The sequence below is a fragment of the Panthera tigris genome, chromosome C1, assembly GCF_018350195.1.
Source record: "Panthera tigris isolate Pti1 chromosome C1, P.tigris_Pti1_mat1.1, whole genome shotgun sequence".
Taxonomy (NCBI): Eukaryota; Metazoa; Chordata; class Mammalia; order Carnivora; family Felidae; genus Panthera; species Panthera tigris.
The window spans coordinates 190,906,654-191,050,832 of record NC_056667.1 but is presented as its reverse complement, the minus strand read 5'-3'; the positions used below and the strand labels follow the sequence as shown (position 1 = coordinate 191,050,832).

General features: G+C 42.6%; 1 protein-coding gene and 1 long non-coding RNA gene across 2 annotated transcripts; one reads left to right on the top strand and one right to left on the bottom strand.

Moving 5' to 3' along the window:
* The first annotated feature begins 47,056 nt into the window (after positions 1–47,056).
* Positions 47,057–133,913, top strand: KLF7 (Kruppel like factor 7). Its single transcript, XM_007089945.3, has 4 exons — positions 47,057–47,620; positions 90,293–90,923; positions 124,446–124,569; positions 131,696–133,913. Exons 1-4 carry the CDS (start codon positions 47,519–47,521, stop codon positions 131,745–131,747), a joined length of 909 nt encoding a protein of 302 aa, XP_007090007.1. The 5' UTR covers positions 47,057–47,518; the 3' UTR covers positions 131,748–133,913.
* On the bottom strand, positions 73,174–83,151 carry LOC122241007. The gene is made up of 3 exons (XR_006220900.1): positions 81,721–83,151; positions 80,813–80,864; positions 73,174–74,958 (listed from the first exon to the last, which is right to left on the bottom strand). It is a non-coding gene; the product is annotated as an uncharacterized LOC122241007 (long non-coding RNA).
* Positions 133,914–144,179: the final 10,266 nt, after the last annotated feature.

Sequence of the window (144,179 nt, the reverse complement as noted above, 5' to 3'; positions counted from 1 at the left end):
TAGAGATTGCTATCACAGAATTAATGAAATAAATAATGAAACATTTCCAGTGTTTCTGGCTGGCGCTCAGAGCAGAGTAGATCTCTGCCTTTGTTGCAATTTATGGCTGTCTCTTTGATCAACTCCTGGGGAGTTCAAGGAACGATTTTCCTGCTTCCAACACCCGCCTTCGGCTTTTAGGCTTGCCTTTTTTTTTTTTTTTTTTTAAACTTGACTTTTCATATCATTTTGTACTTCAAACACAAAGGTTCCCCAGGATAATTTCAGATAAAGAAACCCAACAGGGTGAATAATCTGCAGTGAAGAAAATCTGAATCATACTTGAAGAAACAATCCATTTGACACTGGGTTAGGAAAGGGGTAGGGGAGGGATTTTGCTTACAAATGAACACAAAAAAGTTCACAATTTTATTTGAATGTCTCCATTTTGCACAGCCTAAAGCCAAGAGCATTTCCTGATCCAGAAGCAAACTAAGATGCCACCCAGTGTGGGTAACCCAGCAGGCAGACAAAGCATATGTTCAGGACATTAGCAATGCAGGGGTAGCTCACATTTCTTTTGTTGAAAAAGGGAAAAAAAACAAAACAGATTTTTCATATCTCAGAAAAAGTCTCAAAATAGTCGTGGAGAAAGCAGATCCTTATTGGGTTTCTTATACTTGTTTTCTGACTTAGTGTTATTTTGATGTGAATTCCTATTCAAGATTGGGGGGGGGGGGTGGAGCCCCAACATCTATTCACTGTACGGAAACTTTAAAGGGCTTCCTGGGATGGGATTTCATCCTTGACCCATACTGGTCATAAGGTGATACAGCCATTATCTCTACCCCTGACACTTTGGGTAATCTTTTAGAGATTGATACGGTATTATACTAGTATCGATAATATACATGGATTTTCAGTTCTCTCCCTCTGCAAACACATCGATGGGCACACAGACTCACTGTCTCTTGGAAATCACAGTGAGTCCAAAGGTTGGGGTTCTGATGGATTATCTGCTCCTGGGCTTATCTTCCTGAGAGCTGCCGTTGTGCTCCTTATTAGGTTTTGCCATTGGGCAAGTTACAATGAAATGAAGTTCAGATCCACCCAATTTTTTTTTTTAATTTTTTTTTTTTAACGTTTATTTATTTTTGAGACAGAGAGAGACAGAGCGTGAACAGGGGAGGGGCAGAGAGAGAGGGAGACAGAGAATCCGAAACAGGCTCCAGGCTCTGAGCTGTCAGCACAGAGCCCGACGCGGGGCTCGAACTCACAGACCGCGAGATCATGACCTGAGCCGAAGTCGGACGCCTAACCGACCAAGCCACCCAGGCGCCCCAAGTTGAAAGTGTTTTAACATCAGCTTGTTCTGACCCTTTCGCGCCTGGCTAAGATCACTGGCTTCCAGCGACTCCTCTCATTACAAATTCTGACCTGTTCTCATCCAACCCTCACTATCTTCTGCCCCAACCCACCTTATGACTACTGCAGACTTCCCTGAGCCCCACAAGTACCCTCCCCTGACTCCTCTTTTGAAAACACTGCTAAGACGCTATCAAGCTGGTGCGTTCTCTTGCTCAGCAAGTTTAATAAACCCAGTTTTGTGTGATCAGCAGTGTTCCACGGTGGTCTTGGTACAGAGCTCTGATAATTCAAAAAGGGATTCAGTAGAATCAGGCCCTAATGCTGAGAAGTTTGAGGAATACATTCAAGTATTTCTTTAACTTACATTTCCCTTTTGACATATGTGCAAGAATGATCTACGATAAAATATGTATCTAATAAGTTTAGAAGAACTTTTGACACAGTATAAAATGAAGGACTGCAAGAAAGTATTGTGTTACCTACTTGTGTATTGACATCAATGTTCCTTTCTTAGTGGCACATGAAATAATGGTTTATTTGTACACGGGATGGCATTTTGCATTTGATAAAATACGGTAATAATAGCTAGCTAACTTTTACTGGACATTTCTCATGAGCCAAGCACCGTGCTAAGTGCTTTACCTGCACTCATTTAATTCTTACAGCATTGCTAAGAGGTAGGTCACATGATTACCCGCATTTTCTTGATATATAAACTGAGGTGCGGAGCTGGTCCGTGGCTGCCTTGAAATACATGGCTAATATCTGGGGGAGGAGTTAGGGCTCAGATCCAGGCAATGTGTCTCTGCTGGGCTAGGATAGGGGGGAGAAATGGGGCATGCAGCACTATTTTCTCGAAAGTGGCAGAAAGCATTAATTAGAATGATAGTACTTGCACACGGCATATACTAAATTTTGGGATTTGGGCTTTTAAGGGTAATACATTAGCCAGTTCTTTGGTGCTTCTGGAAGTAAAATTGTTTCCCTTGGGTATTTAAGAAAAGGTGCATTCAGAACCTAAAATATTTGCCAGTTTATTTCTCCTAGAAAAGAGACTTCCGTGGTGTTCAAAGCCATATATCAGGGTTAAAAAACAAGCAACCAAATAAAAACAAACCCAGCACTGGGGTCATCCATTTAAGTCACTGCTTGACAGCTGTTCTGGGAATGGCTGTTGCCACGGGTTACTACGGAGCACTCAGCATTTCAGCCTTACCCATCACTTCCAGGCTGTGCTCCTGTCTCTCCGGAGAGACGACCCTTCCCTCCTTTCCCCACCCCACCCCCACCTTGGCGGCTCATATTAAAGATTGTTTTTTTCCTTTGAACGAGAAATGAAATAATAATATGCTGAAAATTCCCTAGCTGTTGCCTAGGGTATTCTCTGTCTTTGATGCTTTTGTTGCCCCGTTTTTCCTTGTAGATCACAGCATCAGCACCGCTTTTTCTAGAAACCTCAAAACAGGGTTCCAACCTGCTGCCTTCTGCGGGTGGAGCCACAATCAGGCATTGTCCATCAGTGAATGTACCAACCTAGATGTCACTCAATTAATAAGTTCTTAATTGGATTCTTCAGATAGTTGGCCATGGCAGTGTATTTTCAGGACTTTTGTTGTCTTTGTTCTTCTTCTCCTTTTTTTTTCCTCTTTTAAACATTCTCCTCTTATCCTGTCAGCGCATTCACATATCCTTTTGACCAAGAGATTTGACCAAGATGCACCGATTTTCCTTCTGCCACCTCGTTCCCATTCTTTTCACACGGAAGGGTTCAGAAATCCATTAAAATGCCGGTTCATCCCTACTTTTTTCTGTTTTACGAAAGGGGGCGGGGGCGCTTAGGGCAGCACATCTTACTTAGATAGTGCCATTTATTGGAAGCATGCACGCAAAATACCAACCTTACATATAATCTACTAGGCTCATTGTATTCAACGTTCATGGTCACTAACGTCTTCAAAATTGTGAAACTGTATGTGTCCCCTATTACACTTACAAAAAAGGTAATTTGTGGAAAGTGCTTTGAGATTCTTATAAGAAATTTAGGATATTAACATTCCCTTGTTTCGGGTATTGGATAATGTTTAAGAACCGTAGCTTCCACCAATGCTTTGAGTCAAACCAAGGCTCATTAAATATGCGGTTGGCTTCTCTGACATTGTACAAAAAGGAATTTGCTACCCATTACATTTTTTTCCTTGCCTTTTCTTCCTATCACCTGCTCCCCCACCATTACTTTCTAGTCAACACATGCCCCTTTTCTATGGTTTGCTTATAGATTATTAAGAAAAAAGATGTAAACTCACAGGGAGGATTAAGGTAGACACAGCTGGTGTCAACGAAAACAGAGAGAAATGAAAGAGTGTTGAGCCCGTCTGAATGGACAGCCCATGGGGCTTTCTCGTGACTCATCCTTGACCTTTACCCTCCCAAATCGCGCCTGAGGCAAGTAAACAGCTTTTCAAAGCAGACTACCTTCTGGGACACTTCGTACATTTTCATTTTAATCTCGTTGCAAAGTGGTCAAAAATAAATGTCCCCATGAAGAGAAGTACAACTGACAAAAGTTGAATTTAAAATGACATGGAATCACTCTGTTACCTATCACACAGAGGGTCCTAAACTGCTTCGCGGTTTATTCCAAATGAAAAGGAAAGGAAACCGTCTTCAATGGGTGTTTTAAACATCTCTGTACGATTCAAAATGGTTACATGGGCCTTTGAAAATATTGCCTGGAGGCATTATGGGTGATTTAAGTTTTTCTTTGTATTTTGCAGATTATCTATCTATAACGAGCAGGCATTACTTCTGTACTCCACAAAAAGCCTTTCAACAGAAATGGAATTACAGTACAGATTTTTAAAATATGAAAATGCCACCCAATGAGTTATTTTTATAAATGACTGGAATAAAGAAAACTATTTAATAATGTAGACAAAGTGTCATATGCCTAAGAAATCTTTGTCTGATATAAAAGGTGAGTTAAAGATGGACTGAAATGTTTCTTAGTAACCAGGTGAATATTATACCCAAAATTAAACAACTACTCTCCCTTTGTATATCACTCAGCCCAAAGACAAAAGAGGAAATGTTTCCAGCACAATGGTCATTAGATACACTTAGCTGTGTGAAAAGAAACATAAGACCCCACATCATTTAACTTGTAAAATCTCAGTCAATACTTGATAACAAATGGGGTTTCTGGAACAGGGCACACCAGAGTGATGTGTGGATAGAGGTCTGCAATCATCACCCCCACCCCACCCCACCCCCGCCATCTCATTTCCAGTGATTTTTTTCCCACTTTATGTAATGTCCTAATGTGTTAAATATTGAAAATGTGGGTAAGGTAGTTTAATTAGTCCTCAGTGTCAATACAGAGAGATTAAGAAAACAGTCCTGTTTTCATGTTGTAGGAAAATGACTTCTAACAATCACCGTATCCAGTGAAGGGAAAACATACCCAAACAAAACAATAAAAGTTAACTTCAGGTAAAGCCAACTGTTGAGAAATCGAATAGAGAAATGTGTTCCACGTGCTCGTTACACTAAATCCTAAACATCCAGCTTTTTACAGACTCGCAAATCAAATTGCTTTACGGTTAGGGGAGCATTTAATACAGTGTGACCAGTTTAAAGTTAACATTTTGTATTCAGGATGATTAATGACACCATATTGTATTTCAATTACTACAAGATACTTCTCTGTAATAAACGATGGCAATAATATTCACATTAAGTCAATAAAAAGCATCTTCAAAGTGTGATGTATAAGTGCCATTATTATAGTATAAGTTGATCACATCATACAATGAATTATCAACAGTGTAACAGGAAATCTCTATACCAGAGCATATATTTCCATCTCAGTGCACAGGGAGTTTGGTGGAGAACCCTCATTAGGATTAATAGTAGTCAAATGAAAGCATTCACACACACTAGCAAGGGGACTATTCCTTCTTCCCCCAGCCTTCCTATACTCCATTCTCTGCCAACTGCATTTTTGCGGGTTCAAGGATGAGAAACCAACTTCTCAGAGCATTCAAGGCCAAAGGGAAATAGATGCAGCAAATGACTTAATGATTTATGTGGTAGAAAACCAATAGTTGGGGAAAACAAGTCCCAAACAGTAGGTGTTTCTTTTCCTAAAGGATCTGTCCACTTTAGGGAGAAATTTGCACATGCGCCGGGAAACTTGGAGAAGCCTCTGAATGACAAATCCCCTCAGGGGTCACGTCTTTTTAAATTGCTCTGACTAGTGCCTGGTTGTAGAAGTGAGGTCATAGATGAGATGGCCCAGGAAGCTCAGGAAAGCAGGCTTAGGGGAGAGGGTAGGGTAAATGGATATTTTCTGCCCCCTCTGTCTGCCCTCCTGTCCTTCCCCACATGGTTTCAGCTGAGTTGGTCATTCTGGGGAGAGGCATCATTAGGATAGTATAGGGAGGGGGCCAAGGCCATTGATCTGACTCCACAGCACTTCTAATTTGGAGCGGCACCCTGTCTTGAGGGACGGTTGCAGGAGGAAGTGAGAATCAGAGGAGGGAACAAGGCACAAACGTGTGGGGATAGTGATACTTGTCGGTAAAGCTGTCTCCTGCGTGCTTGGATAGACATGTAATTGTCTGGTTGCACTTCCATAATTGTTATGCACGAATATGATCTGCATACTAAAGAGAGGACAGCGTGATCTCCTTGTCTTCTTGGACCATTAAAAAAAATTAGTTTTTTAAACAAAATTCTCTCTTGCAGGCCTCATGGTACCATAAGTCCAGGTAATTGCTGGTGATACTGCAGAGTCAAATGAGTTTTTAAATAACTTTAGATATAATCCCTAAAATTAGTCATTAGAAAAAAAATGGAGTAACTGGCATGAATGATAAGTATCAGAGTAAGAGGACCTGTTTACTCAACTATAACCCAAAGTCGTGGAGGAAGAATTCTAAGATAGAGACCTTTCAGAGCAGTGGGCAAGGCCCATAAAGCAGCGATATGAGATGAACACAGACTCCAGAGTATAGTTAAATTAGATCAACATCAGATGAAAATTTTCTTGGGAAACCTGGATTCACTGCATACAAATGGCTTTGCCATGTGACTCCCTTTATAGTCAGAAAAAGGAGGATTCCTGTATATGTCCAAATCCTGTACCTACCTATAGCTGTGGTTTGCAAGCTGTAAGCAGGTTACAAGATTACTATGAGAACATTGTTAACTTCTGGGGGCCTCAGTTTCCTCTTTTTGCAGTAGAGTTGACGCTCATCGTCCAAGACCCAATCTTCCGGGTATGTGAAGGTCCTCACCTACTCCGTAACTTCACATTCCCTAAGTGCTCTTTTTGTCCACTGTGTCGTTTGTCATTCTGAAAACCCCGAAATTTGAAAAAAGCAAAAAAACAAAACAAACAAAAAAAAAAACACCCACGACAAAACAAAACACAAAAGTTGTTTTGTTTGTGTATAAATTGGTGTCAAGATCCATATGGTGGCAAAGCCAGACCCTGGACTGACATGAGGTTATTTACTGGCTCCATTGAATCCCGTTTACTGTGTTTTGCTGCAGAAATAGTAATGCATTATAATTAATTTAATTGACATATCTAAAACCAAAAATTCTGAATTCCAGGACGCGTCTAGGGCTCAGGGGTTCAGACGGGACTGTAGGTTTGTAGAATGATGGTGAAGATGATAGTCCCAACACTTTTGCTTCTTATTAGCTAGCTTCTTTGTCCTGGTTATGATAACTGGTTCTTGGTTTTTGGCATCTTTATCTCCCAAAGACCCCCCTGGATTGTTCCTTTGCTGTCACGGTGACACAGTTTCTGGGAATAACCTACCACCGCTTTCTCTTGGTTCCTGGTACGGCTCTGTACATCCCTGGTTTTGATTTGGCTCCCCCTCTGGTGCTCTGGCCAACTGTCAGTGGCTTTTGGGAATGAGAAATTTGGCTTTATACTTGTCAAATGGATCAGGACAAAGATTTTGTTGTTCAGTTTGGCTGGAAAAAAACAGATGGCTTGCTTAATAAGGATGGAAGAAAGACATGGGTGAGGACAATTCATCGCCTTATAAAATAGAATCCATTCACACACGGGTACTTTATTTCTTTTTTTTTTTTAATTTTTTTTTTAACGTTTATTTATTTTTGAGATAGACAGAGACAGAGCATGAACGGGGGAGGGTCAGAGAGAGGGAGACACAGAATCTGAAACAGGTTCCAGGCTCTGAGCTATCAGCACAGAGCCCGACGCGGGGCTCGAACTCACAGACCGCGAGGTCATGACCTGAGCCGAAGTCGGCCACTTAACCGACTGAGCCACCCAGGCGCCCCGGTACTTTATCTCTTATTCGTTATGATTCATTGTATACAAAAAAGGCTCCATTCAAACAACATGCTTTGTGGTATGAGTTCTATTATCAAAAACAAGAGTATTACGGGAGGCCCATGGATGTTGTCTAGGATGGGGTTCCCTCCTTCTGCTCCCTCAACATGTGAGGTGGGTTATGGCTCCTTGGTCTCTGCTTCATGAGATGAAGACATCTATCCATTGACACATGGCCATAACCCAGGGAACATTTTCCCTGTCTCCAGGGACCTGCCTCAGACACCTGGGGGGAAGAACCCTCCTCTGCCTTGAAGAAGGGCCTCTTCCTGAAATATTCACTGCTGGCTTCACCTCAGCTGCTACCAAGCAAGCATTGAGGATTCTGAAATCTTCTCAGTCCTTTCTGGGTCCAAGCTTAAATGTTTAAAGTCATTTTCTTCCAAACGTCATCACCCTAAGGTGCCATGCAAGATGTAGATATTTTGAATTGCGTCCCAAAGAAATTAGTTACTAAAGAATCAAAAGGCTTTCTTCTTTGGCATTTGGCAGTTCTTTGACCACCCGTAAGGTGTTCCCTTAGCTTGGAACCGAAAGACATTCTCTTTTAATTACACAAATAGGACATAAATACACAAAAGAAGGACGTCAAGCTTGACAATATGTATTTTACAACATAAATGACATAGGAAATAGGTGTCATCTACAGGGTTTGGTGGAGAAAGGAGACTCATTTGGGTTAAGTATCAAGAAGACATTTATGAAGGATGCTGGGGTTAAACTAGACCTTAACATTTGTGTACATTTGAATGATGGGATGGAGATGAAGGGGAAATGAATGATAAGACCCATAAACAGTAATGAAATGGGGCTGAATGGGAAAGTAACTTCGGTTCTGGTGGTAAAAGCCCTTGAATGAGAGACCAAGGTGTTTGGTATTTGTCTTATATGCCGGGGATCTAGCTTCGGTTTTGGAAGAGAAGATGTCATTTTTGCTGCTTTATATTAGAAAGAGAAACTTGAAATAGGTGTATAGAGTGAAATAAAGGGGGAAGACATTGGTTATGCAAAACAGTTAAAAAGTAACATAAGCATTTTGCACACAGTATCTTGATTTTTATAACAACCCTACAGGTAGTTACTTATTGTTATCTCTACTTTTCAGATGAGGCTTGGAAATGTTAAGTAACTGGTCCAAGGGCACACAGCTAGCAAGAAGCTGGTCCAGAATTTGCATTTGGATTTGTTGGTCTTCAGAGTTGAATTCTTATCTACTCTCCGATAAACCAATGAGTACGATAATTCAGCTGTGAAGTTATGATGACCTCTATTGAAGTGATAGCAGTGGGGATGGAAATGAAGGTTGGGGGGGTGAGAGATAATGTAAAGGAAGCATTCACAGACCTAGAGCCTGCATGTGAGGGGCAAAGTGGGGAAAGGCAGAGATTTGGTTTCATTGCTTTAAGCCTGGATGTTTAGGAGAATTATGGTAATACTGGTTGAGAAAGGAAGTTGGGAGGAAGCCTTGGCTGGGAGAGACAGATTATGAATTATTAACAAAGCTACATTCAACACTGGCCTCCAGTTCTTTCTTTTTCTATCTTCCTCCTCTATCTTATCCCCCCGATCTCTCCTCTTTAATACGAGCATCTACGGAAGACAGTAGGGGGCTCGTTTTAGTCTTACGCTGAGTCCTAGAAGATAAGGCTTATATAATGTGTGAGAGGGTGGGGTGGGGGCAGGGGGAGAAAGGGGAAATTAGTATTTAATGAGGATCCTCCATAGAACTTATTCTCCATCCTCAGGATTTATTGTAAGTAGATTTCACTGTAAAAATACTATTATACTTACTTTGCACTATTCTCTCAGTAATGGCACTGGGCCCACAGTGCAGTTATAGGACCAAATCACAGTAGGCATTTAAAATTCATGATCTTGCTGCTGCACGGCAGAACAATATAAATTGAAAGGCACAGCCTGGATACCATCTTGTGGTCTTTATAAGGGGAAAATTAGTGGCACTTTGATTCACGAAAGGCTTATGACAGGCCTGGGCCTGTGGTGGCACTAATATAGCCATCACTGGAATGCCAAGAGGTGGCCTGCTGTGTTAACAGCTGTCATTTTGTGCCAAACTCACATAACTAAAAGGTTATGGGCCAATAAAAAATAAAAAAAAAAAGAAAAAAGATGCTGCTCTTCTCCTTTGGTTATGAGATGCGAGAGCAAGCACTTTGGAAAGCAAGCTACCTTGTTTCGTGTTAAAATATGCCTGTCAAAGTGGCTGGTTTCTATGCTGAAAGACATTTTGTAAACAAGTCCATGTCGGCATTTCTTTGTCTAGTTGGCGAGTCTCGCTGAAGTATGGTCCTTAGAGCTGAATCCCGGGCTCTGGGGGAAACTGACTTAGGATGGGGTTACTTGAACATTTCAGTCAGGATGGTGGCTTGTATGGGGACCAAGGTGACTCTGAGAGGCAGAACGGCACCAGTGCAAAACGCCTGAGCTCTGTGGTCGGAAAGCCCTGGCTTTGCCACTTGGCAGCTATTTAATTTCATGCAAGTCACACGGCTGGTCTGGACCTGTGTTGCCATATATGTATGATGGAGTGACCGTCTATTTGGAAGCGTTGTTTTAAAAGATCAGAAATAATGTATACGAGGTGCTTTAAAACAGTAACAAACCTGAGTTCTTACTATCTGCCAGGCTCCGTGCTAGGCAGTTTAATATGCATTATATCATTTGATTCTCATTATTGCCCATAGAGGTAAATGGTATTTTTATTTCCCATTTGACAGGTAAGGAAACTGAGTCTTAGAGAAATAATTTGCTGAAGCAATTTCCCCGGCTAGTAAGTGGGAAAATGAGGATATAAACCCCAATCTGTTGGCTCTAGATTCTGTTTTACTAAAGACTAAGTTATAAGGGTTAGTCAAATGGCGGTCATGGTTGTGATTTAGAGTCTGCCTTGCACTGTATAATTCTACCACAAGGAATTAGGGATGAGTATATCTCATCTATTGCCTGTTTCCGTGTAGGTTTAATTGAATTCTTGTCATACTCTGAAATTGCAGCTCCATGAGCCTGAGTATTTATTTATTTATATAGTCATAGTTATTGGGAAGAGAAAAGCAGTTTAGCATTTAGAGAAGTGGGACCAGGTACTGTGATTCCTCTTTCTTTTCGCTTTTCACTGACACAAACTTATTGTGTGCCTTATCTCAACCGTTAGAAGTTCTACATTGGGATTAGCCATCAGGAAAATGCAAATAATGGCCTCACCTAGGAAATGTTTCAAGGAATCAATTAAAGTGCAAAATAGTCCTGCTAATCTCCCTTTTGGGGCTATACTGGTGCCAACACAATGATCCTCAGGTGTTGAAGATCATTTTACAACCAACGCTACACAAAACAACAAGGCATCTTTAATATTCAACATGCCTTCATCAGAGAGGAAACCTAACCTCCCTTCTGTTCCAGGATGTTTTTACGCTTTTTCCACCCTTGTTCCTAGTGATTACAGTGTTTATAGAATGCATGGGAAATCTCTAAGAATTTACTCTTCTGTGAAAATGCACTTCAGTGTTTTAATGCCTAAAGTTCGGAATTAGCACATCTTAGGCTCTAGGGGCTTCTTCGAAGTAGGTGATCAGATGGCTGAGGTAAGGATGGGGTTCTGTATCTATAAATACTTTCCAACATCCAGGGTGCCTGGGTGGCTTAGCCTGTTAAATGTCCGCTTCAGCTTCTCTGTCTCTTTCTGACCCTCCCTCACTCACGCACACACGTTCTCTCTCTTTCTCTCTCTCTCTCAAAAATATATAAACATTAAAAAAAAAATACTTTCCAACATCCAAAGCGCTAGTGTATTTTCTTAAAGAATGTGGGTACTTATTCTGACTCCCACCGTAGCACTCACTTTTGTCCTTTGCCTTAGGACAGCCCTGTGGGGAAGACACTATATTTCCCAGTGTTATAAATGAGAAAACTGAGTTGCAGAGAAATTGAGATCACTGATTTGACAGGCGTGTGTCAAAACTGGACTTCAGATATAGCCTTGGGATTCTAAAGAATCCTGTAGCCTCTCTTGAAGGTTTTCATTTCAGCCTTGACCAAGTAATGGCGCTACTCACAGTGAGATACTTTCTGGGGAAGAGATTGTGATGATTATTGAGCAAAGTACTGAGGTTGAGAAGGGGCTCTGGAACCCAGCTGCTTTGACTTAAGACCTGATTTTGCTATATAGCTAACGTTACTTTACTTTCATTGTGCCTCATTCTTATGAAGAAATACTTCACAAGCTTGGTGTAAAGACTAAATAAGTTAATACTTAAATCATATATAAGAACAAAAGACACACTCTTTAAAAGTTAGCTATCGTTATTCTACCAAGAGGTAAGATCAATGTTTTGTTCCTTGCTATAATTACAACATCTAGAGAAGCTTCTGGCATGTAGTAGATACTCCAGATCTTTTAATCGTTATAAATGATTAAATTAATGAATGCATAAGGCAATTATAAGGGATTATATGCAGTCCTGACAGCGAAGTAAGATTTAGATTTTGTCAGCTCAGTCCTCTAGTCAACATCATTTGGCAACAAAAATACAAAGAATAAGAGCAACATGGAATTTAGGAGCTAGGAGGGACCAATTACGTCATCTACTCTACCTTGTTGTGAATGAGGAGACTGAAGTTCCAAGATGTTAGGCGACATTGCATGAGGCAATTCAGTGAATGGACAAAGCTGGTGTTACAATCTGGGTTGTTTTGTTTTGTTTTTTTTAACTTCTCAAGGATTTCATGAGCCTGCTGGAACTATATCAGAGGTGTTTTGAACTTAGTTTTTTTAAAAAAAACCTTTTTTTTTAAAACCACCTTTTCACAGTTTTCCATGGAAGGAGGGAAACACAGTGGAAGAAGAAGAACCATCTTCTTTTTAAAGCTATAAGTTAATATGGAAGGGAATCTCCATAATGTTTGTGGTGTAAACCTGAATTTTAGTGCCGGTTCCTAGCTTTGGATTTGGACATGGGTTGGGATCCCGACTCCGTGATTTGTAATCTCTGTGACCTCAAGCAAGTCACTCAACCCGTATGAGCCTGAGCATGTCTCATCTGTGAGGTTAATTATTATACAGACTCAAAAAGTCGTCATGAGGAGGATTAAAGGAAATATTGTGACTAGAGCACTTTGTACAGTCCTGGCACAGAGAAAGTTCTGATTAAGTGATAGCCATTATTGTGGATCGGGTTGATTTTTTTCTATGGAAGTTCTCACTTAACTATTTCTTGTGGGGTTCCCATCCTAGTATAGTTCCTGGATCTACTACTGGTGTAATACCTCATTTCCCCCCTCTTTATGCCCTACGACATATGGCTCCTAGCTTTGTTAAGTACTCTCCCAAACTGTCCATTGGTCCTGATGTTTCATCTCTACATAAAATCTAGACCTTCTGACTTGTTTCTTACTTTTATTTTCAAAATCTTTTAATTTAATTTTTTTTTAATTTAAATTCAAATTATTTAACATATAGTATACTACTGGTTTCAGGAGTAGAATTTAGTGATCACTTACATATAATACCCAGTGCTCATCCTAACAAGTGTCCTCCTTAATAACCATTTAGCGCCTCCCCCCCCACCCACCTCCCCTACAGCAACCCTTAGTTTATTCTCTGTATTTAAGAGTCTCTTATGGTTTGCCTCCCTCTCTGTTTTTATCTTATTTTTTCCTTCCCTTTCCCTATGTTCATCTGTTTTCATTCTCAAATTCCACATAGGAGTGAAATCATATAAAATTTGTCTTTCTCTGACTGACTTATTCCACTTAGCATAATACATTCTAGTTCCATCGATGCTGTTACAATTGACAAGATTTAATTCTTTTTGTTGGCTGAGTAATATTCCATTGTGTGTGTATGTCTGTGTGTGTGTGTGTGTACCACATCTTCTTTATATGTTCGTCAGTCGATGGGCATTTGGGCTCTTTCCATACTTTGGCTACTGTCGATAGTGCTGCTATAAACATTGGGGTGCATGTGTCCCTTCAAAACAGCACACCTGTATCCTTTGGATAAATATCTAGTAGTCCAATTGCTGTGTCACAGGGTAGTTCCATTTTTAATTTTTTGAGGAATCTCCATACTGTTTTCCAGAGTGGCTGCACAAGTTTACATTTCCACCAACAGTACAAAAGTGTTCCCCTTGCTCCACACCCTTGCCAACACCTGTTGCTGTTGCCTGAGTTAATCTTAGCCAATCTGACTGGTGTGAGGTGGTATCTCATTATGGTTTTGATTTGTATTTCCCTGATGATGAGTAATGTTGAGCACATTTTCATGTGTCTATTAACCATCTGTATGTCTTCTTTGGAAAAGTGTCTATTCATGTCTTTTGCCCATTTCTTCACTGGATTATTTGTTGTTTGCATGTTGAGTTTGATAAGTTCTTTACCTGATATGTCATTTACAAATATCTTCTCCCATTCCATTGGTTGCATTTTAGTTTTGTTGATTGTTTCCTTCACTGTGAAGAAGCTTCTTATCTTGATGAGGTCCCAATAGTTCATTTTTGCTTTTGTTTCCCTTGCCTCTGGAGACATGTCTAGTAAGAAGCTGCTGCTGATTTATTTTTTAAAATCCTCGTCGTAAAGCCTCTCTTTGCCTCTCTTACCTCTTCTTGCTACTCCTTTCCAAGTGTATTTTTCCATTGGCCCATCTCTGCTCTGTCCGTGGTCCTGACTTCTCAGGTTCACATTCTTGGCTTCTCCCCTCTTTTAGGCTATCCAAATCCTGTTTATGTTTCAAGAAACAGCTGCAGTGCCAGCTCCTGCAAGAAACCTTCTCTGATTATTCCAGTCTTCATTGTATTGCTATTTTGAGTCCTGACAGTGCTTCTGAAACCTGTTAGGATAGTGCCTGATTTTCCCTGCAATGGGTGATCATCAACTGTGACTGAAGGTAAATTACTGTAAAGTTTTAAGTGCAATGTTGTATTTGGCAGTTGTATCTGATCAAGAGCTACAACAAATATATTATTTTAATACCAATCTATCATATTGACATAATAATATGTCAGTAAATTATACAGAGTAATAGTATATATAGGCATGAATTTCTGTAAAATATGTAAAGATGAATGCCTGACATTAATTTGCTGAAAGGAATTTGTAAATATTTAAATAAAGGTATTCAAGAAAGTACATTTTTTTCTTATTAAAATATTCATGTCAGTGGGAAAATGTACAGAGATTTTTTTGGTAGCATTGTTTAAGATGTCAAAACATTGAAAACACTCTATATGTCAATAAGGCTTGAAGTTATGATATATCTATACACAATGCTACGCACTTATTGAAAAGAACAAAATAGATCTCTATATATTGATAAGGAATGATATCTTTGGCACAGTATGTACAAACAGCAAGCTGTAGACTAGTCCATATGACTAAATTTTTGTAATACAAACATATTTCATATATATTTTATCTTTATGGGTAGGAAAAAAATCTAGGTACACGATAAACTGTTAAAAGTGCTTATCTGTGAGAAGTTAGATATTGGAAATTGATTGGGGAAGCTGGAAGAATAGTTACTATGTTTTTTAAGTATCTATACAACAAATAAAAAATCTAAGGTCTCTATGTCCTAAGTTTAGACCAAAGCACAAGCCAATTATAATAGGTTCCAAAATTTTTATACAGGGGCAAATGGATGGCTCAGTTGGTTAAGCGTCTGAATCTTGATTTTGGCTTAGGTCATGATCTCACGGTTTGTGGGTTCGAGCCCCATGTTGGGCTCTGTACTGGCAGTGTGGGCCTGCTTGGGATTCCCTCTCCCTCTCTCTCTGCCCCTCCCCTCATTCATGTGCACATGCATGCTTTCTCTCTCTCTCTCTCTCAAAATAAATAAACTTTTTAATATAAATAAATTTTTTATTAAATAAAATTTTTATATAAACCTTAAAATAAATGAAGTATATAAAGTATTTAACTAAAAGAATTAGTTTTTCCTTGGTATAAATTTTCTCCTAGCAGAGAGTGTTATTCATATTGCCTTCCTTTAACCTTAGAGCTGCTTTCAGATTTGACATTATTCTTCTGAAAAAACAATATTCGGCATCCACAAATTTCAGGGACCCAGTAAGTAGTTAAGGGAGATGATATTTTAAAATATGTCACATCCTCAATGACTTTTGAACTGACCAGTTAGGACAGATGCAGACTGGTATGCTGGACTGGGGTATCCTGACAGAAGACAAGCCCTGGCCAGAGCTTTGAGCAGTGGTAGAAGGTAGTCCCTTGAATATGTTTTTCACCTTTGTCTTCTTGTGTTGATCTCTCCTTTTTCCCACCCACCCAGAATCAGGGGCCATTTTGAAGAAGACTATTCACAGGTAAGGTGGAAGTGACAATGGGTATAGGCATGATTTGGTCAAGATGATAGAAGATATGATGGGGGCAGTGACAACTGGAAGGAGTGTGAGCTTTGGAGCAGACAGATCTGGGTTTGAGTCCTGGCTCATTTTCTGGTTGTGTGGCCTGGGGCAAGGCAAGCAATCTCTCTGAGCTGCTACTTCTTTATGTGTAAAATGATGATGTTGATCTCTATAGAGCCCATGTTAAGGGAAAATGTGGCCACCTGTGAAGTGGCTGGGGATATACTTGGAATTTATAAATGTTAGTAACTCCTTATCTCTTCTCTTCTCCCCAGTCCTCCTTCTCATATGCCCTTAATTTACTCTAAGCATGTAAGGTCAGGTTTTTTCGGCATCTGCTGATAAATCCACTCTTTGTCCTGCTATGTACTACCTATCTGAGTTATTGCTCAGTGTCAGGTGTAACGCTGAGTGAGGTACAGGTGTTTATCAGGCAGCTTTGAATGTATGATTATCAAACAGTCCAGAGCAACAACCTACCAATTTAGCCATAAATACACATGGGTTCACATGGGTCAGTTTCACCTCTTCTAACTCAATCAGAAGCTCCTTGAAGGCAGAAGCCAACTATTATCCTACATCTACAAAAATGCCTTGCACAATTATGAGCACATTTACCAATTATTTGTTGGCTGACTGACTGGTCCAGGGGTAGCTGAGTCTCTTTAGGTGTGGACAAAGCAGCTTCCAAACTGGTTAACTGGGCTTGATAAGAAATAAAGCCCAAATCTGACTGTTGGAGCTTAATTACACTTTGTAAGCAAACACATCTACACCTGCATCATTGCAAATTGGAGAAAATCTTCCATCTGTAGCTATTTTTCATTTTCTCATTGGCTTTGTAGCAGCTCATTAGTGTAATGGAGATGCCTTAAGGCAAGCTTCGATAGCCTTAGAACACAAGCAGACATCCCTGAGCTCAGGAAAGTACCTGGACAGGCCCTGAAAGCATGAGGGAAAGCTTTGGAAAAGGCAATTGAGAAACCTCCCGGCGAGACATTGTCTGCAGATCACTGGCCCGATATCACATAAAGGCCCCATCTGAGCCATTACAGCCTATTGTGTCAATGTGTTTTCTGGGAGGCTGTCATCCATAGATCACAGTCGGCAGTGAAGGTAATGCCTCCACGGGAACTGTTACTATTTCCCATCGGTGAATTCTATTAGAGGTCCGTGGGTTACTGCCACTGGAGTTCATATTAACTCGGTCAAAGGGATGGTGATTGATTCTGTGGAATTTTGTGAATACACACAAAATACATTTCATACTGTCATCTGGGTTTTGTATTGCACTTCCATGATCCTTGCTACATGGTAAATCCAATATCATCTACTCCAATTGCCACAGAGAAAAAAACAAATTTCCCATGCCATTTTAAAGCTGAAATACCTGCCCATTTCTTTTCTTCTGCAGTCAGAAAAGATTTAGACCTGACTATAAACCACTGACTTCTCTTCTGACTTAACTACTTGATCTGATGGGAAGGGCATTTATAGAATGCCCACTGTGTACCAAGAAATAGCAGTGGTTACTACAGGATGATATCAGAAAATTGATACACTAGGTTTGGGTCCCCAGGGAATTTACAATATAGTTAGACAGAAGGCACTCATAAAATGATTAAAGAATATAATTATGAAACAAATAATAGGAAGTACCAGATTAATACATATTGTATCACAAACATAGGGCAATAGCCATATTCTTGAAAAGATAAATTGTTACTGAATCTTGTGAAGCGCTGAAACAAAAAATAGCTATTTATAGGGGTCCTTTGTGGTAAACTGTAATTATTTTACAGCCTAATTTATTGATATTAAAATTTCTAAAGTTTGTGAAACTCCCTGTTCTTTGAAGTAGGTTATGTACTTTCGACTCCTGGGCTAGGAAAAACACCAAGTTTAGGAGTAACCTGAGAAAGTTTCTTAGATAAAGTGAATTTCAGTTGAGATGCTGAAAGTGAAGGACATGAACTGGTAGTGATTTGAGAGAGGATCCACCTTCTCATATGCTCAAAGCAGAAAAAAGCACATGAGGTCTCCCTTTCCTTCCTGAATGGATGCTGCTCAACATAGGAAAAGCTAGTGCTGAAATGCTCATGCTATGTGCAGTGGAGTTTTGTAACTGATGTATGAGTCCTTTTACAAGCCTTTCTGAACTGCATTCTGACATTTTCTATGTTCAGTGCCTTGACCACCTGAGACCTTATGTGTACCTTATGGATAGATAATTGGTGGTCCATTGACCCCATATCTGGACTCCTAAAGGAGAGGCAGTTACTCTCAGGGCATCCTGTGTTATTGTGGTCAGTGGCACACTGAATGGAAGGGCCCAAGGATCTCATTCATTACAGAAATTCTTTTGTTTGCATGATCCCTCTCTCTGAAGGTCTTCAAAAACAGCCGTACTGGTGGGAGCTTCATTAGATTGAGGTCTCCATTTGGAAAATGGAATGATGATCTGGGTGGATAAAGTTCCTTTTAATTCCTTCATAACAATTCCTACAATATCCCTTGAGTTTGTAGCTCCTGTTTAATTTTCAAACTCTTTGTTGTTTGGGCTTTCTTTGCCAGATAGATAGATAGCTGATAGCTGATAGATAGCTGATAGGTAGGTAAGTAGGTGATAAGAGAAAGGTAGGTGAATAGATAGGTATATAGATAGATAGCAACAGCTCTTAGATTATTCTAACATTCATCTCTCCTTTGTCCAACCCATTCTAAAGTCAGCTGGAATGCAACTGTCCTCAAGTTCAGAAACCACCGTGTTACTCCACTGACCAAGAATTTCCTATTGCTTATATTGATGGGTCCAAGTTCTTCACTCAAACACCAAGGTCTCTCACAAACTCCCTCTCAGTGCAACTAAACCCCTCTCTCTATCCCTCTCTTTAATCACCAGCATCTTTCCTTCCTTTGTACTCTCTGCTGTCTCCAAGTAAAGTTGGTTCCTTCCTCTTCTGTTGTTTTCTGGGAGGTATCCCATGGCTCAAAAGCCCCATTCACTTCTCCCTTCCAAACCACATCCTTTGAAGCACAGGTTTGTTTTGTTTTGTTTTATTTTGTTCTGTTTTGTTTTTTAATAAATTTAAAGAACTGCTTGGCAGGTAGACACCTTATTTCCATGACACAATGGTTGTGCAGCCTGAAGAGACAGGATCATGGAGGACTGAGGAATGCTTCTGCAGCAGTCTCAGACTTGGGGAGCATGGGATCCAATCTCCAAACACCCGCTTTGAAGGGAGCCCGCATTGGCCAAATGCAGACATTAGTTCTGCAGAGCTAAGAAAGAATAGGGGATAGCTGCCTCAGGCAAGACCAAAAGCTGAAAGCAACGGACAGGGGAATGATTTAAGCTTGCAAATTACAGGAAAGCTGGGGTTCAAGCCCCAAACAAAATCCCAACAACCAGTTCTGCGGTCAGAGGGCAAGGTTCACACAGCTGAGAGTTCAGAGGCAAGAGGAAGTCAGCCACAGAGTCTGCAGGAGCTTATGGCATCTTTCAGTGGTAGTGGTGGAGCCAGGAGAACGAGGTGTTGGCAGGCGTGTGGTATGGGAGAACTCAACTTCTGTCTCCCAAGGGCAGTGGAAGCAAGGAACAGAGTAGTGGGAGGTTCCTTCTCTCTTGGCCTATGGGGATTGGAGTGCTCCCCTGACATAGACAACATTTGTTCGGGGCACGTAAGCATTCATCATAGGCATTATTACATCTACCTGCATATATCTAAGGGAGCTTAGCTCTATGAGAGTAAGGGCAGATCTGTTTTGTTCGCTATGTCTACATAGGCTAGCGGGCTGCCTGGAACCATTTCGAGGTAGGATATAGCTGCTGAATGGGTAAGTTTGTTGAGGAAATTAAATGAAGTAATATGTAGAAAGTGGCTGAGTGTTTGTATTCCCTCAAAATTCAGACACTGAAGCCCTAACCCCCAATGTGATGGTGTTTGGAGATGGGGCCTATGGGAGGTAATTGGTTTGGATGACATCATGGGACCAGAGCTCTCACAAGAGGATTAGTGCCCTTATAAAGGGAAGAAGAGACTAGATCTCCCCTCCCCCCCATCTCTCTGTCGCTCGCTCTTTCTCTCCCTCTCTCTCCCCTTCTCTTCCTCTGCCCTGTAAGGATACAGTAAGAAGGCAGCTGTCTATAAACCAGGAAGCAGTTTCTCACCAGATACCAGATCTGCTATTATTGTTATAGCAATGTGAATTGACTAAATCCAAAGGGCTTAGCCAAAAATGAATCATATATTGCAAGGCTGATTTAATTATACTAATTAATTGGTAAAAAGATCTAACTTGAAATCCTGCATCCATATCATAATAAGGGGTAAAACACTTTTGCTGTAATACGATATGCATATGCCTGAAAAAACAACAAAAAAGCTTGTGTTCTGCAAAAGCCCACACTGAAAACAGCAGCACATTTGGTAAAAATAATATTGAGGTAGACCAACTAACACTGAGACAACATTGTAAACAGAGTACCAAAGAAACAACAATTTCAATGAAATCCTCATATTTTTAGGGGCTCCTGGGGGGCTCAGTTGGTTGAGTATCTGACTTTGGCTCAGGTCATGATCTCACAGTGCATGAGTTCAAGCCCTGCGTCAGGCTCTGTGTTGAGAGCTCGGGGCCTGGAGCCTGCTTCGGATTCTGTGTCTCCTCTCTCTCTGTCCTTCCCCCATTTGCGCGTGTGCGCGCTCTCTCTCTCAAAAATAAATTAACATTAAAAAATGTTTTTAAAATTCTCATACTTTAAAAAATCAAATCACGTCAATTTCTTAATAAATACATACTATGGTATTATATGTAAGACTTTAAAAATAAGGTGGCTTGATAAAAAGGATATTAAAGGAAACATTGAGTCTGCAGATGATGGAGACAAGGCCAAGCAAGATACAAAAAGATTGGGGGAAACTGTGTAAATGATCACTTCTAAGACAGAGCGGGGTGAACAGAACAATGCTGTATTCCTCTGTGATTTGCTGCACTGAGCTAGGCTGGTGTGCTTTGTATCCAACTGCCATTGCTTTATGACACAAAGCATTCATGCACTGGCAGAAAACTCTGTGTGAACCAACGTATCGTTTATGTTAACACAGTTCTTTTATTTTCCAATCATAGATTAGGTCTGTTACATTCTGGAAGCATGTTTAGAAGTAAAACAGACAAGGTTTCACATTCTGAATAAAGATGATCTAGAGAATTATTCCTTTTGAATATCCCGAGTTCCTCCATTGAAGAAGGTTCATGACGATTATAGAAGTCTTCCGTGTGGCTTATGCAGTATGTTTAAGAATTTTGAATTCGTGTGTTCAAATTCAAATATTCAGAGGTTTTTTTTTTTTTAATAAAAATGTGGTTTTATGCTTCTTATTCCCACATGGCAATAATTTGGTGGCCTGGCTAGTGGCTTTCTCCATTTAGAGACTGGTTGTATTCATTTATGTTACCTGCATGTTCCTATAGGTATTGGGGTTAGCAAGACTGGTTATACTTTTCCTTTGCCGGGGCTCTGCTCTTATGTATGTGTATTCATAAGTTGGATATTTGTAATTTAGGGAATGCCTGCATTTTATTTATATCCACAGTCCTTTTGTGGACTTCTCATTACCCTAAAATGCATACTCTTCAATTTAAAAGTGACCTAGATCCATACTAAACAGGTCACAGGTAAGAGAGATAAATGAATCCCAGAAATAGAATAAGAAATAATGAGTTTTATGGGCAAATCAAACATTACCCTCCTAATTATCACAGTTAGCTGCTTAAGGAAGATCTGTTGATCACCTTTGAATAGTGAGTATTTTAGTACCTTCTTCTAAATTTAATTTGATTTGATTGCTGTGGTTCTTCTGGAAAGACAAGTATATATAATGTCAATGTAATTTTATTAGCTACCTCCCACATAATTGCTTTAAAATAAGATAATTTTTCATTGCTACACCTTGAGGTTCTATTATTATCATTATAAACATAAACAGAACATAAAGCCTTTCATTTTTGTGTGACAACTCTCTATTAGTTTTACTATTGATCTTGTTATTGAGGTGAAATCAATACACATTTACATATCAGGTCTTTGTTTTTTCAAAGAAGATGATGAATATTTCTTTATATTGATCTAGAAAGTATGACTGGTACCAGGCTACTCCTCAATGTAATTTTTATGTTTAGAATGTTTTGCTTTGGAATTTGGCATTTCTTCACATCTGAGTCCCATGGTATATAATCACTCCCCCACATACACTCTAATGAAGTGAATAATTAAGAGCTTTGTTCCTGTGTTTGACCATGGAAGGGTTTGTGTTATGCATAAGCTTTATTTAAAACAGTTCATATTCCTTGACTTGGCATTTAATGGATGTGTGCTCACTGCCTCAAATTCACCCTGTCCTGTTCCAACAATGATTGACAGCCTTGATTTAAGACCAGTGAGTTAAAGGCAGATTGTTCAAAGGACGGCTACCATTCCCTATCAGGATGTGAATGGTCTGCAGACAATACACAGTCCACAAACTTAGAGCTTTTCAAACAAAGAGCGGGAAATAGAAATGTATGAAACTATTAACGTAATAGGTTCTCTTCTCCTTATGATTTTACTTGGTTAAAAGATTATTGACAGTAGGGGCACCTGGGTGGCTCGGTGGGTTAAGCGTCTGACTTCAGCTCAGGTCATGATCTCAAAGGTTTGTGATTTCGAGCCAGGCATCAGGCTCTGTGCTAACAGCTCAGAGCCTGGAGACTGCTTTGGATTCTGTGTCTCCCTGTCTCTCTGCCCCTCCCTTACTCTTGCTCTGTCTCTCTGTTTCTCTCTCTCTCTCTCTCTCTCTCTCAAAAAAAAAAAAAAAAAAGATGATTTACACCAATCATGAGCAGTCATCTAGCATGAGATAATTAAGTGAACTATAACTGAATTGTTAGAAGTCATCGTTAATTTCACATCCTACCAGACCTGGAAGCTCAACTTACTGCTCCTTTTGGTGTTATTGCTGATTAATTATGTTTTCACGGTCATAAATATTCAGTGTATTTTTTCCTGTCCTTCTACCACTCAAGTGTTACATAGATAAATATTTTTATGGGGTTTAGTTGTTCATTCTCTAGTCAGTCAAAGACCCTGTGATGTTCTACCTCCCTGTCTTTCTGATAGAGTGGTGTATTTTCATGGAAAGTTATAGAAGATCAAGAAATAGAAGGCTCTTTTCACGTCCCAGGAAATGATCTCGCTTACCTCCTCTGCCTCACCTACTGTATCTACTGCTGTTGTTGTCTCAGACAATCTTTACGAATGTTTATTTTTTATTATTTTTTATTAAAATTTTTTTTCAATGTTTATTTATTTTTGACAGAGAGAGAGACAGAGCATGAGCGGGGGAGGGGCAGAGAGAGAAGGTGACACACAATATGAAGCAGGCTCCAGGCTCTGAACTGTCAGCACAGAGCCCAACGCGGGGCTTGAACCTGTAGACGGCAAGATCATGACCTGAGCCAAAGTCAGACGCTTAACCAACCGAGCCACCCAGGCGCCCCCAAATGTTTCGTTTTTAGCTTTTATCTCTGAGTTCCTAAGTCAACACAAAACTACTTCACACAAATCCCCCTGCCCCCAAATAGGTGCTTATTTTTCATTCTCCAAAGCTTCAAATTGTCATGGTACCTAACAAGGATTTCTACTCTCACCTTTGGTAATTTTTATTCATGATTATTAAATAAGTTACTGAATAGACACATGAATTGCCTCGGTTTTTACCTGCAAAAACATTTTAAAAATTCATTTTCAAGGAGTTTCCAGTTAGGAAGGAAGGCTGTAAGCGTGCACAGCATGCTGCCCCACTACTGCCAGTGTTCGTGGCCCTGGAGACCCGGCAGATGTTGTCAATGACCGTGAAGGAACAGTGAGCCTCAGGCTTCCCACACGCTACCTTCTTTGGAAGGAGCACTTGGATTGGGGGTTCGGAGAGCCGTCCCGACCTTTACAATATAAATATTTAGCCCCCCACCTCTTACTACAAATGGTTTAAGACTACTTATAACAATATCGCAAGATTAGTGAAGCCATGAATGGAAGTAATAAGGCAGGATAAACGCGAAGAGAACCAGAAACATGCCAAGCCTACAGTCACGAGGGTTGCTGTTGAGCTTGCAGCCAGGGCAAGGTTACAGTCCAGGGTCTCTCTCTAACATCCTGGTGACCTTGAGCAAGATGCTGCATCTCTCTGGAAAGTACAGGGATTACATTATAGGATGATTTCTGAAATATCCTCCATCTTTAAAATTCCAGATTTCTACAGTTTGGGGCTTTCACGAATCAGTCATCTGAATATAAAGAAAAAATGGTTTTAGGGCTGATGGAGTGTCTAGTAAGTCTAGCTAGTTATCTTGGAGATGGGGTTTCTCTTGCTTATGTGTAGACAGTGCAAGAAAATGCAGAAAACAACAGCCTATCTCCACTGAGGGGTTGGAGGGTGAGCCTCAAAGCTGACCATGTTTTTATTTTCATAGGGATAGCCTATGCAGTTAACCCCCAAAGTACAGTATCTTCTACTGTCCTCTTCTCGGCAAAGTGTCCTTTCAGCTTTAGACACAACCAATTTTTCAAATTTATTCATTCATTCACTTATATATGAATCTGACTTATTTCTTTTAAAGGAAAATTACCTTATAGTTTTTATACAAGATATCTTTTTACAGCACAAAGATATTTTAAACAATCAGGAGAGTAAAAGCAGAAGGCTGAAACAGAACCAAACAGCAAAGAAAAACCAGACTAAATCCTACAACCCAGAAATCATCATCACTGATTGTTCAAATGAAGCTACTTTGAGAGAATAGGTAAATAGAAATGTTTTTATAAAACTGGATAATATTACACTTACTGTTTAAACCCCTTGAATTGATTTTAGGGGCACCTGGGTAGCTCAGTCGGTTAAGTGTCTGACTCTTGATTTCAGCTCAGGTCATGATCTCATGGTCGTGAGATCGAGTCCCACATCGGCTCTGCACTGGGCGTGAACCCTGCTTAACATTCTCCCTCTCCCTCTGCCCCTCCTCTGCTTGAGCATGTGTGCTCTCTCTCAAAAGAAAGTTGATTTTAATTTAATTTCAAATGTAATATAAATAAGTGTAAACTGAAGTGAAACTAAAGGAATTACCTAGTTTAAAATAAACGCTTGCTCCCCATCTGTTGTGGCAAGATGACTTTTACCGCATACATTTATCCCACACATTTATGTTCACTTACAAGGGGGTACAGAGACCAAAACATTTAATGCCAAGCTCATTCTCATAACTTTATCATTTTCTTCTACTGTGATAGTTAAGTGCAACATATGTCTCTACCTTAGAGTGTAATTCCAGCTAAACTTGAGTATTTGGACCAATGGTTCCATGGGGATAGGTACTGCTTAGCCAAAAGAAAAGAAAAAAGTCCACATGTTTGTGTTTAATGGCTAATCCGCAGGGAGTTTCTAGAGAGATGATGCTGTGGCCCTGAGTATAAGCAGTGCATGGCATGAGCTCCTTTGCACCCTCAGAAGTGCGTACTTTTTAAAACTGGAGAGAGGCAGGATGACCATATAGATGTGTGGAAGGCAGCCCAAGGATCTGGCCCCCACTCCCACACCGCCATCAATCATCCAGTGGTTTCCAAAGCAGAGAGAACACAGCCTAATCCATGAGAAGAGAACAAATTTTAAACTCGTCCTTTCCAAATGTCTATTTTTGGTGTATGCTTTACAATGTACCTCATGCATTGCTGCAGTAGTACAAGTATATCACTTACAAAGAAATGAATACAAAGGTATACTTTGAGGGCACGTGCTTAAAATTTGCTTAGCGATAGGAGTGCCCAGTCACGACTGCATTAAATGGAAGTCTCCATTCGTAGGTTGCAGTTCCTCTCCCCTCTGTGCCTGCCACCTCCTTTTCAGAGAAGTTGGGAGGTCCAGAGAGAACTCTGTTGCCCTAAAGAGCAAAAATGCCATAAACATTCTGCATGAACTGGGGTAATTTAATTCAGATTAAAAAAATTGTTTTATAGGACTTATTTTAGATCGTATGTTAATGGTTTTCACTTCCTATGTTTAATTCATGCTTGTGGGCATTCTCCCAAACATATATTCTGAATTAAATTAAGAAGCCAAAAAAAGAAAAATGTCTGGAAGAAGCTTTTGACTATACCTGACAGATTCAAACTGAATCCCTGTGCCTTAATATACAACTGAGGGGTATAACGTAAGCGGACTCGGAATTTCTCCCATGTAGCTCATTTACGAGAGTACCTCGGCTGCTGAGAATCTGCCTCTTGTTGGCCATCAGAACACTTACTGGAATATTTATTAGTTATTAACACGGAAAGTGTGTTTGCATGTGTGTGTGCACATGCTGAAAGAAATGTCGCTCTCCAGCTGCTTATTGTTCGGGCTAGTTTAGATTATAATATGTTATATGTGGGGGGGGGGGAACAACAACTAGATCCAAGAATGAATGGAGCTGAGACTCAGGAGGAGAGGGTGATGGGCTGATGGGGGCAAAAGCAGAGAGACCCTCTCTGTATTTCTGGGATTCAGAGGCTCAGTCCCCTGTAAATCTAGCTGCAGAGCTCTTTCTGCCTAACACTGTGGCTGTACCAGTCTGCTTGGGCTACTTTGCAAAGCACCACGGGCTGGGTGGCTTCCATGTCAGAAATTTATTTTCTCACAGTTCTCTGGAGGCTGGAAGGCTGAGACCAAGCTGTCAATAGGGTTGTTTTCTTCTGAAGCCTCTCTCCTAAACTTGTAGACAGCTACCTTCCTCCTATGTCTGTACATAGTCTTTACTCTGTGTGTACCTGTGTCCTAATCCCCTCTTCTTACGAGGGCATATATAAGGACATACCAGACATATGGAAGTAAGGTCCACCCTAGCGGTCTCATTTTATCTCTCCTTTCACCTGTTTAAAAGCCTCATCTCCAAATACAGTCATTATGAGATACTCAGAGTGAAGACTTCAACATACGAACTTCAGGGGCCACAATTCAACCCACAAATAGTGACATTCCCCAAGGTGATGGCCGGACAGGTGATGGCCGGCATCCTAAACATGCCAGGTAAGTTACAGCTAAATGCACACTGGACAGTAGCTTTCTCTGGCTTGGACTATCTTTACTTACTATTGTGAAATGTTTTATTGTGTAGCTGTTAAATAAAGTTTGTTGCTTTCCATGCCAGAAGTGGCTATATTCCAGATATGAATGAAATGTTTCCTGTGCTTTTTCTGTAATGAGAGATGGTGAGAAGAGAAAATTGGGGACATTAGTACTGTCAATTATTTTCATAAGTGTTCAGGAGTGCATGTTTTAATCTTATTTGTAGGTTTCATCTTCATGGAAAGAATTTGATTTATAAATCAACATAAATTTGGTTTATTTTCCTCCTGATTCAATTCCGCTTGAAGAGACCTGAACTTGAATTCTTCAGAAGAGAGAAGAGGGTCAAAATGCAATTGGTTTGCTAAGCTGCCACACAAGATTCTCTTGTTAACATTTGCAGTATTTTCCTTGGCTGACCAAGCACTTTTCTCCCTGGAAAGTAAACAGCAAACAGCTATTTATGAAACAGGTCAGAGCAAATATATTTGGTCAGGTGCAGGATAAATAGATCATAGATTGACTAAAATAGTCCTAAACAAAACAGAACAAAACAAATCTCTAACCCACACAGATCCAACCTGAAGGCTTTCAAAGTTAAAATAGGCAAACAAAACATCTAATATATTCATGATCAGTTCATATTTCTATTAAAGGTATGTTTCCTAAAGCTTTATTCTGATAACTATAGATGACCAGAGTACCAATGAACCAACCAAAAACCATGAGCTTAACAGAATTTTTAGTCTATGGTATCTCATGATGTGGTAGACCAGAGAGGTGGTCTAAAGATTCTGGAACTTTCAAAATCATAGAGAATGGAATGATTGCTGCCTCAAAAGATAGGAGAATATAAGAAGTTATAATGAAGTCGTATATTCCGAATAATGATGAGTATTCTTTTAATGCCCAGGAGAGACTATGAGGAGCTATATGGACAGAATTTATAGGGAAATAAAATACTCAACTTGTAAAGCAAAATAAACAAAATCTATCACCTCCACCAAAAATAATTCAGACAATGAGACATTTAACTAATCTGTGAGATATTGACTTTCAAAGACTTTTGGATTTTTCCTGTTCTATGTCAAATACATCAGTCCCTTAGCAAAACCCAGTATCATTACAACTGTCAATGGGGATCATAGAATTCTAGATTTCAGTGGGAAATTAGAGATATTCCTTCCTTAAAACTCCCTTGGTTTTGACAATATGGCTCTAACTTGGCTTTTCTTCCACATTTCTAGTTGATTTTTCTTAGTCTTCTGTGCAACCTCTTCATGCTCTGTCCATCCTCAGGTTTTGGTGGTTTAGTCTTTTGTGTTTTTCTCACTCCATCTGGGTGATCTTAATCACTCCCGTGTTTTCAGCTGCCATCTTTGTGCTGATGACCACAGGGCACATCTCTCTTCTGAATCACAGTTCACCAATCTAGCTCTCTGCTGTGCATCTCCACCCACCTTGACACTACATAAGTACTTTATGTTCAAACCTGAACACCCCAGATTGAAACCTTCACTGTCCCCAGTTGAGATAGCCAGCTGACAGAATGACCTCCCTATGATCCCTGCCTCTTGGTTTTTATGCCTTGTTGTATCCCTTCTCACATTAGATAGGGCTGACCTGTGTAACCAAGAGAAAATTGTGGAAATGATGAAGTGTGGATTTCAAGGCTTAGTCATAAAACTGTGGCTTCTTTATTGCTCTCTCTTGGATTGTATGCTCAAGGGAAAGCCTGCTGCTATGTCATGAGGACACCGAACAACCCTATGAAGAAGACCATGTGGCATGAAAGATGCCTCCTACCAACGACCAGCACTAACTTGTTAGGCCTCTGAGTGAGCCAAACTAGGTGCAAATCTCCAGCCCCAGTCAAGCCTTCAGATGACTGCAGCCCCACCCAACATTTTAGACAGACACTTCTTGAGAGACCCTGAAGCAGAACCATCTAGCTAAGTTACTCTCGAACACTGAATCATAGAAATGGTGTGAAAAAAATAAATGTTTACTGTCATTTTGGACCACTAAGTTTGGCGGTCATGCAGCAAATATATAACCAATATTCCTACCAAACCTAAAACTCCTCCCGTGTTTCCCTCTCCAGACATGTACGCCAGCGTATAATTTCAACACATCATGCAAGGAATAATGAGGACCTAGTTTAATGTAGTGATAATGGATATGGCAAGAAGTGAATGGACTATGTAGACATAAAGGAAGCATCGGTAACAGGAGGTGGGGGGTAAGAGAGTGATAGGCATTTATTCACTTGGTTTTATGTTTTGCTGAATTCAGTTCCAAAGGAATGAAAGAAAAATTAAGCCAAATAACCTTTAATGAGTTAGGTCTTCTTTCATAAATCAGTTTGCCCAATTTCTTCACAGGAATCAGATTTTAAATATCATGACTGAAAAGAGAAAATGGCAAGAGGAAGGTACCTTTATGGTCAGCCAACAATGATCTTCTAGGGGCACCTGGGTGGCTCAGTTGGTTAAGCATGTGACCTCGGCTCAGGTCATGATCTCACGGTCTGTGAGTTTGAGCCCCGTGTCAGGCTCTGTGTTGACAGCTCAGAGCCTGGAGCCTGCCTCGGATTCTGTGTCTCCCTCTCTCTCTCTGCCCCTTTCCTACTCACGCTCTGTCTCTCTCTCTCTCAAAAGTAAATAAACATTAAACAATGATCTTTTATGCTTTCATATTTCTGTTTATACTCTTGAAATTTCCTTTATATGCATTAGCTCATTTGCTGTTTACAACAATATTATGTATTAGCTCACTCAGTGTTTATGCAAATAGAAGCAGTGAGAAAAAATGAGATAATGTGCCAGTTAGTGCATTTTTTATTGAAATTATGGCACAAGACTCAACTCAAACTGGCTTAAGCTAAAAAGAGAGTTTATTACTAAATTTGTAGGAATAGATACAGCTTCAGATCAGTGTGAGTCATTCCTCAATGAGGCCACCAGCATCCGTTTCTTGGCTCTGCTTTATTTCTTCCTCTGGGATTGCTCCTTCTTAGGCTCTGTGTGGTGTGGCTCAGTGACATAGGCTCCCAACAGTCAGACGGATAGAGCTAGAACAAGTCTCTTCAGGTCACTTCTGGTAAAGTCCCAAGATTCACTTTGATTGGCTGTTTACCTCTGAATCATCCACATAATCCAAGGAAATATGAAATGCTGACGGGGCAGGCTTAACGCACATGCTTCACTCCTAGACCTGAGAAGGGATTTACTCCATCCTGAAGCTCAGAGGAAAACCAGAGTGGGGTTAGCAAAGCAAGCGACTCAGGATGCTGGAACAGAAACCAGTAACTGCCCAATAGTAATATTACATGGAAAAGCCGGGAACATGTACCCAATGCATAGTCATTATCAAGAAAAAAAGTTGTTAGGTCTAAATGTGGAAATTGAAGCGAAGGATGCACCTAAGTAAAACTAGAAACTGGAGAACCTGAGTGTTAGATTGATTTGAGCTACTCGTACCCGGCCACTGCTGAGATGAGTGTTAGCTGTCGCCCAGGTTGTACATAGTGGATGGTTGCTCTCGTAATGCCAGCACCCCGCCTCCCACCTTCTCATTTCTTAGCTGGGCTGAGTTATCCTGTATTCTTAATGCTGACAGTGGAGGTCACGGCCATGCCCATATATTGTCTGGGCCTCCTGTGACTGCAAAGATCCCTGAGACTCGCAGAACAGAACCAAAGCTGGGGCGGGGGGGGGGGGGGGGGAGAGGGTGGGGGGTGGCACCAATGAATCAAGCAGCAAACTGCAGAGAAGGGACACCTCTACCCAAAGCAGGAAATCGGGCCAGATAGCAGAGCAATAGACATATTGTGCATCCTTCATTGGTGTGGAGACCACTTCCGACTTGGAGTCTTGTGGGAGGGAAACTTTCCCTCTAGCCCCACAGCGGGGATGCCATGTCAAGTGGGGACACTGCAGCAGAGTTGCAGCAAAACCTCTCAAGTTCTGTGGGCAAGTATGTTTCCAAGGAGGGGCCAAAGTGAGTCTTCATAAAGTGCTGAGAAAATGTGAGTAAGAGGCAGATGAAGCAGTCAAGGCATGATCACTTAGTCATGGCATCATAAGAATTCTACTCAAGAGTCCTTAAAAGGTTGTCCACTAAATTCCCTGACTCAGGTAGGTCAGCTTTGAAATCATCCAAATAACCGATCTTCTGTGTTATGTTTAAAGGCATTTGGAAAGGAAGATCCCTAGTTTGGAAACGTGTTCTTACACTGAAGCACTGTCTCAACCAAAAATTCCTCCTTACATATTACTATATTCCATTTCTGGTCTCTAAAGAAAGCTAAATAATTCGAATCTGGGAAGTGAGTTGAAGGACCAATTTTTCACGACTATTTGACCTCACATTTTGTCCTCTTGCTTTCCAGTGCCGTCATTTTTATGTCTACAAATCAGAAATGATAAATAACCTCCTTTGTAGGAACATAATGAAGATGAAAAGATACAATATTAAAAGTATATTGAGCCAGAAATACAAAAAGCTCTATTTAAACAAGTGTATTATTCTAACCTGAATTACTACTAACAATGATAGTTGTAGTAATATGCCTCTGTGCAGAAAAAAGAGAATTGAGTAATTTCTAGTTTGGTAAACACATGCCCTTGAATTAAGAAAAGAGGAGCAGTAATATTTAACTATCACTTGATTTTCCATTTGTTGTAAGAAAACAATTGAGAATTTCTCTGAGAGAGAGAGAGAGAGAGAGAGAGAGAACCATACAAAGAATAAGCAATATTTTGCATTGGAGGCCGAAATGGGAAATCAGTATGGCTTCAAGTTTTGTTCATTAATTTTCATACCTTTCTACAATAGCCCCCAGATACGTTAAGACCAACCTTTTCCTTTCTAATCTGGGGGAATTTTCGGGTGCAGATGGTCATAAATCTCAAAAGGAGTCCTGCTCACTTCTTGTAAGAATTACTGGCGATTTCTAGGTGGGAGCACACAGTCATGTATCATGCCCATGAGCATTAAGATTTTCCCAGCAGAGATGCTCAGTAGAAGTCTGGCAGCTTTCGTAGCTGCCAGCAATTTCACGGTTACTGTCCGAAGCAGAAAGGGCACATCATCAAATTCTTCCTTCTAATGCAATCTTGTCTTCCTGGAATTTGTAATATTTTTCTAATATGAATAGGGAATATTTTTTTGAGAGTGCACAGTCATGTTAAAGTAAATACCCCGGAGAAATACTTTCAATTAAAATTCAGAAGGTTTAAAAATCCAGGCTAGAAAGGATTTCCCTGACCTACAAAACCTAATAAGATTTTTCCTTTCCATTTTCTCCCGCCCCGTCCCCTCTAAGTGTGTGGAGCCGTCCTGCTTTTTTACCTGGTGGCCCCATTTAGCTCTGCCCTCTAGACATTTAAGTCAGAATATGGCTTGAAAGAATGTTTTGAGAAAACTTGACATACTGATCTACTCTCAAACTCAATGAATTTTTTTTTTAAGCTGGAAAAGAGAAAGAAACCACAAAAGCAAAGCAACAATAATATCTTTTAGTTAAGTAAGAAAAATCTGACCAGGAGACGAAGAGGTAGAATTTGTGGTGATTGAGGGAATTAAAGTAAGAGAAACAGAGAGGGGAGATTTTTAGGCCTGAAGGGAGGGCAGGATGCAGGCAGTGAACGTAGGAGTGGAACAAGGTGGGGGGCCAGGCGTCAGTCATTTCATCTGTCCTGGTCTCAGCTACAAAGTGTCTGCGGTCTCATCCACAGACCCGGATGGTGCCTGCATTGCAGAATTTCTTAGTATTACAGATAGTACAAGCACAATACGTATACAGTTTGAGTACATAGGTACTTGCTTGTTTGAGGTATCACTGTAAGAAATGAAATGCCTGGCTATGAGGGGGAGAAAATCTCGTTTTCTGTGAATGTGTTCTTATTAGGAGTATAGCTATTCAACTGAAAGTAATAACAGATCATAGTGTCGATTGAAGATCATTCTTAGCCAAAGGTAGGGTGAACACAGGAGAAATGCCCAGGGTGAAACTTACGAGGTGCTGGCCCTGCACTGCACGCACAGAGAGTGACCACCTCCTTCAGTTTCACTCCCGAGGAGACTCTCCTGCTTTCCCCGAGTCCCCGTCCTGTTCAGAGGACAGCCTGCCTGGTTCATCGGCAACTGCCTTACTTTCCTCCCCGGCACTTTCCTTCCTACTTACAATATCTGGAGTCACAATAGCCACTTGTTGTCAGACTCCTTTGGCTCCCCAAAGAGCCCCAAAGAGATCATTACAAGGCACAGCACGTGAAAGGGAACCTAAGTGCATTTAAGACTATAAATTTTAACAGCAGAGAGGATCCCACGTTCAGTCGTCAAAGTACATGGAGGGACTTACTAAAATTTCCACTGTTGAGGGCAACAAGTCATGACCTCATTCTCTCACGCCAGGACCTTGCTATAAATGCTAGGAATAGCAAGCAGGATCTTTTTTATTGGCTTGTGCAGAACAGCATTGGAGGGTGGGAGACCCCAGTCTCCTTCGAGAACTAGAGACAGAGGGGAGCTTGAAGGCCGTTGGTGGACAGCCTCCAACACACATATTCTTCTTAGACGTTGTTTGCAAAATGTCTAAAAAGGCACGATAACTTCCGTTATTCAATTCCTTCAACCTCCTTCTCCATCTAAATCATTTATAAGCATAGCCTGTAATAATTAGCTCTTTTACTCTGGCTTATTGTATAATTTGATAAAATCATGTAACGCCAGTTATTGGAGAGTGGTAAAGTATATTAAGAACATGTTTGGCTATAAGCCAGGGAAAGCCCCACTACAAGGACTTTTAGCAAAGGGGTTAATTTTCCTCCTGTAACAGATATGAAGAGTCATGCACCTCCTAATGTCGGTTCAACTCCTTAGTTCTCTTGGTCTTTCTCTCCTAATCCCAATAAGGCAGAGCAGCTCCAGCTATGGGGGCAGAATATAAAGCAGAAAGGACAGTGGAAGGAGAGCACCCGTGGCTGTCCCCTTTTGTGAGAGAAGCCAAAGCACCCCAAGAACACCATACTCCTCCCGTGTGCTGGGGTTGAATTGTGTTTTTCCTCCCAACCCCCCAAGAATATGTTGGAATATTAACCCCCCAGTACCTCAGAGTGTGATCTTATTTGGAGATAGGGGCTTTACAGAGGTAGTCAAGTGCAAATGGGGTCACTGGTGTGGGCCCTAGTCCAATATGACCGGTGTCTTTATAAGAAGGTGAAATTTGGATACAGAAACGTGCACACAGGGGGAATGCCATGTGAACGGGGCACAGCCATCGACAAGTCAAGGAGAGATGCGGGGAACAGACCTTTCCTTCCGGGAAAGGAACTGACCTTGCATCCACCTTGATCTCAGACTTCAGCCACCAGAGCTGTGAGACAATACGTTTCTGTTGTTTACAAGCTATCGCTTGTGGCACTTTGTTCCCACAGCCCCAGCAAGCTCATACCGCCCACACACTTCCATTTACACCTCACTGACCAGAATTGCCCTGGGCCACCCCTAGCTACAAGGAGCAAGTATGTATATAGCTGAACATATTCTAACGGAAACATTAGGTTTCTGGTAGCAAATTTAAAAAGGAGTTGGCTGGGCAACTAAGAGCATTTTCCACAGAGGAGCAAGTGTTTGCGCTTGGTAAACGGTGCTAGGATGGGTCGCTCTCCCTCCAGCACGGCTCAGAAATTTGGAGCAATACATTGCAGATATAGTTGTGCGGTGGAAAGAAAGCAAAGGGTCTGGATGCTACCACGGATATTGCCACTAGTTAATATATGATTTCACCAAAGTTGCTTTAAGCTGTAAGCCTCAGCTTTCTCACCCGACAAATGGGAATAATAAGCTATGCTCTGATAGGAATATAAATTTATATAAATATAAGTGTAGGAAGCCATTTATAACAAGTTCAGAAACAGAGAGGTCATGAGCCCTTGGCCTATGACAATGCTTCTCAAGCTTTGTATGCACATAGATCCCATGGGCATTTTGTTAAAATGCATATTGGAGTTTGGTAGGTCTGGGGTGTGGTTCGCCAATGTGCAATTCTAACAAGCTTCAGCTATATCAAGATAGCTGGTCCAAGGAGCACACTTTTAATAGCAAGGTCTGTATCACTGAAAGAGAAACTGAACCCAAGAGTAGGAACCTTTCAGAACTGAAACTCTCACAATGCATTGATGAATGACTCTACTGAGGAAAATATGTAAAGTACCTAAAGACTCTGCCCTGTTTGGGGGATATCTTCAATAAACTTAGCTTCTAGAAGAATGTATAAAAGTTGGAAGCAGAGACATAAGACCAGGGGCAATTACAAACAGTGTAGACTTGGCTAGAAGGTATTAGAACAGAGTAAGCTATGTTATCTATAAATTACTTAAATTTATAAAGCAATGGGAGGGATACCCAGGAGGTGGGCCTGTGGCTAAGAATCCTATTTTTCTTATAGTAACATCTTGTTATTCTTATAACAATCTATTTGGGGGCCCACCAAAATCCCCTCCTGGGTCAGGTTGTATTTTGATTCTTGACATCATTTCTTAGTCAAATCCCAGAATTAATTATTAAACTGATGACTTCCACGGTCCCCAAAAGGGAAGCCAGCATCCCCAGGATCCAGCATCCACGCCACAAGATGGAGTCAGGCCAAGCCAGACCAAACAATATCCCTGTTTGGGGGATGACCTGGCCGGAGGCAAAGGGCTTGTGGACATGGTTCATCTAAGCAAAGCAGCCAGCGAGAACTTTCATGGTATCCTCGTGGACAAGCTGACAAGATATAGAATGTGTAGAATGTGCGACAAGTAGTCCATTGACTTCATGGTCCCCTCCCGCCAATAAAGACTCAACTTGGAAGGTAGTCTTTAGAAGGGTTCGGCATTTTAGTCTCATCTATATAAATTGCCCTTAGAAATCTGAAAGGACAAAGCATGAAAGTTAAGCTGAAAGTTAAGCATGCAGGCTTTGTATTTGATTACTTGGCCTGTCACCTAGAAGCTGTGTAGCCCACAGCTTCACCTCTCTATGCCTCAGTTTTTAAGTATGTATAATGGGTATATGATTAGTCCCTCACTCAGAGGGTGGTCGTGAGTATGAAATAATGCATGCAGACACTCAGAATGGGGCCTGGTATATAGGAAGGTTTACACACATAAGCGGTTATTATTAGGCCTATCCAATTTGTAGGTGACATGTAATTGAGAGGGAAGGAAGCGTGTTACACGGCAAAATCAAGAGCCTAAAAAGATTTTTGACACAAAGGAAATCTGAGCTGAAAGTAACAAAATTTTCCAGTGAATAACCGTATACTCACTGTCTGTATTCTACCATTAGCATTTTACTATGCTTGCTTACATATCTGTCTACATCCCATCTTTAAGTAGTTCAAAATATATTCAATTTTTTCCTGTGATATTCTCTTTAACTTACAGGCTATGTAGTAGTATATTTCTTCATTTCTGAATGCATGGGAACTTTACACTTATCTTTTTGTTACTGATTTCTGGCTTAATTCCCACTATAGTGAAATCATCTATTTTGTCTAGTTTTCACTCTTTAGAATTTGCTGAGACTTGCATGTGGCACAATATATGATCCGTTTGGATCAATTTTCTGCATGAAGTTGAAAATACGTTTTCTATGAGCATTGTGTCAGGTTCTATATATGATAATTAGGTAGACATCTTTGTGCTCAAATCTTTTATATCATTACTGATTTTTGTCTGTTTGTTCTGTCAGTTACCAAAAAAAAAAAAAAAGTTAAACTCTATCAGTATGATGGTAGATTTTTCTACTTCTCTCCTACTTCTTCCAGCTTACTTTACCATTTTGAGTCTATATCAATAGATCTAGAAGTGCTGTATCTTTTCGTGTACTCTATTGTATTATAAAATACCTCACTATCTGTACTGCGTTTACTAACCCAAATCTCATTTGTTGAGCATTCTTAGAGCTAAGCCAACTTTGTTTTAGTTATATTTGCATAATTTGTCTTTTTTCTTCCTTTCATTCTCTCTATGTTTAATAAGTATCTTTTCTAAATAGCATTCATTTCTGATAAAAGTACTTCAAGCTGCCAATATTAGACCATTTCCAATCTATAAAAATGGGAATTTCATTATACTTGAGTTTTGTTTTTTATTTAATTGTGCACTGTTTTTTAATTGGATATTTTAGTCTGTTTGCAAAACTGAAATAACTGAAAATTTTGGGTTTAAATATGCCATCTTACTATTTATTCTCTATTTTTACATCTTATTTCTTTTGCTATCCTTTCCTAGATTAACTTTATTTCTCCCCTTTTACTAGCTTGTTATTTAAGATTTTTAAATTATTTTCTTTAGGTTGCCTTAGAAATGAAAACATTTTTCTGATTTGTTAAAGCCTAATACATATCACTACTTTTCCATGTCTTGGGACAATGCAAGGGTATTAGACTATTTTAACTCTATTTCCCTATTTTTGTGTTATTTTATATTTCACATCATTTAAAACCTCTTAGATCTTCTTATTATTGTTTTATACAATCAAGATTTATATTCCTTTCTCCCACCCATCACCATACCTTCTTCTGGTACCATTATCTTTCTGGTGAACATCTGTGCTTAGTATTACTTTAGAGTAGATCTGCCCCCAGCAATTTTTGGAGGATATTTTCACTGGGTATAGAAATCTAAATCGGCACTTATTTTCTTATGGCACTTTGAATATGTCATTCCATTGTCTTTTGCTTCCAATGTTTCTGATAAGAATGAAGCATTATGTCTTATCCAGGCTTGGTGAGTTTTTGTTGCATTGCTACTTCTCTAATACCTTCATCATGTAATTTTAATATTTTTTCTAGTTTGCCTAGTTGTTCTGGGGATGGGGGCACTCATCCAATACAGCTAGTCTACACTTGCTGGAAGCGATATCACTCGATGGTATTTTTTAAACTCTTTCTAATATACAGCCAGTGCTTGGAATATTGAGTTTAAGAGTGCTCTGTGCCAGAAGTGATGTTGAATCTCACTGTCACTTAGATTTTAGCCCAATGATTCCTTATTATCTTGTCCGCTCATCAGTGCTTAGGTCCCAGAATTTTGGCCATTTTTTACAAGGAGGAAGTATGTCTCAATAATCTAGTATGCCATATTACCCATATTATTTTTTATTTGTATCTCTCCTCATTTAACATATCAGATGTAGAAGCGTAAGAATCATCTCATTATCCTTATAGTCCCAGCCCCCAGCCTCCTGTTTGACAGAATAGGTGCTCAATAAATGTTAAGTAAACGAAATTATGTGGCTTTAAATAAGACTACCTGGGCATCTTAGTGGAGCCACCAGAACTGAAAAATATGAAGCTCAGTGTTGCCAGTTCATAAACCAAATAACTTGTGCTCTAGGAGTATTGGTTCACATGAGGCAAGTTTACAAGGAAATAATATCTAAGTAACAACATAGCTGGATCAGTGTTGACTAGGAGACACAGCTGGAATGATAATGGATCCTTATTACATTTCTTCTTCCCTCACCCTTGAGCACTTGACTTCTGTCTTTTAGTTAATGCTAATAGTTTTCTGTATTGTCATTCTCATATTTTATTGTCTTTATTCATACTTCCTCTCTGAACCTAGATGAAATAATAAAGGATGCAAATAAATAAAAAGAGACGCTACATGTTTACAAAAGGCAATATAAGTAAGTCCACTCAGAAGACCAAATTACAGGTGAGAAAGTTACTATGGTAAAGGTAAGACAGAAAGAGGAAATTCAAGGTTACTGAATACTTACTTTCAGGTTGCTAACATAGATCTCTATTCTAAGTGATCTTTAAAGCCCTTTTAACATCAGGACATCCTTTCGTCCAGGTCGGTGTGAAAGAAACTTAAATTTAACAAATTCTTGTTCTCCAGCTTTCCTTTTGCTAAAGTTGTTACTAGTTCCCAGAAAAGTCTGTTATTACACCACTCTGTGAAATATTACAATATTCAGGATTACAGTCTCTCTTACAATGTAACAAATGTAACAGCCTCTGTTTCCTGATAGACTGGGAAGTACCTTATTTTAAAATATTTTTATGATTTCCAAATCAGTCTGGGAAGTGGGTTCCTTGACAACGCATCTCATGTACTTTATGTAGATGTTGGTAATTTTAATTACAGACATTTTTGCTAAGTGCCTTAGATCTTCATTTTCTTTTAACCACATTTGACATCATTTGAGGTAATGCCATTTCCTCCTATTTAGGCCAGTCTCACAGAAACCTGCACAAATAATACAGTGTCCAAACAGTACTGGAGAATACTATTTTTAAATTTTACTAAAAATATTTTGTCTGATCTCTCTTAATTTGGGTTTAAAAAACTTTATGTATACTATAACAGATCTTGGATTCTCTATAGGGTGATCAGACAAACGTTCCCCAGAAATTTATCATCTCAAAAGGGCAACGATGCACAGTGAACACGTGGAAAGGACGAAAATACTCGGGATCGGTTTAACATCGACATCCCTCGAAACTCAAGGATCGATATTGCAGAAAAGCAAAGGGTAGATTAATGTGGGAGGCAAAGAGAACTGGGTTAGAACTTCACGTTTGGACATGTCGGGGGGAGGGAGTGAGCCCCTTTCATTCCGCCCCCTTTTGGCCTTCGTCAGTGGCATTTCCCTACCTTCCCAAATAATGACCAGCACTGAAGCAAAACAGAAGAGTGTGTTGTATGTGGGACCCAGTTTGGGAGAGGCCCAAATGAAATGGCTCTCTGTAAAGCCTGACCACATTGGCATAGAATGGTCTACGAGCATTGCAAAACAGTGGGGAGAGTGGAGAGAGGGTTGTGAGTCTGTGGTGGACCCTGAGGCATCCTCCCCGCATACCCATTTAGAAGGCATAAATGGAAGGCTAGGGCACTGCCTTGCTTACTCCGGAGGACAGCAGTAACCAAGATTCGAAACTGACTCAGCTGACTCTTCTAACCATGCAAACGAGCATGCTTCCGGTAAAGAGAATTCAGTGAAATTCAAATGAGCAACCAGTCAGCAAAAAACTGCTGCTGACATTATTAATCTTCCAAACTACCCAGATCTATCATACACAGAAAAACTCATCATTGGGCACTTGTGGAATAGGTATCCCTCACTTAAAGGAATGGTCACTGTCAGCAAAGTTTGCAGCACAGAGACTTTCTATCAAATCAATCTGTTCTCCCATTGATTTCCATTACAAAATCTGAGATGCATTCTGCTGTTAAATCCCATGAAGCATGTACCAAACGCCTTGCAAATGGCATGTTTAAAAGAAAAATGATAATATTCGCATAAAACATTGACAGTGATGTTTAATATATGAATGGCAATGCTGGGCTACATTCAACATGTCACTGCACACAAATACTCAGGATGAAACATAACACAATTTTCCAAACTGTGCCTCACAGGCTGTAAGGGGTAATAATCCCTAAAACATTAGCAACTTGATTTCACACAGGCTTCAAACTGTCTTGGCATTTCTATCATTACATAGCCAAAGGAATTCTTTTATTATTTAAAAATCTTTCCTCATTTTCTGCTGGCCTCTTTCCCAAAATCTTTGTCCAGAACCCCCAGAATAGCTTCTGATGCTATTCTTAGGTGGGGAAGGGAAAATGAGCCTGCTAGGTTCCATCACCGTGGTTTATCCCACTGCCTGCTGGGGTTTCCCCATCACTGAAGCAACTGGGCCTCTCCTGGAAGGAATGTTGCAGAAGGAAGCAGTGGGTCTGTGAAGGTTGGACCAGACACTTCAATGCCTTTTCAAACTTCTAAGATATAATACTACCAACATTGGTAATGTGTCTGCTTGCATTTCTATTTTCAACATATGCACTCTGCTTAATATATGTTAAATGACCAAACGCTTTGCCTACTGTACGACAAATGACTAAATGTTTTGCATCATATTTTTTTTAAATTTTTAATGTTTATTTATTTTTGAGAGAGAGAGAGAGACAGACAGAGCGTGAGTAGGGGAGGCGCAGAGAGGGAAACACAATCTGAAACAGGCTCCAGGCTCTGAGCTGTCAGCACAGAGCCCAACGCGGAGCTTGAACTCACACACTGTGAGATCATGACCTGAGCCGAAGTCGGTCGCTTGACCCACTGAGCCACTCAGGTGCCACGCATCATATTTGTTGAATAATTAATTGAATTTATGTGATGGTTTTGTTCTTCATTAGAGGATACTGATGCTTGTAAGTGCTGGTAGCTTAAGCTGGAAAAGTGACTACAAGGGTGCCTGGGTGGCTCAGTCAGTTAAGCATTTGACTTTGGCTCGGGTCATGATCTCGCGGTCCGTGAGTTCGAGCCCCGCGGCAGGCTCTGTGCTGACAGCTCAGAGCCTGGAGCCTGCTTCAGATTCTGTGTCTCTGGCTCCCTCTGCCCCTCCCCCACTTGCACTCTGTCTCTCTGTCTCTCTCAAAAATAAACATTAAAAAAAAGTGACTGCAGATATTAATCACCACAGGAATAATGCACTACAGGTCATAATAACATTAAATGTTCAATTCTAAGGTCTGGGTAGGACATTCCTGACAGTAAACTTTTAAAGAAATTTTTGAATGCCTTACCTTTATCACTCCGGTAGGTCAATTTTTGTTAAGCAAAAGACTACTTGAGTCAGAGCAACATGCCCATCACCAGCAATGCACCTTTATCCTGTTTGTATGACCTAATACAATGAAGAATTCAACATTCAGGGTTGGCTTTAACATTTCATGAAAAAAAAAAAACATTTTGTTTTTTATTAAACTATAACATACCCGAAGAATTCTGACAAGCGATAGCAATATTGGCATGTTTTCTGGAGATCAGCAAACTATCTGCCAAGAGTTTTTGGTTAATTCATTAAGACCAAGATTTCTTTCCTTCCTTCCTCCCTCTGTCCTTTCCCTCCCTCCCTCCCTCCCTCCCTCCCTCCCTTCCTTCCTTTCTTCCTTCCTTCCTTCCTTCCTTCCTTCCTTTTTTTAGCTCATCGTGTCCAGAAACCTCAACATGTCAGAGTGTCAAAACTGAACACATCCAGGGAGCCAGGCCCATGCTAACTATACTCCCAGAAAACACAATTATAACTAAAATGTCTTCGTATTGACAAAACAACCAAAACTGTCACGATGAGCACCGGGCTCCTGTGGTTGTAGCCAGTACATTCTTTCCCTGCAGGCAGAACAAGGGGGAAACCAAATTATGAGCAGATAGCAAGTACAGAATGAAAACAGAAGGTGATGTCTATCGGTGAGGAGTATTTTTTCCAGGACATGAGAGCCTGATTAAGGTGCCATTTTTTTTCAAGGATGAAACAACTCTTTGGTTATATGTATATACATATGTCATTCGCTCTATGACACATACGGACTAATACTTTTTCTTCCAGGTTCGAACCGTGTCTCTCAGTCTTGTTTACTAACCTCCACCTCCTCTGACATGCTTATTTTCTGTGATATCATCAAAACATGCTCCCTAAGTTCACACGTTCTTTCATTGTAGTGAGACTGTGAAGGGAAGGGAAGGGAAGCAAAAATCCTAGGTATGTGGAAATATTTATTAATGACATGGCCACCTATAAATGAGTTCCCCATTCAAACATCTTTTGAACACAAGGCTCCCCTCCTCTACTCCCCATGGTGGTAAACATTTGTAATCCAATGCAAATAAATTTAGTTCTATTGCGAAGTGAAATTGCAAATCTTGCGAAAGGTATAAGGTTTCGTGATGTCAATGAAAGTGAAATTGGTAGAGCAAGTGGCAAGTGAGGGTCTGCAAAGTTAAACAGACAACTGAAGGTAAAATCAACAGGGATGATGACTATGTTGATGCTTTAAAAGAAGAGAAGACGATACTTCGAATATCACAAAATTAATTGAGATCCTGGGGAAAACTGATGAATACCTCGAACATTTTAATAAAATGACCCTCCTTTTGATTATGGCATAAAAGTCAAAAATGAACTAAAGCATGTTTGTAAGGTTCTTCACATTTGGCCAAAAAAAATTAAGCCAACAGTAATCTTGATTTATTGTTTATTCATCCTAAAATTAGCATAGTGGTACTTACAACATAAATTTTGTTCAATAAAAGATAGAGTAAACATATTCTAATAACGTCGACTTTTATTTTCAGGTGAAGTCTACTTTTCACCAACTGCTCTGAGATTTGGCCCCTGCTTTAAGTAGATTTATTTTTAGGAGGCTTTACCAGTGCTAATCACACAAGGCTAATAAGGACTTCCTATACTAACGAACGAGACTTTTCTAGTAGAAACAGTCTGATGTCTTGGTTGCGTCTATTTACATATCAAATTTTTACTATGTTGTTCATAAAACGTCCTCAATTCTTAGTTTTGTGGGGCGGGGGAGGCAAACATTATTTACTCTTAGGTGTTTCCTACGGGATAACTTCCAAAGGGTGATATTATTGAAAGTAGTATCAGTGTCTCCTAAGGCAACGTGTGTAGAGGTCACAGACTCTGGAGTCATCTTGGAATCAGACCTATATTTGAATCGGCTTGTACCACCTAACAGACATATGGTAATGGGCAAATTACGTACCCTCTCTGAACTTGCATACCTTCATCTGTGAAAATGGAGCAGGGACAGCTCCCTCACAAGATCGTGGTGAAGATCGGATGAGAACATGTCTAAAATGCCTGATACAGAGAGGGCATTCAATATATGGTGCTTAGAGTGGTGATGTTTATTTTTGGTTTGTTTGACCGCCAAAGTTCCCTTGTGAACTTAATTTGTTGATTATTCTGTACATTCAGATTCTTTGTATGCGTTTTGCGATGTGAAACTAGGGTCTCTAGGCTATAAAAAGTAGCTTTTTGAAATGTGACTTTAGGAGTGCCTTGTGGCATAAATCTCTTAGAATGAATTCTAAAATATTCCATAAAGCTTTGAAGAAAGTCATAATGAGGTCTTTCAGATTGACACTGTGAGATTTTGGTTGAGTTCTGTAAGTTGGACGGTTGATATTTACGAGGAGAAAAACCTCAAAGGAAGCCCCCCTTCTCCACACCGAAGCATTTTTGTAAACAAATCTTGACTTAAAACAAGAAACTTAAGTCTTTCACCGCACACAGACCCCCAGGCAAAGCAAAGTCTTGAAAGTCAGATGCTCCTGGATTTGAACCTCTGCTCAGTTCCTTCTCAGTTGTGTGACCTTGACCAACTATTTCTAAGCCTGTGTATTTTCATCTATAAAGTTGGAGATACAAAAATACTTCCGTCAGGTTGTTGTGAGGATGAAATGAAGAATTGCATATAAAAATCGTTTGTGTGCCTGTACAGCCTGGCATACTGAAAGTGTTTAACTAGTTAACTATTATCTGTATAATCTTTGAACTCACAGGTTAACAAGAATGTCATATTTTGTTCAAAAATGGCAAGAGGGTAATGCACAAAACAGAAATGAAGTTCACTTGAGTTCAGACATCAAATTACATGCTTTGGCCTTGCCTTGCCTTTTGCTTCTTGAGTTTCCCTGTGTCTAAGTTCTTTTCCTTCCCCTATTTACTGGAGAACTTGTTTTCTGCCTCAGGGCTTTTCAATGGTCTCCTCCCCATCCCCCCACACAATAGGAACATTACATTCGTAATACTTATTACAAATTGGCAAGGGGCTTATACCGCTCCTCTTAGTCTCTAAGACTTTGGTATGTCCCTTCCCACCACCCCTCCATGGGTCTCATTAGTTCAGATATCTTATTTGGTCTACTTAGCCAAAGCCAGGAGATAGTGATGGTTAACATTTAGCATCTACCTAATGGCACCAGATACTATGCTAGGTGAGTTGCAAACCTTACTTTGATTCTTCACAACAACCAGGCGAGGCAGATACCATTATTTCTATTTCTGAGATGGGTAATCAGAGGGTCTGAGCTAGGAAGCTCAGTCACAGGGCCAAGTAAGCAGCAGCACCAGTGACCGTAAGGATCAAGTTAACGCACTAACTGGGATGTGATGGCTCTAAGTGGTTTTCTACTTCTGGGAAAGGCCCATCTGGCCTTTCAAAGAGAGGCCTTCATGAGAAGTATGCCCTGTGCTAACACATATGTGTGCTATCATGATATCATCTTATTCATGTAGCCGTTTAACCTTTCTGTACCATCATTCCCCTAGCACTACTAATGTGTATATGCCTAATACTAAATGCACTAAGATCCTTGCACGACTTATATACACTCCAGGAGCTCTGCCAATTATTCTCCTACAACGGATGCTGTAGGTCTAACCAACAGAACTCCAGACATCACAAAGCAAATAAATTAGACTTTCCTCAAGCCCAGTAATTTGTTTAATTTCCCCTGGCAAGAACTAAATTTCAAATTATGCTCGTTCTATAAAGCAGAATCTAACAAATATTATGATATGGAGTCCCACAGAGTCAGAAGGAGAGAAGGGCGATCAAGGTGGATGGGTTTCTTTTCTTAGGAGTAAAATTAAGTTTCTCATCTGAAGAAGTACCGAATTCTGCAGTCGTTCCAAAGGTGTAGGCTTGGCTCATGGTACGTTTTAGGGAAACGTGAATCACACTGACCACGGAAGGTCAAGCAAACAACTGGTCGACCCTAGAAACGTGCGTGTGCAGGGTCTGCATCTAAGAGAGGAGTATCTCTGGATATTTCTACGTGCCAATTCCAGAGCCGGATCCGGTTCCGACTCTTCACCACCGCAGCTCGCTAGACACCTCTCTCCCTAAGCCACATGGGGAGACACAGAAGCTGCCTGCGCCCCGCGTCGGTCCGGGCGCCTTCCATTCGGACTCCCACTCCCGCGAAATGTCCCCTTTCGATCAACGCTAACTGGGCGTCTGCCTCCCGACGCGGACCCCGCGTGGGGTCCCAGCGAGGGGGAGGACGGCTGGCGGCGCGCACTGGGGCGGGGACTGCGTGCGGGGGGCGGGCGCCGGTCGTTGTCTCCGCGCCGCTCCCCTTTGTTCGGTTCCATTGTGTGCCACTTCCTCCTCGGGCGCTTCTTCCTGCGCCCTGGCAGCCTGTGGGCAATTTGTGAAAGGGCTTTGGGGGCCTTTTTCTTTCTTTCTCGGTTTATTTTTTAGTGAGCCCCCCCTCCCCCCCTTTGCACGCCTCTCCCTCGCGGCTCTCCGCCCCCGGGTCCCGGAGCCAGGCGGAGTGGGAAGTGTCACTGCCTCCTCCCCCACCCCCCGACGGCAGCTCCGCCGGGCTCCCGCCCCGCTCCTCCTCCAGGAGGCATCCTAACCCCGCATTCTGGACTTTCACCTCCTGACCGGCCGCGTCACCGCCAGGAAGGCGACACGCGACCCCGCCCCTCCGAGGGGCGCAGGCTCCCGGCGCCCGGGGCTCCGCCAGGCACCGAAGCGAAGGTCGGAGGCCGGCGCGCGGCCCAAGCCCGGCCGCCTCGGCGTCCCGGGAGCCGGCGCGAGTGTCACCGCGGCCCTCCCCGTCCCTCGCGCTCGCGCTCCCCGGCCGCCGCGCGGCCGCCTCAGCCCCCTTATATAGCCCTCTAAAAATAGCTCGCCTCGCACCGCCTTGTAAGGCAGCAGGGAGATCCGCAGCCCGCCAATCCGCGCTCGCCGCCAGAGCCAAGCCCCGCCCCGGACCCCGCTCCGCGCTCCCCATTGGTCCTCAGTGACTTCATGAGCCCCCTGTTTACCTTACATGGTCACACGCGGCCTAATGGACGCCCTCCTCCGAGATCCCACGGCTGCGCGGAGAGCCAGGCGGAGGGGGGGAGTTTGGGGAGGGGGAAGAGCAGGAGGAGGAGAAAAGGAGGGGGGAGAGACTACAAACTAGCAAGGATGGGGTGGGGGGTGGGGAGGGAAGGGACGGGGGGGAGAGAAGCGATCGCGAGAAAAAAAAAATGCAACCTCCCAAAATAAAGAGCAAAGATTGCATTAGGAGCGAACAGCGCTGCAGAAATAGATGGCAGCTTCGTGTCAGTGAGTTTGCATCCCCCTTCCTGATCCACGAGCTGGAGTGATTAGAGCCCTGGAAGGGAATTGTTACTCCCGTGGAGAAGTCCCCTTTTCCTGGCAGCGGTCTGCACTTGTACACGCTGGATGCCTCTCTCCATCCACCCCACTCACTCTCTCCTCTCTCACCTCCTCTCTTCCTCTCTCCTGCATTGATTTTTTTTTCCTTTTTAGTTGACTGAAACAAAACAAAACAAAAGGGCCACTGGATGTCTGCCTTCTTGGGGGGTGAGCCAGACAGACTGACAAACAAACAGACCCAACTGTGTTCGGGGGAGGGTTTCTCCTCCCGTTTTGCCCGGCAGCAGCAGCATGGACGTGTTGGCTAGTTATAGTATATTCCAGGAGCTACAACTTGTCCACGACACCGGCTACTTCTCAGCTTTGCCATCCCTGGAGGAGACCTGGCAGCAGGTGAATGATTTAAATTACTTGTGTAAATCGTGTGGTGGCGGCGGAGGCGCAGGGGCTGCGTTGGTGTGGGCTCGGGGTTGAATTTTTTGTTTGTTTGTTTTATTCCCCCCACCCTTTTTTGGCTGTTTGTTGGTTAAAATGTTTTCGGAAACAGTCATCTGCGCTTACCTCTCCACCCACCCTCTAACCCTTTAGCGTGCTGAGCTGAGCAGCCGGTCTGAGCTGCCTGCGTTTCAGTCACCAACACACATCCTTGCGCACACGTTGTCGGGCTCACTGTCCCCAGCACAGACCTGCGTAACTTCTGGGGTTCGGAGGAACCGGGTGGAAAGGTGGTTTGGGGCTCGATGAGCCATTAATGCCAGGATACCGCGTCCCTACATGCTCGAGCTCTACCTGCTTGGTACCTTAAATCGGGTTCAGTTCTTTCAACTGGTGCTGACGACCGTCAGATGGGGGTCAGGAGGTAGGAGCATAGCGGAGTGTTTTCCCAGTAATTAGCCAGTGTCAAGACAAGAGAGAAACTTGATTTTGAGATTGAGGAGGTGGGCAGAGGGCAGAGGAGCCCAGTGACAAAAGCTATTCCAGGATATCTAGGAGGAGCACGGGAAGATGTATCTACCTAACGCTGACCATGCATTGTAGGTTTCCCCAGTGCGATGCCTCTGTATGTGTCCCTGTTTCTCTTTTTTGTTTGGGGTCCCTCCCTAGTTAGACAGCACAACCTCTGACAAAGGGTGGTATGTGCTTCCGTGCCTCTGACTTTGTCTTAGAGGACTAGTTAAGAAACTCCTATGATGCTGAAGGGCACCGATGCCAAGTTGGCTAGGCGTCCCACTGAGGGCAAAGTGGGTCTGGTGACAAGTTCACCGGGCTTTGTGAAGTGGAATAAAGAAAGTGCTGGTCAGTGGAAAGTGCTAGATCTGCTGCGGAAACAGTGGTTTTCTCAGCATGGATTAGGAGCTGCTGAAGGGACACTCTGCAGGAAAGATGGTGGGTGGGGGGTGGGGGGTTGGGGTATCCTTTAAAAATACTACACTGTGCCCCATGGAACGTCCAAGAACACAGGCTGGGTTTGCACATCGGAAGTGTGAACTCGCACAGTGCGTCCTGGAGAAACCAGCCTGCCCTTGGGGAAGACCGAGAGAGGCTCGGTGTGTGGCTGCTCATGTAACTTTGCTCCATGACAGCAGCTTGTTAAGGCTAATGAACGGCTGAATTTCTCCTGCCAGGATCCAAAGCGGGATTTGCCAGCTCGAGGCTGGGAAGTAACAGTTGCCGCTTTCGCGGGTGAGGTTTGGCTTTTGGTGTAGGGTGAAGAGGGGCAAAGCCGATCCTCTGACTGTACCTTTGTTACTAGTTACTGTTCTCCCCTGGTTAGAGGCTGTGAGTTTTCCTCCAGGTACCGGCCCCTGTGTCCACATGTATGTTGCTGCCCAGGGATGCTGGCAGATACACTCGACTTTGTCTCTCAGTGCGCACATAGTTCATACGTTTTTAGCGCAAGGCATTTCTTCAGTGCATCCTTCCTCCACCCCCGCCCCCATCCTTAATGAGACTGTCTCATGAAGGGTCTCGCTAGATCTTTTCCTCCTTTTATTTCACATGCTAATTAAGCCAAAATGTGGCCAGAATTTCATTTTCCGAAATAGCCTCCATTTCACATTGTCAGCCCACTGGTGTCAAACCGGTTGCGTATTAACGACTGTCTAGACAGGTTAGGGTAGGGAATCTGTTGATTTAGTCAGCCTGCCCAAGGCAGCCCTTGTTTGTGACTAACTGTTAAGCAGTGTTGGAGGGAAGAAAGTTGGCTTTATTTGTTACAGCGTTCCCTCCTGATGAATCACACAACTTTGTTTTGGTTCAAGTTTTCACAGTAGTAAAGCCTGCTTCGGGGGAAGGCCGCTCCAGAGGAAACCTGCTTTTCTAGATCTGGTTTAGAGCGTCCAGGAGAAAGTCTGGATATGTAAAGAAGCATCACTGGTTTGATAATTCGGGAAGTGTTAGATCTATTGTTTCCTCAGAAGCCTTCTCTGCTTTTCCTTCCCCCTCCTCTCTCTACCCATCTCCACTCACCTCCTTCAAGGAACCTCTAGTTTAGTTTCTACCGCAGGCCAAGGAATATCACCCCCCCCCCCACCACCACACACACACCTCCCTCCTTACTTCTTGCCTTAACCCTCTCCAACTGGCAGCTACTCTTACCTTAAGACCCATTGCCAAGCTGTTTGAGAAGCATGCTCATAGTCTATGCCGAAACATAAGTTGTGGGGAAGCACTACTAAATAAGATATCACTCCAAGGACCTTTCTGCCCTGCTCTCTATAGTCACAACTGCTCTCTTTAAAGGTGACTATGACTCTAAGTTCATGCTGATGACAAAACCTCCAACCTCCATCTCTTCCTTCCTCCCTCTCCTTGGCCCTCCCCTCCCCCACCCTTTGCTGCTTCTGTGTGTAAGGAGAGGGGGATGGTTACATGCAACTGCTGGGGCCAAATCAACCATCAGATGGTGAAATTTTGAGACTCCTTTGCTCAAAATGGCTTAAGAAGGTTGTTGCAAAGAACCCCAGGCAGGAGGAAGTTTCCTGATGCTCTGGGGTAATCAGATTTTAGAGGTCAAATGGGGAGCAATTATTAGATGTTCTCTGCAAGTGAACAGTGTACCTGGGCTTGAGATGAACGAAATACAGAGATTCTAATAATCTGATTTGGTTTGTAGAGAAAGAGTGGCTTGGATGATAAACCCAAGAACATCTGTGCCTTTGAAAATTAAAGATGGACTATTTGGGGATGTTATTTTAAACTGGGGTCTGGGATCATCGTCCTGCTTAACCGTCAGTGAGCTTGGGATGGTCCTGCTGTCACAGGGGTCGTCATTTTGACATTGGGCTTTCAGGCAGTGATGTCTATAGCAACATACAGCTCCAACTCTGAACATCATTGCCGGTGTAATTTTAAAATCCAGATGGACATCCTACATTAACAGCTCTCCATTCCCCGGCTCTGACTGCATACTTAAGCACTTGGCCCAAGTAACATCATCTCTGCCTGTCATATAACTGTAAATTACACTGTGCTTCTGTGGTCTATTATTTTATGGAATTCAGCTGACGCACAACTCTTAAGGCTACTAGCCTTAAGTTCTTTGGAAACTTGCAGGAAATTTTCCAAGAGCTGTCTGAGCAAAAGCAGGAAAAAGTCAAAGGTAGGACAGAAGCTGGAGTAGCGTATAGGGTACCACTTGCTGATGGATAAAGGGAAACACATTCATGAGTTTTGTTGCCAATAGAAATCATGATTTTTCTGGACCCGCTGTTGCCTTGGAAAATAAAAAGGATTTGATATGATACACTTGGTTATTTTTCTCCGAGAAGCTACAAAGACTTTGAGAATCTGGATATATTTTCCATACCTCGCCTGCTCTTTCAGGAGTGCAGGTCAAGTAATGAAGTTCTAAGTTGTTATCTGCACTTAGCTTTGCTTCATGTCATTGAGGAGCGTGGTATGTTTGCTTGAAAACTCTTATGGAATTATGCTTGTCATTAATGCTGATTCATAATTGGCAGATGGGGTCAGTTTCAGGCCTCCTTTTTGCTCAGAGAAAATTTTCCACTGCTACTGGAAACAAATAAATAAATCATAGAACATTCCTCCCTCCTCCCCCCATTCCCCCATTGTTTTAAACTAATGGCACTTTAGTAAGAACCAAAGTGTCCCCATAACACTGCAGTTTCATCTTGGTTTCAGGCACCCTGTAACGCTTGTTACAAGGGCTTTTGATACGAGGCATCTCTAGGGGACAACCTACAAAAATGGTTGCCTTCCAAGAACAGCCTCATGATACCAGGGATGGGATTTGTTCTCTGAGCTACATTGCTGCTTCCTCTTTTTGGTGCTCTGGCCTGTGCACTGCCTTCTACAGGCCTGAGCGGCCAGGTGCTGTCTCAGCCGGAAAGACAAAGCAAACTGTAGGGTCCCTGCATCTGTAGGTTTGCCTCTGTCCCCAATTTGCAGAAAACCTTGTCATGAATTAGAATTTCTTGGCAACAGCACCACCCAGGGAAATTTGTAGACACAAAGGAGCCTAGCTAACCACACTGAAAGGATAAACTAGCTGGCTTTTTTGCCTTTTTGTATGTTATGTGGGTGCTCTTTAGTTACCATCAATCTATTTTTTTTTTTTAATTTGAAATAATGACTTGGGAGATGAAAAAAAAAAAAAAAAGGAAAAGAAAACTGTCCTGTAATTCAGATTTTCTTCATAAGGATGCAGTCACTAAGTAAATGTAGCTTTACAAATGAAAGCACATGTGTATGCAATCAATCACACACTTAGCCTTTCTTTAATAGATTCTTTCCATGTTCTTTTTAATGGAGACATCTTTGTGTCGATTTAGGGGTCACGAACGCGATCATTCCATCTACCTGTTTGTAGTTTAGTATGTTAAAGTGAGTGGATGCTACACGGCAGATATTCCTATTACCTCTGTCTTCCGTGGGGGGATAAAGGAAGTGGTGACTTCTTTGTTCTCCATGCAACTCCCACCACCTCCCCCCCCTACCCTGAGGAGAATGTGATGTTGGGGTCCAATCCATTTAAAGGGCAGAGCAGAAGATGCACTGTGACAGCCTCACCCTGAAATGATTTATGTGTGGGTATGTCAGAGACCTTCAGTGTTCAGATGTGGGTTCTTCCTCTCTTCCAGCCCATTTTAAATATAAATGCCAGTGGGGGCTCTTTGCCTCTCCACTTAAATGGGACTAGTTTAGAGAGGGTCCTAATGGGGCTTTTAGTAGCCACTCTTATAAATCTTCAGATTCTTCTCCCTTCAGAGAATTCCTGTATTTTAACTTTTTGAGTCCAAGAAGGCATTGCAGTCTTCTTTAATCACTCTGTGCCCGTTGGGCAAAGGAAAATACAGTTTACTCTGGCCAGCCCCAACTGGCTCGTGTTGATCGAATGGCTGACGCCCCCTATCTCTGCAGTTTGTAGTAGTGGGCAAGGAGTTCTTTATCTCCTATGCTGGACCCTGTGACTGGTGAACGCAGACTACTCTGTGATTCTGTTCACTCAGTACGTCAGTTAGCATGTATGTTGGAATTAGGATTTGCTGAAAGTTTAGGACAGCTCCCCGATTTAACCTGAGTGGTGCCAGGAGAGTGAGGGGTGGAGATTTGGTCTCTGCAAAGAAATCCCTTTGTTTTCCTGAATCATCTGAATGCTTCCTTAGCATAAACAAGTAGAAACATTTTAACCCAAACTGCTGAATCTTAACAAGTACAGAGATTAGGAAGCTCTACAACTACTAATGGCTTAAAATCCGTGGAACGATTTGCAGTACCTAATCATGAGCATTTCATGTAACGTGGGCAACTTAAGAAACACCCCTCTACCCTGTTACATCGTGTGCTCGCCCTAGAGCATCCACCTGAGAAACTGTCCTTTCCCAATTTAGTGTAAGAGTTCCCCAAATAAATGAAGCATTGCCTTTACCAGGATATGCTTTCACTTAAACACGGTCATGATCGTGTTCCTTCCCCTTCCTTGCCTTTATCTGTTGCTGCTCATTTGGAGGGTTATTTCTACCATCTTGACTCCTTTTTGTTTTCCTCCCTTGGTATTTTGGCGTGCCGGAGAACTTGCTAAGCGTCCTGCTAAGGGTGTTGTGTCCATTTCTCCCTGCAATAGAGCAGCTTCTAGCTGTCCTCGCCACCACATGCGTCGTAACGTTGGTATCACAGCCAAGAGCCCGCAGCAGTCTTGGTTAGGGGTCCAGTATCAGCCTGCTTGAGGTGTGGGTGACTTCTGATTTCATGGCGATACCGTTCCTTATTGAGCTGGTGAATGCAGTCGGTCACACCTTGTGAGATTCTCTTTGTTTATTTATATTAAAATATGGAAAATATATCACAGTAAAGACTTAGTCCCTTCTTAATGCTGGTTAGGTGCAAAGAGACTCTTGGGGTGATGCAGAGTTGACTTGGATATAAGCTTGTGAGTGAAGGTTACACTGCAGGTACTTTTTACTACATATCTGCCCTCTAAGCTGGACTCCCAGTAGGGGAAAGTCAACATGTTCAAAATTCAGTAGTACAGAATCAGAACATAACTGCCAGAAAAAGAAATTGTAAGTCTTGTGAGTTTTTGAGTACTGCCCTATGCCTATCTGTGTTTCCCCACTTTGCTACAACCTTGTTCATAAAGTGTGCCTTAGATTTACTACTTCCTGTTGCTTTTTTAGCTAATGGCCTGTCGGGGCTGGTGGCCCTTGTAGGGCAGATGAGTATACAGTGTGAATACACATGTCCATAATGGCCAGGAAACAGCATCCATGTCTGTGTCATTCGGAAATGATTAGAGGTAATTAAAATAATTAATGTAGAGCCACATGCGGTATCTATTTCTGAATTTGGGTTTATTGACATTCCCTGAGGGTCCATATTGAAAGTCAGGCCCCAGGCCTCGTACCAAACCTAGGAACATAGAATCTTGGAATTTCAAATCCTGAAAAGGGTCTTGGGTTCTTCAGTTCAAAGACTGTAGTGTTGGACCAAGTGGTTGTTAAAGCAGATGAGGCATTGAACCCTCCAAGGTCATACACCTGTGGTTAACAGTGCTGGTGGTTCCAGGGCTCAGGACCCTTTTGGATGCCCACATCAGTTTGCTTGCTTTTTGTTACACTGTCTGAATATAATTTGAGTCACTTCTCATTTTTTCTTCCTCTCTCTTTTCCTCTCTCCCCTTTAAGGGAACAAGAAAATGCCCTTTTTACTTAGAACAGTACTAGTACATGGAATTTTGGAATTATCTGGGGCCTAAACCAAGCTCTTGGTTTTCTTGGCTAAGGCTTATGTGTATGATTTAATCCCTTTTCCACTTTTAATAATGTGTGCTAACCTGGAAAATGTACACTGTCCTGAAGAAAACGAACAAAAGCCCCCAATTATATGTGTAGGTTTGTTTACAAAAGGACTGTCACTTAAATGATAACACGTAGAGTGGGAGTAAGGAGGGTGTAGGATGTAGGCAGTAGGGGGGTTGGATGGACCATAGAACTGGGGTTTTATGTCAAAAGCATCGAATGTTCAATGGCTTTGTTGCTGACACCAGGCCAACAAAGGGACTGAACAAAACTGCAACAGCAATCATGTGCCAATTCAGGAAAAAAAAATTTGAAGTGTTTCTAAGTTTCTAGAGCAGGTTGGATGGGCAGTGAGGTTGTAATGTTCTACAGATTTAAACAACAACAACAGCAAAATACTCCATATTGGGATAAGCAGTTGGGAAGAAAGTCAACTTCTGTAACCTTTCAGAATGTCCTCTTGGGGCTGGTGGATGAAGCAGGCTTGCTTCCACATGGCCATCCTGAGCAAAGGAAATGAAGGGTGCTCTTTGCCCCTGTGCCTGATGATTTTTTCCCTTCTCAACCCAATCTTGGGATACTCTCTGTGGGAACGCATCTCACTGATGTTAGAAGTCACAGTTTCCTCTCTAAAGGGGACTTCTTTATTTCCTCAAAGCTGTGACCTCCATCTCCAACTCCAGATATGTTCTTGAATTTCAGTCCCCACTTTTGGATTGAAAACATGGGACTGACAATAAATCCCTTAGGGGTTGTCCCAGGATCATCCCAGTTGAATGTGTTCCAAAGCTTGAACTCAGCAACTTCTTTTCCCCTCTTCCTGGCTGCCCAGTTTCTTTTTTGAGATGACCTTCTTTTTTGTGGTCTAGGTTTGAAAGCTCTAGTCATCTTTGGCTCCTCTCTTCCCTCGAATCCAATCAGGTGGAAAATCCCACTGATTTGGCCCCTGACATACTACACCGTGCTCTTCAACTTCCTGCTCCCTCTGCCATTGCCCCAGAGCAGCCCCTTGCATTTCCCCTGGACTGACTTTCTACCTCGATCACCATGATTTCAAGCTGTCGATGGCTCTTTCTCTCTTGCACATATGATGAGGCCAAACTTCAAGGACTTAGGATATTCTAAGATGTTCCAGTTCCCGGCCTGGGTAATAGTCACATTTCCCCCTCTTGAGTGCAGTAAATGCCATCCAAACTGGATGACTGTGCCTTTCCTGCTTCTGTCTTTATTTCTGTCATTTCCTTTAGCCTTTTCCTTCTTCCTCCCTCTTCCCTTCTGATTCTGTTTGTCCAAATTCTACCCATCCTTTAAGTTTCAGATGGCTGCCACATCTTCCAGGACACTCCTTTCCCTTCCCTTGGCTGATAGTAATTGCTACTATTTGTACGCTCTTGTGTAGAGCTTTTTAATTTTTCATGATGCTTTTTAGTTTTGTCTTATAGTACAATTTTCCTTTCTTTTTCTTTTCTTTTTTCCCGCTGACTTAGTTTTCCAGTGAGGTGGTATATTTTAGAGCAGAGTTGATGCCTTGGTTATAATTTTGATAGTAAACTTTTTTTTAAGGTTTATTTATGTATTTTGAGAGAGAGAGAGAGAGAGAGAGGGAGAGAGAGAGAGAGAGAGAGAGAGAGAGAGAGAGAGAATCCCAAGCAGGCTCCCCACTGTCAGGGCAGAGCCCAATGCGGAGCTCGAACTCATGAAAAAGGAGATCATGACCTGTGCCAAAACCAAAAGTCAGATGCTTAACTGACTGAGTCACCCAGGTGCACTGCTAATAAACTTTTAATATGTAACCCTTCAGGTTCATAGAGAGCTTTGCACACAGTAGGCATTCAATACATAGGTAGTGATTATGATATGACAGGAGTTAACATTTGACTATGTCTGCAGCAAATAGTTCTCAATCATGGGTACACCCCAGACGAATTAAGTCAGTATCCCTTTGAGCGGAAGCCAGGCATCGTTGTTTTTGTTATTGTTGTTGCTGGTTTTTAAGCTTCCAGGTGATTCCAATAAGTAGCCAAGGCTTTGAGCCATTAAGCTTCAGAGAGTTAATATCCGGTGTATTAGAGTCGTCGGTGCCTGCTGCTTACATGGAAATACCTGATTTCTTGTGTAACTTGGAGTCCAAGTGTAACAGAGGTATAGAATAAAGCAGGACAGTGCCGGTGGATGCACTTCATCCAGCTCACTGGTTAATAGCGACTGCCCAAGCGTTGTTTCATCCTTCTTGTTTTGCTTTCCCTCACCTTAAAGTGTCAAGTGTGGTCCCATTTGGCTCACATTCCTGTGACCCTCTACAGGTTTACTTAACCTGGTCAAACTCCATTTCTGGTACCTTTGTGGTGTTGGGCGTTCAACTGCCACCATGCCGTGCTTCAAATAATTCATTCTCGGCAGGCCCTTGACCATGATTTTCCACTTACCTCAGCCTGCTCTGTGGTTTCACAGGGATGGATGCATGCATGAACATCTGTTGGATGATGCCAGATAGACGTTAGGAAGCAGCTCCCCATATTTCTTACTGACCTCACTGTTTGGAAGTAGATTCTGTTTATAAAGGATTTCAAAGGGCCCATGTCTCTAGTAAGAGGAGCAAAAATAAACTGTGGAAAAATTGCCACGGAGGACATCCAGGCAAGGAGGCTGCCTCCTTGTCCGTGGAAGGCTTAGCTCTTGTGGTAATGACCGTGGCATGTGGTGATCTTCACAAAGAAGCCTTAGAAGTGCCTCCATTTCACACTGTGATGTTTGCAAAAATGTATGTACTGTAGCTACATCCTTTTATCTATAAACTGCCTTTGATGGGGGTACGGGTTGGGGAGAAAGAACATCATGAGAGGAGCTCAGAGCTTAGGGTTGAAGGATGCCTTTTGGAAAGCTCAACCCAGCTGTGAAAACGGCAATTAGCTGTGGAGCAGTTGCTGTGCAAGGGAGTGCCTGCCTGTTCCTGACCCCGCTCTATGGGCTCATCTTCCGGAGCTCGGGTAGCAGGAATGCAACGGAGTGCTCACGGTGCTGGCTCTTATTTTTGGAGAGGCGGCACATTTGTCAGCGCGCAAAGGAGTGGAAATAGATTGCCCCTGTCCCATACCTTTTGAGCTTTTGATGTTTGTTCATATGGCCACCATAGATCCCAATAACAGAGCACAGTCCCTGCGTATGGTGATAGAAGATGTCTTCTGGGAAGAGGCCCCGTGCGGAGCTGATTCTCCCGTAAGCCCCCGGGGATGCTGCTCCGTGTCAAATTGAGTCGTTGGGTTCACTTCTGTGTTCTAAGATTGTTCAGCCCCCACCTGTGCATTTGCCTCTCTCGCTCAGTGTTCAGTATGGACCAGGAGATAATTTCCTCTGTGATGGGGATTTTCTCACTGCTTTTGAGCGTCTAACAAACATCTGTATTAAGCTTTTGTTCAGAAGGTATCAGGGTGTTTTGCTCATGGTCTCTTGTCGTTAGCACGTTCCTCCTGTGGCCAAGGAGCGGGCAGATATTACAGAATTTCCCGTTCAGAGGTGGGAAAATGGAAGCAGAGGAAGATTGAGCAAGTTGTCTTCTTGTGGCTGCGAAGTAAATGAGTTGCAAGACCAGTGGTGGAACACGTTTTCCTCCTCCCTCTTTCCACTCGGTGACTCTTCCTATCGCCAAGTAAGCATTATAATAATATCTAATATATGTCTAACATCTTCATTCCTGCGGATGATCTCACTGGAGCACCTTATCTGCAGCATTTCATTTAGTCCTTCCAACCCTGTGAGATACAGATTCTGTGTATCTCCATTTTACGGAGGGAGACCTCGAGGTTGGAGGTATTAAGTGGCTTGGAAGCGATTGAGCCAGGATCCAAACTCAGGCAGTCTGCTCGACACTCTGAATTTTTAACATTTATGCAGGCTCTTGATTAGATAGGAGACACCAGGGCAGAAGCTAAAGACGATGGCCTGGCAACCAATGGACCTGTATGGATTTGAACTGTTCTCTGGTCTGGCTTCTTTCTGGGGCTTGGTTTTGTCATCTCTAAGAGGACTGGATTGTGCTACATCTCCTTGAGGTCACAGTGTTTGGTGGTAGCCAAATTACACGGAGGTGTTGGAATAAGGCAGAGCTGAAACCTTGAGACAGCGTCTCTGAGCCTCATTCTGGCGTCTGTGGAATGGAGTTAATAATGCCCATGTAAGGGCAGGCACGTTGGCTCTCTGGCCCACGGTCTGGCATGTAGCATCCACTTAACAAATTCCCGTTCCTTCTCCATTTTCAACCATCCTCCCTCTCCCCAATTACAGTGCAAAGTGACACGATGCTCTTTTCTCTAAATGGTATCACCGGAATGGCTAGGGAAAGGTGAATGGTGGAAGGCAGGGCGAGAGTGAGGGCTGGGCATCGGGCATGGCATTCCTTCATCCATCCCACAGGGGAAGCTCTTGTGAAGTCTCTTATACTTAGACCTGGGGCAGGACTGGCCTGACCGGGGGCCTACATGACGGGCTGGCCCGCTCATGCATGTGTCGAAGCCATTCCCCTTTCTTTCTCTCCAGTCTTACTTAGGACTTACTTCTCTTAAGTTTTTCCAGCGTGTGGTTATGTTTTAAGAGCCAGAATTAGGCATATATAACATAATACAGTGCTGGTTACTACACCTGCCATTTCTGCCTTACCTGATGACTGAGCTTACAGCAGCTTATGAGAGTGAATCAGGTTTTATGAGATCTATAAATATCTCAGATAGGATTTTTATTTCATTTTCCTCCTTCAAATAAGACATAATGGAAGCACTCACATACACAAGGAATATTCTTTCTGTGATAAAGTAGGGCGTTTTTGAATTGGCCTCTGAAAAGCAATAATTTGATGTGGTTGTTCGTGTTGGGAGTTTTATGGGGGAGGGGGAAGAATCACGCACATGCTGCTATAAAACGCCAAGATTATTTCCTCATACTGAAGGTTTAGCCCAGCACCTATGGAGAGATTCATTTCAGGGATGCCAGCTCTGTGTGCAGACTGCCTTCCCTCCTTCTGTGGAGTGTGTACATTTGTGTTTTCTCAGATACGTAGAAGCCAGAGAAGGAAGGTCCCGTTGGTTGGCAGGAGGGGGGCTCCTTGAAAGAACATTTCCAGTTCTTTGTCTAGTCTGCTTCCGGCTGTCTCAAGAGAAAATGTTCTCATCCTTCTCCCCACTTCATAGATTTCCTGGGAAGACTTCATACGACTTACTATATCCATGAGATCTTTTTCCTGGAATTTCACTTTTAAAAAAGTTCTCAAGTGGATCGCCTGGGTGGCTCAGTGGGTTATGCCTCTGACTCTTGATTTTGGTTCAAGTCATGATCTCATGGTTGTAAGGTTCAGCTCCACGTGGGGCTCTGTGCTGACAGCGTGGAGCCTGCTTTGGGATTCTCTCTCTCCCTCTCTCTGCCCCTCTCCTTTCTCTCTCTCTCTCTCTCTCTCTCTCTCTCGCTCTCAAAATAAATGAACATTTTTAAAAGTCCCACATTTATCCAATCTTGTAAAAATATACATTAACCAATACCAGGAATGGATAGGATTTTTCTTATATTGCTCTTTGAGACGTATCCCGAAGGAATCTTGAACATGTAACTTAGAAAAATATTTTTGAAAACAAGATGTAAGGATTCTAAGTACCCCACTTTTTCTGCCTGGAAAATGGAAGTCAGAGCTCCATTTGCCGCTAGTCCAGGGCCATTGTGACAAATCTAACTACAGATTTAACTACCTGGGTCTCTGGTTACTTAGGTGTTGTTTCGTACAGCCTCTCTCTACATACATCCTCCCCCGCTTCTCAGTAGCTTTGTGTTTAACTGGATGGTGATTTGTTTTCATGTAAACTTAGTATATCCAAACCGAAGACATGCAGAAGATTTTTGCTTTAATATCATTTAATTTTTTTCTATTTAACGTCATTTTAGTCTGCAACATAATCCTGCCATTTTGGCTCACATATACCCACTGTTTTGCGCTTGTCATCAAATGTTGTGACCCCTCTGGTCCTTAGGTGTTAGTATGTTTCCTTGTGCATTACACCATGGGGTAGAGCTAGGGAAAGTTAGATTATCAGTGATACAAGCAGGAAGCTTCTAGGTTGAACTGGCTTGAAGAGGTGTTTTATTTGACCAGCACACCTATTTCAACTTTCTTTTTAGTTTGAATGCTTTTAGACAGATCGGGCACTCTTCAATTAACCTTGTACCGATTATTTCTACCTAGCTTCCTTTCTGATCTCTGACCCGGTGAGCATGCGTCTGGATTTGTGACCCTTAGACTGGCAGCTCTTGAAGGCACCTTCCCCTCCAAAATGCTATGACTGGGGGACAACCTTTATTCCCCCGCTCCGCCCAGTGTCAAACCGGTTGGCTTTCTGCTCTTGCCCAGAACCCATTTTCATTGCATCTTAGATTTCTTTGCCTTGTTGAGTGCCTTTGTTTAGGATTCTGTCTTATAAAGCAGCTTCCAAATTGCATCTGAATTTCTCCGAGTCATCCAGGTTCTGTTGTAGATCTTCAAAATCTGGGATGGAGAAGACCATCTGGTTTACCCCTCTCCCTGCCTGCACCGAGCAGTTGCTCCAGAGCATGTTCATTCCTTATTGGTATTTGCAACATTTTCCAATTTGGAAACGGAGCTTCCTGAGCGTGCAGCCTCCCCTTGGTCTAAGTGAGAGCAAAAGGGACAATCCGAACTAAACGTATTTTTTGGTCAGACAGCCCTCCTTACCAAATGACTGCTATTTGTCAGGGTTTCTTTTGTCACTCCCAGAGACCCGATGGGTCAGTGGTGGGAAAAACTCCTTTTGTGGAAGAAAAACATATAGCCAGTTCTGAGGTTTCTTAGTCTGACGTAGAGACATGTGGTACAGAATCCTATTGACTGCTTTAACGGCTGATTTTTTGTTGTTGTTGTTGAGGTGGATTTTAGACGACTTGTTTCACTGAGGAAGTGATGCTTTTTGTGTGAAGAACCCCAGGGCATTATAATAAAGTACTTTCCTGAGAATCCAGTAATTTGCTTTCTTCCTACCCTTGGCACGCAAATACTGCCAGCAAGGCACTTGGCCTTCATTTTCTAATGCTTTCAGGATGCTGTTCTACATTAAAGGTATTTAAAAAAATATATTATGTTATAGTGGCTCCCTTATATTAGTAAGGATATCACTTAGGTTGACCAGATGGTGATTTTCAGGGTCATTCTTTTCCTGTTTAAAAAAGCCATTCCTTTCAATTACTTGATGCTGGGGGTTTCTCCTCCTTTTCTCCAATCTCCAGTTCCTTTTCCTTTTTAAAAATTTCTGAGTGCTAAGTAACGGTCGAGGGTCATTATCTTGTTCATATATATATTCATTACTTTTAAACTAATAACTATTTACCTTCCTGTGTGAATTAGCTACCATTAAAACATTTCTGAAAAAATATTTCTAGGAAGGAAGGAAAGAGAGAGAGGAAGGAAGGAGGAAGGAAGGAAAGAAGGAAGGAAGAAAAGGAAGGAAGGAAGGAAGGAAGGAAGGAAGGAAAGAAAGAAAGAGAGAAAGAAAGAAAGAAAAAAAGAAAGAAAGAAAGAAGGAAAGAAAGAAAGAAAAATGTAGCCATTATGTGAACTTAAAATGTTCTGACACAGCTTTCCATGAAAGAGAAGCAGAATGCAGAAAAACCTTTGTCTTTCTACCCAAGATATGTCTGCCTACTTCTCCTCCTGCTTTTGCCCCCATGATCTCCTTTTTATGCTCCTTATTCATAGAGACTAGGATTTTACAAGTATTAGAATTTGAGGACCATGGGACACCTTATTGCAATTCCTCTCCCTCCTCCTCAATTTGCAGATAACCTGTCTGAGCCTTAGAGATCATTAGTTAAGTCCAAGCCAGTATTGGGCCTTCAAGAATTGTGAGTCCCTTTTCAATGTTTTAAATGCATTCCCATGTTAACACAATGCATGGTGCAGCACAGCTGAAGGCCATGCCTCTTAAAGGGCTGGCTGCACTTCTTGAGCTTCAAGAACACTGTTAAATAACAAGGAATCACCACGGAAGGTAATCTTTTCCCCTTTTCAGTTTTTTTTGTTTTTGTTTTTTGTTTTTTTTTTTGCCTTCCAGTCCCATGACCAACTCAAGGAGAAAGACTCAGCTTTGTAGTGGTATGTTTTTAACAACAAAGGCTTGATAATCTTTCCTTTTTTTCCTCCTCCATCTTCTCTTTTCCTTTTCTTGCATTCTCACTTTCTCTCTCTCTCTCTTTCCTGCCCTCCCCTCCCTCCTCCGTCTCCCTCCTTCTTCTCTCTCCTCCTTTTCTTCTCCTTCTCCTTCCCATCTCCTTCTCCTTCTTCTTCTTCTCACAAAAAAGAGAACAGATCTCAGACCCAGAACTATTGGCAGGCGAACACCTAGCTAAAAGTTACTATCATTTTGGTTCTCTTGTTTTTAATTTTATGGTTAGCTTTGATGGACGGACATTTACAGGACAAGTATTTAAAAATACATGTAGCCTTAATGCATGCATAATGCCTTAGTGAGGCAATGAAAAAAGAAAACGATAGGGAAACGGTTGTACAGATGGAACGCTGTTTTGGTAAAAATACAGAAAGGTAGAATGCAAATGGAGTTTGAGAAATCCTAGTGTGGTAGGAAAGTCAAGGGATTTGGAGTCAGAAAACCTGGAATTTTGTCCTGACTTTGTAAGTATAAACCAGGGCAAATTGCAAAGTTGCATTTTCCCATCTGCAATATGGGGATTATAATAATAGGATTTGTTATAATCAAATGATACATGGATGTGAAAGTGACTTGTAAACTGTCGCATGCCATACAGTGTTATTATTTTCTCTTCTTCGGCAGGGAAGGCTTTTGTTTCAAGCCTTGGACTAGCCCTTCTTGTTCGCTTTCTTCCTCCTTATGATTTCTGTTCAGTTTTCTGAGCAAGGATATACTTGGTTCTTGTTTGCTCAAATAGGGCTGTTATTTGTGCCTTACTCATGGCACTTTGAAAGAATTTTCCTACTGGCTGTCTAAAAGCAGGGACACAAAACTTTCTACTTTGTGTGTGTGTGTGTGTGTGTGTGTTGGCTTTTTACATAAATTTTGAAAAAGTAAACTTAGTTTATAGTCCATAGTATGTCAAAACTTCTGGATAAAGATGACACATTTGACTTAATTTTTAAGCTAAATTTTTAAAGATTAAAGTATTTTACCATTCACAAAACAGTTGTGTGTGTGTGTGTGTGTGTGTGTGTGTGTGTGTGCGTTTGTACCCAGAGATGAAGGAAGTTTGGGGTTTGCGTAGAAGTAAGAATTCTGGGGACAGTTTGCTTCTGAAAGTGGAAGTCTGTGTGACTCATTAACAATGTACTGTCACATGTTGATAGATGATAAGAGGATGGGGACTTACCTGGGTAGGAAGTCCTAGACTTACCGTGACCTCTTAGCTTGACTTCCAGGGAAACCCAGCTTACGTTACATAGGGATTGGAATGACAGAGCACCAGAGCATACCCAGTATGCTGTCTGGGTAACCCTCATAGGAGGTAACTATAGATAAAAAGGGAGGTTGATCTCTACGACGGGAGGGCCACACCGACTCCACTAAGGATGCTTAGATCTCCATGCTACTTAAGACAGGTGCCATACTGATGAGGACTTAGGAGGCCAGTGTCAGGTCCAAAGGTCCAGTCGCAGACTGCCTCACCTGGAGCACTGGTGGAAATGAGAGCACACCTCCTCTGTCGATGAGGAGCCACCAGGGTTTTAGCCTCTCTCTTTTTCGGGGTTGAGTGGCTCTGTCTTTCTATATCCATTAGAAGCGGATGGAAGTTTGCACCTGGGATGGCCCTGGGGACCAGCCTGTGTGGTGGCTCGGCACGGGCCACTCTTGCTCTGTCTGCTGGGTCCGATGGCAGATATGGTTCCTCCCTCGGTGTAGGTAGACTTAGGATGGGGCCCCTGAAGCTCACAGCTTCCAGTTTGCTCTAGCTCCAGACCTTCAACGTAAAGTGGAGATGAAGAGGGCCAGAATGTCAGCCTCTCAATCCACCTCTGTACGGATTTGTCAGGACACCCCTTTGGCTCAACCTCCCGCATGAGAAATCTGATTCCGGGGTCAGGAATGTGGCAAAACACTTGAGTATGCAGCTGGGTTTTTGCCATCAGTGTGATTTGCAGGGAAGTGGGGCCATAAAATGCTTGAGATCATGAATTGGACGGGCTCCCCATCTGGAGAACCATACCTTTCTCTACAAAATTAAATATTTATATACTTTTAGGATTTAGTTTTGAGTTTTTAAAAGAGGATAGAAACACACTCAACTATTAAAAAAAAAAGCCCACAACAGGCTCCAGATCTAGTGGTAACATTTCTAAGTTCGCGACAAATAGCTTTATTGGAAAACATTGTTTTGTTTTTTTAAAGAAAATCAAATCAGTCCTAAGACATTTAAAGAGCTGGCTCATCTGCAAGCCCGGCCAGCAGGCACCACGTGGGCAGCAGGGGCTAAGGGCTGGTATTGGCCTTCAGCACATTCTGTTAGCAGAGAGCTTGGCCATTGTCGCTTCCTCCTCTGCCTCCCGCTTGAGGGTTCCTCCACAGTAACTTTCCCCATCAGGCACTGACTTATTTTCCCTTTTAAAAACATTTTTTATTTTCGAAATAATTGTAGACTCAGCAATGAGTTGCAAATCTAACAGAGTCCCTTGCGCCCTCCACCCAGCTTCCCCCAAAGGAGACGTCTTATTATATAGCTATCAGATGGCTTAGTTCCTTCTGAGGCACTTGCTCGGAGTTAGTGGGGTAGGTGTGGCAGAAAGAAACACCTAGAAAAGGAGGGGCAAATGTGGTTGTGGGCAGGGATAGAGCAGTGAGCTAGAAGGAATCAGGCCTCCCAATCCCAGCCTCTTTGCAACGGGGTTCTCTTGGCTGTTAAAACGAAAAGCCAATTGTCTTCTGTGTAAATGAGAAAAAAGAGTAAATACAAATGTCTATTATATATGCTGATATGCCTACCATTTCAAATAGAAGGATACGTGTAAGTACTTATTGACAATTTGGGGGAGAAGGAGGAGAGAATGATGGGGGGTGAGGAAAAGGAAATTTTTACTTTCTATACCCTTTCTGTTCCATTTAAATGTTTTTTTACTTTCGGGGCACCTGGGTGGCTCAGTCGGTTGAACGTCCGACTTCGGCTCAGGTCAGGATCTCAACGGCCCATGAGTTCGAGCCCCGCCTCAGGCTGTGTTCTGACAGCTCAGAGCCTGGAGCCTGTTTAGGATTCTGTGTCTCCTTCTCTCTCTGCCCCTCCCCCGCTTATGCTTTGTCTCACTCTGTTTCTCAAAAATAAATAAACGTAAAAAAAAAAAAATAAAAATAAATAAATGTTTTTTACTTTCACATATGTTCATTACGTTAATTTTTTTTAAAGAGCAATCCAGGTGATGGAATAATGGGCCACTTGTGTTTTCCTCATTATATGTTTTTTTTTTAAGTCTTATATGTTAGTTTAAAAATTACCAAGCTTCTTGAGAGAATCAATAATTTGGACTGTTAATAGTGGTCTATAATTATAGCACAATTGCTGTTCTTTTAGTGCAGTCAGTAAATTAAGCCCACTTCTCCTGCCCTTAACGTATTTGAGAAAATAGAGTCAAGAATCAGCGAGACAGAGGTTGAGTATCAGGTTTATCATTGATAAAGCTGGAGTTAGATCCAGTTGGGAAGTACTGTTTCATTCTGGCTTCCCAGTGTTTACCTGTCCCCATCTCCTGCTAAGTTTCTGGGCTGGCCCATCCAGGTAAGTGTCTGATCCACTAAAAAGCAGCTCACCAGGGATTCACCAGGCCAACCTGTCCCCAGGGTGCTTCCCTCATGGCAGGGGGTAGAGTCAAGCCCTCTAGGGAGGGGTCAGGGTAAAGAGAGATGATGTGAGCACTACACTGTTTTTCTTTCCTCTCCTCTCCTGTCCTCTCCTGTCCTCTCCTCTTCTCTCCCCTCCCCTCCCCTCCACTCCCTTCCCCTATCCACTTTTCCTTCTGTTATCACCAATTACTTTCTTTGCTGAGCAGGCATGAGTGAAGTTAAGTAAAAGAAAGTTTGGAAGCTTTACTTTCAGGATCTTCTGGGAGGTATTTATTTCTGGGGGAGGAGGGCCCTCAGGGAAACAAAGAACAAGGGAAAGGCTTCCCTCTACCCAGAATGAAGTCTGAGGAAGAAGGAATACCTTGCCTCCAGAGGAGGGGAGGGGGAGCCCAACAAAGCAAGTGGGAGGCCTCAGGATGGCAGGAAAGAAGACAGGAGTCAGCAGTGATGGTTTTACATTGGTCTGTCTGACTTGGGGGAAGGGTACACTATCCTTGGCCCTGGTGCTTAAGGAACACTGGCCAGAGAGAGAATGTTCAGGGAGTAGGCAGGGAAGGGAAATGATGCAAGTTGTGTTTGGTTCTAGTGGATCTTGAATTCCCCAACCTCACCTACAAGTAAAAATGGAAAAAATTGGAGGACTTTGGACCAGCAGCCTTAATGTAAGAGTAGTATAGGTGGAGAGAAGAGAACAGAAGAATCCCATGTCTCTATTAACTCTCTGGCTGTGGGGACTGCTTTGTCCTTTACCTGTCCACTTGTCCACCTACTTCTTCTTGGCCACTTCAGAGCAGAACTCACTCCTAGTCTCTGAAGTCAACTGGCCCTTGCTCATCAGAGTATGTCATTCATTAACAAGGGGCGAAGACATTAGGACAAGGGATGAAGACTGGTCCGTAATAAACCATTGAGGTTATCGAAAGGGAAGTAGAGAGTGCTTAATTTTGTAGCTGTGCTTCATTTCTCTTCTGTGATTTGTTGGGGGAGGGTTCTCTTTCTTGAGTTTCTCGGTGGTGCCTTGTTTATGAATCGTTGTTAGTGGCTCATCTTATGAGAGGAAGTGGAGTCAAGAATGAACCGTGTCACCACCTTGGTGACATCACTCTCCTGGTTCTCTCTTTCATTCATTCATTTAAGTCCTCCCTCTCTTTGTCCTTCCCTTCCTCCTTTCTTCCTTTTGTTGAGGGTTTTCAATATGCTAAGCACTGAGCTAGGTGCTAAGGATGCAGTAGTGACCCAGGTGGGCATCGTCCCTGCTCTTATGGAGTTTAGAGTCTAGAAGTAGAACCCAAAGATAAATAAATACACACAGAAGTTTACATCATGACTGAGATATAAGGAAAAGGACAGGGTGCCAAGACAGAATATTTCTTCAGTGACTTGCCCAGTCCCATCTGAAATAGTCAAGGAATTTTCCTGTTCATCTGACAGCTCTTTGGTATACTTCCCCAAAATGTTCCCAGAACTTTTTCCTGAAAGTTTACAGTTACCACTCAAAAGGAATCTAAAGTGGAACAGATACTTGGGGTTGACAAAACTTAGAGCCTTTAGATGCTTTTATTTCATGTATGACTAGCCTCTTGGGTTTATAACTTCCCTACTATGTTTGTGGCTGGAGTTTTAGTCTTGCTAAGCAAAGAAGTCATCACATCCCATATTCCGTAGATATTGCTGGCATTGAGTACATGTATTACTGTTTAAAGATTTTGGTTTTAACCTTAACTTATTTTCTAATAGATGCATAGTATTCCTTACATAGAAAAGAAAATGAAGGAAGTGAAGGAGAGGAAAAGTTAAAGGTCTTTCCGTGTTACATAGCAAAGCAGAGCAGGTGAGAGATTTTGCCTCTGCGTGTCCGTGAAGGCCTTCCTTTGTAACAAAGTCTGTGCATGTAAAAGCAGGAGGTGTTTTATGGTCATCAATGGTGCCGGTTTTTAAAAATATAGCTATGATGAGTATTCCTTTCCTTAAGTTCTGCTCCAGAACTGATTGGCAAGTTGCCATTGTCCCCTGTTGAGTGATGTGAACAGTGACAATGAGTGTATCAAGCTATATTTCTCCTAATTCTGCCTTGGTATGTAGTTAAAGGGAAAAACGTTTCTGGGAAGTGTGATACTTCTTTAACAGCAAATGGATTGAATTGATGTAGGTACGATTTGCGACAGGGGATGCTTAAGCTATTGTCTAGAGTTGGAGAAGCTGAAGGCATTAATGACTTTACAAAGATAAGACATTTGCTTAATCTGCAGGGTTGGAGGAAGGATTTTGGGATTGAGACGTATCTGAAAATTTACTTTGCTTACCTTTAATGTCTGCCAGTTCGCAGCCCTGCAATGCCAGTTACTGTCACTATTGAGGGTTGGGGGCAGAATAAAGGAGAGACCAAAGCATACTTCATATGAAAGGAAAGATGAAATGAACCCCTCTTTGGTCATTAGGTGTGCACAAGATTTGTTGGTGACACTGACTTGGTCCTAGAGACAGTGGGATTGGCTCCTTGGATCTGAGAACGGGAAGTGGTGAGCCAGCCCGGTGGGAGTTCTAGGCGAATCAGAGGGGGCATAAGGATAGAGTTGGTGGTTTCCTTTCCATTCAGGTATAACAATAGCTCTGCACTTTCTTCTGGTGAAAACAAAGTATTTATTTCGATACTTGCAGGTAACCCAGGAAAAGTGAGTGAAAAATTAGCAACAGTGGGATGCTTTAAAATTCGACACTGCCACTGAAAGAGTGTTACATTTGAATGATGTGTTTAAAAATTTTGTTTTTGGCTAGCCCCCTGGCATGACCTTTTGGAAGTCCGTACCGTACAAAAACTCTTGGCCATTCAGACCTTGCTCCAGCTTTACTTTCTTCCCCGTAACTCCTGGATCGAGGGCAAGACTTTTCTGGGAGGCTATCAACACCAGGTTCATCTGTTGAGCTGACGTGGCAGCTGCCTCCCTAGAGTTAAGACTTTAATGAAGCATCCTTTCCCTTGGAGCCAGCCTGCTTCTCCCAGCCTTTCCCCTCCACCCAGGCAGAGAGTGAAGCCTTCTCTTATGATATTGCAAAGTTAATAATGCGGCTCTATTGATTTTGTGAGCCTTTCAGTCACTGGGGAATGCGTGGGGGATGGGCCCAGCACTCACGGCGTGCTTCCTCCAACTCTTTTTCCAGCCCTGGAGCTTTTGTTTTGAATCTGGAAGCTTCCAACGAGGGCTGCATTTCCAAAGGTCAGATGTGCCTGCACATTTTGTCCTTAATGACTTAGCTCTGCCCTGAAGCCCTCACTGAGCTCGCCAGCGTCCAACCTGAGCGGTAGGAGCAGTCGCTTCATAACCAGATCCAATTGTTCACACTCCACCCTTGAGAAGTGCCTCAAGGAGCCGCGGAGGGTTGTTGGCCAGGAGAATGTGGTCATAAATGCATGTCTACAGGAATGGGCGAGGTTTCCTCTTTGCTTAGAAAGCCAGAAAAACACCAACAGAGAGAGACTACAAAGGAGAAAAACATATCCCGGCACTAAACCTTTGGTCCCCTCACCCGCAAAACATCTGATGGTTTTTAATGAGGGAATTTTGCCTTTATTTTTTTTTTTTTTAAAGAGGGGGAGATACGTTTTTAAATCTTCTCTTTTCCTCCTTTGTTCTTTCGTCTCCTCCACATTTTCTTTTCCTCTTCTCCTCTTGGTAAACCTGGTGTGCACAGATCAACTATCTCTAAGGAACTGATGCTTCTTTTATTTGATGCTGAGAATTTCTTAACTCATTCTTGATCTTTTTGCCTTGCCTACCAGGATACTCAGGGCTAAATTTAATTCTGTGCTTGATTCAGTAGCTTTCTTTTTTAAGCTAAGATTTTTTTGGTAGTATTTATTCCTGTCTTCTTTTATTCTCATTTGAAGAAGTGTTACATGTGTGCTTTAAATTAGGAGTATAAATTTGTAAAGGAAATTCCTGAGATGATTGTCTAAAACATTTACATTCAGGAATATTAGTTGGCAACATTAATATGACCACTGGGCCTCACTACTGTCTTTTGAGCTCTTAGTTTTTCCCTGAACTACCACTGAGCAGCTAGAGAAACAGCCACTGCTATTCATAAGTATAAAGGCTGAGGCCAGAACAAATGGGGGTGTTGAGGAGGGAGGCCTGAGGCCAGAGCATTGTCAGACAAAAATATTTGGCATTTTCTAGGACCCAGGGATGCATTTCTTGCTACCCTATAACATGTACCCTATGCTCAGAACCCCTAGGCTGTTCCTCCCTTTCCAAATACACGGGGTGGGGGGTGGCTTTCATGTGTCTACACTATCTCTCATGTCATATGTTTTTTCTAGAATGTCATTGCTCCTTTTCTCTCACTCATTTTGCAAGGTCTAGCTCAAATGTGATTTCTTCACATGGCCTTCACTGACCTCTCCAAGAGAGTGAATTGTTCCTTCTTTTTTGTCGCCATAACATTTTGTTCATTCTGTTTATTAGTCGCACGTACACCTTGTTATCTTTAAGTTGTATGCATTTCAGTCCTTCTTTCCCTACTATATACCATGGGCAACTTGTAGGAGGATATTGAACCCTAGGATTCCCTGAAGTCTCTAGCAAAGCATCAGGTAGAAGGCAGAAGCTCAGTAAATACTGTGTAAGTAATTTAAAAGAGATATAAGATATAGTACCTTCCCCTGAAAGGCCAGCAAAATTCAGGTGGGGGTAACCTGCTTATCCTAGCAGAGTTCTTGCTCTCTGGTCATTATCCCGTTGGATAAATCTACCAGTCTGACCCAGTCACCCCAGGGAAGAGCATGCAATGAGAAATAATAGTGGCTCTTAATTAAGATTTTTTAAAAATCATTTAAGAAGTATTTATTGAGCAGCTGATTATGCCAAACACTGTGCTTTAGCCCAAGGGAAGTTTAAAACTTGGTGCCAGACCTCCAAGCTTTTGTAGATTTGTCACAGTTCTCACTGTCTTCTGTGTGACATTTCATGGTGCCGCCTCTGCAGCTTTCCATTCTTGTGACGAGATTCTTGTTGAGAGCAGGGGTTTAGGCTGAGTGGTGCTGGGCAAGAGTAGCTGAGCAGAAGACTATCAAAAGCTGAGTCTCTCCTTAAATAAGGAGTTTCATGGAAAATTGTGGGAACCGTTTATCATGGTCTCCACCAGGCCCTACAGTCACACTCCTTGACTATTTTACTAATGTATGTGATCCTCCGGGTCCCTGTAGGTATTTGAGTTTGTGAATCCCCACGTAGATTTATCAGGAATGGCGTTGTTAACTTCTGGAGTAGAGCATCGGTAGAAACAATACTTGTCTACTCCAGCGCCTCAAGGACGGCCATGTGGCCTTGTATGATGGGTCCTCATCTAAGAGATAGGATAGAAACTGCAGTCCAGAGTCTGAAGTTGAGATACTTGGAGGCATGGTACTTCTTTAGGCAGAGGGATCAGGATAGTATAGTCCATCTTCCTCATGCCTTGCTTCCCTTAAGCAAGCAAGATTTGATCATGAGAAGCCAAAGACCAAAGGGGAACTGACTTGAGGAAGGCCAAAGCTAATTACAGAGGAAGAGCTGGTAGAAGGCCTCCCGACTTTGGTCTGTATTCTTTCCATGCCACTGCCTTGCCTTTGACTTTATATATCCACAAAAAGTCCCAAAGTTGAAGGATTTTGATATCTAAGATTGGTTAGGCACAATATCCCAGTGCAACACTTGGTTTTTAAACAAAGATGGTTTTCTACCACACATTTCTTAATCACGGTAATGTTATTCGCCCACTGACTATCTTCCTCTCTGGTTTGTTACTACCAGATGATTATAAACAAAACCACTTTAAAATTAATGTTTAGGCTTCATGTAGGGAGCAGGGCCAAGTGTCAGTTATGCCCTCGAGCTGCTCTGCTGCCCAGAGTCTGATGGATTCCCTTGGTTAGAGGTGCGTAATCTGATAAGAGCTGTTGGCATCCAGGATTCGTACACAGGAATGAGATGCTCACTGTTCATCTATTTTCCATTGCTGCTGTATTTCCCCCCTCTTCTTTTTGCTGCTTCTCTTCCTTCCATGTCCTTTTTAAAGCTGCATTTTCTATTTGACTCTTGAACAAAAGAAAAGAGTGATTGATAACACTGGTGTTGAAATGGGCCAATAGCCACGATGCTGAACAGCATTGGTTGGGGGAAATGTTGAATCTGGTTTACTTAAATATGAATTTTAATATTTATTACAACCGGGAAATTTTTTTTAATGTTGGATAGCAGGTTCAAGTTTCCCTTTAAAAATGTATTATTTCTAGTTTTCATATATTTGACATTAATCCAATAAACAAATAAAATTAGGTTCTCAGTAACAGTTATGATAAGTTTTCTTAATGCAGATCTTAAAAAATGATACTAGTTTCATATCTTCCTGTCTCAACAGTGACTCTTGATATGGACATGTTGGAATGATTGAAATCCTATTTACTTTTAACAGTCCAAGCAAGATATGGAGCAATCAGAGAAACCCCAGGACTCTCTCAGTAAAGGGTGGTGTCAAAACCAAGACTCTTCTTCCAGTCTCACCAGGAGAAATTACACAGAGATATGTAGTTGCAAAGCTTGTGAAGTGAAGTTTGAGATAAGGTGTGGCGTTTCCAGTTTGGGAAGATCCTGAACTTTTGTTCGGAATCCTATTCCTTCATCCTGAGGGATGATGACTTGTTGAATTTTTAGAAGTCTTTTAATTTAAGTTTATTTGTTTATTTTGAGAGAGACAGAGACTGCAAGTGGGGGAGGGACAGAGAAAGAAAGAGTCAGAAATCCCAAGCAGGCTCTGCACCATCAGCACGGAGGAGCCCGACAACGGGGCTCGAACCCACAAAACTGTGAGATCGTGACCTGAGCCAAAACCAAGAGTTGGATGCTTAACCTACTGAGCCACCCAGGAACCCCTGTTGAATTTTTAGAATGTTTGAGATCCTGGTAGAAGATTTAGAGTCGGACCAAAAAAAGCCTAATAGCCAAGAAACTTTTAGCTCTGTTTCTGTATGGCTACAGAACTATGGAAAGCCCAGTTTTCTTTACTAGGTTGGGCTCCCCATAAATAGGATAGGGATTTTAATCCTTTGCTGCCTAGATAGTCTCATGGGGGAACTCCAAAGTCACATGATCAATATTGATAAGCATTTTCAGAAGCTGTACACAAAGGAATTCTCTGTAAAAAAGTATACATCATTTCGTGTGGATTGCATTTAAAAAGTCCCAGTTTCATCTGGCTGCTGTAGTTATGACTCTGTTCCTGATGCTGTTAGCCTGTTTTTTTGTGTGTGTGTGGTTTTTTTTTAGAGATAATGGCAGGTTTCTCTAGATCTCTGATTTAGTGGATCATAGGTTGAGAGCTCAGACTGCTTTTAAGAACAGCACAGATAAAGCACTCCTACCTTAGCAAAAGTGATCCTTTCATTCCCATAGTTGTTTGCACACCCTGATAGTGTGGATGACATTTCCATTTTCTTCTTCCGGAAAGCACATTCAAGAACTCACGTTACTGAAGATCAAGCCAAATATGACCAAATTTCATGGCAATCGCAGATAGAGACACGACATCAAAATATCTCCTTCATTAAGGCAGTGGCACTGCTGGGGCCCACATTCCAGGATTCTGAGTAGAAAAAACATGTTTTCTTTATAGGGGAGTTTTATTAGCAGCAATGTTCCGGTATGTGGTTCAGGTTAATTAATGATGTAGTCACACTGCTGTCTTGCATGAGTTTATTCCAGCAAGTAGGGCACTAGGAAATTGTATTGGCATAGCCTGTCATGCCAAAAAGGAATCCTTAATTTGGACCATCTCAGTGTTTAGAATATGTCTTAGTAAGCTCTGTCAACAAAGTAGTTTAAGAATTCTTAAGGTGGGTACTGCCTCACACTGAGAATTCATTCTCCATAATCTACTAAGTAGCAAGTCCATTGGTTTCAATGAATACATACCGTTCTAAAATATTTTGTTGGCTGAGATGATTGAGACCTCAAAGACACAGACCACCCACAAGCTCCGGGTAGAGCTGACCCTCATCGTGTAAGGAGATTTGTACCAAGAACCACCTTTTTCCCATGAGAGTTTTTATTAATCGTGAATCGCGGTGGTGTTTTAAAACTTAATTTACGTTGTGCATATGTAGGAACCTTCCTTAGAGGTTGAAACAACAAAGCAACCGGATTGGAAATTAGATTTTCCCCCTTATGCTGCTAATGTAGTTCTTGTTCCATTGGGATTTCCCCTTTGCATGGGCTGATGATTTCTTTGAAACTGTATGGAAATTGGTTCAGACAGGAACAAAGGGGAGAGGGGATGGCAGTGATGATTCAAATTAGTGTCTCTTCTTCAATGAGAGTCTGGTGTGCCTGCGAGTGCATGTCGTCCGATATCAGCTGAGCCACCTGAGGTTAAGCGAGGTCCCCGAGCTACTGGAATCCAAACTTCAGGGCCCCAGCACTAGATTCTTCCCTGTCAAGTTTGGTTGAATTGTTAATTTGAAATCTGTACATCGTAATGTGGCTCAGAAATGGGCCAAGCACAATTTTACTTCTCTTTACATGATGGAAAACCTTCTCTTCATTTCTCCCTCGTCTTTGTGCAGCCAGCATGTGAAAGATTCCTACTGCCTGACCTAATGAACAAGAAAGGGAACAGCTTTGTGGCTCTGGAACAACGATAGGTTTAGAGAAAGGCATCAGAAATACATGAAAAAGAATCTACATTTCATTGTCGGTGATACATGCGCGCGCGCGCACACACACACACACACACACACACACACACACACAAAAACCCGGTACAGCTATATTCAACATTTTCACCCTTAGCTCTTGCCTAGTTCAAACGCCATACCCTCTTAATTGGATTTTGGCTTACTTCCAGGTTCAGTGTTTGAGGGCTCTGTATCTGTGAAATAATGATCCCGAAATAAATAGCACCTCTCAGTAGAGATATCTTTTTATGTAAAATTCTTAAAGGGAATGGAGAGAAACGAAATCCTTCTGTGTTTAGGAATTTACGGGAAAGTCACCAGAATGGGCCCACATAGGGATTTCTGGGGGCCTCGCCTATGTAAATGGAGTGTGGCACTATTTAGGGTAACAGAAAACACAAGTCCTTGATGACTGCTAAAATTGAATGAACTTTTTCATTTAAGAGCCTTTCATGTAAGGACTGATGATAGTAAGGATGCCAATGTTGGGGACCCAACTGATGTGACCCTCAAGAGCTTTGAAGACCAGTGGCCAGAATTACTTTTTTCAGGGAGGTCTTTCAAGGTGAAAGAAATGGGAATAAGTGATATGATGTGGGTTGAGCCTCTACCTTTAATCTATTCCCTCAAGGCACCAGTTAATAAGCACCTGGTGCAGAGGCCTGGAGAGGGGTGGGTTTTGTTCATCTGAGCGACACTCAGAGCATATGATGCAATATACACTGCTGAGAAGAAATGCCTTTTGGCATCTGTGTGAACTGGGCAGATCTGAGGAGCCAAGACTGATCTGTCTTGAGAAGAGGCTCCATTTTACTTCTGTTTGATGAATGTGCATCGAGTGTGCATCGAGGAGGAATGACGATGAAGCCTTAGACCTGATAAGGTAGACATTGTAGGCCAGCTTTAGGACAGACCAGTTATTCTTCCCTAGAATTCCAGGACTGATGAATGGCTTTGCTGATTCATTTGTTTATTCATTCAACTCGTATGTTTTGGATGCCTTTTCCAGGTGCTGCGCTAGGTCCCGGAGATTCATTGTCTTATGAGACTAAGTCCTACTCTCTCGGAACTTCCAGCCTGGTAGAGAAAGATAGACCATAAGCATGAAAACCAATAATTTAGATCTTTCCAGGACTTGGTAAATACTAAAAAGCAAATAAAATGAGGTATCCTGATGAAGAACAAATAGGGTGTTTGGGCTAGTTTATCTAAGCAGATCAAAGGACACTGAATAGGTGACGATTAAGCCCAATAGATTTAAAAGAGAGCAAGTGTGCAGTCTGCATCTAGGGCGTGGGAACAGTGGCGCTGTAGCTCTGAAACAAGGCATGAGCCTGGTGTGTTTGTGTGAATGGGACAGGGGTAAGAGAGGAGGGAAGCAAGGCTAGATCCTAGAGGAGCTGATGTGCTGCGGCGAGGAGGTCCACGCGATGGCAGGCCACGGAAGGATTGGCAGCATGTATTTTGAGCTGGAAGGGGCTTATGAGAGTGTGGTTCACTCATTTTACGGAGAAGGAAGTGGAATGCCTGCTCAGGTTCAGTAGCTTAGTGAGTGGGGAGGGGAGAGAGAGTGTGGGGAAAGCAGGGGATTGAATCTGATTCCTAGGTCAGGTTCTTTTCATCAGTAAAGAACAAGAGTTGAAAATAGCATCTTATCCACTTGTCTTTATTGCTTCTCTTTCTGGTGGCTTCTAGAGGTCAGAGGAGAAAAAAAAAGCAAGTGGCAGAAGAGGGAGACACTGTCCCAGGTGAGGAAATGGTTTTTACTTCCTACCCAGGTACATATTCCCAGGGCTGTCCTGTGGCCTTTTGTGAACCTAAATGTGCCTCACAGTTGAGAATACTGGATGTAGCTCAGACAGGAAACATTGAACTATTTCTTTTTCAAATAAAAAACACTGTAGAGACAAGTAAATATCACCTATAGCTAGATCCTAAAATACTGACATATCCTGTAAGAAATGTTGGTAGTAAATGCATACACAGTGTTTCTGATGTCCTTTGTTCTAAGAAGGAAGAATTTTTGGCTTTCCTCATACTGTTGTACTCCTGCCTGCTCAGGATTGTGATCACCATTGACTTTTGACTGGCTTGTTTGGGAGTTGCTTCATTCATTCATTCATTCATCTGACAAATGCTCGAGACAGGCCATGATGATTCAGGGACGGCTCCAGGTGTCTTTGAGGAGCCTCCATTCTAGTGAAGTTCACATTTAGATGTGAGGCTGATATCCATGGTGAACCAGAGAATTAGTTTCACAGCATCCTTTGCAGAACAGAGTCCAAGGACCATTTTCTTCCTGAGTCTCCAACTTCCTTCCTCTCACCATCCCTCAGGGTAGCAGAGCCATGGGTCAGTTCCTTCGAACCTGCTCTGAAGGGGCCATTCTCACATTTCACCCTCTACCCTTCCACTATGATTTCACAGCATCATAGAACTCCAGACTAGTATGGTAGGTTCCTTAAAAGTCCAACCCATTCACTTGGTAGAAGAGAAAACTGAGCCCCCCGGGAGGCAAGTTGCCCAGCTAGAGTCCCCTGCTTTGCTTAACTTTTTATACGCCACAGGTTTATTTTACTTGGAGAATTATTTGGTGTTTTTTATTTTCCCTTTCTCTGCCATTGTTATATTTGTTTATATTTACCGTCTTCTTGGAAGTGTAGTGAAAATAACACTAGTCAGAGAATAGCTACAACATACATAGTGTATGTTTCAGGCCTGTTCTAAGCACTTGACATATGTCAAGTGATTGGGACTTTCACATACTCCTGTGTGGTGGTTGCTACTGTTAGCTATTTTACAGATGAGGAAACTGAGGCACAGAGGGGTTAAGTAACTTGCCCAACAATGATGCAAGCCAGTAAGTAGTTTAACCTGATTTTTGACCCAGGCAGTCTAGCTCCAGGGCCAATATTCTTAATCCCTTGTCTTCTGCCCCTCAGTGTGCACAGGGCTGTCTATTTCCTTAAGTGGGGTGGGCAGTACAGCGGCACATATATGCAGTCACCTTAAATATTTTGGGGAGTTGATTCTGTGTACCTCAACTTAAGTAAATGTACAACCATCCATGTCAGGAAAAGTGACTTAGGGCTTGTTTTTGTTATATTTTTGGCTGCCATTTTACACCATCTGAGGAGTAGAGTAAATACCCCTCCTAGTGCTCCCAGGTCATTCCACAATGGAAGTTCCTGAAAACTCTCTTGGATTTGGAAATATCCTCCATGATCACAAGCCACTAAATCGCGTCTGCCATAAGGGGCCCTATGGGATTTGAACCTGTTGTTTTTGGGATTCAAGCTTTGTGTGTGTGTGTGTGTGTGTGTGTGTGTGTGTGTGTGTGTGAGAGAGAGAGAGAGAGAGAGAGAGAGAGAGAGAGAATGTGTGTACACACGCATGTTTCTGTACATTGTACATGTGTGCAACTGTGCTTTTTGGGTAAAAGAAACACTCATACGTGGATTTTCAAGGGGGATTAGGGGTAAGGTATATTTAATTAATCCAAATGAAAAGGATAAAGCAGTGTTCCAGAAGGGAGTCAATGAAATGAGTTTGCTTTAACAAAAAAAATCCCAGTAGCCTGAGTCAGCCTGTGCGAGTGATTTGGGAGAGGCAGGGGAGATGATGTAATGGGTTCGGCATGTTCCCATCTTGGCCACTCAGTGCAAAGGGGCCCCGGGAGTTTGGGGAGGGTGTGTGCATGTGAGTGCAAAGTTAACGGGAGCGGGCGGGGGTTGGGTAAGAGTGGGTTGTAAAACAGGATTAATAACCCCTTGTCAGACCTTTCCCTGTTACTGTGTTTTTCAGTAATTTTGGTTTGAATGAAGGCTCTCTAGCCAATTAATGTTTATTTGTTTCCTTTGGCAAGACCCGTTGGGGGAAGGGATGAGATTGGTGAGTTAAAAATTTTTTTTTGTTTGTTTTTGTGTTTTGGAAGAAGAGGCAAGTAATGTGAGTTTGGGTTTTCAATGAAGGCTCCCCTACCCCTCCACCCCACCCCCTTAAGAGGCAGGAGGCAAGACACGACCAGCTGGTGCCTTGAACTGACACAGGTGCAGAGGCTGTGGGGGGTGGGGAGCCAAGAATAATTACAGGTTTCTGAAGCATCAGGCCCTGCCTGACACAAGCGCTCATCGAGAAAACTGCTCTTTATGGAAAATTAATGGTGAAGCTGAAAAACTGTCAGGGCCATTGTTGTTCTTGGGAAGCCATCACTCCTCAGAGGGGAAGCCTTCTCCCAAGGCCTTGGGCTGTCATCAGCGGTGGGGATAGTGGGCCTCCCTTCCTGAGCAAGGCCTGGCTGGCACTCTTCTGCACAGTGATGGGTTTTTCCTTTAGGAGTGCCTCCTCTGCATTTTTCTTCTTTCCTAAACCTCACTGTCAGCCCAAATCTAGATCTTTGGCCCAGTGTAGGATGATTCTTCATTGACTGTTAAAGCACGAATTTCATTTCGTCCATGCAAGTGTAATGACCAAAGCAGGGGCGTCTAATGAAACTTGTTTTCAAGCTGTAAATGAACACATGGGGTTTCCTCCAGTGTATGTCGAACTGAGTACGGGCTTGGTTTGGTAGCATATCCACACATCTCATGGGATCCAGCTGTACGTGAGCCATGGTGTCTCTTGACCACTCATGAGTTTGAATTTAGTTCTAGCCCAGCAGCCAAGTAATAGCGAGTGACTCTTCTTAAGGGCTGGTGGAGGGTAGGTGCAGCAATTGTGGGTAGAGGCCAGTGTGACGGACTTTGGATCAGTATGTTGAAACAGGTGACATCTGGAGAAACAACTCTGAACCAAGGTAGGAAGCCTTTTCAGGGCATGGGCCATCCTGTCCCTTGTGGACACTTATTTCTGAGGATCATAGACATTCTGAAGGAGGGAGTCCTTTTCCAAGTTGTTGGAGGTGGGGACTCCAGTGCCTTCCTTCAAGGAGCGTAAGACGGGGGCCCCCGCTCTGCTCAAGTTATGTGATTTTACAACTCACCTTAACATTTAATTTGGCTTTGAGTTGTTTTGGGGATTTCTTTTATGCGCTGTAACTAAGGAATCCTTGGAAGATGAAAGGGATATTGGAGACGGCCTATTTCAAAGACAGCACCCTCTCCCCAGGCCTTTAATCTTCTCTCTTTCCTCCCCCACCTCCCCAAGGAAGAATATACAAACAAATATTTTCTTTGTATGTTTAAAATAATTTTTTTTGGTTATTTATTTTGAGAGAGAGAGAGAGAGAGAGAGAGAGCAAGTGGGGCAGAGAGAGAGGGAGAGACAGGTTCTGAAGCAAGCTCTACACTGTCAGTGTGGAGCCCGATGTGGGGCTAAAACTCATGAACGATGAGATCATGACCTGAGCTGAAATCAAGAGTCAGCCGCTTCACCGACTGAGCCACCCAGGCGGCCCTGTATGTGGAAAATAGTTGGGGAGAGGAGAGATGCTGAAGAAGTTTTGGTACACATTTCCTAACTTTCATGTTGGTTTAGAATTCAATTAATTTTCACTGCATTGTCTGTCAGAATTTACACATTACCAGAGGGAAATACTTAATTTGGTTTCATCTCCAGCAACCGGTTGATGTAAGAAACAGAGGGAAGGAATGCGATCTGACATTGTAGTCCCATGGTTGTTTCGTGGAATTCAGCAGTTCTGACAGTGATGTGTAATGCTGTTGCACCTCTGGGGTGTGCTATTGATGTGGCTTTGGGGCGGTTGGGTTTTTTTTTAGCCTAATAGCTAAAAAATTCAGGAGGAGATTTTTACTTGTACTATATATTTACTTACCTTTATTTTCCAGACAAAATCATTCTCTCCCAGCCTTCCACCTTAATATTTCCTGGCAATGAAAGTCAACAGTGAATATTTGTTTAACAGGAATCATTTTTTGGGTCTTATGTGGTTGATTCTTGTCACTGGCTCATACACAGTCTCTACCATGGGTTAAACTTAATATTACATTCTCCTCCTCAAACCCGCTTTAAAATGTTGAAACCCAGGAAGATGTGCAATAAAGTCCAACTACTTGGTGTCTGAGGTTCTCCAGTGGGCTTACATGAACTTATTAATCATAATCATGGTGCTTCTTATCTCTCCACTCACTCCTAAGAAAAATGGTACCAGAACTCTCTGACAGTGCTGTCCACTTCCTTTCCCATCTTTCAACTCTGACTTAATTTTAAAAAACTTGAAATATGTCAGAACCGTTACATCATATCATCCTTTAAAGGGAAAAAAAAAATCACAAAATTCCCATGCATATCAAGCTTTGCAGTCCTACAGAGTTGGTTTCAGGAGTCAGAGGAATACAGATTTTGCTAAAAAGTATAAAGTATAAAAAGTATAAAGTATACATAAAGTATAAAGTATATCTAAGAAGGAATTAGGAAAAAAAAGAGTATTTTAGAAGATAATTTTTAAAAAGAAGCTCAAATTACCCCACTATCACTGGCTTATCTTGTGTCACTTTTATTTCCATTCTGGGATGTGTGTGAAGATTTTAAAGTGCAAAAAAGTAATTAAGCTTTGGGACAATCCCAGGAGAAAGGTAAGGGATTCATCTCCCTGTTTCTGCACTTCATGCTCTTTGGGGATGGTGGTACCATGGTTAATAGCACGTGACAAAACCACACATAATAAATATCGGAAGGGGCTCCCATGGGTAGCCGGATGCAGTTACTTGCATGTGCAATTACCTGGGTGAGCATTCTTTCTGGGAACAGAGTTCACCTCTTCCTTGCTAGAAGCATTGTCACCGTTAATATCATCACCATCACCACCACCATCATCATCATCATCATCATCATCAATATCATCATCAGGTCCAGGTCTGATCTCAGAAGAACATGACTTTGCGAGTTTCCATGAAATAGAAAACGATATATCCTTATATTTTTGCATCTATATTCTTTCCCCGGTTTGCTTGATCTCTTTGCCCTTTTAACTCTTGGATCTTTTAGGTGAATGAAATAGGTAGAATGATTGGCATTAAGGGTAGCTGGCTAAAGGGACCACGAATGACTGACAATTAATTATAAACATAGGTAGTCGTAGGTGGCATTTTATTTAATTGACTCTATACTATTCCAGAAAAAAATAATTCACAAAATGCGATTTCTTTTCTTTTCTGTCTTGTGTTTGATTCACCAACTTGAGTATTCATGGATACAAAGACTCCAAATAATTAATCATAAGGACACAGTAACGAGTGATGGCAAAAATATTGGACCAATGGCTTTATCTTATGTTCACATTAAAAGACACAGAAATGAAAACAAGAACTTTTTATGTTCTAAACACTTGGTTTGTAAAGGGATGACATTGAGGAGACTGGACTAGAGTGTGCCCAACTGACTATGGATGTAGTTATGGTGGTGGTTATGGATGGGGGTTGTAAGGAGATTTTAGCTCATTCTTTTAGAAAGTTCTAACTCTTACAACTTTACACCACTTCGAACACTTAGATATCTTTGCCATCTGAGATAATAAGGGAGAAGTTTATTTCTGAAATATTACTGTTATTGTTTGAGTACTCATGTAACTTAAGGAATATGATCATTGCTTTTAAGAAGATTGTAATTTTTAAAGATTAATTTATTAAATTTTCTTTCTTATTGAGAAATAATTGACATGCATTACTGTGTAAGTTCAAGGTGCACAGCATGATGGTTTGACCTACATATATTATTACCACAGTAGGTTCACCCATTATCCATCTTCTCATATAGATACAATAAAAAGAAAGAAATGAGAAGGAGAACACTTGTGATGAGAACACTTAGGATTTACTCTCTTAAAAACTTTTCTGTATATCACACAGCAGCGTTAGCTGTAGTCATCATGTTTTACATTACATCTCTAGTTCTTATATATCTCATATACCTTTTGACCACCTTTTCTAATATCCTCTCCCCCGACCCTCTGCCTTTGGTAACCACAAGTCTGATCTCTTTTTCTATGAGTTTTGTTGTTGTTTTGTTTGTTTTCAGATTCCATATATGAGATCATACAGCATATTTCTTTCTCTGTCTGACTTATTTCACTTAGCATAATTTTTGCAAGGGCCACCCATTTGCCACAAATGGTAGGATTTCCTTGATTTTAGTTAATGTTTACCTATTTATTTTGAGAGAGAGAGAGAGAGAGAGAGAGAGAGAGAATCCCAAGCAGGCTCTGCGCTGTCAGCCCAGAGTCCAACACGCGACTCATTAGCACATACCGTGAGATCATATCCTGAACCAAACTAAGAGTCAGACACCTGACCAACTGAGCCACCCAGCGCCCCGTATTTCCTTGTTTTTTAACGGCTGAATAATATTCCATTGTATATATACTCTACAACTCCTTTATCCATTCATCCAGTAATGGACACTTAGGTTGTTTCCTTATCTCAGCTATTAAAAATAATGCTGCTATCAACATGGGGGTGCAGATATCTTTTTGACTTAGTGCTTTTGTTTCCTTTGGATATAGTCCCAGAAGTGGAATTGCTGGATCATATGGTAGTTCTATTTTTAATTTTTTTATACTGGTTTTTTATAGTGGCTGCACCAATTTATGATCCACCGACAGTGTACAAGGGTTCCCTTTCCTTTGCACCCATGTCATGCTGGCATGGGTGTAAAGAAAACATTCGAGAAGGAAGCATAGGAATAAAGCTCCTTGACGTGGGCTTTGGTAATGATTTTTTGGATATGACACCTAAAGCAGAAGCAACAAAATAAAAAATGAAGAAGTGGGACTACCTCAAACCAAAAGTCTCCTGCACAGCAAAAGAAATCATCAATAAAATAAAAAGAAAACCTGTGGAGTGGGGGAAAAATACTTGCAAACCTTGTACTCAAGGAGTTAATACCCAAAATATATGAAGAACTCGTACAACTCAATAGCGTGAAAACAAATAATCCAGTTTAAAAATGGGCAGAGGACCTTAATAGGTGAACAGGTACATGAAAAGATGCTCAACATCACTAGTCATTAGGAAAATGCAAACTAAAACCACAAGGAGATTATGATCTTAATAAACCAGGCATACCATCAGTCTATGGACTCATAGATTCATTTTGGAGATACTGTTTATTTGTCCAGGATTGAGGAGGTGTGTATTTCAACACTTGGCAGTCAGCATATTTTCTTAACTCCATTTTTTTTTTCTAGACCAAAGTTCCTGAAGAAGATAGACTATGTTGAACTTTGAATGAAAGAATGATTAGTGGGAGGGAAGTTGAAAGATTATATCAAGCATATGAATACGAGGGAAAGTAAAGAGTGGAAAAATAGGTAAAGAGAATCTTTAGGGGAGGGTTGTAGGGGAAATGGCAAAAGTGACTGGAGATGTTTGCAATCCTGAATGACAAATTTCATATAATTTATGATGAGAGAAGGACAGGTTTAATGAAAACCATTTGGTAACCTTGGCATCATCATGCCCATATATGGCCAAGTTTCTTACATATTTCTTGATCCCATTAAAGTAACTACCTCTTGCCAACATTGGGAGATTTGGGGGAACTTAATTTGTGCTACAAGACTTGGGTTATTCTGTTCTCTGTCAATTTCTGCCTCCAGAACCTGTCACAGAAGTTGTAGGCATGGCAGTAATAGGTTTGAATTTTTTTTCTTTTTAAACTAAGGCTTGGGTTATCACTTTTAATAAGCATGTTTCAGTAAGTACTATGAACAAAATGGAGAGAGTATTAAAAAAGACTTCAGGATGATCAAATTTTAAGATGACTTCAAAACCAATTTCAGTTGATCTTATGAAACTAGGAGAAGAAACCACACATTTTGAAGTTGAGATGTTGGAGTGTCTTCACAAAGCTCATTTGGACCTCATAAATAATAAGAAAATCACTTGGTACTTGGGTATATTTCCTTCCCGTTGCTGACTGTAATGGATTTTTGAGGGAGTGGAAGTTGATCCAGCGGCTCAACTCTTAAGTTGTATTGTTAGGTCAGGTTGAGGGAAGTCTCATATCTCCCACATGAAGTATTGGAAAGGCATAATTTATGTAATTAAGTTGACATCTGCTGTCTCAGAGTTGGGGTTTGCTAGCTACAGTGTCATTGGGACAGAGTAAATCTCTGGTTCTGGTAGATAAACAAATATTTGAACTTTACATCCAAATTTGCAATCTGGAGACACTCCTAGTTTGCTAATGGTCATTTCTTTTTTTTTTTTTTCCTCTTTCTCTTTTGAAATTATTTGAACTTACGGAAAAGTTGCAAAAATTGTGCATGAGTTCCTGTATACATTTGCCCAGCTTCCCCTAATGTTTCATGACCATAGTACAATGATCAGAACCAGGAAATTAACATTGATACAATGCCATTAACTAATCTGTTTACTTTATTTGAATTAAATGATTTTTTCCATCCATGTCTTTTTCCTATCCAAAATCCATTGCATTTAGTTATCATATCTTCTTAGTCCCCTCATCAGGGACAGCTTCTCAGTCTCCTTTTTTTTCATGATCTTGTTATATTTTTTAAAGTTTTTATTTATTTATTTTGAGAGAGACAAAGACAATGCAAGTGGGGGAGGGGCCGAGAGAGAGGGAGAGAGAGAATCCCAAGCAGGCTCTGCATTGTCAGTGCAGAGCCCGATGGGGGCTCAAACTCACAAAACCATGAGACCATGATCAGAGCAGAAACCAAGAGTCAGATGCTTAACTGACTAAGCCACCCAGGCACCCCTGATCTTGATATGGTTTAAAGAATACTAGCCAGTTATTTTGTAGCATGGCCCTCTGTTTGGGTTGTTCTGATGTTTTCTCATGATTACACTGAGGTTATATGTTTTTGGCAGGAATGGAATAGAATAATTTTGTGCCCTTTGCAGCCTGTCATACCAGGGTACAAAATATGATTATGTTTTATTACTGGTGCTGCTGACTTTGATCGTATATTTAAAGTGGTGCATGCCAGGCTTCCCTACTGTTAAGTTATTATTTTTGTTTATGTAGTCAAAATATATCCACCTTGTTGGGGGGGGGATACTTTGAGACTGGCAAATATCTTGCTTCTCATTATAGTTTCATGTACTAATTTTAGCATCCATTGGTGATTCTTGCCTGTAGTCATTATTACTTTTTTGTTTGCTTAATGGTGATTTTCTATTTCCATCATCACTTCTATGTTTATTAATTACAGTTTTATTAGAAGGAGAAGCTAACCCTTTCCATTTGTTTATTGATTCAAGTATTTATTTATATCACTATGGATTCATAGATATTAATTTTATTCCATGTGTTAAAAATACATTATCACTATTCATTGCTATTGCTCATATTGTCCAGATTTGGCCACTGAGAGCTCCTTCAAATTGGCTCCTGAGTCTTTCTGACATATCTCTACCACTTTATGAACACTTCCTTACCTTCCAGTACCACAAGATAGTCTAGGCTCATCTTTTATTTACTTTGCCCCACACTTTGAATCAACTGTTTCTCCAATATGCCCTGGTTCCCTTTATTGGATGATGATATTTAGAAACCAAGATCTGTATAGTAGGCGCGCTCACTGCTACCAAGGTGTCTTTGCTTGTAGACTCTTCCTACAGATAGAGCTAGGAAATATGTATGTAACCCCCCCCCCCACATATACATGTTTATTTCTATATAAACCTCTCTCTCTGTATATATGTATTAACATCTATGAGTAAATTCCAATTAAACATCAGAGTCATTTCTTAAAGGAGTCCTTGTAATCATTAAAGAAAAACATTGGAGATAAACTTTCTCTTTGGCTTATAAATAATCTAACATTAAAATTCTCATTCTTGACCTTTTATTTCCCAGCACTTCTGATGAGTTTCTGATTAACAAAATCTTCTCTTCTCTCTAAGTAGAATATTATAAGAAGGGGATTTCTCAAGACAAAAACCATTACAAAATGATTTCATAGGGTTATCCAGCACATCCTGATGGGTACTCCTGCTTCTCTGATTCTCAGATGGAATAAGAATGCCCTGCATTAGGGTTGCAAATGATAGCTGCTCTTAAGTGGTCCAGCATTTCCCACATTTTAGTAGATGTATCTCTATCTTTAGATCATTAGTGTGACCTGTGTGCCCCTGGGATTTAAACTAGGGCATACTGGGTAGATTATTTTTTTTTAACTTCCCAGAAAAGTATGTAAATGTGTTTAGAATCTCTCAGTTGCCCACAACTCTGAATATGAAGAGATCTGAGCTTCCTAACGATCACAACAATTTCTTAGTGGCTTTCAAATCTTTGAGCTAGAAAGTATGTAAGAAAACATGACATACAGAAACTCTATCAAAAGACAGAGGTGACTATGTTGTGAAATAATCTTTGTGTGTGAAGCAAAAAACTGCCTCAAGGACAACTTATCATCCGTGATTCAGCTGATTTTTACCCAGAACATATCTGTGTCTCAAAGATCTGGTTCATCAGTTTTGGGCAAAGCTGAAGAAGCATTACAGTTACGTTCCAGAAGACATGTATTAGTGTTCATTTCTAAGATTGCTGGCCTCAGCATGGTCCAGGATAGGGTGTCAGGAGATGACTTCTGTGGAGTGGAGGAGATAGAATAATCGAAGTAAGAGTATAAAGTTGATTTTGTCCTTGTTTGATAGATATTATATACCTGCTGGGTGCCAGGCACTGTGCTTGGTAGGTGAGGGTTTTAAAAGAGAAGAGGAGCTTAAAGGGAGGTTTTAGGAGTAAGATTCAGAAGTGAATTCACTGGAGCTAAGCCTGAGGGTTTCATTATTGGAGAGAGATAAATGGCAATTTCTAGCAATGAGTTGGAAAAAGGGAAAAGAAATTTTTGAGACCTGGAATTCAGAAGAGGGGCAACTGAAGATAATGCAAATTTCTAGACCTGAGAAGGTGGCAGTGTTGGTTTCAAATATGAAGTGATGGGAAGCTACTCAACCAGAGCTGTTATTTAATCAGTAAGTACAACAGAATCAAAACTGACTTTTCCCACAAGCTTTTCTTGATTAATACCATTATATTATAGAATGTAGAATTCATTGTCCACTCATCCCCTAAGAACTCATCAATATACTTTATGTTATGTTATTTGGTATCACTTTGCTTTGTAAATTCATGTCATTTTTAGCTTGTAATTTCTTATTGCGCACCTACCTCGCATGGATCTATTAATATCTGCTTCCAACACACAGAAAGCCTTGTACCTTGCTGTGAACACAGGAGTTGAGTGAAAACTTGTGACATGAGTGTTGAATGAAGATTAGACTCGTTCATTAGTTTATACTATTAAAAGTCAACAGTGAAAGCCAAAGTTAATTCATAGTTAAAAATCTTATTTTGTCTTATTCGCTAATGCAGAGTTTTACCATAAGGCTGATTAAAAACCAATCTTTTTGGTCACCAGACTTACTGTGGTGATCATTTTGCAGTGTATACAAGTATTGAATCATTATGTTATACACCTGAAAATGATACAATGTTATAGGTCAATTATACCGCAACAAAAAATACTAACAAAGAATAAACAGAAGACACAAGACAAATAAATGTATAACCAGTGAGAGACCATAAGTAGTGATTTAAAGATTTTGAAGTTTAAAGTTTATACGGTGGTAGTAGATACTTTGGCAAATAGGAAAGAAAACTTCACAGGTAGAGCTTGGGTTATTCAGAGAGGAGGAGTGGAGTGAGACAAGCAAGGAGGAGAAGTCGGGCATGAGATGTCATGAGGATACAGATGGGGACTGGAAGCCTTGAAGGGCAGGCTGGCAGAGAATATACCAAAGGCAGTGACCATCAATGGATTCTGATTTAGAGGTTAAGTACTAAGCCTAGTGCAAATGCAGCTAGAACCTTGTCAAAATAGGGAAGCAATGGCAATGGCTATTGCATGCAGTCTAAGAAAAACAGGTAAAATGCTGACATATGCACATGGTAAAGAAGCACAGTCTATATAAAATCCAGACAAAGAGCTCTGAAACTCCATGGTTCTATGAATTCTATATCCGGGGAAAGGTAAACCCCACTGATAGCGCATCTCTATTACAAATATATGGGAGAATAAATGGGATAAGAGAAAAACAAAGACCAAAACAAAAACAACCTTTTGAAATGTCACCAAAATAAAATCCTTAACATATACAGCACAATGAGGCATATCATTAAAATCTATTCTTAACAGAATAAAAGCCTAGATTCTGAACATCGGTTGAAATCGAAGATGCTCTACGGAGGCAGTAAATTAGGAGCTAGTCTCATTTTAAATTGGTCATCAGTGTTTCTTTGTTGGAGCCCAGAAACCAGAGCAAATTGAGCTGATGGTGCAAGTTAGTGCCATCGTTTTACACAAGATTCTGGAAAAGTGGGATTTGTAAGAGAGGAGAGCTTTCTAGTACAAACTTAAACATCCACACTGTTGCCACAACAGCATTTCCACCACCTTACAAAGTCTGAGGAGCACCATGGGTGAAGATTTGTTGCAACTCTGAACTCTTCAGTTTGCTCTATTTCTTTACCAGGTGAAAGCTTTACGTTGAAATCTATTGGGTCCTATCTTTTAGCAAGTCAAATAGCTGTGTTTGAACCTATTCTTATCACATAGTCAGAGATACTAAACCATTGTAATGGGACTCATGCTTCTTGCCACAAAATAGGTAGCAATCGGATTTTGAATAACTTGCTGTAGACAATGGGAGTTTTGTCTTATACATCAAAGATTCTGTGAGAGGCATTCTTGAGAACAGTGTCTGTTCCTGCCAGCTAGGGAATCCGAGGCAGAGCTTGCTGTTGGCTCATCGTGGCCGAGGTCACCTCTTAGTTTGGGTGGGTATGGTTTGTTCTTCAGGGCAGGTTGGAAAATTGACTTATTTTTGTGACTTGCCCCCGTCTATTTGAAAAATGAACGTGGAGTACGGGAAGTCTTGTTTCGGTATGAAAAACTTTGATTCTATTTGCCTCTTGCTTACGCGGGAACTCCTGGGGCTGCTTGGAGCATCTCACCTGCCGACTTGGGTTGTAGGGCAGGAGATGACTTTAACCCCGAATATTCTCTGGGATCCCGACGGGGCGAGACAGCCCTTCTGGGCCTCTAGCTCCCCTTCATTAAACTCACATGATGTGGCCCTTAGGAACCCTTCAGAAGCCTTCAGGGAGTAAATAACAAGGTCAGACCTTCCACCAAGAGAATTTCAGATTCCGGCCGCGAAACCATTCTCTGTGTCTCCCTGCTCTGCCTGTCAACATGTGGCCTCATGGTGTTCTTTGCCTCTGATGGCTGTTTCTCTCCCTCCCGCCTTCCCCCCTGCAGACATGCCTTGAATTGGAACGCTACCTACAGACGGAGCCCAGGAGGATCTCGGAGACCTTCGGTGAGGACTTGGACTGTTTCCTCCATGCTTCTCCTCCCCCGTGCATTGAGGAGAGCTTCCGGCGCTTGGACCCACTGCTGCTCCCCGTGGAAGCCACCATCTGCGAGAAGAGCTCGGCCGTGGACATTCTGCTCTCTCGGGACAAGTTGCTCTCTGAGACCTGCCTCAGCCTCCAGCCAACCAGCTCTTCTCTCGACAGCTACACGGCCGTCAACCAGGCCCAGCTCAACGCAGTGACCTCATTAACGCCCCCCTCGTCCCCTGAGCTCAGCCGCCATCTGGTCAAAACCTCACAGACTCTCTCAGCCGTAGATGGCACGGTGACGTTGAAACTGGTGGCCAAGAAGGCTGCGCTCGGCTCAGTAAAGGTGGGAGGGGTGGCGACGGCGGCGGCGGCTGTGGCGGCAGCGGGGACAGTTAAGAGCGGACAGAGCGACAGCGAGCAAGGAGGGGTGGGGGCCGAGGCGTGCCCCGAAAACAAGAAGAGGGTTCACCGCTGTCAGTTTAACGGGTGCCGGAAAGTTTATACAAAAAGCTCCCACCTAAAGGCCCACCAGAGGACTCACACAGGTAGTGGTACAAGTTGGCCGCACGTGGTTTCTTCTTCCTCCTCCTCTAGCCTCGCGGTGGGAAGGGCGTCGGGGCTCCGAGGAGCGGCCTCGTGCTGCCTCGGGGGGTGGGAGCCAGGCCCGAGGGCGGGGCAGCCGAGGGACGCACGCGTGACCTTGAGCCCCCGCAGAGGCCCCGGGTGCAGGCCCCGGGCTGGCCGTGCGGTACTTTCCCGGGCGGTGCCAACCCCGGCATGGAACCAGGCGGTTCCAAGGATGCCCCCATGGGGGGGCTCCGGCCGTCCGGGCACTTGTCACCTCCCGACACTCCTCGGTGTTTCAGGAGTGTAGTTCTGCAGCCTTGATCAACCGTGGAATCTGAGGAGGCCCATTTGAAAGAATTCACAGTTACGCAAGGTAGTCGGGGCGTCCCCGATTTTTCGTCAAAGTCACCAACAGCAGGAGGGTTTCAGAGTTCATTAGATGTGATCATTCTATAATTAATTGGCATCTCCTCTTTTGCATTGTTCTCTGGCGCGTGCTTTATGGGGAGATGGCAGAATTGCTTTTTAATGAGCTTGTTACCGAGAAGTTGCTAAAGTGATTACATCGCTATGTGTGTGGTAGGGGAGGGCGGGGACCGGCGGGGACTGTATATTTTTCTCAGGACTATCTGCGTGATTCCCAGGAATCGTAGTGATCTTTGGAGCAATGGGATAATTTGGAAGAGTGGGGTTTATAGAGAAAAGAGTGAGATTGGCATTTTCCTTGAAACCTGGTCTTCGTCGTGTGCTTTGAGACGCAAGCTTAGGGATGGTGTTTCTTCTTGGCGTTAGCATCCTAGGAGCAATTACTGTCATTGGTGGCTTTTAAATGAGTCCCGGCTGTATCGCCTGTATGGTTGTGCATACTGCTTGTACATTGCAACTGAGTAGGAAAGAGCTCCAGAAGCAGAAGCAGCAGAGTGAGAGTGTAGCCAGAGAGAAATGCGTGATTGGATTTGAGCCAGGAGAAGTGGCTGGCGGGAGTTCTTTTTGGTCTTGTAGCTCGTCTTCCTGGTGCTCTGCGGCGGGTTTTGGTCTGTGCCACCAAGGACGTGTGCAGCGAAAAGTTCATTGGCTGGAAAATCAGAAAAACGAACTAGCTAGTTCTGGTTCTAACCCTGCCACTAACTAGCTCTGTGACCTTGAGAGTGTCCCTTTACCTCACCGGGCCCCGTTTGCCACGTCTGTCACGCAGACTGGCCTAAGGCCCCTTGAGGCTCCGGTGCGCTGGGGTGGGGGGGGCGTGAAATGCCTTTGTGCAGGACAGGAGTACTTCCCTGAAGTAAGATGCAGCATACATGTCCAGAAGAAATCACCATTTTGAACCTCAAAACCATTCCCATGGGAGCATGAGAATACATTGCTTCCTGCTATACAGGACTGAGGCACGTACTCCTCCAGTTCTGCACTTAGCTGCCTATGTAGCTCCTGCTCGGTTCATGGGACGGTCTCCTAACGTGACTCTTGAACCCCACAGCTCAGGCCCACTTAGGGTTCCCCGTGAGGGTTTGGGTCTGAGTTGTCCACTCCACAGACACCAAGGCTAACATCCCCTGCGAGAGTCAGCTTTCTTTCCCTCCCTGAGAGGGGCCTGAAGGTCATCATTATTTATATTTCTTTCTTCTCAAGTCAATGAGGAAAGTAATGGCAAGACATTGCAGTGCTCCCGGGCTTTCATTGGTGACTCACTTCCTGTTCTCCCCAGGAAACCCGAGAAAGCAGGATGAGGCAAGAATGCTGAGCTTCGTTGGGGGCTTGGAATTCATGAGTATGGACACATTGTTGAATTATTGACTTTGAGACGGGCTACATCCTGCCTAGTATGGAGGCCGGAAGGCTCTGGGGAAGCAGGATTCTTTTTTCCAAGGGGGAGTCCAGAGCATTTCCTCCTTTTTCCTATCCCCATTGCCCAACGGACGTGTCAGAAGGAGACCTCTTAGGAGTGATCCCTTATTCGGTGCTTTGTTTTTTGGGCATCGTCTACTCGGAACGATTACCAAGGTGGAGCTCAATTATGTTCCCCAGCACCTGCAACCACTTGCCGTAGGGTGGACTTTAGTGGAAAGACTCCTCTCCGCGGGGGATTTATCGAAGGAGGCACCATGCATTACTGAAAGGCAGTACTGCAGAGTGGTTAAGAGCGGGGCTTTGTGGTTTGGTGCACTTCGGTCTGAATTCTGGCTCCACTGCTTCTTAGATCTGTGACCTGGTTAAGTGCTTTGTCTTCCCTAAGTCTCAGTGTAGCCGCTTGTAAAGTACAGGGATAATTGTGTCTACATTCTGGATTGTTTTGAAGGTTCAACGAATAAACGTATGTAAAAGACTTGGCAGGCCGTGAGAGCTCATGAAAGATGGTAGTGGAGTTGGTTGTAGTTAGTAGGATTGCTGTTGCTCTTGATTAGTGATGATCGTGTGAAAAAACAGCTCTATGTATACTGGAAATAAGGCCGTTGCCAAAGTTAAATACCATCGAAAAGCAAGAAGCCTTTTTCGACACTCTGTGCAGGGGGTGACGATGCTCGCGGACACCAGTTGAGGAAAGTGCATCTGGACGTGCAGCCGTCGGCTCATTGAAGGTGGAAGCACCGTAGAGCTCGGCTTTCCTAAGACCTTGCAGAAAGCAATCACCTTGCATCCTCCGGAAGCCTTTTGCCTGTAAAACCTCCCTCCTAGATAAGCATGGAAGGAAAAGTAGGTGCCGCAAGAGAAATAGGAGGGGAGGTGGAGGTGGAGGATGGGGAGAGAGAGTGTGAATTAATTTGGATCAAATGGATGAGAATCAGAAGTATTTATTTGGAATTGGTGTGAATGGGGCACATGGGGAACTGAACACAAAGGTGATAATTTATGTGGTGTGGATGAACTAAGAATAATGAAAAAAGCATGAAGGATGGAATCAAATTAAGTGCAAACATATGAAAGCAATGGACTAGTGCAAGCTTGAGGGCAAAGGTATATGGAATTCTGGTTGGAGGAGTCGCCGATATAAGCGAGTGAAAGGGCAGAACTGCCGACCCAGTGTTGAAATGGAGTTTAAAAGAAATGGGCTCTGGTTGGATTCGGGCAAGCTCTTTTAACACAGGGCTCGCTTTAATCCAGTGGAAACATTTCTTTATCTTTCAGATGGGTAAGTGTTTGGGGACAGAAAAAAAAAAAAAAAGAAGAAGATGAGAAAACAATTGGTAAAAAGAGGGAAACCATTGGCCTCCTTTTCTCTAGAGTTCTGTATATGCTGTATCTCTTCTATACGGTAATATGTTGAAAAGGAGACACAGTTGGAAAAATGAAATAAAATAAAATGTGTGGGTCTCCCTGTATGCCTAAGAAAGACAATACATTGTTGGTAACATGGATTTGCTTGCGCTGAAGAATTTTTAAAATGTTATTCATTTAATCTTTATATAGATAGAATTTACTGAGCTGGAAAAGATATGCCTCCCCGCCCCCCTCCCCCCCTCCAGCCCCCCTTCTGTGGCTGTTCTTTTGAGGATGCTGAATCCTTCAAACTTTTTGCCCTGGAGCATGTTAGGCAATGAGGTGATTTTTTTTTTTTTTTTTAAGGTAGCAGATGTTCAAGTTGGTAGCTAGGGCACAAATATTGTTTGCCCAAGGAGGTGAAGTTAGGGATGGGGGAACCGAGGGAGGGGGAAGACAAGGCAGGGACTGGGACAAAGGGAATATTGTGAAGTCTCAGGATCTTAGTGAAAGGAAGCATATAAAAATGGACATATGGTTTATTCATCGCGAAGAGCACTTAGTGCTGGCATGTGCGTAAAAATGTCCTTTAGCAGCCAACCATTACAGACCTTTCTCTCCCACTCTGTCTTCTGGTCTTTGTGTAACGGACTTTTCTTGCTCAATAATTCAATTATCATGATCATAGTTTTATTCATTTTCTTGGAGTCAGCTAAATTGTCCTTATATTTTGATGCAAAGGAAATCTTCACTTCCAGTTGAAAAAATCACTTTATTATGCGCACGTTCCGCACAAGTCAGTTTGTTAAAACGTTAGTAGTTTCTATGCAAAAAGGGAAAGAATTGTTTTCCACGTTTCTTCTTGGTCACTTCTGAGAAGAAGAAGAAAAAAAAAAAAAAAGCCTGGGATTGAAATGGCACTTTGTGTTAATTGATCAGACTTGCCTAATATGGAAATTCAAATAAAATTTTCTAATATGGAGATTCACGTACACTATGCAGAGTGAGTCATGTTGACAAAGTCAGGACAAAGGCCAGGAATGAAATCTTTGATTGCTGGTCACAGAGGAGGGTAAAAAAGAAGGCCATGTTCTCACATGTTCTACTTGGAGGATTCTTTCTATGGACAGGGGGTTGCTTTAGACTAATCAACGGGTGTTGATAAGGACGTTCTGGATTTTGTGCCAAAGAACGTAAAGGGGTTCTTTTTAGGTGGGAAGATAACACAAGTGTGCAATTTACTTAACTGTTTATGTCTGCTTTGGGACAGGTCTCACTGAGTCACGGGGTGGCACCATTTCTAAGCTTACCTTGGATCTGGGGAAATAGTTTGTTTTCAAATGAAAAGGTAGCTAAAAATATTATAAACGAAAAGACGAGCGTTGTGTTTAACAGGCGAATAAAAGTGCTTAATTTATATAATGAAAGTTCTTCAAAGTTTGAAATGTGATTTATTTTGTTTGTTCAACAAAGATAAAGCGGGTGTTACATCCTAGGCATTGTTCTAAGTGTTTTACAAACTTAATCCTTTTAGTCCTCGTATTAATCTAATGACATAGGTGCTATTCTTATAATATAGAGGGAATGAGGCCCAGAGAGGTCAGGTAACTTGCCCAATGTCACACAGCTCCTAGGTGGTTGGGCCAGGATTCAAACCAAACAGTATTGCTCAAATCTGAGCTCTTAACTTCTATGCTAACTAACAAGAGGAAAAGAAATCAAGTAGATATTTTTTTCTTAATAACTCATTATTAAGAGGAAATGAGAGACATAGTTTAAATACAAATTGACAATGAAAACTACTTTCAGTGTCTTCTAAATAGAATAAAGTTGGGAGGGTCCTTAAACATATTGCCTCATCAAGTGACTAAGTACCAGAACAAGGAAATTACAAAAGAATGGTCTTCCGTTTCTAGGCCCATTATTGTTACTGTTATAGTTACTATTATTATGGTCATTACTATTAAACCATTTTTTTTTTTTTACCTTAGGATTAAAGAGAGACTTCTTCTAACAGTCCCAATGCACTCATTAAAATGACAAATGTTAATACTCTATCCCTATGAAATCAGGCAAGCATTATCACGTGTTGGGGGAAACTGAGCACCAACAGTGTAAAAATGCCCCAGCCCGGGTTCTATGACCTGTCATTGGCAGAATTAAAACTTGACCCAGGCCTCCTGTCCCTTGGGCTTACGTGCTATTTAATGGATCATCCTCTTAGTCACTTTGTTTGTTCTATCAGTCATTCCTCAAATGGGGTAGTAAGTGCCCAGAGATGTCGGGCTCTGTGCCACTGAGTAAGCAGTGCTGGGGGCAGCCCTTCCAAGAAAGAGTGCAAAGGGAGACATAGCATGGCATGAGAGTAGGGATGCCTATCAGAGGTCAGAAGTAGCGAGCATGATTCAGAAAAAGTCGCTTTTCTCTTTTTGAACAGGGTGTTTATGAATGCTGTTCATCGTTTCAAATGATGCCAATGTGATAATACACCCATTTGTATAAATAGAAGGCCTAATTCAAGGTCAGGCGTATCAGCAGGATAAAATTAAATACCTCAGTCTGGAACTGTAGGGGGCCCATCGACCACTTTCAACCTCCTCAGCCCCATAGATAAGAATTCTTTGAATTTATACAATAGCAACTGAAATAGGGCAATTTTAAGACATTAAAGGGCCTTTAATATGCTGAGACACATGGCTGCTAATGAAGTTTATCCATGTGTTGAGGCAGAAACTCATTAAACCCCTATTATGGGATGGAAACTGGAATAAGGGTTAACTGTTCAGTTCACAAGGTGGAGAGAGTTTAATAGGAGGGTGTGATAGTTTGGGTTTAGCATATTCAAGAGCTTAGGAGAAAGTGTTTGAAAAGAACGGGTGTGAATGAGATGATGGAAAACAATTGATGGGAGAATTTTATGATTCAAGAAATTCTTAGAGCTTCACCACATGGTAATTTAGCAATATGCTGGCTGTTAACATTTATGAAGATAAATTTAGGTAAACATATACTGGCTGAAATGGCATAAACCTCGGCATATACACAGCAAGCACGTTTATTTTATTATTTTAATATGGTAATAAATGTAGGCTTCACGGGATGCCTATTCCAGATGTCCTTTTAATGGATAATTGGTAGTCGCAAAGTAAATAAGCATGTTAAAACAAGAATGGAAGGAAAAGAAAAAAGTATGAAATTAATAAGTATTTCATCATAAACGATATTTCTTGAACACCCATTATACTAGACTCTTGTTCCTTCCCCCAGCCCTGAGGACTTTGCTTTTTGATGCAAAAGCCTGAAATGTGGTTTTACAAAGTCACTATCTTTGGAGCCTGATCTCAAAAGAGAAGATGGCATGGATTGGGGGTGGGAGGTAGGAATGAGGGAAGAGAAAAGAGGAATCTCATTTCAGAAAAGGCAGTTGAAGTAATAGAATTTTATAAATTCTCAGACTTAAAGGTTAGGCCAGCTCTGTTTGATAGAGAAGAGAAAAAGAAGGTCATGAGAAGTCTGTGCAAATGAAGGAATGACACTGGGAAGGCCAAATGTGAACTTCAAAAAAAAAAGTAACTGTTCTGTTTAATAAATAGATAATGTACAGAGCTGTTTGTATTATAATAAGAATGTTAATGACTGTGAGGAGTGTGGTTGTCCTACACATACTACATTGGGAGGTTTGAGGAGATTAAATGAAGCTTTGTAAAGAGTACAGGCTAAGTGATAGCATAAGAATTAGCTGGGGGTAGACAATACTTAATGTCTTATGTCTTCTGAAGTTAAAACAAAAATGGAGTGAGTCTGTTTGAATCAGACAAAAAAAAAAAAAGGAGTTGAAGAAGGTAGTGTGTAATAAAAAAAAAAGCAAAACAAAACTTTTTTTTTAAACTTTGGAATATCTCTTCTTAAAAAGTTAGAATGTGAGGATAGATGAAAATGTATTTGTAAAATGATTGTCTTTCTTTGAAAGATACCTGGCTTGAATTTAGTAGAAATGATGGTGGAAGCCTTGAAAATGGATCAAGAGAAAACAAACTTCTCGTGTAAGGAAGTTAGTTCTGGTAAGCAAATGGAACTCTCTGGGGACCCAGCCTATGCTGGGGATACGTGCAGTGGGGCTGAGAGCTCTGCCAGGTGACTCAGGTATTAATGGTGAGAGTCTGGCTCTTTCCAACCAGGTGATTTCTGTCTGTCCCCACCCTAATGGAGGTGAACTGGATGGCCGTGGGCAAACCTGTTTCCTAAAATCTCAGTTCCTTCTTCAGGCCCCACCTAAGAGCCTTACACCTGATGCTTTCTTGCACTGAGTCACTTCCTGCCTTTGAAGCCTTCCTTTATTACCCTTCTTTACGTCAGAATGACATTTCTTCTTGTTATTATTTTTCTAATCTTCGATGACGGGAGGCAGTTAGTGGAATTTCAGGAATCTTCCAGCAAGCAGGGAGACAAGATGGGGGCGTTTTGGAAGGTGGGACAGCATTTTCCACCTTCCGTCTTCTGCTCCTGGATGTTCTACATTTTCTAAAAGTAACTTCTTTTCAACCGTTTTTAAAAGTCCTATTGACATGACAGTTATCGAGCTAAATGTTAGTAGAAGCAAGATTGTTCAAAGTAATCAAAAGTTAGTGACTTTTTAATGTGCTAGTTATTTGGCCAACCAGTGACAAGAGTTATTCCTCATTCCTGCAGTGTCTCTATGTTTGGTAGCCAATGTTGGAATCTGACTAGCTTATATAATGGAGGTCAACCCACTTAAATTATTTAAGAGTGTCTGCAGTGAGAATAAGCTTTTCATGGTTTGTCCCATATTTCTGTTCACCTTTCTTTCTCCTTCACCATCTGTGCTTATTGAGGTGGAGAGTTAAGGACTCACCTGGGATTGGACCCCCTGAACTAGGCCTAGTTGGCAGACTGCCCCCGCCCCTTTTTTTTAGACCCTGAGTCTTTTGCCTTCTTCCCTTCAAAAGTTACCTGCATTCAGGTTAGACCCCTTTTATTTTGTTTGCAAAATAAAATGCATTTACAATTTAAAACCCATTTTATATTGCAAACCACTCATCCAGTATCATAAAACATAGAGTTAGGCTTCTTTTGTTGTTTCTGCCTTTAGAATGTATCCTTTCTCTATTCATTACCATAGTTGACATTTAACTTAGGGAGTTCAGTAAAGTAAAACAGTATTACACATACTGTTTTCAGGCAAACAATACAATTGTTCAAAATCCCAACTTTGTTGGGACAGAACAGTCTCAACTGTTTCACTAGGTTAAGCTAAAGTTGATAAAAGCAATCAATCCTTTTGTTTTAGGGAAGGAAGCCAGAAACCATCTTCGGTTGAGAAAAAACTTTCCCTTCATGGTAGATTATTATCGCCCAGTTCAGTGTGTTATGGTATATAATGTCTTCCTTTGGAGCCCTTGCTATTTTCATATCAGGGAAATTTTGTAAAAAGGACTATAAATTGTTCCAAAAGCGAAGGCACTGTTAAGTGAGGAAGGTTCTAGGCATCTAATGGATGCCCTAAAAAATGTAAAATTATATAATCTATGCCCCGATGAATAGAACCCAAGAAGAAGCTTGACTGGTACATATTCTAGTATCCGAGGGCAGCACGATGCAGTAGGAGTAGCAGAGGATAGCTGTGTAGCAGTCATTTTTAAACGTTTTCGGTCTTCATTTTGCGTGTTCACGTGGTTAATGTCACCTTACTGGAATTCATTACAGGGATTAGGAACTTACGGTGTCTGCATCTCCTTGCCGTGGGGTACGCACACTCTTTACCCACACTCGAGTTCTCTTGTAGAAAGGAAATAATGATTGTTCATACTGAATTCTCCATTGGTCACGAGCTTGTTGAAACTAGTATTCGTATTTTAAAAAGAAAACAAAAGATACATCTCCCTTCTCTGATATAGGTAATAAGACATCTTATGTTCCTGGTGTTCAGGAGAGAGTGTCAGAAAATCAATATGAATAAATTCAAGTACACGGAGGGTTCAGCCTATTCGGAAGGGTAGCGTATGGCAAAATGACATTATGCATTATTAAATATTTTTTGCTTCACCCACATGTAAATATTAGCATATAGAAAAGGTACCATAGGCTACTTACAAATTTAGGCAGAAGGCGATTTGCTGGCTTTTTTTTTTTTTTTCATTCTTTGTTGTTGTTGTTGTTTGGTGTCTCAAGGCTTACAGCTAATCTAAATTTGAAACTAAATACTGTCATTACAGAAGATTTTTTCCTGAGTTCTTCCAATTTCTCTGGGGACAAAATAATGGCCGCCCGAAGCAGTGGAGAAACAGTAATTAGGGCAAATAGTAATACTGTGCATGATTGAGGAAAATGTGAGGAAGGGAGGGAGAAAACGCAACAGACAGACTTGTACAGCCTGTTACTAGGAAACCACATCAGCATTAAATACAGTGTGCTAATTGGCTATCCTGTTTCTGCCTGGGTACCAGCCTGGGCCTGCTACACAGCTGTTTCTGCTCTTTCTGGTTGCTAGGTAACTGCATCATTTTTTTTTCCCCCCTCTTTGTATTCTGGAGGCTAATTGGCTACTTCTGCTCCTGGTGTTGCTGCTGGGTACCAGTCTGGGCCTGCTGCTCTGCTGTTCTCCAAAGGGATTTAAGGGGGGGTGGGGAGGGGAGGAAAAAGGAAAAGGAAGATATGCTGGCAATTAATGGAGCATAAGTGCAAATTCTACACAATGTCTGGCACCTGCGTCCCCTCATCCTGCTTTCTCAACTAGATCCTTTAGCTGTGAAAATAGATTGAATCTTGGAGTCTTTCTTTTCTCTGCATACCTTTTGATTAGAACTTGAAAGAAATAAGACATTTGACGACGACTACTTAAATGGTGGATTTGGTCTTCTTTAGAAAGAACTGGCAAATTATTACACATTTATACTTGATATGGGCACTAAGAGCATTTGCACGAACGTTAAAATCACTAACTTAATAACAAAGCAGGATCTTTAACATCTTAAAGGTAGTGGCTCTTTATCTCTTAAATGGACCAGAGTCTTTTGTAGCCGTTCTTCTTGGTATCCTACAGAGTATAAAGTAAGAAATAAAATGGACTAAAGGCAATCATCGGATTTTCCCAACTGTTTTATTCATTAAGGAGTAAAAGGAGACTTCTAGACACATGACTTTACATTATGGATTTCATTCCTCTGATAAGCATAGCGAAGGTCTCAAATGCTTTTTGGTGGGACATTGCTTTCCACAGAAGCAATGCATGTTTCGCACACCTTATTTTCGTTCCTTATAGCAAATGAACAAATGGGGTGTGAGAGAAACCTAAAATTGGTTTTGTGATGTACAAAAAAGTCTAATCGCGTTCCAAATAGTTGCATCTCCTATTGAAGTAGAGGTTTCCATTTCCTCATTATCGAAATCCTCCTTGGAAGTATGGGGACGAAGGTTCTTCAGAAGTGAAGTGATATTTCAAGGGGGTTCCACTGTAAATGGTTGAGAAGGTGTATGCACATTGAGGCCCCTTGAAGAGGCAGCTTCATTGCTCTAGAAAGGAGCTGTTTTAGTGAGAAGACTCGGCCCACCGTTGTGTGACCGTGCTCAGAAATAGTTAGCAAAGGCAACTCTTATTCGACGTGAATAGCAGACACTGGTTCTCCATACTAATGAGATGTACCACTCCCTCTCAAAAGTGAAAAAGGAGAAGTTCTATTCAAAGCAACAAGCCACTTATAAGACCAGATCAGGCTCTGTGGAATCTTTTCTGCTTCAAGTATCCTTAAAATAGGTGGGAGACCTCAAACTAGTCTAGGATGACGGAGAGAATATTATAATGTTCCATAGGCCTTAAACCCGCTAACCATTAGTAGCATTCAAACTACAAAAGAAAACCTTATCATCAGAGGATAACTACAGAGCGGGCAAAATATTATTCCTGCCCTTTCTGTTCAAAGGACCGGTTGTTAATCACTCAGGAGTATTTCCCCATGGAAGGACTTGGCCGTTTGGTTATGGGGAGTCGTCAGATGTCGGAACATTCCTTCATCGCTCGACAGGTTTTATATTCGGACTTTGGGAGGGAGCGGTTTTGACTGCTTGAGTGTTTAGTCTTTGTTGAGGGAGATCGTCAGAATAACAACTTTCCATGTGTATGACGGATCGTCCCTAGTCAACCGAAGCAGGATCTGGAGTGAACCGCCCAAAGATGGCCTGGTGTCTGTCTTTTCCACCGTTCCTTCACCCGTCCATTGGGTGCAGTTACATGTCTACACTCGGGCTCTGGTAAGATCTGTGAAACAGGGGGTTTTGAAAACTGGCATAGTCACGGGTAGCCTCAGCCCTGAGTGAACGCCAGTTCCCAATTCTGAGCTTCCTATCTTCATGCTCTTGTGGGTGGGCAATCTTTATTCTTTGGATGAAAGCAGTGGGGGGCATGCAGGCACGCTTTGGGGGTTGAGGAAAGGAGGTAGTCCTCTACCTCACTGCTTCAACCTTTCCATTCTCCTCAGTCACCTGCTTTGCTCATTCTCATCTGCATGCCATACTACTGCTCCTTATATGAGGTAAATCAGTTGACAAACCTAGCGAAGAGGAATCTGATGGGGCCGGGCTGCCCAGCAGGGCTGCTGCTAACCCATATTCTGCCTGTGTGGGAATCAGAAAAAAAGTGCCCCTTTTAGGGGGCAGATAGCAGCCCCGTGCTGGAGAAGAGCTGGAGGCAGTCCTCAGCCCTTCAGCTGCACGCTCTGTGCTCACAACGTCACATGGCCGCCTGCTCACCACAGGTGCTGATCCACTCCAGCGGGCCTTCCCTGACCCTTCAAGAACTTGTGAGGCTAATGAGGTTCCAGCAGGAACGGGAAAGTCGTGACTGTTGAAGGCGGGCGGGGGCGGGGGGGGGGGGGGGTGGTGGTTCTGGGGCCTGCTCTCAATGGCTAAAGAGGCCATTATACATGAGAGCAAACCTTTTAGCCCAGCCGTTCTCCCAAATGTGAGGTCATTAGTTGACTAATGCGGTGATTCTCAACTTGGACTGATTTTGCCCCTCGGGGGACGTTTGACCATGTCTGGAGACATTTTTGGTTGTCCATCTTGGAAGGGGGGGTGTTGCTCCTGGCATCTGGTAAAGGGAGGTCAGGGATGCTGCTAAGCATCCTGTAGTGTGTAGGACGGCCCGCAACAAAGAATCATCGCCCCCTGAAGGTCCGCGGTGCCAAGGTTGAGAAACCCTGGCCCAATGCAACCTCAGCTATCCTTTTCTTCTCTTTGTGTTACTCTTCACCACTTGCAAAGTATTTCCTCATCCTCTTAAGACTATGCCCCAGGTCTTGGTTCCCTTTTATGATCTTTAAAAAATTGACTAAGTATAAATATTGTATGATTTATTATTTCTGTCAGGACTTAGATGTGCTGGTTCCCCCCCCCCCCCGCCCTTCCTTATAACATGAGAGAACTCTCTCCACCTCCGCAAGACGCTCAGCTTTCTAGATTTAACGTTTGTGATTGGGACTCTTCGCAAGTGACATCCCCTCCCCTCTTGCTGACGGCTCCTGACCTGTAATAATTTGAGGTTTTGCTGAGGCAGGGATTTGAATCACATGAGCTGCCAGGCTGGTGTGTGGGAGGGAGGCTTTTAGCCAAGTGGGCCTCACCGACTGGGCACTGACGATCATATTCTACCTGTCCTCTGGCATCCGGCAGCCTCACTGGATAATAACAATTGTTTCCTTGTTATTAAGAAGAAGTTTGAGGGGCGCCTGGGTGGCTCAGTCGGTTAAGCGTCCGACTTCAGCTCAGGTTACGATCTCGCGGTCCATGAGTTCGAGCCCCGCGTCGGGCTCTGGGCTGATGGCCCAGAGCCTGGAGCCTGCTTCCGATTCTGTGTCTCCCTCTCTCTCTGCCCCTGCCCTGTTCATGCTCTGTCTCTCTCTGTCTCAAAAATAAATAAACGTTTAAAAAAATTTTTTTTAAAAAGAAGTTCGACTGTTGGTGCAGAAAGAGGTGTCTGAGTCAGAAAATAGAAACCTCTGCTAGGAAAACCGTATTGCATTTCTATGTGCCACTGCAGCGCCTTTCCCGTCGCTCACGATTCCAGTTTGCACCAACACCGCGTGGAAAGTACTATGAAGCAGTTTGAGTCCTCAGGGAGAAAGGTGCCATCGAAGGTAAAAAGATTTAAGTGGCAATATCTAACAGACACATACTTTATGCTTGCATTTTTGTCGGGAGATGTGAATCATGCATCGGCCCTTTCAGCTACGCTCGCATGCATAGAAAATAACATTGTCAGAAGTGTCGTCCCCAGATACAATGGACAATATGCTATTAGAATTGTATGGCATTGTCCTTGCTGTTTGGAGATAATACTGCTGACATTATTCCCCTCATACATGTGAATGTGGCTGTAGGGAATACGTGACATCTGTGTCTTTCACACAGATTAGCTTATCCCTTGCCTCTTGGAGGGATTGCGATTAGTGGGCCGGCCTCCTGGGGTCATGGCAAGTGCCATGTTTTGGATCACAGTTGTTATCGGACCTTAGTTTTAGGCACAATAGGGAATTAGTAATATTTAGCTCCATGACCTGAAGAGGCAGTGGTTATTTAGACAGCTCCCCAGCGCAGATGGGCTAAAGAAAGGGTAGGCTGAGGCATTCCTACTCAGATTGGCTTTGGGAATGAGAAGGCAATTGGGTACCAAGCCTGGGAATGGCTGCCTCCACACGGTTGCTTTTTCCGGGTAAACAGGCAATAATATAACTTGCCTTAGCTGTTAGAGTTTACCAAGTGCTTTCACACACCTCATTTCATTTCACCTTCGCTTACCTACGGGGCAGATATTCTCATTGTTCCCATTTAATAGATGAGGAAACTGAGGCTCAGAGGGTGATTTGTCACCGGTTTCTCTGCTGGGCTGTAGAGCCTGCCTTATGCTGTTTTTCCTGTAGAAATCAGGTGTGGTTTTTTTGTTTGTTTGTTTTGTTTTTGTTTTGCAAGAGTGCCTGAATTAAAACAGGATATAAATGAATGCAGGGTATATTGTTATAGTTGAGCAAAATAAGTGGCCTACTGTTTGCCATTCTATGTATTTCACACATATGCTAAGTAACACAAGTTATTATCGTACTTGTCCAACATGACAGCAAATTCAGAAGAGCTAAGAGGACAGAATGATATAATGTATAGGAATATTGTATGTTCCTATATCCTGTCTAGTTTGATTGAATTTAAAAATCCTTGATCTTAGGGTTTTTTTTTTTTTCCATTTTAAGAAAGAAAGCTGGTTTCGAAGATGCAAACACATGCAAGGTATTGATTCTCAAAACGTTATCTCAGTACTCGTGCATTTGCACATTGTAGAAAATTTGTGGAGAGAAATCGTGAACAGAGACACTTCTCCCTGACCCCTTACAAGAATGCACCTTAACAGCCCTCATTTATTACTAAATGGGCAAATCCAAATGGAGGTGCCTTCGGGAAGTCGGAAGAAGCTAGGGGTGGATGGATCTTGCTGTACAAGTTGCACATTGCTGGCTTAGGTACACCGGAGCTTTGCTAGGGGAGTGCGAACAAACAATTTGTGCTTTTATTTTTATTTGTACGATAAATGTCGACTCAAGATAATCCTGCGTTAGCCCCCTCTCCCCCCACTTTTTGGAGGATATTTGTGGATGTATTAAATGTCTTATGGAGAAGAATCCTCGTGCGATACAGGGATTCTCGATCCCCTGATGGGCAGCGATCCCAAGCTCAGGTTAAGATTCTGCTGCTGTGTGCAACGGTCTCTCCTCCGTATTCACAAAAGCACACGGTGAGGAAGAATAGCTGGTGTCTAACATTCTGCCAAAAGGATCTACGGGAACCGCCAAGCGACAGGCACTTGCATTGTCTTCCAGAGATCTGCAGAAAGAAAAGGTTTTCACACCAAGAGACAAATCCCTGGAAGGTGCTAGGAACAGTGCGCATGACCCGTGTGGGTTCCTGAGGATTGTTTGCCTACATATATATATTTTTTTATCTGATCCTATGTTCCTGTCTATCTTTGTATTTTCAAATCTACTTTCCCCTTTTATTTATTCTACCTGCTAGAGAAATAACCTTCATAAATCGTTGTATTCGGCAGGGCCCCCGTCCGCATTTGATACTCGCCTTTTGCTTGCGACTGAGTTCACTGCCAAGCGTGTAGAACGCTTCCCACCCACCTGTGAGTCTTCCCCTCATCACAGTCAGGTCTTGAAGTTTCCCTGTGGTTTTCTTTGGTATCCGTCTTCTCCACAAAGCATGTTTAATAAGCAAAGGCAGAGACTGGAAACAATCCTTTCATACCTCCTTCCGTCTACTGCCCTTCCCGGAGCTAGAAGGACCCTGGGCACAAAGCTTATGGGATCAATTACCACGAGCTCCCTGTTAACCTTTTTTTTTTTTTTTTTTTACTCTGTTGTGGGAAGAATAAAGCAATAATTAAAATTAACTGAACAGCTTTTGCTCTATTGAGGCGTTAAATCTTTGTGTAAACACAATCACATTGTGCAAACATAGGTCCTTTCAGCGGGCTGATTCAGACAGCGAAACCGCCGAAGTTTTGAGGTCTCTGGGTCAAGGGCCCGTTTTGACACGGTTTGAAAGGTCACCTGCTCATTTGTGTCTCTGCCGCGCTGCACCGAGTGCCGTGAGCGGGTGGCCTCCCTTGCCCGCCGCCGCAGCACAAAGAGGAGCCGGCTGGCATTCGGCAGATAGCGGGCCGAGCCGAGGGGGCAGGCAATCTGCGCACAAAGCAGGACTGCGGGCACGCACGGGGCGGGTGGCGAGCGCTTGCGAGCCCCTGGGGCCCAGGCAGTGAGACGGCTCGAATACGGAGAAAACAGCGGTTATAAACTATAAATGTGTTTATTATTACACTGGGCCCATGCTATATAATTTTACACACGCTCATATCCGTGATTTACGGCCGCAGCTCCCTACGGAGAAGCGTGCTAATTTACCCAAATTGATAGGGAGACCTCTGAAGATGATCAGATTTGAAGCAGCAGTAACTGAGGGGGGGAAAAAGGTCTCCTAAAACCACAGCAGCAACAAAAAGTGGCTGCTGTGTCAGAGGCACCTTTTGTTCATTCAGTTAGATAAGCAGAGCTTCGCTTTAATTATTCACGATAATGCCTGCCCTGCAAGGAGCGTGCCTCCCTCGGCACCGCGTCCGGTCCGGTCCGGTCCGGTCCGCGGTGCGGTGAACACCCAACCAGCCTGCCCGGCTTTTCGGGGAGCTGTGTTGTGCTCTCGCCCGCGACAGGTGAGCCGGCTAAAGGTTGGGGGGTTCGGGCACGCCTGCCGCTCCTTTCTGGGGGGCGGGTGCTGAGCGCACTGCAGCGAAGGAGAAAGGCCTAGTGGTCCCAGCCCGGGGTTCCGGGCAGTCCCTCCACTTAGCAGGAAGCGCGCTGGTGCTGTGCCTGCGTCCTTGTCCTGAGTCCTGCAGGTGGGGCTTTGCCCACGGAGGCAGGAGGAGATGTAGACCTGCAAACGGCCCAGGGGTACCCAGAGAGTAAGGGGCGGACCTGATTTATGAGTCCGGTCTGACTCCAAAGCCGGTTCTCCGGCAGCATTCTCCTGGAATTTCCTAGGAAAGAAGCCAGGAAGAGTCCTGGGAGCAAAGACCCCACCCCGCTTCCACTACAGCCCATCCCATGTGTTGTGCTTTCGGCTCATTTCCTGGTCTCAGCGGCAATTACCCTCATCGTTTCCGACAGCTTTCCAGGGTGTTTTTGTCTGAGCAGGATCTTGGGTTACTTGTTCTGGAGCTCTTCAGAAGGAAAGCATTTTGGGGCAGCATGCGCTGGTTCCAGAGTTCGGGAACACCCATGATTCATACCCCTTGCAGGGGAACTTCAGGTAGACAGCCTGCTGCAATCCCGGGATAACCTGATGGGCCATTTTTACCCGGAGGCATGCTACCTAGGGTGTGGAAGCTGAATGGCCACCCAGTCTTCATAGCAACCCCCCCCCCCCCCAGGCGTCCCGGATACACACCCTTGCCTTTTCCCCTTGTTCAGTCAACATCCGCATCGGGCTGGCACTACTTTCTAAGCATGTTTTGTATTTGTCCACTTGTCTCCATCTCTGCTGCTAGGGGCGATGACATCTGTGTTTCAGCCACTATCTTCTGTCTCTCAGAAGTCCTCTCACATCAGCTCATTTCCCTCAGCAGCCCATTCTCCATTTTATAGCCAGAATGATACTGTGAGAATTCACATCTGATCATGTTATGGCTCTGCTTAAAAGTTCACAATGGCCACCATTGTGTTAAGGTCCAGATTCTTAAATGTGGCCGCTAAGATCACTGTCCCATAGAAATAAATAAATTATGTGAGCCATGTGTACACTTACATATAAATCTTCTGGCAGCTTTATTTATTTTCATTGGTTTATTTACTTTATTAATTATTCATTTATTAATTAGTTGTACTAATTAATTACTTTAATACTAGACTTTAACTCAATATAGCCAAGCTTTATTTCAACATGTAATCAATATAAACAATTGTTAATGAGCAGTTTTACGTCCTTTTTTTTTTTCCATACTAAGTCTTTGAAATTCAGTGTATATTTTACATTCAAAACACATGTCAATTCAGACCGCCCACATTTCAAGCGCTCAGGAACCCCATGTGGCTGGTGGCCACCAGATCCGACAGAGCTCATCTTTAAGCCCTGTGGTCTAGCCCTGCCTGATTCTCCAGCCACATTGTGACTCTCTGTCCCTGTGGGACATCCGGGCATCTGGGGTCGGTGTGGGACAGGATGTGGCAGAGGACTGGAGAAACTCACCCTTGCTAAGGAGTAGAAGACATAGCCCAGTACTGGGCCATCTTCACTTTATACTTCCACTCTGCGGGGCTCTCAGGCAGCTGGAGGTGTGGGTTAAGGATGAAGCCTTGGCTTTGATTTTGGCCTTGGGGGGGGGTTTCCATTTTTGGTTTATCTAAGGCTGTGTCAGGCTAAACAGATGTGTTTTGAGAAAGTGAAGGGAATTAAATGGAAAAACACTGGTAAAGTTGATATGTGGTATTCTTTTCTGAGGAAAATCAATCTGTCCCACACAGAGGTCCTTTGGTGGGTAGCACTGTTCTGTGAGCTCAAGGTGGACCTAGGGGAGGAGGAGTGAATTGTAGTCCACACCCTTGGCTTCTAGTCTCAATAGATTACATTCCTTCACTTACTCAGGTTTAAAAAGTTACAACAGCTATCATATGGGTGCATCTAAATATTTTTGACATTCTTTCCAGTTGAAAGATTCGCTTTATCAGAAAATGTTTTCAAGGGGAATGTAAACATTTATTCTATTTTAATTGCTGGCATTTCAGTAAGAGAGTGATGTAGTGGTTAATTAAGCCTGTGGACTGAAGGTGCAGCTGCCTGAATTTAAATCTTGACTGGACCGCTTATAAGCTGGAGAACTTGGTGAGTGGTTTTATCCTCTGACCCTCAGTTTTCTTGTCTGTGGAATGGGAATGATGTGCCTCATAGGGCTATTGAGAGGATTAAAGGAGAGAATTTCCTGTAGTGCCCAGCATATAAGGAGAGCTCGCTAAATATTGCCTAATAGCCCATTGCCTCAGGATTTGCAAAACACTATCATTAATTGAGGATGGCTGGATTGGGCCACAGTCTTGGCTCAGGATGGTCATTCAAGGTGCTTTCTCTGAACAGATACATTCATTGTCTAGTTTGTGTATAACATTTTGTGTCTTTCTCTCACATTTAGTTTTCTACACTATGTATATATCTGTGAGGAAGGAAAATATAGACATCTCATCATGGTTTGATTCTGTCATCTATATCTCCACTAGAAAAAGCCAAATATATTTTAGTGCATGATACATAAGGCATGGTGAGATATATACCATATTTTATTGGTACACAGGCTTTGGGCTCCCTTTCTATATGTGGTGTTGGGTTTGTGCAGTTGGGTCTAAATTCTTTGGCTTTCTAATCAATGACATGTTGCCAGTTGAGGCACTGAGGCCTGGAGCATTGAATTCAATAAAAGGCCAGCCCCAGGAGGCATCTGCTCCTAAGACTGGCACACAGATCTCTACTCATCTTGACTGAAAACAGTGACGGCAGGCCCTTTATTCACTAGGAAAGTATGTTCAGGCACTAGGTGTTTTTATGAGCCACCTTGCATAAAGAAGGATTTTTGTTTGGAATATTTTAATAATCACCATGCCTATAACTGCTTTACAATATACAAAGCATTAACACAGGTATTATCTCTCGTCATACTTCACAATGGTCCTGTAAGGCCAACATCAAAGAAGCGGTCAGCCCCACTTTGCAGAGGAAGAAAGTGAGACTCAAAGAGTTTGTCACTTTCCTAAGATCATATACTAAGTAGTGAGAATGGGGACTAGAACCCAGGTCTCCTGATTGTGAGCCATGTGTGTGCGTGTGTACGTGTGTGTGTTCTACTAAATTGTACTTGCACACACGAGACACCATTTACAGGAGCTCAGGCAACCTTCCTGAGTAAAAGAAGTGATTGAGATATGAAATAATGTTTATACTGCAAGTATGGGCCATTTAGGCATGTATTGTTTTCATTCATCAGTTTCCGTTACCCTTTGAATTATTAAGAACATAAATGAAGCTGTTTGTAATAGAGACACAGGCTAGCAGGGGCTTAAAAAGATATCAGATTTTTTGCTCTTTCACATAAAAATCCAGAATCTCAGACGGCTGTACTCTGAGAAGTTGTCAGCGGCCCAAACTCCTTCTGTCCTGTTTGTCCCCCATCCCTAGGGTTTCTGCCCTTCAGGAATTGCCTGTGTCCATACAATTCAAGATGGCTGCCACCAGGCTTGCTTTCCAGGAACCTAGTTTTCATACAGCTATTTTGAAAATGGGAAGGGGAGAGGATGTCCCAACCTTTGAAAGTACAGCTTGAAATTGCACTTGTCGCTTGCACTCACATCTCATCAGCCAGAACTTAGTCATATGTCAACAAGTCACTGCAAAGGAGCTGAGAAATAGTCTTTATTCTGGGTGGCGGTGAGCCCAACTAAAATTTGGGGGTTCTCTTATAGAGAAAGGGAAAATGAATATGGAAAGTCACCTGGCCATTGTGCTATGCTCTTTGTCTTAAGAATAGTTCCATTTTAGCTTGTAATGCAGGCATTTGAACATGAAACACTTGAGTTCTGAAATTCTAAATGTATAATACAGTAAGGGAAAAATTTTAGTATATTCTAGTTCATGGCACATTACAAAATCAAAATAACTGCATGAGAACTAGGTGTCTGTGGAATGCCAAAAGTTTTGAATGGAAACTTAATTTACATTTTGCATTTTATGAGGATAGTCCATTACTGGAATAATATGAAGTGAATGGGAAATTAATAACTTGGGAGAGCAAGCTTAAAGTGTCAGAATAACCACATCTTAATATTCCTTGCATCCCCCCCAAAAGGTAAAGGGTAAAGTCACATCGCCTTGACATTTTCCCAGGATGAAAATTAAGTAGAAGAATAAAGAGAAAGTATTTTGTGGCTGTGAGTTTAGCACAGACAAAATCAAGGCTGTTTCAGGTTAGAGGTATGTAGGCTGACAGATTGTGTGGGGGTGTTTCTATATATGTGGGTGTCAATATGTTTGTGCTGAATTGTTTGCAGATTTGGGGGGGATGTCGTGTGTGTGTGTGTGCGTGTGTGTGTGTATGTGTATGTGTGAATATAGATTCCATGGGTGGCTTCAATCATTGTGTTTTCTTCCTAATTATTCATATTACAGAGCAGCAGAAAGAGGATGTAGGAGAATCTAGGTTGCGGTGTTTCAAGTAGTTTTGAAGAAGGACTAATAACGTATGCGCATGTTCATTCAGTCAAGTTAGTCGAGGGTCTTTGACCTGTCTTCAGCGTTGTGAGTGTTGGAAACACTAAAGTGAATAAACCTGGTCTCTGTCCATGACGGAACCATTTGGTTTTGTGAGGCCACAGCATGTAAAAAATTATTCAAGCAATATGATAAGACTCTTTGAAAGGAAGTTATGGGACCAAAGAGGAAGGAGCACCCAACTCTATCAGAGTTGGTCTAGAACCACTTCACACAGGATATGTTCTTTAAAGTACTAATGCCACATGTTGGGGGAGGCTGTGAGGCATCAGATATGCAGAGGCATGGGTTCTGACCTCAAGGCAGTCAGTCTCCTGGGGGGATAGCATGTCATCAAGACCCCACCAGGGTCTTGCCATCTCTTCAGCCATTCTTGAAATTCCTCCTTATAAACTCGTCCTTGGCCTCAGCTATGACAAACCACTGTCTCTCATTTCTAGCCTTTGCGCACGCTGTTCCTTCCCCCTGAGATGCCTGCCATAATGTTCTCACAGAGTGTTAGGGCTTCCCTCCTCCACATGTCCATGCACACACATTTACCAGATATATCAGGCCTCGTGTTGTTGTATGCATCCATGGAGCCTCCCCACCCGGGAACTCCTCTAATGCAGGGACCCTTTGCTTTTACCTTTAATCTCCAGCACTGTCATTGCTCAGTACATAAGAGACCAATAATTAATGTAGATTGAATCCACCTTGTCACATTAAAGAGGCTGTATTTTCACCCTCAGTGAACGAGACCAGAAGTCTAGACATTTGACTTTGCCTGCTCACCCGTGGACAGAGATGAGGTATTTCAGAGACACTGTGTGTTAGGGGTTTTGAATCTGGAAGGCAAGGTGGTAACAACTTTGGGGGCTGTTAATTTTTGATGGATCACCAATCTGTTCATTCGCAAGCCTTGTATTGATTCCGTACGACGTGCCTGAGCCTGTGCTAGACGCTGCGGATGATGACACAGAAGCAAGTGAGAATCACCTTGCCCCTTTCCTGGACACACATTGGATTCTTAATCCCATTTATTGAATTGGAGGTGTAAGGCATTCCAATGTTAAAAGCACTTTCTATGTAATGTGGATAGGGAAAGCAGGGCAAGGAATCAAGACGTAAGAAATTAAATATCTCACAGGGCATAGTAAATAAATAAGTGGCCAAAGAGTGAAAACTCTGACAAGATTTCAGCTGTCTAAGCGGGAGAAACACATTAGGATGGGGTGACATGTGGAAGACAGATTAAATTCTGAGTACAGGACATTCTGGTAAGTGGGACAGGCTGGGGAGGGCTACTCAAGGATGATGGAGAGTGAGGGATTTATATAAGGAGCAACGGGTAGATTAGGGTAGAAAAATAAGTGAGACGGTTTTGTGGACGTCTTTTTTGAGTACATAGGCAGTGGTATGTGAAGAGCATCTCTGTCTTAGGTTGTCATTTGTCAAAATAAGACGCTTAGCTTTCCCTTTTGAGTTACCCTTTCCTTATATTTCATATTCAGGTAAGGTACATATTTGGGTTGCCTTCGCTAATGAGGAAATTCAGTCTCTGAAAAACAGTGTTTGATCATCTTGGAAAAGAGTTATGCAGACAGACGGATGTTTTAAAGCTTGGCTGCTTTAATATTTACTTCTAAAAATCTCTGGAGAATTAGATCCGTGCTTGAGTAGTAGCTGGTCCAGGGGAGGGCCCATCTCTTTATCATTTCTATGTAAATTATCCAATTTGTGCTTCTTGAGGACTGATAAACTTACCTGTTTTTTTTTTTCTTTTTAATTTTAGGGCAAATTGCCATATAAAATAATCATATGCTTGGGTCACTTCTCCACCATCTGCATTTATATAATTAGGGAATAACAATTAATATTAACTTTATCTTAATCAGAACAAATTCAGGATGCTGAAACCAATCATTTGCTAGCTTCTCAAATCATATCTGAGGTGGTTTTTGGATTGTCTACTCCCATGGGTTTTCTAGACCATCGATGTATTTCTTTTTTTTTTTTAATGTTTTTATTTATTTTTGAGACAGAGAGAGAGCATGAGCAGGGGAAGGGCAGAGAGAGAGGGAGGGAGACACAGAATCCGAAGCAGGCTCCAGGCTCTGAGCTGTCAGCACAGAGCCTGACGCGGGGCTCGAACTCACAGACTGTGGGATCATGACCTGAGCTGAAGTCGGACGCTTAACCGACTGAGCCACCCAGGCACCCCGATGTATTTCTTTTCATATTTATCAAATATGTAGCAGAAAGTTAACTTTCATCCTGATAGTAAATGCTTTGGGCTTGTATTTTCCAATTTTTATTTAGTAAAAAATTCAGTGTGCTCAGGGATAATACATGAGGTATCTTCAACTACTGTGTGTGTGCCATTGATGGCTACCATGGGTCCTGGGTCTGATGAGACTTGTTTCAGCCTTCCCCCTCCCTCCCCACCCACCTATACTGGACCTCCACGCACCCCCTGTTTCCATCACTCCCAGGTATAGTCCTCTCACAATGACCTCAGGCCCCCTCAAATCCTCCCCAGGAAGTGTCCAGTAAGCCTACCTTTCCTCAAAGCTGTGTGCTCCACATTTGTTCTTTTCCTTACTACTACCCTCTGTGCAGAAGAATCAGTTTCTTGCAGTGCTCGCTTGGAGTTGTACACCTGAGTTGCCCACTTCTGCAATGAACTGTATCTTCGGGGGAAGCATTCTCACCTGGGATTGGCTTGCTTCTGAGGGCGCCCGTCTGCATTTGGAGATGTCACTTTCTGAGTGGCTTGTTGATAACTTTGGATATTAACTAAACTTGGAACATGTGTGGAGCTAAAGTAAAATTTCTTTCTCTTCATTCTTAAAATTACCTTTTTTTTTTAATTTTTTTTTAACGTTTTATTTATTTTTGAGACAGAGAGAGACAGAGCATGAATGGGGGAGGGGCAGAGAGAGAGGGAGACACAGAATCGGAAGCAGGCTCCAGGCTCTGAGCCATCAGCCCAGAGCCCGACGCGGGGCTCGAACTCACAGACCGCGAGATCGTGACCTGAGCTGAAGTCAGCCGCTTAACCGACTGAGCCACCCAGGCGCCCCTTAAAATTACCTTTTTAGAAGTGATTCAGAAACTAGTAGTTTGGTCACGTGGTGGTCTTAGGCTGTGCCCTGCATACATCCTCTGCAATATGACCATCTTCACGTTTGAATGCAAAAACGAAAGATTGGCCATGAACTTAAAATTCATATTGTTAGGCAATCATGTTCCTATCTAAATACATCAAATCGATTTGTGGGAAATTGGCTTACAGAATAGTACCTTTACTACTAAGTGGAAGAAGTCTCCTATAAATTCATTTTCAGTAAATTTACATGGTGTCATCATCTTCACAGGAAAAAAGATAAATGTTTTAACTTTCGTCTTCAAATTCAGTTTCTGTCTAGCTTTTAACTTTTTGTAACTTTGGCAATCACCAAAATATACTTAAGTTTCCAAATTGACATTAAACTTTCTTTGGCTTTATCTCTAAAAAAGCTGATACAAATAATTTTAAAAAATTAAAGCAACAAAGACAAGAAAGAATAAAGCCAAATAAGAAAAAATGCAAAAAAAAAAAAAAAAATTAACCTCAATGCCAGAAAAGCATGGAGTTTACCTACATAGTCATGCTTATCTGTGTCATGACTTGAGAGCATATAACTTTAGGTATGAGTGTTGAAATCTAAATTTTTGAGTGAGTTTACAGTCTTTTGAGAATTACAATAATTCCTATCTTAAGCCTTGTGGGATTTTGTTTTGTTTGGAGGGGGGAGGGTATTAGCCCACTAAAAATATTAAAACACTGCATACATTTCTAATTAAATAAAGATTCAGTTTGACTTTGAGAATATTATGATACCCCTTGGCCTAGGAGAAACACACTATGGTTTCTGAAACACGCGTATTGGAATCACGGGTTGCACATTGAAAAAACTCCAATTGCCAACAGCTATACTTATTCCAGCCTCTGGGATAGTTGCCAGTTTTCATGACCAACCCTGTCTTCCTCCAACATTTCAAACCAATTCACCAAGAACCTAACACATCCCTCCCAAAGAAACTTTTTGGTCAAAGTTGAGTCATTAAAAATGGAAGCTGGCCCCCAAAGATTTGTTTGATCCTGTGTATTTCCTGGCTGTGCTTCGCAAGGTAAAGTGAGTCTGAGAAGTGATGCTTGGGCTCTAGTTTAAATCTCATGGAGAAGCCCTTGCGCCCATAGCCTTCTCTGGCCTCCACGCACCTGCACACTCCCTTCTGATATCCCCATCATGGTGAGAACATCTTTCACGTGTTTGGGACTTTGTACTCGACCAATCACTTTTATATGGTAAATGCCATCGCATCTTGATAACTAGAAGGGAAGTAGGACAGATTTTTTTTTTTCTGTTCCTTCCCTATACAGTTAAAAACAAGTCCCAAAGAAGTTTACCGACTCTACAAGGCCACACTGCTATTAGGCAGCAAAGGTGGTTTTGATGGCTAGTCCTTGTTTTTGATAACAAGTCCGTTTTTCTCCAATGGAGCAATGATTCAAGTCTCATCAAGGCATCAAGGCATGGCTACCCTAATGTTTCCACAGAGCCTTAGGGATCCCCTCCTCCACATGTCATTCACACGCATTTATCAAACACATGGGCCTTGTGTTGTTTGTATGCATGCGTGGGGCTTCCCCACATGGGAGTCACCTACTACGGAGACCCTGTGCTTTTCTTTAATCTCCAGCAGTGTCATTGCTCGGTACAGATTTGAGCCAACAATTAATGTAGATTGTATCCAACTTGTCACACGGAAGAGGCAGTATTTTCATCATCCCTGAATGAGGCTTTGGTCTAGGTATTTGACCTTGCCTGCTCAGCTGTGGACAGAGATGAGGTGTTTTGGAGATAACGCATGGTAGGGTTCATGGATCTGGAAGGCAAGGTGGTAACAAGCTTTTTTGGACTGAGCGTGGGGAAAAGTTTAGGAAGGCTGAATCCTTATGCTTGACGTGATGGTGGAGTTTCCACATAGAAAATGTATTTTAAACCAGTGCTGTCTAAAATAGGAAGCAAGCCATATATATAATTTAAACTTTTCCAGTAGCCACCTTTTTTAAAAAGTGAAAAGGAATAGGTAAAATTAATTTTAATAATAATATTTTACCCCAAACCAATATATCCAAAATACGATCATTTCAACATAAAGTCAATATGGGAAAAATTAATAAGACATATTTTGCATTCTTTTCTAAAACTAAGTCTTTGAAATCCAGTGTGTATTATATATACTTACAGCATATTTAAATCCATATGCTAAATTTTCCACGGTTAAAGCTAAATGTAGTTAGCCCTACCAAAACAAGAGTATATAAATTATGCTTTATCATGGTTCAGTCTTTAACTTTTAATTAAAATTAAATTAGAAGTTCGATTCTTTAAGTCGCCTTAGCCACATTTCAAGGGCTCGTAGCCACATGGGGCTAGTGGCTGGACACCAAGATGTCAGTATTTGTGGGGTTATGTCAGAATTCTCTCTTGCTCCTCTCCACATGCTGAAGTAGGAACCCTGCCTTACGGAGGGTATGGTTTAAATTTTAGGTTATACATTTTAAACAGCCACTTTAAGGTGGCGATCCAGGCTGTAAGGACTTATCCAGACCTCAGCCAGTTATTGTTTTCTTAGTTGTTTCATGAACAAAAGAAAAAAAGAGGAAACGTGTGCTCCGTGCAGTGACCGCTGCTTTATGCAAATTGAACCACTCAGGTCCTAGCGCCTTGTAGCTCCTGGGTGAGCGAGTAATGGATGAATGAAAAAAACCAACATGGAACATGAACAAATGAGTACACATTTTCTTTTATGGTGTGGTTACAAATGCTTTTCAAGTTCTGGAAAAGAAAGCCTTGGTCTCGTTTTCCAACAATCACCTGACTAAAATTCCTTGGAAAAAGAAAATATTGAAGATTCAGCTGGAATCTAAGAGGAACTCTGAGCCAGTTTTCCAAAGCCGAGTTAATAACAGGGGTTTTCTACTTGCTGCTCATGTACCCTGAGAAGGGATTGCCAAGCTGGGGAGTGATGTTTACTGCTTACTCTTTTTCCAGTGTTAAGAAAGCTTAGTGACATTTTCTCTCTCGGTGTCTTTATTCCCCAGGTGGCTTAAATTCTCTGGTGCCGCCGAGTGTGATGTGAAAGCAATTGATGGGTCTTTGCTGATTTCCTCTTCATGGATTCAGTGGCAATACAGACACATTACGAAGTATTCTTCCTCCTTTCCATTTTACTTTTTCATTTCCCGGTCTGCAAAATTTCAAGTTGCTAATCCAAATTCTAAGGAGCCTAGGACCTTGACATGCCCAGATAACAGAAATCTAGTAACACTTTTTAAAAAGTAAAAAGCGGTAGATAAAATTAGTTTTAACAGAAATCTGGGCGTGTCAAGGTCTTAGTCTCTCTAGGAATTGGATTAGGGACTTGCAAATTTGCAGATCGGGAAATGAATGCAGAAAATTTGCATTAACGATGTTTATTTTCAAGGGACTTTTAACCTGGTATGCGAGATTCTGACATGTTCATGTTTTATTCTACAATCTATATCTTAAAGGCAAATTTATGGTGCAATACATTTGACATATCACTTATGCTCTCCCAAACACATATTCAGTGAGAACCTTTACAAATGAGTTCCATAAAATGACGCACTTGGCTTCCCAGAGGGGATGTTGCCCAGGAGACTGTGGTCCCAGGTGTGAGCTGAATATTACAGGGAGATTTTCAGGATAGGCCTTTCTTTAGGCTCAGGCAGATAGAGAAGAAGAGTGACCTTTGATGGTGAAGGAATACTTAATCCATTGTAGCTCCATACTTTAGTCCCTGGAGTAGAGGATTAGCCAGCAAACAAACATCTTCTACTCTTAGGCCAGTTCAATGTATAGAAAGACAGGGACTGAAATCACACGGGCTGCCCTGCTCCTCTGGGTGCACTTGGTTCTTTGTTGTAGATCAGGATGTCGTATTCGAATATTCACTGTATTCTACAGGGTTGAGCCAGGCCCTGCCTTAGTGCTGTTGGTATCACAGTGAACGAAACAGGTGCCCGCCCAAAACTTATGTTCTAGGAGGGGAAGCAGGCAGTAAAACACACAAACAATATGCAATCTAATTTCAAAGTGATTGAGTGGAGAAGGTGACAGAACCTGTTGTTTTATGGAGGACGATGAGGGTAGGTCTCTCTGAGGAGGAGACATTGGAGCAGGGACCTGAATGGCACGAGGGAGCGTGTATTCCAGGCAGAGGGTTTAGTAAGTGCAAAGGCCCTGAGATGGGGGTAGGAGATGAGATTAAAAAGGGGCCAGATCACGTGGAGTCTATACGACAGGGCTGCACAGGCTTTTGACTTGGATTCTGAGAATGACAGGAAGCCAGTGCAGCATTTATACTTTAATTTCTTCTTAACCTTGTTTGGGTCAGGAACTTCTTTGGCAGTCTGGTGAAATCTGTAGAAGGTTTCATAGAATGTTTTCAAATGCACAAAGTAAAATCCAGGGGATGTCAGAGAAACCAATTTATGGCAATATAAAGACCAAAATCCCCTATAAACAACCCACCTGCTCTGATTTATATTTTCAAAGGGTTTGTCTGAGTGTTGTAGGGAGAATGGACTGCAGAGACCGAGTATGGAAGCACCAGGACCAATGGACTGGGAGCCAAGCTCCTTCCATTTGTTCTCTGGGGCACTGGTCACTAAAGTAGGGTGTGCAACATAGTCTTTTTGAGCACAGGAAGAAAAATGCGTACCTCCTATTTATATTTAATTTACTCTCATTCTTTTTAGTTTCTATAGTGAATGCATATTTTATAATATCCTAATGTATTAGGACATCAGTAAACTTATATAATTCATGAATAAACCTACTTATATTGGAGATGCATGTTCAAAAGTATTTACGTGCATTGGACCAATCACATTTGATGATCGTGATGTAGAGAGAGTTACTCTGTAAGAAACTAAAAAAAAAAAAAGCCATACTGGTTTAGCCCACATTCCATCTCAGAGGCCATTCTGTGGGAGAGCATGAATTCTTGCCATGATTCAACCTTGCTAAATGTCAAGTCCTGTTTCTCAAGCATCCTTAGCTCTCCTTAAGAGCCCTTGTATGGCTATAAATCCATTTACACCTGATTAGACCTCCTATCACCTCTGAGGGAAGCACGTCTCCTGGGGCTAATTTCCAGATAGGAAAAGTAGATCTTGATATTCCCCCTGCAATTCAGGGGGTTCTGACCGAGTCCTCACTTGTGGCCCTGTGAACTGTGCAGGCCCTGGCACGCTCCCTCGTCCATCCGGTTTGTAGGCCGCCTTCATCCACATACTCCTTCCAGACCTGGGTCCTCGTGTTTTAAGCCTCTCTCCATCTTCCTGTCTCATAGAGACCCCTCCCGAACATTTGTGATCGCTATTGAGTTGCAGTGAGCTGAGTGGTGGGCATTAGTGCAGGTGCCATACCAGATAGCGTTGGCAAGGGCATGCCATTTTCTGCTTTCTGCCCCGAACTAGTACCTGGAGTGGAGCAGGGGGAGAAAGAGAGTGAAAGAGAGGGCAGGATGAAGGAGATAAGCTGATTTTGCATGAGGTCTGCTCCAGTTACAACTGAACGACCCTTTTTTCTTTTTTCCTCCCTCCTTACTTTCTTTCTCCTTTCCTCCTTCCCTCTGGCCCCTTTCTCTTCCTTTCTGCCTGTCTTTTAGAAAGAAAGCTATTCTTTCACCAAGAAAGAAAGCCAAGCTTTTTATGAAATGCACAGAAATCTTTAGGTAGGCTGTTCGGATGAAAACTAGTGCATCGTGGATTATAGATGGTTTGCTCCCTGCCCCGCCGCCCCAACCCCGAGATCAAGCAGTGGGCGCTGGTGTCCAGGGAGGTGTAATCTTGACCATGCAAAGTACTGACAGAGGGTTTTCACGGCTGTCTTTCAAGTAGACATTGGTTTACAGAAGCCGATATGGAACCCAGAAATGAGGCCAGCCTAACCCCGCTATTTCTGAGCCCTAAATAAAGAAGTCTTATTCCCGATTCTTTAAACGTTTTTTTGCTCGTCTGATTTCTGAACTCTGCCCTGTATCAGGCACTGCTCCTTCATTTGGTGGAGTTCTTTCTTGGTTATTTTTAAATTTCGCATTATTGAGCATTTGCAGAAATGGCAACTTGTAGGTAAATGGATCAGCTGGAAAAATAGCTTGATGAGACACAATAATATAACTTGGGTAAACTATCAGGGCACAAAGGGACTTGTTCTGGGTGCAAGCAGGAAACTGTGTTAGGTGATACAATTCAAAGCCAAGTCAAACTATCTGCAGTTTCTGTCTGAACACTGGCAAAAGGGACACTGAAATAGCTACTGGATAGGATAGTTGGTTTGTGCCAGAATTAATTAAAAGTCGACATTATTTTCTAGGAAGTGAACAGATCCTTCATATTATTTGTCAAAATAAAAGGAAACCAAACTATTTTTAAAAATTCACCAAGAGGAAAACCAAACAGTTTGAAATAATAATTTTTTTAAAAAAATACCCAAAGACATCCATTTGAACCTCCATTTTCTCTCTGTCCTTCCTGTGTCCTTCAAAATGTGGTTGCTTATGATGGATGGGTTAGTTCGATTGCGGGATTGATTTGGGGGACTGGAAGTCTCTGCTTGGTGCTGTAGAATGTCATGGGATTTCCAGATGCCTTGTTGCATTTGGGGTGTGTTTGCTTCCCCTGGGTGCCAGGAAACCCCAATTTTACTTGCATTTGAGGGCCTTGGGGGTGGAGGGCATTGTGAATTTCTAACACCTTTGGTGCCTCATTCTGTTTGTTTGTTTGTGCCAGATTTCCTTGAAGTAACAGAGCCTGGTTGGTAATCAATCACATTAAGTGAATGATGCCAACACACCTCTCAAAGAGGGCACACCTCTCCCCAAGTAAGGTCTCCAATTTCCCCTTCAGCATTTCACTCGTTCAGAGTAGATCTAGAGAACACTCCACTTTTCTGGTGAATTTTCCATCGATATACGGAGAAAATATTTAGAACTGAAATACACACTACTTTCCAATATTTAGGTTGCCCAGAGTGATTCCAGGCTCAGCTGTCTGGAGCCTGAGCTCTGAAAGTTTTGGGTGACAGCCGTTAGACAGCTTCTGAGAACACAGGTAAACGTGGGAGGAAGAGAAGTTGAAATTGATTGAATACTTACCTCGTGTCAGGCTTCAGGATATGTGTCTTATATTTGACAACATATTTAAACCTCACAACAAACATGGGAAGCTCAGCCCCATTTGACAGAGAAGGACACTGAGGCATAGGGTCTGTAATTAACTCAGCTTCCAGGTGTGTTAACCCCAAAGTTGACTTGATAGCCCCATTCTGCTACCTTCTCTTCAGCAGGTGCAATTTTCTAAAATTTCGGCTTTAAGGATTCAGAAGGTGAACTTTTAACACTGCTCAGTGATTCTTTTTTTTTTTTTTTTCTGGTTTCCAAAACCGAATGGGTTTCCTCCTGTGCTTCTAGCCCTCCTTCATGTCCTCTTGGTTCCCTTTAAAAGAAATGCCTGTGTTTCTCATTCCTCTTCTCTATGGGTCTTATAGAGCAGTGGCTCACTGGGGCATCGATTTAATGAAATAAAATTTTCAATCATGTTTGGTTCAATTCTAGGTGATACAAATAAAGAATCGTGAACACTTTGTAGTCCGGTATAAAGGGAAGGAGAAAGGTGAAAGAAGAAAGTGGGTCAAGTATAGTACCTGGGCAATGTCTCCTTAAGCGCTGCCTAGTGAAGGTCTAGCTGTTAAAAATAGAGATATAATGGAGCAGCCATAGGACTACTTTGGCACCTGTGTGTGTATCCTGAAGTTGTGGGTTTGGCAATTTGTAATATTTACCAGTGACGTCAACATCGAGTGTGCTGGGCGCTGTTCTAATTAACATATAATACATATGTGTATTAAGTTATGCTCTTCAAACACTTTGAGGTCCATGCTGTTATTATCTCTAGAAAGACAGAGGCGCAGACAAGTTTCTTAACTTGCCCCAAGTTAGACAGGTAGGGGCAGCATTGAAAGCTGAACCCTGGAAGGTCGACCTCAGAGCTCATGACCACTGTGCTAACCTACCTGTCAGTTATGAGGGCTTGGTAACTCTCATGATTTCATCGTGTTGTAAAGATTATTTTTGCTTCTTCTTCTTTTTTAATGTTTTATTTATTTTTGAGAGAGAGAAAGAAAGAGAGAGAGCATGAGCAGGGGAGGGGCAGAGAGAGAGAGAGAGAGGGAGAGGGAGAGGGAGAGGGAGAGGGAGAGGGAGAGGGAGAGGGAGACGGAGACACAGAATCCAAAGCAGGGTCCAGGCTCTGAGCTGTCAGCACAGAGCCCGATGCAGGGCTCGAACCCACGGACCCTGAGATCATGACCTGAGCCGAAGTCAGACACTTCACCGACTGAGCCACCCAGGTGCCCCAAGATTATTTTTCTTCGTAATCAGAACCAGCCCACCATACAGTTGGAAGGGTAAATATTTGCCATGTTTGGTGACAGACGTTGATGGGTTAAAAGAAAAGGTCTAGGGAAAAAGCATGTCTTTCTCTTGCATATCCCTCCATCTGTATTTACTGTGCAAAAAGGTCACTTGAGCACAAGAGCTCGAATTTCGTACTTACAAGCAGCTTCACTGTGGCTAAAACCTTGCTCTACAAATTGGCTTTAAAAATATTTTGTAATACTCTGTATCTCTCTCTACTATGAAAGCTCTGGAACCATTAAGTTATGGCCTTCTTAAATAGGACTTTGTGACTGTATTTTACATAAATGGCAGGAATCGTCAAGGGATTTCTGTTTTACTCTCAAACTGTAGCCCTTTCTCCTGACTGTCCATCCACTCCCATTTACTGGAAGGCACAGTGGTTCTGGGAGACCTGAGCTGTTTGCCTTGTCAGTCAGGTCCCTGGCTCCAGTTTGTGGTAGGAGGGAAGAGGAGGGAGAAAGCTAAAAAGGCTGAAATGGTAAATTACTGTAGGTACTGGAGAAAAATAGAATTAGAAGCATTTGCGGTTCGGACGAAAATAGCGCATTTCCTTTCTGTTTGGACAGTGGGGGTCAAAGTGCTCCAGGGAATAGAAAATAAATAAAAATTGATCCCTCACCAGTTGAAGGAAATGCTCTGACTCTGTGAACTGAAATGACAGCTCCAGATTAGAGGATCCTGTGAGACCACTTTTGAAGGTTAAAAACAACAACAGCAACAGCAACAACACCACACCAGGAGACTAAAGAAAATGTGACACAGCGTATTAGGCAATGTAGTCTTTTGAGAATGATTTCTACCGTCCTTTCTCAAGACGGTGGCTAGAGAGCAGAACCTGATCAGGTATGTGGCCATTTTGTTCCTGTTGTTGACCATGGTCGTTCCGTCTCTTCTTGCAGGTGAGAAGCCTTATAAGTGCTCATGGGAAGGGTGTGAATGGCGTTTTGCACGAAGCGATGAGCTCACGAGGCACTACAGGAAACACACAGGTGCAAAGCCCTTTAAATGCAACCACTGCGACAGGTAAAGAAACGAGGAAGCTTCCGGGATGGGGAGGGGAGAAGGTGAGGTGGGTTGGGGGTGGACTGCCCATATGCTTCTGGGGTTATCCCAAGCCTCTGTCCCAGAGACTCAGGCCTGGGAATGCCTTTTACTTGGCCACTGAGAAAACCGAGGAGATAAGGGTGCCTTTCAGGGTAAAATCAAGAGGTGATATGGACTCGTGGTCCAGTAACATGGGTAATTAGTGAATGCCAGCTTTGGGCCAGGAATCGTGTTCGTCACTGAATGGCAATAAGACACAGTTCCTACCCTCAAGGAGATGATGTGGCAGATGATTTTACTGTAATATGAAAAGTAATAAGCTAGAGAATGGTCACCTGTAGCTGCTGCTTCTGATCTTTTTATTAGCATCAATACCAGTTTTCCTCATGCTTAATAACATGAAAGAATAGAAAGCCTGCTGAACGGAAGGAAGGCTACTCATAAGGCTCTCCTCTGAAGCGTTAGTAGAAATGAATTTACCGGAGAGAGTCCCCATTCTTTGGGGGCCTGAATCCCTCGTTCTCCTTTGAAAATAGGGACTAAAGTCTAAAAGATGGCGAGGCTGTGAGAACTTATCCTATAATTCAGTTTCAAACCTTCAGCATTTGATAGTGGAAGAAAGAGCACGTAGCAACAGATACTTCACAAGTAATAGTATCTGACAGCCTTGGCATTATCAACCAATAAACCCCAAAATGGAGACTCTGCAGGCCAAGGTGAAGGCAGGATTAGGTTTAGACATAATCAAATAATGGGCTTGCATCTGAGCATGTTATCCTTCTAATCCTATTTCTGTGTTTAAAAGGAAGCTTAAGAAAATTAACCATCTTTTTAATGCAATACTAAAGGTCTCAGTTATGATGAGAAAAATGCTCCTAATACGATAAAAGCCCTGAAAGCCTCAGGGTTCCCCAGCCCGCAGGATGTCCGTAGAGGCCTGGCTCTCCGTGGGAGGAAATGCGATCGCTTTCACATCCTGCCTCCCCGCGCCTGTACTGGCACCTCCCTGCACCAGGCCTTCCTCTGGAGTCGTGTGTGTGTGTGTGTGTGTGTGTGTGTGTGTGTGTGTGTGCGCGCGCGCGCACGCGTGTGTGTTTGGAGAGCAGAGCAGTAGTAGCCAGGTCTCATGGGTGGCCGGTTGGCTTGGTGCTCCTTTAAGATGCTTGTAAAGGAGCATTCATGTTTTTCCTCCTTTTTTTCCTTCTTCCTGAAGAGGCTATTTTCCTCTTATCTTCATTCTTTAAGCACTAAATAAAGCCCCCATGCCTCCTGGAGCCCAGAGATAACCTCCCACCCCAGGGCCGGCCGAGGAAGTCCACTTTATGAAGCTATTGTCCTTCATTCCCTTGGAGTTCTCTTCTGCTCCCCAAGAACAGAACCTGATTTTTAATTTCTATCCCTTACCGCCAAGGCCTCCTGAATTTATGTGCATCGGCTGCTTTTCTACAGATTATACTTCAGTAATGTTTCTCACTTGACATCTTCCCTCAACTGCCATCTCAAGTTCATTTCTCTCTAGTCCTGGCTGCTAATAAAGAAGCTGCATAGCATGTGGCTCTTTGCCCACAGTTCTCTGAGGGAGAGGATTATATCAACTGGGATGAAGATGAATCCTCTGTGAGCTGCCCAAGTGTGGTGGTAGCAGGCATACACAAAAGACGCCCATCCCTGAAGAGTGGTGTGGCCGTGGCTCAGATTGTGCACTGTGGACTGCATTCATCCTTAGAAATGGACGAACAATTCTTATTGGGAAATGGCCAGAGTTAGTATTCCTCTCTTCAGATCAACTGACTTCTTAAGAAATTTACAACTGTCCAGCAGTCGACATGCTAGGACTAAATCTGACCGTTTGTATGATTTCTGTGGAGAGATAACTTCAAGCCCACTGGGTATTTCAGTGAAGGAGATGTCAGAGATGGGTAATTTGGTTAGTCTTTTGCGTTATTTTCTTCTCCAAAATATATGCTTTCTGGAGCTAGAAATTCACTGGGCAGATGGTACAAGTTCTGTGACACAGTATTTGGGGGAGATTGTGATTTGGGAGAGGTCTGGGTCAAAGTCCTGTGGCATTGGCCAATAGTGCATTCTCAACAATGTCCGGAATAAGGGGTTGGATTCTCATTTAGTGTCTCACGACAGGCAGCACCTTATGTTTCAGTGGTGGCAATTGTGCTAAGAATAGAGCAGGTCTGGGAGGTGGCATTGGGGGATTGGAGTGGTCCCAAAGCAGATGAAAGGCAAGCCTGGTATGACTGGGGAGCAGGCATTCCTAAAGGACTTTTACCTTCAGAAAAGAGGGCATCTGTAGCCCTTAGCAGGACTGTGAGTCCCGCTGGTACCACAGCGTGGATAAGTGTAAGAAACCTCCCTCTTGCTTCTTGTAATTTGAGAAAGCAGACCACTCCATAGGCTAAGCTTGGAATGGGGCTTCCTGTCTGCAAAGCGTGTACCAAGTCTAATTTAGACTTTTATTTTGCCGATTAGGGAGGTTGAAAAAATAAATGAGTTTTTCTTTGTGTATTTGCTTTGCTTACATTTAAAATTACCAGATGCCACAAAAATGTCTGCATCTCTGGCTTTGTTCAGAAAAATCAGAAGATCCGGTCACGCTGGGCTCGCATTCCCGTGTGGCCAGAATTCTCTGGAGCTAAACAGTCGTCACTACGCATTCGTGGTGGCCACGTGCTCACTACTCTCTCACCGTTCCCACCACACCCCGTGTCTCCCGGTGTGAAGCCAGACCACCAGTTGCCATGCATCCTCGCTTGCTCCGTTGTCTCCTCTTAGAGAAGAGCAGGATTGCTTCATAGCCATGCCTTATCACAAGTACAATCAGGTAGTCAGTCCTTGGCCCATTGCACCTGTTCACTTTATCTGCCCGGCCCCTGAAGACTTTGGGTTTTGTGACCTCTGGCTTTAGGTGTGGGTTGGGGGAGAAAGCCGTGAGCCTCTGCCACTTCCTTGCCATCAGACTGAACAGGATAGCCCGTGGAGTGACCACTTGCTAGAGGGATGAGTCTTGTGTCTCAGCCCATGCGGCATGAGGCCACTGGTGCTGGTAAACAGGGCTCTGTTTCCATGAGCCGTGATATATAGGCCATTGTTCTGCCAACTCAGCATAGTTACAACTCAGGGAGACTGCTATCAGGACAGTACCTTCGAGGTCCTGGGCAGTGGAGAGGAAACATTGTGATCTTTGCGTCAGCCCACTTATAGGTGGTAACAAATACCAACCCATCTCTAGCCCCTTTGGTGCCTTAGAGGGTTGCCGTTGTCTTCATGCCCTCATGACTTTACTGTGCCTTTTTCATAAGCAGACAAAATGACAATAGTGGTTTGACTAGTCCTCTGTAATGAACAAATTTCAGTCATTAAGGACCTTCTTATTTAAGGTCATCTGACTGCTGTATAGTCATAAATACCCTCTGGGGGTATATTACCCTTAGAATCATTTGATTCTGCATTTCTAGATGGTGAGTTTATGCATTACCTTTTTCTATTCCTATGTGGCTCTCAGTAAGTATAAATTAATAAATATAAATTAATCACGACTAAGTATCTTGCTGGTATATTGAATTTAAATACAACCCCAATGGTGAGGGACCTCGTCTGAATTCTAAGCACCATACACTTACAAGAATTTGCACAAATAATGAGGCTGGTTCGATTCAGGAAGAGTGCAGTTACATTTCATATCACGTGAAAGACTTGGTTTGTTTTTGCACTTTTCTTCTTCCCTGAAAGATCTTGACGCGTAAAGATAGATGCTTGCGCATATATCGCTGGATGCCCAGCACATAGTAGTAGGCAATTGGTAAAGGCAGAATAAAAATCTAAACGTGTGCATCACCGAGGGCTTTCTTCAGATGAAGCTCCGTATCAGGATTACCATTTTCCCTTAGGTTCTCAGGGTATAGAAAGGAAAGAGGTTCCGTCCACAGGCCAAGACCTGTCTTTTACCGCCACCACCTCCAACCCCCGTGTTCCTCTTTCAGACAGCCAGCGTTTTCCTGGTGCCTGCTTTCCTGCTTTCTCACAGGTGCTCACCACTCAGGCCTGACCACATGCGCTTCTGGATTCATTTTCTAGTTGCTGCCATTACCAATTGCCACAAATTTAGTATCATCTTTATTTAACTTTATAAGTGCATTTTCTCATAGGCACCCTCTTACGGGTAACCTTCTGTGGGTTAGAAGGTGACACTGGGCTACAATCAAGCTGTCAGCAGGGCTGCATTTTTTTGCTAGAAGCTCTGGGGAGACTTCATCTCCTCATCTTTTCCAGCTTCTGGGGGTGGCCCATATTTCTTCCCTACTCACTCGTCCCCTCCTCGTCCAAGCCGTTGAGTTCTTGTCCGCTGCCATCTCTCTGTCTTCTCTTTCAATTCCCTCTTGCATTTTTGAAGATATCTGGGATGGCATTGGCCCTACCCAGATAATCCGGAATAATCTCCCTATTTTAGAATCAGCTGATCAGCAAATTAATTCCATCCACAATCTCAATTCCCCTTTGCCACATAACCTACCATGTTTACAGTTTCTAGGGATTCAGTGTAGACATTTGGTGGGGGGCAAACCCATTACTCTTCTTGCTACAAACTCCTCAAACTGACAGCTCAGCTTTCCCTTCTTCTCAGTCTAAAGAGCAGGTGTGGCTAGAGCATGGGCTCTGGAGTCACACTACTTGGGTTCAAATTTTGGCTTTGCCTCCTTCTGATGACTGTCTCAGCTGGTGGAGGAGATAAGAATGGTGTCTTCTTTATAGAGTCTTTATTGAGGATGTTAACTTTTTAAAAAATGCCTACAAAAAGAACTTCCCAACTTAGATCCTCTTTCCCTAGGCTGTTGGGATGAAAGAAGGAAGGAAGGAGGGAGGGAAGAAGGGAGGACGGGAGGGAGGGAGGGAGGGAGGGAAGAAAGAGAACAGGCAGGCAGTGGTCAACACTGAGTATGCCCTCGGGATAAGACAAAGTCATGGAAGTTAACTGCTGAATTCCCTATAGGCTGTATTGCTAATCTGTATACCAGTAACATCAAGCACTTACTTTTAAAGAATATTTATCCCTATTTTATAGTAAGTTAAATCCCCTTTAGATGGCACTCTAAGGGATTATCCAAATATCTCGCTCATATTAAATTAGGGCTTGAAATAAGTGGGTGTGATTAGAATTAGAATTATTATTATTCAATACATTATTGGATTCGATTATTTTCTACTGCACTTTTCCCATTTTTACATGTTTTCCATTTTGGCCTTTGTTCTGTTTTGCTTCATTTCCTTGGGGTTATATCCTGCATGTGTACCTATTTAAAAAATCAACACAGAGTGGGTAGAGTGGGTTCACTCAACACAGGAGGTAGGGTGGGGTTTTTTTTGTTTGTTTGTTCGAAGAATGAACAAACACTGGGAAATCCTGCCCCAAACAGGAAATCTTGCTAACCTGAACAGGGCAGCTTGCTAACATCCTAACAAGAATGTTGGACTGTTAGCATGTTTTGGGCCTCAGGAGAGCCTGGGAATATTCTCACAGGTAAGAGAGTGGCCAGTTTCAAGAGAAGAATCCAGAGGGAGAGCACACACTCAGAGCTAAGAATGATTGCTGTCTTGGGTGCTGACTGTACTGAGATTCTAGCCAGAACCTTAGATTGATTGTAGGCTGCAGACATATGAAAATGCCCACTCTGTTAGGTATATGATACAGAAACCTGACTCAGACTGGTGTTAGCTTGTAAGGGGATTTGGTAGCTCAACGAACTAAGAAGACCAAAGTTAGATTGGTCTTTAGGTTTGGCTGGATCCAGGGTCTCAGATGTGGTCATCAGGACTCTTTCTCTCTCTTTCTCTTCTCCTGCCCATTTTTCCCCATTGACTTCATTCTTAAGCAGGCTGTTTCCCACGTGGCCAAATGGACACCAGCAGCTCCAGCTTCAATCTTAGTAGCTCAGCAGCCCGAGTGGGAAAAGAGCTTCTGTCTTCCAATTGTTTCAGCAAGCATTCCAGGACTGGCTGTCATGAATCTTCATGGGTCATATGACTGTCGGCCCACTGTGGCTGTAGCTTTAGCCTTAGGAGGAGGGTCAGCCCCGTACTCCTGGGAGTGCAGAAGCGTGGCTAGCCAAGAGAAGATAAAGTTGCTGGGACCAGAGGAAAGGGGGAGGAGTGAAGATGACCACTGTGCCGGATCTGAGCCTGAGGAGGGCACTCAGTGGTGGACCTCAGGCAACAAGAAACCGGGCATTCGAAAGAGTGGGCATTTGAAAGAGTGGGCTTGCCGATCTACCTAGGTTCTAATCCCAAGTCTGCCGCTCGCTGGCTACAGGACCCTTGCCTCAGTTTCCTTACCACACACACACACACACACACACAGACACACAAGAGGTGTGAACACTTACCATGGAAGGTTGCTGAGAATGTTACTGGATAATACTGGGGAAATACCAAGCACATGCCTGCGTGTTTTCTCATTCTCAATAAATGTGAGCTCACTTCTCCGTTCTTGTTCTTGACTTACTATGTAATAGAGCGTCTGTACAGACCCGGAGGTATCACAGGCAGCATTTCTGTGCTTTCGCTGTAAAGCTCAAGACTAAAATCTGGGCGTTGAACTGTTAGAGTTCCTCCATTCAATGAAACAAGCTAATCACTTTCTGCCGTACTACGGGCAGCATACGGGCATGTCCCATGTTTCCGAAGCACTTTCTCGTTGGTTTCTTCTTTAATAATGACAACTATGATAATAGTTAACATTCATTGACATCTTCCTCTGTGCCAGTTAATATTCTAAGCACTTTACATAGATCATCTCATTTAATCCCCCAAACCAACCTGTGAGGTAAGTACTATAATTATCGCCATTTTACTGAGGAAGAATTAAGGCCCAGAGAGGTTAACATGCTCAGAGTCACTCACACAAAGAGTAGAAGAGCTGGGATTTGAACCCACGCAGTCTGACCTCGAGCTCACCTTCCCTACACACTGCCTTATTTCTCGTACGTATGTACCCGCGTCCCTTTAAGGTAGGGCTAATCGTTTTCTAAGGGGTGCTGGAAGTTGGGTTTGTTACCTGGACCCCTCTTATATCCTTATTGTTGTTTATATTTCCTAGGTGTTTTTCCAGGTCTGACCATCTTGCCCTCCATATGAAGAGACATATCTAAAAACCCTAAAGGCCAGAGTTGCCATGGCGTCGGCCGTTGTCTAAAGGAAATGCCGTGAGGCAGGGGGCTGGACTTCAGGCGGGGAGCCATTGCCTCGCAGAAGAAAGTTCTCACGTATAAACCTCTGTGTACACACACACACACACACACACAGACACGCACTCACATAGACCCACACACACGCACTGTCATGCACTCAGCTATATTTAAAATATATACGTCTATTCTTTATGCCTTGCCCTTGCCAGATGGTGGAAGACGAAGAAGAAGGAAACCAGGTGAACTCGGCAAGGCAGACTGGCTGCTTACTTCAGCACTATTGGAATTATTTCCCGCTGTTGCCAATGGAAATCAAAGAAAATGGATGTGACGTCTCTGCAGGTGGACGGCAGTAAGAGGGGCTTATTTAACTTGCTTCTCAGTGCAACTTGATAGGAGAATACAACGTCTTAAAGTTGCATATGTGTAGCACTGATGTTTCTTTTTAAATAGTTGGGGGAAAATGACCTAGAAAACCAAATTGCAGTTTGGTAGCCAAAATTAACTCTTGGTTTATTTGTCCTTTGTGTGTGAAAAGTCCTACTATTCCGTGCGTCCGACTTCCTCACAGAACTGTTGATCGGTTTTGGTTCTTCTTAGTACTATTGAGATCTTTCGAGTCAATACCAACGGCCTTAGCGGCGGCAGACTCTGGAATAACACCTTACACCTTTCTGGCCTGCATTTCTCTAGACTTCACTCTCAAGGGAGGAGTTTTCTTTTCTTACTTTTTGACTCTTGCACACCATATGCACTAGGGATTCTGGAAACTTCTAGCATGACTGCAAAGTGGCCAAGAGAATAAAGTCCTTGATGATAAATCACAGTATATCCCTTGAGCCTCACCTTATTGCCAGTGCTAGATTTTTTCTTTTTAATCTCTCTGTTTTTGCTAACGAAAACTTGAAAAAGCTTATTTGGAAGCTTAAATGTTTTATCTTTTCTCCATGGACTAAACCTCTCCAGGACTCTCTCGGCACCTGGATGTCCAGCTCTCGAAGCAGCCAATCAGATGGGACATCACAGTTCTCTCATCCCCCTTGAGGCATCATGACCTCAGCTCATAGTGACCAACCCCGTGCTGTGTGTCATTGCCACCTTAGAACCACTTTCAGCATAGATGTCGCTAGTCTCAAAGGGCAGCTGCATATTTAACCTAACTCTGGGTTCTGACCTGACAAAAAGCCAAAAATATCACTCTTTCCAGGAGTGGGGAGAACTGAGGATGCCTCCCGAGTCTAGTGGCTTCAGAAAACATCATCCTATCTTCCTCTCTCATACCCACTGAGCTCATATTCCCCCACTTGTTAAAACACACAATTCGAAATGCCATTGTGGGAACGAAGGGTGGACATTTAAGGGAAGGGTCGAGAAGTTTCTCTCATGGTCTGTCTGAAAGGAGAGACATATTTCTAATTCTTTTTGGCTAGACCCCCCATGACTCGTGACCTAGAGCACCCAGGATCAACAGAGGCCTCACACGTACTCTGCAAGCTGACTCCAAGGGGGCATACATTCCTCATTTTCAGCCCACACACATCCAATATCGGTCTCTATCTACCCGCATTCTTAGCTAGCTGGCCCTGGCCTCAACTCCAAAGACTGCCTTTAGGACCATTAAATGGCCTATGCAAGCAAGCGGGGTGGTTATTAGGACAGATTGTATATTTTGTATATTCTGGGACCATCCCTTCAAGACACGTCTAAAAAAAAACAAAAATGGCGTTTGGTCCGCACATGGTTGCTGCTCCCTCATACCAGCTGGCTCCCCTTCTGCCCTCCTTTGACTGTTTGACTCATTGACTGTTAAAATGCCGCCCCATATCTATTTGGGATGCAACACTGAAGTCTTTAAAAGGAAATAATAATCTAAGCAACACAAATACATTTCTGACAGCAACCTTCAAGATCCTTGGCATTTGGTTTCTCAGCTTTCTGCAACCTTTGATTTCACTGAAATGTTGAAACTATTCGTCTAAGGGTAAAGGAGCCTCCTTATCACAAATGCTATAACTGCCAGTTGGACACTTGGGCGTTCTGAGGTCTGGCCCTTAAAGTTTTCTTTCTCTTTTTCGTTTTTTTTCGATGTAGACCAAAAACAAAACGACAGCAACAACAGCAACAACAACAAAAAACCAACAACAACAACAACAACAACAACAAAGAAAAGAAAAAGAAAAACCACCCTAAAACACACACACACACACACACACACACATAAAATAAAATCTGCCCATTTGCCGGAGGCAATTCTGTATATGTTAGTTGGAGGGTATTTAAAAAAAAAAAAAATCAGTTTTATTCCAAAGATTTAAAACTAGACATGACTTAGAAACATTTTCTGGAGCACTGCTTGCTGACAATCTTATAGTTCTCTACTGCATTTGAGTGCATTTTGTGGCCAGTCCATCAGGGCGTATCATGGGATTATATTTGAATGTGTGGTGCATCCTTTCTGGATGAAGGATGTGTGAGGGACCCTTAAACCTCAGCTGTATTAAACTGTAGCGCCTCCAGTCAGTGCACTAGATGAAACTTTAGACACCCCAGATTTTGTTGGTTCGTTGATTTCCCTTTCTACAGCAGCCTCCAGCATGAATGCACGCACAGACCAGTGACGGCATTAGCCGTGGCTGCCACGATTTACAAATGTTCTCTCCCCTGCTGGAGCTGCTCTTGCCTCTCGAAATGCTATTATTAAGGGTTTATAATACTGAATTTAATTTTTGAACTGACCAATGCAAGGCTCTATTAAAAAGAAAGTTTAAAAAAAAAAGAACGCAAAAGAGTAATCATTGCTTGTTTGCTCCCTGTTGTCATCTGTGGTCTTGAAAAGTTCTCATTTGAATGTGGCGGAACAAAGGCCCTTTTGGTCCTCATCAGTGTCTGAAATGTTCAGTAATTCCTCTCTCTTTTGTGTCAGTGAGGTCCTTTGTAATCTGCTCCTGACCTTGGTCGGAGCAGGGCGCGCTGAACCACGATGGTGAGGCTTACTTGCTTCAGAGTCCTTTGTGGGCTGTGAGAATTGGCCTGAAATTCGGTGGGTGCTAAGTGTATGGCTTTGAAACTGTTCTTCTCTAGCCTGGTTGACACCTGTGATCGGTGACCTAGCCACAAAAGCGAGGGTAACACCCCATCATTTTGGAAACGGATTCGTGATAAAATGTCCATCGTCTCTGAAATGACAGAGATGGTTGGTAAGAGCCTGTGAGCGGGAGCAGGCTTTCCAGGAAATAACCATCTGAAGATGCTTTGCCCCCCAAGAGGACAGGTTATTTAAAACCGTGCTTTAATGGACAATTAAAACACATTAAACCGCTTTCTCATTTGAATCGTTACCTCCTGACATTCCCGGGGATCCCAAATTTGGAAGGAAAAACCTGGCATGGTGTTTCCTGCGGTTGTCCTCTCGAGCACATTCTATCCAGGGTTCAGAGCTTGATGTTCAGAGGAAGAGTGTTTCTAAGCCATTGACCATTTCCTTTCTTTCAAGTTGTGCTTCTGAATCCTCCTGCCACATGGCTGTGAGTCAAAGATGTGGAAACGTGAAATTATCATGCTTCTCCTAGCTACTGGCCTCCTGCCCCACTAACAGTTAATTGGCCCAGCCTAAAGCCTGGTGGTGATGAGTCCTATGTCCAGAAAAAGAAATGTTCAGATTCCATGACAAAGCTGCATTTTATAAAAATATCGGAAACCCCAAAATGAACTCATGCTGGCCATTTCCTCCTCCTCTCTGTGTGCTTTCCCTTGCAAAGCCCTTCAGACACCCCATCTCCTCCCCTCCTTCGCCTCTTGTGCCCTTTTTCCATCTTCGATTGCCTGATTATAACAGGGTAAAAAGACAGCCAACCTCACGCATGATTAGCAGAACTGATTCCTATCTTTAAAAAAAAATCTTCTTTGAATCCAGAAGCCAGAGAAGATTTTTTAAGGACTTTCCTTTGGGATAAGCTTCCAGATTAGCCATGTCTATTTGCATCAAAAGGGGAAATAAATGGGACTTTCAGGGCAGCTCACCTAGTGCATTCAGAACATTCCGCCCATAGCCCCCATGCCTGAATTGTATGGCAAAGTCAAAAGGAATGAACTCCAATGGCAAGAACAACCACCTCTAGTGATCAGTTTCATTGGTTCAAAATGATTTCCGCCATGGAAGTCTCTTCATAAAATATAAACTACAGTGCAGAGTACTTTTGTCTTCTCTTTTGCACAAGTTGGTTTTAGGAGAAGGAAGAAGGTAGGGAAAGTCAGAGAGATACGACGTATTTAACTGCAAAAATCAGGTTTGTCGTTTCTTTCTTTTTAAAAGATCTCATGAGGGCCAGCATTTCTGGCCATAATTTTGCACCCAGATCTTTGCCAAAGTGAAAATTCATCAAGCAGAGCCTGTTTGAAATGTACATGTGGAAGCTTTCCCTGGCATCTTCTGGAAGTGGCCACCTGCCAAGCGTTGGGGGGGGGTGGGAGGAGTGGGTGGTCGTGGGAGGGTAGGGGCTGGAGGAGAGAATTCGAATTCTGAGTTTGGGTTAAATTTCGGTAAACATGGTGATCTCTCAGTTTGGAAACTAGAGGGGCTGGCCTGAGCATACACCAATGCCTCTTTGACGGCCTCCTTTCCTCAGTGAGGATCTTCGGGAATACTTGAGACGGAATAACAAAAATGCGTCCAAGGAAACAAAAACTGCTTGTAAACATGAGATCCCCTGACTAATGGCCTGAGGCTTCAGGGTTTTCTCTTGCTTTTAACACTCTTAACCCCCCTCTGTTGGTTCCTGATAAATAGATCCCGGAAAAGGGGGGAAAAATAAAGCTGCAATTCACTTTTCTTCTGTGCGCCCTTCCAATATAGTACTGTATTCTTCAGGTGTTTTGCATTTACGTTTTTAAGTCCTCGGGAAACAGGTATCAAAAATGGAGAGCGAAATCCTAGGCGGTCACTTCACTAATATCCCCAACCAGATACTCTTTTCAAACAGGGCTCCCTCTCAGCGGTCATGAGGGAAGGGTGATACGTTCTTTGTTGGGGACTGTTTATACAATTTTTTTCAACTGTAAGCTTTGGAATCGTAAACTGCTTTGACTCCAGCTTCTGTCTACTGCCATAAAACGGACCCCACGTCAGAATAATGAGGGTGGTATGTGTGCCCACGCCTAGACAGGCGTGCAGATGTACCTATTGTACCTTCGCAGAAGGAAAACAGGCTACTGACGTTTAAGAGGAGTAGCCACCAGTGCCTAATATCTTTTGGGGGGGACGGATGCTTATAATGCCAGTATATTGAAACCACACTGGGAGCTCCACGTGGAGGGGAGGGGCGGCGGGTGGGGAAAGGGGACATTTTAATCCTAGGCCTTGGGACCGGAGGCAGAATGATTTCTGCAAATCTAGGTTCCAAAAGGCTTTGGGGCTCATTGGCTGGTTCTCAACCGTTTTCTTTCCTTTCCTTTCCTTTCCTTTTCTTTTCTTTTCTTTCTTTCTTTCTTTCTTTCTTTTTTTTTTTTCCAGCATGCATTTCCTATCTAAACCCAGACCTGATTTAATTTCCTTATCTTTCACTTCTGCTTCATTCCAGGGAGGAAAAATACACCTATTATGGCCAAGATCTCCTTGCTAACACAGAGGCAAAAATAAATGTTGAATGTTTTTGCAGCCTGCCCTTCCTTTCCATGAATCGCCCCAAACTCCTTCTCTCTCATCACCCTGTCCCCATACCCAGCACACAACTTCCCGACCACCACCACTTTTCTTTCAAATCTCTATTATCCTCTTAACAGTTGCTTGAAGAAATTTATTTTTGCACTATACATTTTCTTTTTGCCAGATGTGTCTAACAAGTGTGTTAGGAGAGACCTACTCCCAGCCCCCTCCCCTCCCCTGCCTCCCCCCAGGTCACATTCTCTCAGGCCTTCTCTGGTATTTATAATATATCACAGAAGTACCCAGTCTTATAGCCCTCGGTTATGCCTTTTTTTGACATTTTATTTTTTTTAAGCTTTTTATATATATATATAAATATATTACTTTGTCAAGTTTTTTTGCTGTACAAAAGTCTTAAGATTTAAAACTATTATTTGTATTATATGATGGTGGTATGTTAATGTTACAAAATTATTAATGAAGAAAAAATTTATTTTTGTTACTGGTCTGTTTCATAATTCTTTTTTAAATTGGTATATTGTAAGATATCTATGCAAAAAATGTTATGTGACGCATTTTTATTTAAGAATGTAATATGTGTAATAAACAGTAGAATGTGTTTGGCCTTGGAATGCCTTACTGTAGTTCTCCTTAGCTCATTTCGTCGGGAAGAAGGAAATCCTCAAAGGGACCCAAATGGGCCCTTATACACCTCACGAGAGTTTTCTTTCTCAGAGAGAGAAAGGGAAGGGGAGACTATATTAGGTCATTTGTCTTTGGGAGGCTGTTGGTCGTGTGTGTGTGTGTGTGTGTGTGTGTGCGTGTGTGTGTGTGCGTGTGTGTGTTTTATGGTTTCACCGAGGTAGCTCAGTGCCCAATAAGGAGGAACTCTGAAAACTGTTTCTCTGAGAGGAGGGGAACAAACGGTTGGAGGTTATGAAAAGCAATATCTCAGAACGAGGTGGGTTACAGGATGTTATTTGTTTGGGATTGGGGGTAGGAGAGGCTTATTGAAAGCAGTTTGTTTGGTGAGAGAAGGCGAGAGTTTATTCCGGGACAGCGTGAAATAGGAGCCTATTTGGAAAGGCTACCCGGAAGCAGTTTGTGGAGGAGGGAAAAGAGGCAGAGGTCGGAGGAAATAACTGAGGTGAGGGTTGGGGGGAGTCGACGCCCAGGAGAGAGTTGGGAACAAAGTGGGGAACAGGTGGCTAACCAGAGGTGGAGACCTTCAGGTGGCCAGACATAGGGCGGGGAGGGAAATGCATATATAAGCAGCCTCAAACATGGAGGAGAGGGGGGGTGGGTGGGGTGAAAGGCCTCGGGAAATTCTTCAGAGCTGAAAAGAACACTCACTAAAATCTTGTCTCCCACGCCCGACCTCCAGGAAAGAACAACCGAGTGAGGAGGAAGGTAGGGAATCGAACGCATGTTGTTATCCCAGCATCCCCTGCAGGGCGTTTCCCCCAGAGAAGTGGTATCGTTAACTGGAACCGACAGTAAGCACCTTTCTCACTTACGGGGGACGCGTCACTACTCAAGCTTTCTTTTCACGCTTTGGATTTGGAACCGGCTAGAGCGGTGAGTAACCTCAGTTCCTCGTCAAATGAATCCAGCAAGAAACTCTTCAAATTTGCATAGAGGAAAAAGAGAAAAACTGTGGTGCCGTGACCGAACTTAGTCCATTGGCACAGACATGTTCCAGTCTCTGAAGAGGAGAGCAGACGAAAGGATAGTGGCGGTGGGTTGGGAAGGGAAGCTGAGTGATTGTGTCCTCACCCTGATAAAATTTAGGCTACCAGGAAAAGGAGGAGCTGCGGGGGCCAGAAAAGGGTCTTGAAAATTGTATCAGCTGCCACATCTCCAGAGCAGACAAGTGAGCTGAGCAACAGGGCAACCCAATGTTGACTGGGGAGAAACCTCGAGATCTGGGGCGGGGGTAGGGAATCACTAGCCCAGAGGCCACGGACCTGTCTCCTGGTTCCCGGTCCTTCAGTAGCTCTGTAACTAGATGAGTGATTTAATTCTCATAACCAAAGTCATTTGCCTAGATGTTTCTTTGCAGGAGGAAGGATAAGATAGCTTTGCAGTATGACTTAGAACAAAGGTTATTTTTCTGTACCAAGAAGCTGACTGATAAAAAAGAGATCGAATTGGATATTTTAGGTGGGGGACGACCAGCATTGTGCTGAAAGGAGGAGCGGGTAGTAAGTCTGATCGTTTCACATAAGGAGATGAGATGGTTTACATAAGGGGATATTCTAGACAACTGAAGCTTCCACATTTAGAGACTTAACTTTTGCTTAAAATATGGCTAAAAATACATTACCCACTTTACAACCTTTTTGAGCATCCATTTTTGCAATATAATACAAGTTCAGGGAGGACTCCAGACTTTGGGATTCCTGAGCTCACCCTAAATGGCTCCTGACTTTATACTGGGTGACTCTCCCTTCTCTGCTGTGTCCTCCCTATTACGCCGTCTTTGTGTCAGCTTCCAGCAATATTTATCTCCTTGTCCACTAGCAGACTGGAGAAGCAAGCTTGGTAACTAGCGAGTGCGAAAAGAAGGATAATTGTAACTCAACAGGCTGTCGTCTGAAAGCATAACCTGGCTCTCCTAGGGAGAGAAGTGCATAAGCCTCGTGACAGTTGTAATCTGAAGTTGCCTACCCAGTGGGGTACTCTGTGCTAATGGAAAGGAGCCTCATAAAAAGCAGAGCTCAGTGCAATTGATAAATAATTTAGTCAATTATCAAATAATGTAGCTCGTCTTCCGCTTACGAGTAGAGGTTTAAAAGAGGAGATGGTTAAAACTTTTAACTGAAACAAGATTTCGAGGTGACGGCTACATGACGGTTTGCAGGGTTATCCATGAGGAGCCGATTCATGATTCCTTCTCCAACATTCAACATTTTATCTGCGCTATCAAAGACAATCAATATTTTGCCTGCTTGAACTTGACCTATTTCTTTTTAAGAAATTCTGTCTTATCATAATATAGGTATACATACCACCATACTGTTTAAAAGTAACAGAAAGAAACAGACAGGTACAAAAGGGTGGTAGAACAAGACGTCTGTCTGTATAGAATTTTCTCCTCACAAGTGCTGCATTTAAGCTGTCCAGCAAGACTGCATGGTAATGGAATAGGTATCATTCATTGCTGTGACCCTTTGCCCTCACAAATAGAGAACCCGGGGCTCAAAGAGGGCAAGCGAATTGTGAAGGCCCAGGGGGCAGAGTAAGTGACAGAGCTGGCTCCTGTGTCCCCAGATTCTCAATCCAGTGGACAATTAGCCAGAAAGAGGTAACTCTAGAATGTACTGCTTCTGGATAATCCAGGAGCTAACTTGATGCTTCTGTGTGTGGGGCTTAGCCACGGCATCACCGCTGACAACACTGACTTTATTTCCATTTCCTCCCCGATTCATTACAAAAGGTACTTTTGAATATGAGTAAGTCATCACACGCTAGAATTGAAAGGGAAGTTGGAGATCTCTTTCAAGGCCACCGTTGTACTTGAGTAAACTGTGGCTCAGAGAGGTTGCAGCTTGCCCACGGCGATACGGCACATCCTTTGCAGAACAGGAGTCAACCCAGGGTTGTTGACATGCAGTAATGCTCAACTAAGATCGGCAGTGTTTCTCCACGCTGTTCTGTGCCATAGTCTGAGATCTATTCTGTTCCATTTCTCTTTAGCTAATTATTTAGTCCATATGATGCTCCTTGGAGCACATTTCAAATTGAATCTAAAACTAAGTGCATGTGAAAATTTAATAAAGACTGATTTGATGACTGGGAAGTTACTTAAGGACCCAGAGGTCTCTTAGGAGGAAGCAGATAATGTGACCGTGAGTGAAGTGTGCATGCATTCTCTGCCTTGTTTTCCCATCCTTGGAACACCCATCTTCCCTCAGGGAAAAGCGCTCTCAGTGGATGGGCTCATGGCCAGGTCATACCATTATCCTGGAAATGGTGCCCTGGACATTAGGCATTGACCGAATCAAGGAAATCACCTTTTCCTTGTGTCCCCCGTCAATAGCCAATGCCTAGAAATAAATGTATATGCTATAAGATACAACTGCAAAAAAATGTGCTCACCTCCGCAGCATGTTTTCTGAAATTCCCAGACCACCATCTGTACGTGTACACATATACACAATGTGACCCTCCAAATATTTTTCCAACCAGTTTCCAGGCACTTGATAGTCTACTCCTAAATATTTATTTTTTGCCTAGTGGCTTTCCTGTATTTAAACTACAGCTAAGCAGAGAGGTGACTCTTTATGCCTTATCCATCATGTGTACCTTAATGTGCTCAAGTTTATTCTATTCTTTCAAAGGAAAGGCTTCAAGTGCAAGGTGGATGGGAGATATGGGGATCATGGATAGAAAAAAAATCACAGATACAGGTGGCTAACTTTGGGACTCGGGAGATAGAGAGAGGTTAGCACTCAGGCAGGCAGTTCTTTGCCCATCACTACAGAACCACAGGAGAGTCAAACGAGTTCATAAAGGGACTTAAACAATATTTTGTTGCTGGCAAAGTCTGCTACATGATCAAAATAAGAGTTTCCAGGAAGCTGGCCTGCGGAGCTTATCACAGGAAACAGCTACCAGCAAATGGGTGGCTTCTAGTTAGATAATAATGGCAATGACAGACCCTCAGTTGCCAGGCTGGGTTCTGTTCCTTGAAGCAACAACTTCCTGGGTCCTGGTCTTATGAGAGGAAGGTCAGGTTCCCTCCGTAAAAATGGGAATGTGCTTGAGTGTTTGGGGGAATATTTAAAGGGTCATCACCGAAGGATTCTAAATAATATCAAAACCAAAGCAAGAGGATATATTTCCTGCAGCATCACTGGGGGGTTAAGTTCGCAGACTGTTCTCAGAAGCACATGACCCAGGATCATGGGATTGCCAGTCAAAGAACCCAGGCTATAAGAAATAAACACCCTGATATTATTTACATGCTCTGGAGGACTCATGGAAACAAAAACAGAAAGACTTGTCACTTGAAACCTTACCTGAATGGATTCAGTGTCGAATTTGTCACAAAATCACTTTCCATCCCTGCTTGGAAATGGCTAATCCCACCCTAATGTATATAGTATGCAATGACAATATTAATAAACGACTATAATTTGAATCTTCTCTTTGGCCCTGGGGACTTTTAACACCTTTCTGTTCCCAATCTTGATTTTTTTTCCCACTTGTGGTCCCATTTATTCTCTTTTCCTCTTTTCTCCCTCCCTGCTCTCTGCCTCCTGGTGTCTTCAGAAAATCACTGTGAGGAACTCGCCCCAAAGCCCACATTGGGCCCCCTTCTCTGGTATTGTCCCAGCGAGCTGGCCTCATCTTCCCAGGTGCCTTTTCTTCCTCTTCTGTCTCGTTATAGCATCCCTATTTCCCTGTGGAAGGGTGTGTGCGCTTTTCAGCATAACTTAAAAAGATGCCACTAAGACAATGCTTTGAGTTGTTCTCCTGGTTTCCCTAGGCACAGTTAGAAATCTGTGGGACGACACAGAGAATTCGAACGCATCTTCGTTTGCTAAACACCGATCTCCAGGCAGGAGGGCTGCCTGGATATGTGCGTTGTAGAAGATTTGTCAGCTACACGCATACCTGTTTGAACGTTTCTCAACACACATAAGCAGTCATAAAATAATAACAATAAAATGAATCTTAGAGAGTCAGGATTGTAAAATGCCCAATGGCAATTTTCTCTCTTAGCTCACCGTCCTGTCCATTACAACATAGGTGGGTTTTGATTTATGTGACATATTTGACCCCCACATAGCAATTGATTTCGGTTTCAATGCATACAAAGGCCAGGTGTGTGCAGTGTTTTACAGAGGGCAGACCAATGACCACGTACATCAGAATCATCAAAGGTTCTTTTCAAAAATGCAGTTTCCTGAGTCTCATCCCAAACCTGAATCAGATTCTTTGGGGGTGGGACCTAGACCCACCTAGGTCCTAGGACCTAGCATGTTCTCTCGGGGTCATTTTCAGAGCATCTCAGAGCCTGAGAAACACTCACATGTAAAGCAAAGCAACATTTTAAAATTTCATGTAAGTGTTTTCTAGTTTTTATTCAGTGGAAATATGGATTTTCATGTGCACCTGTGATTTGCTGAGAGGACAGTGTGTCTCTTCATCAGACCGCATTGTTTAGGATCTGTCACTATGAGAGTTGCCTTTCCACCAGTGACTACTGGGGGACCTCCAACAGGGCAGCTGATCAGGTGAAGTCCCGGGGACCTTCCCCTGAATGTATGCTGAAACAGATGGCCTCTGGGTCTTTTCTTAGAAAAGAACTCTGGTGGTAACTCCTTGGGGATAGTAAGGTTCATCTTTGTTGGTTTTGATTCAATCTTCTTATATGGCTCATGCCCTGTGCAGAGATGATCTCTGGCAGACCCCTAACCTGGGCATAGAAATGCCAGCCTATTACCCGGCCTTAATGACCCATCCCCTCTGGGCATAAGACCAAAGTCTGGACCCTGTCCTTGGCTTCTGAGATGCCAACAACAATGTCTCTGTGTCAAGTCCTATTTGTTTTTTATACCTTTGCCTCCTTCATCACTGCCCCTTGATTCCCCTGAAGTTCATCTTTTAAGCAGAAGTCCCCCGGCCCTAAGAGCTTGAGGACCCCAGAGGAGTCCGCTGTCTGTCAAGCAACCCTTGAGCTAAAGCCTGGTTTTACCTCCAGGTTTTATCAACTAAACTAGAGGACGAAATCCATGCCACAG

Bases quoted from the DNA above. Each gene is read 5' to 3' on its own strand.
- KLF7 (XM_007089945.3), top strand. From the start codon at position 47,519: ATGGACGTGTTGGCTAGTTATAGTATATTCCAGGAGCTACAACTTGTC. The intron at 47,621-90,292 runs GTGAATGATTTA...TCCCCCCTGCAG, and splicing joins TGGAGGAGACCTGGCAGCAG to ACATGCCTTGAATTGGAACG. The intron at 124,570-131,695 runs GTAAAGAAACGA...TATATTTCCTAG, and splicing joins AAATGCAACCACTGCGACAG to GTGTTTTTCCAGGTCTGACC.